The 144,179-nt window shown below is 43.9% G+C and overlaps 1 long non-coding RNA gene across 1 annotated transcript; it reads right to left on the minus strand.

Annotated features, from left to right (window-relative positions):
• Positions 1 to 9,253: 9,253 nt before the first annotated feature.
• Positions 9,254 to 57,319, minus strand: LOC138491428 (uncharacterized). The gene is made up of 2 exons (XR_011276005.1): positions 57,228 to 57,319; positions 9,254 to 12,283 (listed from the first exon to the last, which is right to left on the minus strand). It is a non-coding gene; the product is annotated as an uncharacterized lncRNA (long non-coding RNA).
• Between the last annotated feature and the right edge of the window lie 86,860 nt (positions 57,320 to 144,179).

Genomic DNA, 144,179 nt, shown 5'->3' on the forward strand with positions numbered 1-144,179 from the left:
CTTCCTGGTCCTCTTCTCTCGGGCGAGGTGTGCACTCCTCCACCCTGTGATCCTCATCGCTAGTGGCCGTGCTGCACCCTCTAGACTCTCCTCACGCCGACCGAGGAGGGGCCGTTCCTAAACCCTCTCGATCCTCTTGAACAGCAGGGGCTGCGCAGCACCTTCTGCCCAAACTCCTCCTAACCGGGGGGCCATTCTGCACCCCTCCCTAACCCCACTAATTGATGGGGAACTCTCTCTCCTTCTCCCACCTACACTCTTCCGCAAGTATTTACCCCTTTGCCCCTCTGTCCTGTCGCCACCCTCTGTGCCCCATCACCCCCCTCCGTGGCTCCCTTGACCCACCACTTTTTGAACACTCCTCACCTCCCCTTATTCCCCCTCGTCATTATTAGCTCCAGCCCTATCTAGCTCCCGACCCGAAATCATTTCTCCCCTGGAAACTCTCCTGTCAATCTCCCTCCTCATCTTCCGGCCCCTGGATTCCCAAACCTCCCCTCTCCACGCCGCGGGGGTGCAAGCCACCACTGCTGCGAGAGTCCCATCTGCAGCAGATCTGCGCTGCGGCCTACCACCACCTAACTCCCCCTCACCCGTGACCTCCACCACCGCCCCTTCCAGCTGGGCCTTAGATGCCCTGCTGATCATTTCCAGGGCCTCCCTCAGAGCCCTAGCGTCCACCATACTCTTCTCACTGGCTCCCTGGCCTACCATTGTGCACCAATTATCTGGTGTTGCACAAAAATGAGCCCCTTTAATCTAAAATAGCTAACTATGCCCCCGAGCCAGCGTCAAAGGAGTGGCGGGGGCATCTACCCGAGCCGTGGACCAAAACCCCTAAAGTAGGAAACACTGAAAAACAAATTGGGCTATAAACTTAATATCACTGTAAAGAGTTAATCAAACTCTATAATTCCCAAATAGAGAATATAGAACCACTTATTATCCTAAAAAAAAAATATATTTTTATTTATTATTTATTTATCTATTTATTTATTTATTCTTGTTTTTTATACCCCCCACCTAAATAACACCCCTGCCCTAAAAAGCCCCCTCCCCTAGCTCCTCACCTGCCCCTGGAGCAAGAACACAAAAAACTAGAAACCCACGCTTAATTTGGGGCCGAAAAATTAGTGTAGAACACTGCCCCCTGGCGGTTCACAGGCCACACCGCACTAGCACAGTTTCCTCACAGAGCCACAGAAAATAAAACGGTCACATTAAGGGAGCCGCACTGCCCCCTGTGCCCAGCTGCTGCTACCGCGCACAGAAATGCACAATCCGGAGAAGGGGAAACCACACGGGACTCAGCAGCACACAGAGAGGGATCCCCCAGGCAGCTGTCCCAACCGAATCACCCACGACAAAAACCCCAGCGACCCCAACAACCTCTGCTCCTCCCCCTGTGATTGGAAGGCAAACCGCTCTGCCCCCGACCAAGAAACCACAGAAGCCATCCCACGCAAAGCCTCCGGGCCACACAGAAGCCCCAGAAAGCGCACAGCCAACGGCGCCCGGACCACTAAAGTGGAGGTACCTTATTTACGATACCTCTGCTAAGTTATAACAAAGTTGTTAAAAAAAAAATATATATATATTTTTTTATATGCTAAAACTGCCTATCCAAATCTACCCAGCTCCTCACCTCCACTCACCAAAACACCCTCACAGGCCCACATCAGGGAAGGCTCGGGACCAGGACTGATCAATCTCACGTACAACCGTCGCCTGCTTCCCGAACCTTCGCTGACCCCTTAAATAGCCCCGGAGGCGCTCTCCCCACAGGGCATCTCGCTGGCCATGTGCAGCACCAAAATACACCCCGGGGGGAAACGCTTCGGGTTACCCCGCACCCCCCTTCTGCACCAAACCGGTCTTATCATGTGCATCAATGAACATTAATGCATTTACTGTTGGAGACATTTGGTGGAAAATTCGAGAGTGAAAAGCATTCACAACATCTGGAGCACCCCCTCGGCATGGGGAATGTTGTCAGAGCTCTTGACTCATTGGCACACACAGGTTTTGGTGCAAACAATGAGAAGAACTAGAGACAGCTCATCATTTGTGCCAAAAGAACGTCAGTTCCTATTCTGAAAGGGCATGTAAATGTGCAAATCATACATTTTCACATTCAAATGCCCTCGTTTACTTACTTTGGGCATGTGTGCATTACAGGGGGCGTTTCTGCACATTTTAAAGAGTATCTCAATTTCAATAATGAAATGCACCTTGAAAATAAACAGACAACATAGATCATGCTCTGCTTCTACTTCAAGCTGATGCAGACGGCTGAGCATTGCATGACCGGGTCGTAAGTGAACGTGGCATGCATTTTTTTTATATAAAAGAGTTCTGGAACGCAACCCTCTTTGTTGCCACTTTTTTAGCATTTGAAAGTGACATGCCCAAACTGTGAAATGTCCTCGCGCCCACGCAGAGGCGTGGCTAGCGGGGGCCTTACGGGGTTATAGCCCCGGGTCTTTTGGTTGTAGCCACGGATAGAAGTTCAGGTGCTACAACCAAAAGACTAGCTAGCCCCGGGTCCCGACAGCCCTGACATTAGCTTAGCCCCAGATTTCTTTCAGACCTAGCAACACCCGGGCCCACATGTGTGCTGGCAGGCAGTCTTATATCAGTGTTCGTGCATGCTTCATCTCTATTGTATGCAAAGTGGCTGGAGCTTTTAAGATGATGCATAAGTCTCTCCACCTCCACCGCGGAAATGTGCATGTCATCTTTAAGAATAAGGTGACCTGTGAATTCCTAAAATGAAAACCAATAAAAAGAGCAACCACTGTTTTTTTTTCATTTGTAATTTTTATTTGCAATCGGTTTTGAGACTCTGAATCACTGTCTAGTTTAATAATTGACTATATTGCGATCAGCTGTAATGTTAAAAGTTAGCCTGCCCTTCCCAAAAATGCTATGATATGTCAAATAAAGACCGTCCACCAAAAGGTGATACTTTCGACTGTGTAGATCAGTCAACCTCAACTCTGGATTGTAACCCCAATGAGGATGATTTAGCTGCCTCAATGATCAAACCATCACACGTGTTGTTGTATAGTTGAAATGTCACTCCTCCCAAACACTGGTGCACGCCTTGCCTGGTGTCTCACTGACACATCTACATGTCTAATTTAACCATGTGTTAGACATGATTTAAATCCCTGTGAAACAGTTAAAATACTTCCTCAGTTTGACTTGTGTCAGATTTATGGCAGACTTTAATATTCACCACATTCCAACGCTTGCTAAGTAACAGAGGACAACAATCCACAAATACCTCTGGTGGTTTGACCCTAAAATCATCTCAACTCTATTCGTCACTATGTATCTCCAACCTTTCTTGTGATGACTCTTGCATTCAAGATTGGTTCAAAGAAGACAATAATACGTCATTCTTACCACCACTGAATGCAACTGTAAACATATTAGGTGCGGCAGCTTGGAAGCAATTCTTTGACATTATTATGACAGCAACGTTGGTGACATGTATTAAGAGTGGTGTAATTGCACCGGTGTGCATTTCCATTACTGCAATTGCACTTGCAATGATGCTGTCTTGTATCAGAGCATATTAAACGGTTGCAAGCCAGGATGCATATGTAAATGTAAACTAGCCAATCGAGTGCAGTGGGAAATAATTAAATTAGAGGTACGGTTGTAAAATAATGCATGCTGGATTGTAATTTCAAAAAAATGCCCAGGGTAGCGGAAGTGACATCACACACCTGGCAACATCACACGAGGAGGTATCAGATGACCTTTTGACCCCATTGACAATATGGGACGTGACATTACTGATGAAAATACAGTCTAGAATGTGTGTAAAATAGATACAATAATACATGATTCCCTGAGCAAACAAATGGCTATTTTAGTTACCATCTTTATTAACTAGAGTCCTGCTGTGATGTGACGGGATGCAGTTATTATTATAAAGAGGCACACACAACTTAGTCATCATAGGCCAAAGACACTGCTTTCATATGCCATTCATTCGAGCCCCATCTTGCTACTCCTGCCAGTGTATTCCAGCTGTTTGTCTCAGACCAGATGGCCATCATAGTCAAGGTATTTGTTCATATGCTAAAGTACTGTAAGCATATTATAAGTGCAGCTTCAAATGCCATTGTAGGCCAGCTAAAATTATTTTATTTAATGTACTGCCTCACCTGCCAAGGTACTGTGACCATAATCTAAGTGCAGCCACTTATGGCAAAGTAGGGTTTACCTGTTATAGACTAACATGCCTGGTACAGCGTTATATGTCTCCAATATATGCAAATTGCATACTCAATGACCTGATAGTCTTTCTGAGGACATGTCTTCAAGCTAATAAAACTCCACTCATCAACCTCAGAAAGACAGGCATGCCTACATCTTGTAGGTTTTCCTGCAAGGTGCGCACATTCTCCATGTTAGAAAGAAAGTGCTTATCCCAATAGCTATGCCAGATAAAGCCTCCTTATCTATATATGGGACCTCATTATGATTGAGCCGGTCTGGTAAAAAAGATGTGAAAAATTGTGGTACTACTGGCTGCGGCATTTTTTATGGACTGGCACACTCTGAGTCTGCCGGTAGGGGCAATGAACTAATGGCATGCTTGACGGGCCATGAGATCAGGTCCCTACCAGCAGAGAAATCACTGAATCAATGGCACCGTTAACAACGGTGCCGATGATTCAGTAGTTCCCATCTCATGGAGACCTATGGGACTCCATGGGATGGGAATTTAGCGCTGTTGCGGGCACCCCTAACATCCCCGTAACAACGGGATATCAGGTGCCGGTAACAGTAAGGTGAGTCTGCCGGTAACCCACCTGTAGTACATGCGGATTACCGCAGACTCATAATGAGGGCCATACAGTCATTAAATGTTAGTCATTATATGCAGCGTAAAGGTTGCCATGACCAGGTGCTACCATCATACGGCAAGTGCAGGTTAAAATCCCCAAGTAATACCTTATATGGGCTAACGCATCACAAGTCTTGCATTATTATATGCATGGCAGTTTTATATGCTCAAGTGCAGCCATTGTACACCATTTACAGTCTCATGTCCATGTAGACCCCATTCCACCACAACAACCACATGCTTGACTGTGCTACTGTGAAAGGCATGGTCTCCCCACCACAGCTGTGGCCCCCTGTTTAAGTATAATTTGAATTGATCATCCGAGCACAAACATATATAAATATGTGCATGAACAAACACAACTGATTACCAACTAGCATAATTAATTGAACAGTAATGCTTGGTAAAGTCTTCTTCTTCTTGTCATTTAAATAAAACACGACCTATTCTAAGCTGTTTGTTGTTCATCACAACATATCTTTATATATTTGTTCGGACTGATGAAGAAGAGAATATGGCAAAGGCTATAGATAAAAACCTGTTGTCATTCACAAGTTGGTATAGGATGACTTACAATCATCAGAACCCTATTCTAGGGATGAGTTTTGAGAAGACTGAAATGCTAGACATGCTTCAGAAATACTTTCTCTCTTAAGATTCCTTTTTTGTTTTGCTGATATTCGGGAGGAAGAAATCATTCAAAAACCCAAGTAAGACTCTATCTGCCTCTCTCTCCTAATGAGGGGGTACCTGTTGTTTGTTACGGATTTACATCACATGGCCTTTCCCTCTAAGCCCAGGTTTATCATGTTACCACTGATGGTCGTGATGACCATTTGGAGCTACTTCTCTCTGCCTTTGTGGGGAAAGGGAGACATTGGCGGATTTGGTTATTTGCTTTTGCCTCTATGCAGCAAAACTTTGCTTCCCGGGTTTTGAGAGACAGTGAACTAAGGCGTGTCTACAGCTTAGGGTGGCGTTTGCCATTGGCAGCTTCCTGAGGAAAGCATGGGCTAAGAGAGCTTGATAATTGTTACCAGAGCAACATAATCCTGTGTAAAGGGAAAGGTGAATTACTATTCCAGTACCCATGAAATATCTCAATATAATCATTAATTTATATCAATACTCTACATGAACTAGTGCTTGCTTTTATCCCTATGATGTCATCATAACAATGAATGTACAAATAATTTTTGGATTTCACTAACGGACACATTTTTGTGTTTGTTTTCGGATTGTATGACATGTGTTTCTATGGACGTTATATGGACGTATGATGCGAATAAAACGAGTTTGTCTAATTTATATTGTATTCTTATGTGCATGTCCATATTTTGGAAATTGGTACATATAATGTGTGCAGACAGCCATGAAGTTAATTCACACATGAACGTACAAGGCTTCTGCGTGTGCTATGCCTGCATCACTGAGCCCTAAAGAAATACCCTGCTGAAGGTTATATTGCACTACGCCTGATGGTGCCAGCATTGCCTCTAAATCCTGGGGTAGAAGAGGAAGGGGCAGGGGTTGCAAGGAGAATGCCAGGGAAGCAGTTGCTTTCCCTGGCTACCCCAAATGATGTACGTGAATGCATGGCAGTCTCGCTAGATGAGACATTTACAATAGCGACAACTCTCTAGAAGGGGACAACTGTCCATCATAAGGCCAGTATGCAGAGGCTCTCTTGCACCTGAAACACAGGCTTCGAGGCCTTCATGCACTCCCAAGGTATACTCAAGTGATGCCTACAGATGCAGGAGAAGCCACACTTGCCACAAACAGCTAGACTCTATTGATAGGAAAATGGTAGGAAACACAGGCACTTTTAAAAGAGGATGGCTATTGACCTGTTGCACCACTGGGAGCAAGAAACTGAACCGGGCTGTCTGGCAGTTCTTGAGGCTTACTAGGAGCTTTATCTGGACAGTAATGGTAGAGCTTTTTAGGTTTGTTTCCTCTAAGACCTAATTGCAGCCTTGACTCCCCTTCTCAACCTGGGCTGCAGTTATGCCATCCGGTTAATAGAGAGCAACAGGATGATGTTCGGTTCCGAAGGATTGTGAAGTCTTTTTTGAAAGTCTACTTTCAGCAATGTGGCCTTTTACCTGAGCTCAGTGCCACTAATGTATATTATTTAATTATTTTGACAGGGCGTGGAGTGTTAGATGTCACATCCCCATGACATACCAAATACTACATAACAAAACGTGACATAATAAGGAATGACATACCACAATGTATCATGTGCTTATATAAGAGAACAGTCATTATGCCGAAAGAAGTCAAGGAGGCATTTGAATGTACATGTAGATAAAATAAAAATTAGTAAAAGCTGAAAAACAGTGCAAGTAGACACATCTGGTGAATGCATGATCAAATTGGGTACTTCTTATAAGAGTGTAGAAGGGAAAGTATAAACATCTGAGGATGCAAATTTGGGACCTTGTGCAAGGGAGCCATTGCGTACAGCAAACAGACTGCAGACTTACCTGTCAGCATGTGGAGGATAAAGACGAGGAAGGAAGAGCACAGTAGAGTTAAGCAGTTGAGGCTGGTGACACACTACTATGAATTGCAAACTGGAATGGTTGGGAACATGAATGTCTGCTGCTAATGCATACTCATTTCTCAAGTATGTTCATGTCAGATATTCACCCGGACAGCGAATCATGACAGATCTTTTAATGGAACCGCACTTACCACCCTAACTCTCATGGTCTACATAACCAGCACCCTGCTTAATTGAGCATACTTCTTACAATTTCCACCTTAACACCACCAGTCAAAGATTACTCTTTGGCACATTCTCACTGAGACTAAAATTCCCAACTATCCTCCTGCCAATATAGAACCATCTCTACAATTCAAGTTTCATGACAGCATTCTTCCTCACAACACGCTCTCTAGCACTTAAGTATGTACTTTCTGTGCTTTTAAGAGCAAACATAACTCTAACATCCCTTCCCACGTTGTATACAACATCTCCATCTCAGTTTTTAGAAGGACACCTGTTCCAAACTTACGTTACACTTTTTTGCAACCATTACAAACAGTGCTTAATTTATAAATAAACTAGCAGGACGACCCGTGCTTCACATGGTAATTCCTACTTCAGTCCTAGTTTTAATGAACTAAAAAACACTTTTTTGTAGACAATATTGGTAGTCTTTCCTGTAGGAGCTAGTGTGAACACATTGGGTCTCATTACAAGTTCGGCAGTAGCCTTGCCGGTAAAACCGACAGGCTGCTGCCGAACGTGCACATTTTACCGGCGCCCAGGAATGGGCAATTACCGGGTCATTATGGCCCCGCCGGACCCTGTATTTGCCCATTCCCGGGCGCTGGTAAAAAATGCTCCCCATTCCCATTTGAGACCCATAGGGCTAAATGGGAATGTGGAGGGTGAATGCACCGGCACCATTCAGAATGGTGCCGGTGCATCCGACATGCTCTGCTCGTGGGTGCCGGTCCGCCCGCCAGGTCGGACCTAGCGGACGAAAAGGCACTCACGAGCAGAACTCGTAGTTTGTCGGTCCGGTAACTACAGTACCGGCAAGCTTACCTGTACTATAGTTACCGGACCGGCAAGCTTGTAATGAGGTCCATTGTCTTTGTTTCCAACTCTGGAGCAAACCACATAAAGGTGACCATGAGAAAAGCATGGATCCCATAAATCGGTTCCAGCCACTTTGAGTTGGAGTGTTAGCAACAATATTAGTGTCCTGAACTACAGCCGAGGCAGCAGCCACCTCAACATAAGTGCCGTACGTGTATGGCTGAAGCGTGTACGCTTGAAGTGACGTACCCGTACATGTACGGTTGAAGCGTGTAAGCTTCATACTGTTGAGATGGCATACATTCTTCAACTCCCATAGAAAAAGACGTTTCTGTAATTATCATGCAAGATTTTCCATGATGTGACGGACATCATTGCGAACACTATTGAAGAGACATGCACCATTTCCTGTCACCTGCATTACTACAATGCTGATAGTGTGGAAAGTTTAGGAACAATGAACTGACAAAGTTTTCATGAACTGCTGAACTCTAGGAACAATGAATGTAGAACTGCTGCCGAACTACGCCGCGCAGAGCCATATGGCAGGGGTAAGCATTGAAAACCACTTTAAAAAAATCTATTTTAAACTTGTTACATTGTCTACATCATGGAGCCTACCCACATGCCACATTTCAGGGTTGTAGCATGTTGGGAAGTATGCTGAACATTTTGAACAGACACTCACACATATCCAAGCATTGCAGACCGCAAAAATTAGAAACATTTATTTGTTATACTTTTTACATTGTCTACACCCTGGAACCTATCCACAGGCCAAATTTAAAGTTGCATTGCAGACCGCTTAAAAAAAAGTTAAAAAAAAATTGAAACATATATATTTTTTATTTTTTACATTGTCTACACCATGAAATCTACCAAGATGCCATACTTCAGATTTGTTGAATGCTGGGTATTTGTATTTGTATTTATGTGTTTATATAGCACTTTAAGCCAAAGCTCTTTACAATTTAACATCAAGAATACATAGAAAATGATAACAGATAAGGGTAGTATGCTGAGCATTTCGAACAGACACCCAAACACATATCCACACATTTCCCTTTTATGTATAGAGAGATAAGTGCCCCTAAGTGCCAGGGGACATCTACTTTCTAGAACACCTGTGCCATGCCAAGGCAGCAGCATACAACTCACTTCTTTCCCACCCACTGCTGCCCTTCACCAATGTCAACATATGTGGGCAACAGCTGCAACTTCCACGTTTGATTGGGTTTAATGTGCGCAACATTCATGGCAGATGTGCAATGCACTCATAAAATAGATACATATGTTGGTTGAATTTGTATTTAGCAATTCTTTCAACTTTGGAAGGGAAGAGGTGTTTGGCTGAAAATGTTTCAAGTGTTTGCCTTTATATCTTGCTTGATAAACTGGATTTCCAAGTAGAGCCATTTTTACAGCAATCGATCAAATGTCTGTGATGGCCATTGATTTTGTTCAATCAGTCCCTCCGCAGACGAGGACAGCAGCAAAGGGGATTGATTACTGCACACTTTAAAACAAACAGAGGCAGTAATTGAATACAGATGTTACGGAAGCACTATCAAGTTTAGTTGCATTGTCTGTTATAAATAAATATACATATTTACAGAATTGTATATGTTTGCATAGTACCTGATTGCCCCCCCCAAAAAAAACATTGTGGATTGGATATTTCAGCATGATGCAAATTGATTTATATAATATAAAAACACATTTAACAGAATATCTTTAATTGAAAATATATGCAAAGAAATGTTGGATTGAATATTCAAAATATGAGTGTCAAAGAAGCAGGGGAAATGCATCCTTGGTATGACAAAATAAACACAGACAATAAACTGTAGATGTATGAAGCTTATGCCATTGAATTAGGCGGGAGGCAGTAATTAAAAAACAGGACTATCAAATATTACAGTTATAAAAAGTAAAACATTAAAGTAAAACAGAAAATCCCTCTATCTTTTATTAATAAAGAAGTAATAATATCTTGAATTCAACGGCGAGTGGCAGTCCCGTGATTAGACTTGAACAATAGCGATTACAAGAAGCCAGAGCATGTGTTTGATGGAAATATCAAACTTTATTGTTCCAAAAAGAGTAAAATTGCTGCTACTCCACACATACGTATTTCACCTCCCCATAGAAAGTCCATGCCAGCAGGGAATGGCAGGCTGACGTGTTTCTCCTGGCTTGTTCACAGTGACTGACCCATTACCAAACCTGGTATAAAATCTCTCTACACACGTGATAAAAACAAGTGATAAAAACAAAGAAGGTGACGTCTGCTTTTGTTTGTTGCTATGGCTAAACCAGTGCAGCCATCTTAGTTTGGGGTAAGTGATTCCAATGTATGACATATGTTTTCGCACAATTCTGCTATATTAGGGAGATTGCTTGGAATGACCCTCTGGAGAACATTTAACACATATAATGCATGGTACTAAAATGTATACATTGAGCCTACTCATACCCCCAAGAAAAATTCGAATATTTAAAGTGCATAGTCCCGATGTACTAAAAGGTACCTCGTAGTGTATTCCATCCACGTCATTGGTCACTGCTATGCCATACCATGATGATCATTTATGTATTGGAACTGATCACAAATAAAGTGCATAAGTGCCCCATTCTGCTCTATTAGAGTTGTGGCTTGGGATCACTGGCGAACATTTATAAAGTGCCTAGTACATTGTGCAAAAACTTTGTTGACTACGCTCGCTCATATCCCCAAAACAAGTTGCAGAGATTTAACATGCAAAGTACTTGTGTGCTATGGTATACCTCGTAACACATTTCATTGGAGTCACTTATTCATACAATGCCATAACGTAATGAACTTTCATGTATCAAGGTTGATGACAACTGAAATGCATGCTACATACTGCACGTACAGGTAAATATTGCATTCTACAAACTACCACTTGTCAAAAGTCATGCCTCTTAAACATCTTAATGTTAACACCTTTCAAGTGCATAGTTGGAAATCATTATTGGTACCTGTGTCAAATGAGCCTGACAATGTCCCATTCCACTGAATTTGCATTCTGACCCATTGTCACAGAAATAAAATGCATCCTCCGTAATATTCAGGCATACTGGAGTGACATTATTGGACCTACTCTTTGAGAGCCGGATCAAAATTTGGCCCGTTTCTCTGACATGTACCGTAGGTATTGAGGAACAGTGCCCCCATTCGAATGAATTTGATACCCACAGTTTAAGGCACAAAGAACAAAATCAGGGTGCTAGCAATTATGATGGCACGAGATACCGGTAGCTTCAATTCTGGCAAAGTGCTATGCAACTAGGAATAGCGAAATGAGTACCAACATGTATCCATTTTTCTGTCAACCTGAATATTTGTATGCCTGAAAGAGCCATCTACATACTGGAATTCCAAACCTCCTATATAAACGCTGCACTCAGTCAATACTATATGGTTTAGCATTAGCAGAAGTAAACTGTAAAGTGCAATTACCCATCCAATATCCAAAGTGGGCAGGAAAACAATAAAATACCAAAAGAACAACAGAGCAATAGAGCAAAAAAGCAGAAAACCATGGTAAAGAGAGGGAAAAAAACAGGAATAAACAGCATGGGAGACAATCAATAATCAGTATATGGAGCACCTAAATTGACAGTGCCCCTGTATCAGAATGTTATTTAGATCACCAAGAATGTATAAAGTTCTTTGTCCACGTTATGACCACCAGGCTCTTTACTTTCATAGCCTATGATGAACCTGGTTTCTTCTTGTCGCAGTAGACAGTCCATATCTTCCTCTCTTTGTCCTTCATCTACGTTGTATATACCAAAGAAGATGAGATCTGTGGGGTCTCCAGCATGAACTTCTGCAAAATGTTTGGACATTGGGTATGAGCTGTTTTGATTTTTATAGCTCTAACATGTTGTAAAATACGTATTTTAAGTTTGCACTTAGTGCTCCCAATGTACCATTTTAGGCACAGGCATTCCAGCATATACACAGAATACTCAGACTCGCAAGTAATTTTTCCTTTGATGTTAATGGGGTTGCCAACAATGGGGTGAGGATATATATTGCATTTACGCGCATGTCCCTTATTTTGCAACGCTTATACTTTAAAAAACGTTCTCCATATTTGGTCAGCCAATGGCTGTTAAGTCCCATGGTGTCAGGTGTCATGAAACCTTTGTCCAATTTGTCCTTACTGGATATACGTTTGTGGAAAGTTATATCTGCATGTGACTTGAGAATACACCCCAGATCTTTATCTGTTTTTAGCAATTCCCAATATTTGTTTACAATCTGTTTTATTATGGGTGCATGGCTTCCAAATGTCAGGATTAGTCTGATGGAATTCTCATCTGTATCAGCAGTTGCTGCTATCATAGGTTTATTTAACAGCTTTTGTCTATCCAGAGCCCGTGCTTTTACATATGATCTCACAATGATTTGTTTTGGATATTGTTATCGAAGAAATGCCAATGCTGTAATTTTGCTATCTGAGTCATAATCAGTTATATTGGTACATTTCCTATGTATCCTAATGAATTCCCCATAAGCGATATTCCAAATGAGGTTTTCAGGATGTCCACTGGTGGCCTGTAATGGGACATTCACACCCGTAGCTTTTCTATGTAGCTCACATACCACGTTCTGCACTATTATCTTTACTTTGACATCTAGGAAGACAATGGACATAGCACTGTGTTGTTCTGTAAATTTAAGATTACAATTATTGTTGTTAATATGTTTCACAAACGCCAGTCAATTATTTGTACTGGTATTCCAGATGATAGACAAGTCATCGATGTACCGTAAAACAATCTTTTCAGTATAGATCTCATTTTCCTCTGTGCATTTTTCCAATAGCCCATGGTTAAGTTGGCGTAGGAGGGTGCAAATGTGCTGCCCACGATATTTAAGTGTATTAAAATAAAAAAAGGTAGGAAATGAAAACGAGCAAGAATATAATTGTGAAATCAACCAAAATGACCATGCATTCAATGTGCCAAGGCGTATTATCAATTAGAAAGTAAGAAAAGACGCTTAGATTTCATCTTGGATGAGCTGTAGTTCCTAATTTAAGGCCTCATTGTCTTAAAGTTTAACTTGTTGGGGATTTTAACTTCCAGTCAATCCTCTCTTCACTAGGAAAGACATTTTCAGTTATATCTGAGAAAGAAGAATTTTACTGAGCCGTTTAGGCATCCAAAAAGAACACTGAAAGGTCAGATTTACTCAAATTCGCCACAACAGAGAAATACTGAGAATATGAGAACCCAATACCAAGAGGTGAGTGAACAGCCAGGGTGATTTTAAAGAAATAAATACTGCAGCGAGAGTAAAACTGAGCACTAGGAAGTTGCTTAGAAAATGAAAATGCTTATGAATGTAAGTAGAGACAGATATCCATATACAGAGGATAGCTCAGGAACGCCACATTTGACCTAGAAGCAAAACAACATGGAGCACCACAGGTTTGAATCCCAGTCTCGCACTTCTCGACAAAGCATGAATTAAGTGTTTCAGTAGTAAAGCGTGCCATCACAACCAGAAAGGAAGATAATGTGATGAAAAGCCACAGTTATTACGGCATTGATCAAATGGACACTAATATTGCTAACAGTTGAAGCACTTGCTGCCAGCACAATTTCCAGAACCTGCTTCAAACCTTAATAATGTAACTTCATAATTAGAGGTTTGTTTTTGTATTTTAGATAAAATTAAAGGCAATGGAAGGCTGTCATACAAATATCTTTTACCGTAAGATGTGTATCTTCTGAAAATCTCAGTGATCACTGTGTGGGAGTTGTGACCTTTCTGTAGGTTTTCATCAAAATATCCACTTTAGTGTCCTCCATTATGCACAAAGAGCCATTTAAGGTGTTTCCTAATATGCAAATGTCTCCGAAGTTGTTGACACGTTTTAGGTTCAGCTTTAAAAGTGCCAAGGACGAGACTGCTCATCCTAGAAGCATGAGGAATACCATTAGGGCCATGTTTCCTGCCAGTTAAGGGGTTAATCTCGACAGGTAGCCCAGTTTGCAGTAATTAGTGTAGAAGTGAGAGCAGCAACTGTTAAGTAGAGTCATGTTTAGAAAAGGAGAAAAACTGAACAACCTTCGGCAACACCAATTAACCTGGCCTAGTAAAGGTAAAACCCACACAGGACCAAAAAGCCTTCCCCTATGCCGTTGCAAAGCCTAATATTTTGGCTTTACCGATACGTATTGCTGTAGATTTGCAATTTAAGACAAATCCAAATGCTTCCACTTCTTAATGTCTACCAGATTGCCAAGCTCCCATTTTTTCTGAAGCCTTATTTCTGTTTTAAATTGTATGAACATCACCTACGATTTCTGCTCCAGAACTCAGCTTGGTTGCCTTTGCATACCCATGAAGCTTCATTTTGGTATTAACCCTTGCTACTTTTCCCCCCAATAAAACATGTTAATAGTTTCACACATGATTGATAAGGTGTGACTGGAGAGGGTTGGGTGGATTGACAGCAGTGGGAGAATACATGTAGTCTATCTAACCTTGCAATATATCAGAAATATGTCTATACATATTTATAAAATGTTAATATTCTTGATCGTTTATTTTGGATCGTTACAAATACATGAAGCATTGTCATAGCAGAAGGAAATGTTATCTATATATTACTATTTATTTTGCTTCAAGAACAAGCTGCTTAAACATAAGTGATGCCATTAACAGTCCCCAATTTTGCTCGCCCAAGCGGCTATGTCAAACATCAAGAAATCAATGACACTGTTCTGCAAAAAAAACTGATCTGTAAGTGAAAATGTTCTCCTAGAATATAATGCAGAGATTCATGCATTGTAAATTAGTTTACATTCTGAAATTCAAATGTGTCCACGCAAGGAAAACATGTGTAACATTACTGTTCCCTGATAAAAAAAATGAATTGATGTATTCACAAAATTTAATTACTTTTTTAAAAATTATTATTATTGTGCTTTAGCCGAATTATTACAACTTTTCACAAAAACAGCAAAGAAAAAGTAGACCATACATATCTATAACAATACATACAAATTCGTTATGATGACCAATTTGCTATTACAATCCAAACTCCTCTTTGAAATATGTACATATCTAGAGTGTGCCTAATATACAGCAGTTTCATCACAAATCTAATTAAAAGTAATCAGACCCAAGTTACTCATTTCTTTTAAAACGGCAATAGTCAGACGTCTTTCATGGCTAGATATCAATCTTGCCCAGAAATTCAGTGTTGACTGCCAATACAGATTATGCACAAAATTGCTGAAGTACTCTTCTCGAATCAGCTTAGTCCATCTACATGATATTAACAAGTGACATAGGGGGTAATTCATGGACTATTTGCGCCGAATAAAATGGGATTTGTGCGCCTTTCTGCCCGCAAATCCCTGTTTGTTAAACAGGGATTTGTGGGCAGAAAGGCGCACAAATCCCATTTTATTCGGCGCAAATAGTCCATGAATTACCCCATAGTGTCTGTAAAACGTTTTCCTCGCATGAATCACAGACATTTAACCTTGAATTCCATTTTCCTAAAATGCCCAAATCTCCCCTGCTTTAACCAGATTAAGTCGTACTCTAAGGGATTCTGATCTTCCCCTCTGAGTAGGGAAGCAGTAAAGATAGTTATCCAAGTAAACCCTCGGCTTATCACCCAGCAATAAGGATCCATGTATCTTTAATCCCCACATTAGAGTGTTCATTGTAATCCAATCTTTTCTTAGCAATGTCTCCTTCACACCAACTTGGTTTTCCACCAACTCAAGCATTGAATGGGCACAATCCTCAAAAACCGAGACAGCGTAACCATGCAAAGCCTTCAGAGACACATTTGCACCTCTATTTAGCTCATCCAATACATCTTCACAGAGGGATCCTTTAAGAGGATTCATTATGGAAACACAGAGTGTCAAAATCTTCCAGTCCATGGCTGACTTCAAGGACTGCAGCCCCAACTCGTATCACAGGCTTACCATCAAGCAGCTCATTGGGAAATTCAAGACCCTTTTCCAAGTGTTTCCCTCATACCGATCCCATTTTGATATCTGCTCAAATGGGGAGATTTCCAAGCAATACAACAGTGATGGAATAACCTTTGCTTTATAGTACTCAATTACTGAAAGTATTGTAAATCTGCAAAAGCTACTCTAAATCTTCTTCATGTGTGCAATAAGAGGTATGATTTTGTAGTTTGACTCAAATTCTAAAGAGCATTGGGTTTGAATGGTTTTCTAATCAACTCTGCCAAGTGATCTTGGTCAAAATTCAGTTGCCACTTCTGGCCTATCAGATTTATCCTCTCCTCTGGTACCGTTTGCTGGTACATATCCCATTACGTGGTGTTTCAGCTTAAAATCGGGTTGAGTTATTAAATGAATTCCAGAAATTATATACATTTTTGGAGCAAAGCACACCTAACATTTTCTCCCCATCTTGTTGCCAGCGGAGGTACTTGTGTGCACATGATCAGTTTCTATAGTTATTTTGCAAAATGTTCAACTCGATCCTGTATTTTTGTTGTGTACATTCTGTATAGTTTCTAATAGTGTCTTAGTGCTCTCTTCCTAATCCAAGTTTCCTCATCAAATGTATGTCTAAATTCCTTATTCATACCTACATTGAGGGGATTTAGTTGCTTTACCCCCACAAAAAATGTATACAATTTGAAGGGCTGCAAAGTTTGGCCACATCTTCATCTGATGTCTCTCCTATAGATGTTATCAACCTGTTATTTAAAATGTTACCACTGCCTTGTACTTCCCAATCCGGTTCTTGGAGTTATTTACCAACAAATTAGAGTGTATGGCCGTCCCTCCATAGGTATATTCAAAATTCATCATTGCAGCTAATCAATTATGGTCACTGCTACCTTTATCTAGAACCTGGATAGATAAGCTCAAAGGAAACAAATCTTCCAATAGCACTAGATAACCCAAGATTGAAGCAGAAGACGGTCTACACCATGTGTCTGAGGGAGGTACATCTCCTATTGCAATCCCTTTAATCAACCTTAAATTCCAGCTTTAAAAGGATGTTAACCATTTTTCCCGACCCTTAATGACTTTTCCTTTAAAACCATCCCTTCTTCCTTCTTCATTAAAAGTCACTGCACATTAAGATCCCCTACTAAAAGTACCACAGCCGAGGCATATAGTATCTTTATACTTGTTTGCACCTCTGATAAGGCTTGCAAAAAGTCTACTAAGTTTGCACAAGCGGGGTTCCAGTAGATATCAATCACTATTAAGTGAACTGGACGCGGGAGGCTCTTTAATGTTAAGAGGGCTGCCAACAAGCCCAGGGTATTAGAGGGCAAAGATTGTATGGCTGCCAGAGCCAAAATTACCAGACCCCCTGCTGGGCAGCCAGAGAGACCTCTTGTGGCTAGTTGCTCTATTATTATACATCTGTCCTATTGTATTCAGCTCTGTAACCAGGTCTCTTGGAACAGTACCAAATCATAATCGCTAAAAATATCTGACTTCATTCCCTTAACTTGAAACGAACTTGAACCCTGCCGTGTTCCAACTCAGTATTCTCATATTTCTGTTTGCTAAAGCAAATCCTCACTTTCCATCAATTTCCACATAGTGTTTTGGGTCTACCGACCTGCGTCCTTTTCCAGAGCCTCATTTGCCACTCGAACTCCATCTGGTGAGTGATCTGCCATCTGTTAGCTTTCTCAGCTGTTTGTGTGCCCAGACTGCTTTACCCCTGAATCCATCCCTCCTTCCTCGGCCCGCGTCTCTAGTTCCATCCCCGCTTTCTGATTCCCTGCAGCCCACCTCCCAACCCGCCCACCATTCTCTGATTGGCCATCCGGCCTAGTGTGTTGGGTCTACGGACCCACAGCCTTTTCCAGAGGCTCATTTGCCACTCAAATCCCATCTGGTGAGTGATCCACCATCTGTTAGCTTTCTCAGCTATTTGTGTGCCCAGACTGCTTTACCCCTGAATCCATCCCTCCTTCCTCAGCCCGCTTCCCTAGTTCCACCCCCACTTCCTAATTCCCTTCAGGCCACCTCCCGACCCGCCCACCTTTCTTTGATTGGCCATCCGGCCTAGTGTTTTGGCTCTACCGACCGGCAGCCTTTTCCAGAGCCTCATTTGCCACTCGAACCCCATCTGGTGAGTGATCTGCATCTGTTAGCTTTCTCAGCTATTTGTGTGCCCAGACTGCTTTAGCCCTAAATCCATCCCTCCTTCGTCGACCCACGTCCCTAGTTCCATTCCCGCTTCCTGATTCCCTGCAGCCTGCCCCCTGACCCACCCTCCATTCTCCGATTGGCCATCCGGCCTAGTGTGTTGGGTCAACCGACCCGCGGCATTTTTCAGAGCCTCATTTGCCACTCGAACTCCATCTGGTGATTGATCCGCCATCTGTTATCTTTCTCAGCTATTTGTGTGCCCAGACTGCTTTATCCCTGAATCCATCCCTCATTCCTCAGCCTGTGTCCCTCCCACAGCCCTAGTTCCATCCCCACTTCCTGATTACCTGCAGCCCGCCTCCCGACGTGCCCACCATTCTCTGATTGGCCATGCGGCCTTCTTTCTCAGGCCATTGCTGCACTTCCCAGGGCAGCCCTCTGCCCATGCAGCCCTGTGGCTAAGGGCCTGAGGCAAAGGGTGGCTCCTACAGAGGTGGCTCCATATCGTATCTGCAGGTATCCGCAGGAGAAGCAAGAAGCCAACAAAAAGTAAGTGTGGCAAGAGCGGGAACAGAAGCAATTACTTCACTCCATACTGCCCTACCACTCAACCCCGGAAGCTAAACTGTTGTAAATTTAGAAAGTGTGCCAAATAGCATATCTGTGGTCTAGTTTGCATTTAGAAAGTATGCACAATAGCAGATCTGGGGTCTAGTTGCATTCGGAAAGTCTAGACCAGTCTGAATTTAGAAGTGTGCTTATTAGCGTGCCTTGCTTGAATTTAGAAGTGTGCCTAATATTATCTCTATGGAAAGTTGAATTTAGAAGTGTGCCTTATGGGGTGCCCTGGTTGACGTTAGAAGTGTGCCTATTAGCGTGCCTTGGTTGAATTTAAAAATATGCCTAATAGCGTGCCTTGGTTGAATTTAGAAGTGTGCCTAATATCATCTCTGTGCAAAGTTGAATTTAGAATTGTGCCTAATATCATCTCTGTGCAAAGTTGAATTTAGAAGTGTGCCTAATATCCTCTCTGTGCAAAGTTGAATTTAGAAGTGTGCCTAATAGCGTGCCCTGGTTGAATTTAGAAGTGTGCCTAAAAACGTGCTTTGCTTGAATTGAGAATTGTGCCTATTAGCATGCCTCAATTGAATTTAGAATCGTCCCTAAGATCCTTGCTGTGCAAAATTGATTTTAATTGCCTAATATCATCCCTGTGCAAAGATGAATTTGGTTGCCTAATATCCTTTCTGGGCAAAGTTGACTTTAGAATTGTGACTAATATCCTCTCTGTGCAAAGTTGAATTTAGAAGTGTGCCTAATAGCGTGCCCTGGTTGACTTTAGAAGTTTGTCCTAATATCCTCTCTATACAAAGTTGAATTTAAAAGTGTGCCTAATAGCGTGCCCTGGTTGACTTTAGAAGTTTGTCCTAATATCCTCTCTATACAAAGTTGAATTTAAAAGTGTGCCTAATAGCGTGCCCTGGTTGACTTTAGAAGTGTGCCTATTAGCGCTCCTTGGTTGATTTAGAAGTGTGCCTAATAGCATGCCCTGGTTGAATTTAGAAGTATGCCTAATATCATCTCTGTGCAAAGTTGAATTTGGAAGTGTGCCTTATATCATCTCTGTGCAAAGTTGAATTTAGAAGTGTGCCTAATATCCTCTCTGTGCAGAGTTGATTTAGAAGTGTGCCTAATATCCTCTGTGTGCAAATTTGACTTTATAAGTGTGCCTAATAGCGTGTCTTGCTTGAATTTAGAAGTGTGCCTAATAGCGTGCCTTGCTTGAATTTAGTGAAGTATGAGTGAAGTATGTGGATGGAACAGATGAACGAGTGTAGAATGGGTGAAGTGGGTGAAATGGGTGAAATGGTAGAACAGATGAAGTAGGTGGATGAACAGGTGATGTGTTTGGAACCGGTGAAGTGGGTGAACCGGTAAAGTGGGTGGAATGGGTGAAGTAGATTGAACATGTGAAATGGGTGGAACCAGTGAAGTGGATGGAACATGTAAATATGATGTATGTGGATGGATGATGCATGGAGAAAGGATAAAGTGGGTAGAACAAATGAAAGGAACAGTGAATAAAATGGTTGGAGTGCATAAAATGGTTGGAGTGATAAAATGACTTGGAATACATGGAACAGATCGGAGTGCATGGAACGGATTGGAGTGCATGGAACTGATTGGAGTGCATGGAACGGATTGGAGTGCATGGAACGGATTGGAGTGCATGGAACGGATTGGAGTGTGTGGAACGATTGGAGTGCATGGAACAAATTGGATTGCATTGAATGGCGTGACTATCATGGAATGGTTTGGAGTGCATGAATGTTTGAAAGAGCATTGAAACAAACGATTTTGAGTGCTTGAAACGGTCATAAGGCATAGAACAGTTTGAGTACATGGAACGGATGGAGTACATGGAACTATTGGAGTGGGCTTGATCGCAAGCACCTAAGGTAAACCACCATATCACATCCCCACGCTTACCCTCTTCTTTACACCACCACTCAACTAGAACACAGCAATACTATGACACCATTCGGTATAGCTGTTCTCATACCATCATTTTGCCTCATACTCCCTATCACCCTAGCTAATCACTGCTGGTTACACACCCTCCAGCGTAGCCGTTCTCCTCAGGCCTAACACAGCCAGAATCGGTCTGGATAACAATCTACCAGAACAAACACATACTCTTGATCTCTCAACCACCACACCTACCGCTAAGAAGCAGCTATCAAACGAATGCCACACCAGCTTCACACGCACCTTTTTGACTCCCTCTATTTCTCTCTACTGACTTGAACTTCGGTTCCCGAGGGTGTTCAACCTACCAGCACCTTGAGACCATACCAATAGTACATAAGGCGCTATATAAATGCAAAGTAACATAACATAACATAACTTGCGTTATTATTGCAGGTAGAATTTCCCACATACTCGCTTTAGAATCTCTGGGTCCTGTGTTTCTAACAGAACCCCTAGTCATTGATTTAGATCTCAACATAAACCGGGTCAGTGGGGGGCAATATATTTCACCCCATCTTCACCCTGAGCTGGGCACTGCCCCCTATATCCACTTACTTGTGCAGCTATTTCCAATCCCAAGTTAAGCAACTCCTTCTAAGCCTCGATTAATGCTTCTGCCACTACTCTTATTTTCAATACCAAATTCTACAAAGTATGTACAGCTTGGGTGAGGGAAATGAATTAACTCAAAATATCATCAGATGAGAACAGATATACATTTGGAATCCTCCTCAGTACAAGAAGAATTGTGCTCTATTTAGGGCCCTGAATTGCCGTCCCCTCTCAAACTGGTACTGCCACATCCTTTGTATTGCAAAAGGGGGCAGACTAGCAAACAGGCTCTTTTTTATGACCCAAGATTTTGATTCAATGCTAGTAGCTGTTATGACTGGGATCCTGAGCAAATTATGATTTGTTGTCTCTGAATTTGGGCATACTTCAGTTACAAGTGGCTGATCCTCAAGGCCTACCCCATCATTTTGACCAGTCCCCCTTTGCTCCTGAACTGCAATTTGTTCCCCAACATTCAATGGAGTCTTGACTCCTTGTTTGGTGGCGGAATACACTTTTGCAGTTCATTCCCATTTCACTATCACCTTTTTCAATCCTTTTCTCCCTGAGCCGTTATTGTCCATTTCTGGACAGTCTTTATTACCAGCCACATTCATTGAGGAATCAGGGAGAAGTATAGCTGATTGTTATTCTTACATTTGAGGAATATTGGTGCCAACTCTTTAACATCCTTTATTTCAGCTGTTTGTACACCAGTGGAAGTCCTACCAGCCATTTAAATCCTCGTCGGGACATAAATCGAAGCCCACAAACCTCCCCCCTCTATATCCGAGTGTGAGGAAGTTTTCAAAGCCTTTTCTTTCTCTATGTTCTTATGCTGGTGTACCTTTTTGTAGGTTTAACTGATTCTGTCTCTGGGTAATTAAGGACCCTCACGAAACGTATTTCGACAGAGTTCTTTAATTTTTTTCCTTTTTTGTTTTTAGATTTTGTTTCAATAATTTCCACCATTTTCATAACAGGCTCTTTTATTATATTTCTTTTCCTTTTGTGCCTTGCTCTTGCAACAATTCTCTGTTAATACAGGGGTCATGTATATGGTCCTATTCAATTGACCCTTTGGGATGTAGGAATAGCTGGGGGCTGTGCGTTACAGGGGGTTCATGCACATGCTGTGTTAGTGGGGGCTTTGCACAGAAACATAGAAATACAAACATCATAAGTGGCAAATGCAGTCAGCGGGCTCACCAGATGGGAAATGCACACATCCAGGAACAGAGAGCATATGTTCAAAGGTGTTTTGTAATATTTCATGTGACTGGTTTTCACTACATCCAAATACTAACATAAACTAACAGAATAATCCCTTCCCAATAACCTGTCACATGTCCTTAACAAATTGCGCAAATTGGTTCAGATGAAATAAATTAAAAACAATTTTGGAAATGCTCTTCTGCAATGAGATTTCAGTTAGGAGCTGTGTGGTTTCATTCAATGAGATGTATTAAACCTGCAGCATGGCAGGAGCTGCGAAGATTGAATGTGCCCTTTTGTGAAACACCATTGTTAACTAAGGAAGGCAAGGAAAGACAAATGTATCTTTTTGCTGTCCAACAGTAATACCACGTGGGGTCAGTGGGATGATCAGGGCTAGGGGAATAATTTTGGTTGACTGACAGGGGAAGATTATAAGTAGAACTGTGGGTGGGTGTGAGTTCAGATGTTCAGAAACTTCCTGGGAGACAGTGCTGGGCAGACATCCACTGGCAGCCAGGGAGTGACATTCTTGAGAAATCATCGAGCTGGGCTGAGACAGTGCATGAGTGCATGCAGGCAGCCTGGGACACTTTGATGAAACAGTGTTGGCAGGCTTGCCGAGGTTGTAACATTCCTTATCAGTCGGCGAACCAAGTGAGAAGGTTTTCCACATTCAGCTGTGCCAGGAATCTCACAAAGTTCTAGGTAAATATGAGTCATAAGTGAGGATTTACTGCATGAACGGATTAGCAGCTGCCAGATAGAAAGGCAGGTTTCTGTGTAAAATGCTATATTTTATGCTTAGGCGCTTTCAAATGTTCATGAAGGAAGTCGCATGCCTGTGTGATTTTATTTTTCTCTCTCTCAAACTGCATCTCCTGCCAATTCCATCGTTTACAAGGTTATTTGGTAAGATAATGCTTTGTGGAGTCTTTAAATGTGCGTGAATTGTTCATGTAAAATATCATCTCACTTTTTTTGTACACATGACTTATGTCACATGCTATATTTTATCGAAACAACTGTGCATATCATTAGTAGTTAAAACTAGAGGCTTATCACATAATGAGTTGGGTTTTCATTGCATGATTGCATTTACTAGCACCTAGAATAGGATTTCACAGGGACTAGACATATTTTACCATAGGTGGTAAAGTCTAAAGTAGGTTTCTGGTTTTCCTAGTAAGTGCATTTAGGAGTGTATGGTGTGTGTGTGTGTATGCATTTACCTGTTTATAATATGATATGTTTTGCACTTTGGCTGCTACAGCATACATCAGCATCATAGATAAGTTGCTGAGTGGAAGTGATACTGTCACATATTAAGTGTAATAAGTCCAGTAGCTGGAACTGTAAAAAACCCTGGGATAAATGACAGGTGTTAGACTATATTCTGAGGAGAGTTTTACCATTATAAAGAGAATCCACCAAAGCATCGCTACAATAATAATATACCACAATAAGATACCACTTTTTACCACAATAATAAAACACCCCAAGATTTGATGTAACTCCTGCAGAAAATATATCTAACAGGGATGAAAGTTTGATTGTTCCAAATATCATTACATGCTGCAGATCCAATTTTTCACGCACAATATACCCATTCTGAATGGAAACATAATCACATTGTTGAATGTGTTTTACCATTCCACAATGGTGCCTCTGGAAACTCTGTTTTAGTTGAGGTGCAATGGCAGAATTAAAGGCATGTTCACATCGTTAGGAATTGAGAACACCATTATTATTTTCTTTAACCATGTTGTAATGCAGCACAAAAGTGGAAAAAACATTAATGTGCCAAGGAGTATGTAAACAAATGAAGCACTTAAAAGCCACATTCAATAATTCTCCCTGCAACTGACACAGTCATGCTTGCTTCTATAAAATGCCATACCCTATACTTGCCTTCACTGCAATGTACATTTTCTGTATCACAGAGCAAATAGTTTCAAATAAATGCATTTCTATTTTGGTTGTAAATGTGAACAGCATACATTTCCAATGCAGTTAGTGTTGTGGTTACTTTGCTTAAAAGCATTCTACGTATATTAGCTGGTAAGTGAACTGACAAACAGTGAAGCTGTTCCTAGCATCACACAACATGGACAGGACTAGAACTAAGGTCTCCTAGACATGCAGTCAGTAACTTAAATAGTTGACCACTGTTAATCATCTATCATTTCAAATCGATAGGCATTGTATTTCGGGTAAACCATGTGTTTGTTGAATATTCCATGATGCGCCCTTCATGAGTAGGAATGTAATATCAGTTTTTGTAGCAGGAGGCAGCATGTAAGCAGAAACTAGGTCTGCCTCCAATAATGACATCCAGCAAGGAAAGACTCCAGATTCCACACTCCAACCACGGCAAACCACACCCAGTTGCCACACTCCGGCAATGTAATATCACAATACGTTTTAGGCAGAATGTTAACAATTCTATTGGTAGTTAGCTCGTGCATTCAGCGCTGCTCTTTGACATTGGGCCAGACAGCACTTTGCAAGTTTGAATCCCGTGGTAGGGCGTACTTAGATTTTTCATCCTTCTGAGCTCAATAAATTGAGTACTAACACTGACTGTTTTTGCCACACCTACACGTAGGAGGAATCCAGCATGATGAGATGTATGAGAACAAAATGCCATTTGTATACAGTTCATTTACAATATAGCATTTATTATCATTAAATCACGGCTATGAAATGCCATATTCACTGCAAATAAATAACACAGCGTTTATAGAGGGATATCTAACAAATGCCTTATTTTTAAAATGTGACAGTGTATTAGTTAATGTAAACTTTTCGCACTAAAAACTAAACAAGAAAAATCAAGGAAAATCCATTACCAATATAACCTCTCTGATATAAATAAAATAAAAACCTCACAATCTGATCACTTCGATCAAATGCATAAACAATGCATCCTCTCATAATACAACTTTGTTAATTCATCCTCGGCCTCGCCAACAATTTATACATGATCGATATCCATAGATTTATCAATGCTAACGTTAACTCTCTTCACTATTCAGTTAAGCATTGATGCTAACATTGTGCTGTTTTTATTGTCTTGATATTATTCACAAATCTGCGCAGATAAACTGAATGTCATACTATAGCGATTATACCAAAGCTGGCGGACTGGATCGTGTTTTGTGACCCAGTGCCCAGGAGACTTAGCAGTGGTGGAGGAGCGTCCCCATTTCACTCAGAACTTGAACTTATTGTGGGATGCAGAAACTTCCTTGTAGATAGTCAGTAGGTCTCGCGCATCCTCTGGCATGTCAGCTAATATGCATAAGTGACACCTCCTTCCTCTTACCACATGGTTCTTACTTACCCTGTAAACCATTAAAGTGACAATTAAGTTTGGTATAATCAACATAAATATTCTACTACTAGCTGTTTCCGGCATAACATATGCCCTTCTAGCATATCTTAAACGTCAAAATCAGTCGGTAATTCGTCTAGACACATTGGAGAACACCACTCTAACCAGATCTACGTCCCTGCCTTCAAAATAACCAAAGCTGGAGGCGCTAGCTTCGAACATCTTGCAACCAAAAACTGGAATGCCCTTCCCATAGCACTCAGAAATGAAACATCCAATAAAGTCTTCCATAAATTACTGAAAACCCAACTCTTCAATTAATCATGTAGACCTGCCACCACCCGTCTGTATTGTTAAACAGCCCTGGCGCTCCTAAGTAATGTTAATAACTTATCTCGAATAACTGCCTGTTACCTGTCCCGGCTCCACTGTAACCCTGGACCCGTCTTGTTATTTTATTCCACTGTAACCAAGGAACATGTATTGTCCTCTTTCCTGTAATCATTATTGTCTGCACTGTCATCTAACTGTTCCCTTCTCAACTAAGTAAGCAAGCATACTGTAACAGCGCCACGATGCCCAAGGGCAATTGTGCGCTTTATAAATGTAAATAAATAATAATAAAAAAAACAATAAGGTCACTTCTGTCCCCCTTCCAAAATATTGGAAGTACCACTGATGGCTTCCAGGAAGGGGGCGTAGGTCCCTATGACTTACTCATGGTCAGTGAAAGGCTATATGTATCAGATGGAATGAGAGGTATGCGCTGTATAACAACAGTATCTAAGTCCAATCAATCACACGCGCCTCTATGATGAGTCTTTGTAGATGCACAATTTCAAACTTGTTCCACTGCATAGTCCCTGTGATGGCATAAGATTGCGTAGTAACATAATTACAGCACCTACTTTCAGTTTTAGATTGTGAGGAAGCATTTGTCCTATAGCGCCTCGCTCTTTAGAGACTGAAACATTGAGCCTCTAATTAACTGTTCATTGACACTGGAATCACTGTGCCCTGTGTTAAGAGAAGTGGGGGTGCAAAGAAGTAACTTCAGAGTGTTTGCGATAGTCGGAAGTGATGGAAGGTGAAGCTGACCATGTAGAACCGTGCTCATTCGGTTTGTTGAAATTGTAGCTGTTGTTGAAGTGGGTGCACTTTGAAATTTGGACAGCAGAGAGCAACCTAACACTGATAAATTGCATTTTTATTGTATCTGTATGTTGAAATAATAGCTGTTGTTAAAGTGGGTGCACTTTGCCATTTGGTCAGCAGAGGGCAACCTAACACTGACAAATTGCATCCGTATTGCATCTGTATGTTGAAATGATAGCTGATGTTGAAGTGGGTGCACTTTGCCATTTGGTCAGCAGCGGGCAACCTAACACTGATAAATGCATACGCTGACTTTGGGAACATACCGAAGTGTTTTAATGTACGGTATTGTATGGTATTGTTACGGTGAGGCGAAGACACATACAAAACCCTCAAAATTCTATTGTTAATAACTTTTGATTCAAGTAACGGATTTGCCCTTAAATTCGAAAGTGGTTAAAAGTCTGAGGGCACCCCCACACGGCAAACTTTCGTAAAGTTTCGTAAATAAATGTAAAAGTTATTAAGCATCAAATAGAATGTTTTTTTCTCCGAAAGTGCAGCCTACTTCCCATTCATTTTCAAGTAGACAAAAAAGGTCAATATTTGCCAAAGTTCACAGCCTAAACCACTGGACGGATTTGAACCAGGTCTGAATCAACTTGGGCATGAAGTGTTGACCGGCGGTCCATGCGTGGTTTGGGGTTATTTCGTGCCATAGTTATTTTAAAATTTGTCAGAGAAGGGGGTGCCCCCTTCCCCAAAAATTATAGTTATAACTCCCATGGTGCATTGCACGATCATGGTTTTCAAAAATGAAATGACCGCCATCTTGTTTCTCTCTCGATGCTATAGATATTCACAGCTATAGCCGAGATTATGGGAAAATGGTATGCAGTAAAAAGCTATTTGCAGGTCAGAAAACATACACATGCCATCAGGATAGAGGTGGGGGGGATTGCTAGAAAGCACTGAATGCAATTTGGGAATTGGAGGGGGTCCAGAGACAGAGTTTGGCCAACATCGGAAAGCAAACTGCATAACAGAAGTGTGCCTGGGGTGAAAGGGAAAGGGCAGGGGAGCAGACCACCTGAGGAGTGTGGGGAGCTGGCACAGATGAGAGGGGCACTTGGTGAGGACCTGGGAAGCATTCTTTCCCCATGTTTTTCCGATATTAACTGCTATTTCCAAGGTTACAAAGGACTAATTTGCCAACCAGCTCCCCCATTCATGCAGTAACCAGGGAAAGACTCTGCTTAGCTCCAAAGTGCGGAAGGGGCCAGCCTTGCCAGGCCATGTTGCCTGATAAATGAGCCAAACTTACAAGACCACTTAGAGGAATGGCCAGGCCCTGTGCTTTGAAGCTAAGCAGGGTCTGCCCCGCTTTGAAGCAAAGTAGGGTCAGTCCCAGTTACTGCATGGATGGGCGACTGAATGAGCATTTGAATTATTTACTTTTTTCAAACCGTGCTGCTATCAGTCCTTGAAATTTTTGCACTCAGAGACAATTTTATTGCCTTTTGCTGAATTTGATTCTGGTATTTGTAGTCTCCCAGTCAATAATAACAACTAAAAGAAAAGCAGTTATTTTTACAGCAACAGTGGGTTTCCCATCCCTGCCACAACTGGGACGAACGCTGCTTAACTTCAAAGTGAGGAAGGGGTCAGCCCACTAAGGCCATGCTTCCTAATATATGGCCTAATGGGGCTGGATACTTCCTCGCTTTGAAACTAAGCAGTGTTAATCCCGGTTACTGCATGGATGGCAAACAGTCCACGGTCCTGAATGTCGTTGTTTTCTTTTAGTTTTAAATATCTCATAACACAAGGCAAACCACATTTTTATAAAACAGAAAAAATTAAATGAAAAGAAAATCACATTTATGCTGAACCCTGCTTTCAGAGAACTCTGGCCTTAAGGAGTTTGAGATACAGCACTTAACCATTATGCTACAATGATGCCATTGTTTAGATGTTCACAAGTTTCATACCTAACCTTTTATCATTGTGGCCTAGTAGTTAAATGCTGGGCCTTGAACTCAGGCAGACCAGGGTTTAAGGCTGCAAGTTTTTAATGTTTATTTAACTAATTTAATTTAATTAAAAGAAAAGCAATGGAAGTGGGAGGTGGAGAGGATTGTTGCAGTGCAGTCCTGTGATCTTATTTAGTATGAGGGAATTTAACATGGCTGCATTGTCATATCTCATAACACACATTATCCGCATTATTATTTTTTTAAACTGTGCTACTATCATTCCTTGAAAGGTTTGCACTCAGATGGGTGAATAATGCCACGATTGTACACTTTTGCCTAATATTGTTCTATAAGGATTTATATATTTGAGTGACACTATGGTATGTGTACTTTTGAAGCTAGTTTATACAGCAGAGTATTATTGAAAGACCGACATGGGTGTGAGGAGGGGCAATGATGAGAGTATTTGCCCATGATGTGGAATCAAAATGTTAGCGATAGAGAGATGAAGGATAGATAGGGCATATTGAAAGCAAAACGTGGCGAGCCAAGCAAATTAACTATGCTTGTGCTAAGTTGTGCTGAGTTTTGTTACCAACTATGCAGGGTATTCCTTGAAGGGAATTGTAATGCTATATAGGCAGTGGTTGGTCCCAGTGGTTGGGTATGGGCTGGAGGCGTTATCTCTCTTGGCTCAAAACAATGTAAGGGGTTTTTGGCGAAATGTCCTAAGATTACCTCCTTCCTGTCCCATTCAATATACTAGGGTTGAATTTGGGCTACTGTCATGAAAGTCTTTTGTGTTACAACAAAGAGGTTTGTTGTCATTCAAAACCATGTGTCATTCTGTAAGTGATCTGCTTTGAATTATTGGTGGTAATGTATTTAAACTAAAGAAGAGTGGCCCCTTAAACATCTACGACATTGTCTGTAGAAAGTTATATAATGACTTAGACTGGTCAATTGGTCGTACTTGTTGTGGCAAATATCAATTTGCCTTTGTAAAAAAACGGATGCGTAAAGAGTAGGAGATTAACTTTGAACTACATAATTACAAATATATTGAAAGTATGGTGCATAAGTTCTTCCGGCCACAAATGTATTTGATACGCTGCCCTGATCCATTGGTATGTAAGTTTCGGTTATACATACGAACAAACTAATTGCCAGTAAGGGCTACCTATGGGTCGCAATGGAAGTTACCTCTAACCCAAGGATACCTTTGCATATGTAAAATACTTGACAATACTGAAACACCTAGGCATGTGTTAACTAGATGCCCGAAAATCTCAGATCAATACATGCTTCATTATAGGCGTTATGTACACAACTATGTTTTTCGATTCAAGATTACCACTTTTGGTACTATTTCCTGAACACTACTTCCGAAAATATGCATATTACACCTTATAGAGTCTGGACTAATGTGGTAATAGCGTCTGAATGATTGTGAAGCAGAGAACCCTTCCTTTAGCTGGTATGTTGACAATTGTGTATCATGAATGTAAGTGAAATTGATATTCAATGGTGTTTTAAGAATCCCATTGGATAACCTTGATTTTGACTGTTGGTAGCATTCTATGAAGTCCATATGGATCAATTAAGATGAATTAAGATGTATTAACTGTATGAGATTATATTGGATTGTATATGTATGTAAATATGTGTATTGATGTCTGAAATGGTATTATGATGTGATTTCATTTGTTTTTTATGGAAAATGTAACACAAATGGTAACAATTGTATAAGTTATTTGAACTAAACACAACTTAACAATAAAACAAATTAATAAATAAATAGGGCTATGTCAGGTTGTAAGTTAGCAAAAGGTGCAGAAGGGCTATAGAAAGTAGCGGCAAAAGTCTCAGCTGACACACGCTTCTTGGGTCGGATGACCGAGAAGGTAGGTGGCAGTGATGGAGTCGGCTTGGCCAAATGGGTAGAGAGAGAGAGATGTGGGAGGAAAGGAGAAAGTGATCACACCAGGAGAGAGGAGTGGTGAGAGGGTGACAGAGGGGGAGGTCTAAGGAGATCAGAACATCCAGGGTGTGGCTTGCAGAGTGAGTCAGGCCAGAGGTTGTGAAAGAGTCCCGGAGAAAGTCAAGTAGCATCCAGGTCGACAGGCCTTGACTGGCCCACGGGACACCGGGAGTTTCCCCGGTGGGCCTGGGCACACTGGGCCTCTTTTCTTGGGGGAAGGATACAAACAATGTATGGGTTTGCTGCGCAGCTGCCCGTGACTTCTTTACGTGTTAATGGGAAAGTAGGAATCTGGGGTGACAGCCATGTCACAGCCCTGCCCTGGCAGAGAGAGGGAAGTTAATAACGGAATAAATCGTGCTCTTTGGAGAGTGGGCGCGCAATGTTTTGTCCCCACTTCAGACCCACTCTCTGCAGACACTTCTGCGTGTTAGAGCTCTCCTGTCAACAGGCGGTCACCTTGAGAATCACACTGCGAGGGGCAGCTCTGGATGCCTGCAGCAGGTGGGTCCGTGTCTCTGTTTCTCTTTACCTCAGTTAATCCTGTAATGTGTTTCATCCACTGCCTGCTTGCTCGTTAATTGCAATCATGTAATTCTCTCTCTCCTGCTTCTGGGTCTTTTGTCTGACACTCTTCTTTTCGCTTATACGTGTATCACTCTCTGTCTGTTTGCTCCTTCCTCGCCCTTAGTTTCTCTGTTATAGACCTCCATCTATCTGTCTTAATGTCTGTATGCATCTTATTCGTCTATTTCTTTCACTAGTTCAGTATCTGCACCCGTGTCTTTATCCACTTAATTGCACACATGTTAGGTCACTGTTACAGTCAGTGTTTTAGCAAAAGACCGTTTCTCACTATTTTCAGGGTGTGACTACTCGCTGCATTGTCCAGTTCAGTACGAACATTTAACAAACGTTGGAATAGACGGTGTTGCATGCATTTGAAAGTTACCGAAATGATCGTTTATTTGTAAGGCATGTACTCTTCCTATATTCAACATGCAGTTAAAAAAAATACATTTGGTGATCAGTAACAGCATTTTTTAAATCAGGTTTGTCCTCTCTAAATATCATATTCCATGTCTTCTAGGCCTATTCTTGTAATGGGAATAACGAAACTACAGGTTCCAGAAAGCACAGCGTTTTACTGTGGGTGAAAGATCAACAGTTGCTCAAGATGGCATGTTGCGATGTAAGCTACATTTTACCAATCTTCTATTTGGGTACAATGCATACGCTTTTAGAGTCCTAATGGCTTCCTCAAACATTCAAGCATAAGCATCTGAATACTGGCACTACCATTCTGAAATAAGTATTGAAAAGACTGTAGTTCCACAAGACTCCAAAACAGGGTCAGATGTGCTCTCAATTAATGCTAAATATGGCATACCGAAATAGCTCATTCCGACCTTCAGCATGCAGAGGCAGATGAAACTTAGTAATAATAGCAGCTAAGCTATATATGTAAACAAATACGTAAAAATATTTATGAATGCGTAGGTATTTACACATTTTGTAGGTATTTTAAATATTTGTTGGTATTTTAATAATTTTCTAAAATGGCACTGTGTTTTGTAGCTTTGCGAGGATGCTGATATACTTTGAAATGAGTTTAATTGTTTTTTTAATTTGAAATGAAGGTATAACTGGATTTAAACTTTAAACGTGCATGGTCAAATCCCAAGGACCTTTCATCATGTCATCATGCACGATCATGTACCAATAACATGTCATCACAGCGCTTTCATTATCCAGCAATCCAGTAGGTGTTTTCCAAAAGGAAAAAGTGAGGAAGTAGCAGTGCAAAGCCAGTGTGTGGTGAATGCTTGAAGGAACAGGCCGATCTGGATGAACACAGAACACTCGAGGTCCATGTAGGATCTGGCAACTCATTCCGCTTTTAGACCACACAGGTTGGCCTATTGTCATTCAGAGGGTGTAAAAACAATTAATATTCAGAAAATGCTTGATCGCAAAACACTCATTTTAATTTTTCCCTGAAATGTATGATGCAAATGGCTCTCACGATGTGTCAAGATTAATTGGCATGTCTTCTGACTTGGATATATTGTTCTGCAGTCAATAACCAGTAAGCAGTAAGAGCTCAGGATATGCCCTACCTTGTAGAGGTTTCAGCGTTTTTACGTTGGGAATCAGTGCCCACTACCAGTGGTGGACTGGCCTACAAGGAGATTTTCTGGTGGGCCTCTTTTGAATGGGATGTATACAGAATGACTTACAAATCGTTCAGTTCATGTTAATATGGGGCCACTTTGAAAAACATTTCCAGGGCCACTTTTGGTTCCCAGTCCAGCCCTGCAGGTGGATTTTCAAGTGTCGGAGGAGGAGAAGTTGAGAGGTAGAGGCGAGAAGGGAGGAGGAGAGGTCAGTCCACTCAGTCCACTCAGTTCACTCAGAGTGGAAGAGGGTGACCTGATCAGGTGGCCTGTAGCTAGCGGCCACAGTGAGAGTAAGGCCGGGAGAGATAGAGAGCCTGCAGACCAGCCATTTAAAGCAGGCAGGAGAAGTCCTGCATAAGAATGATGGAAGCATGTACCCACTCCAGGAAGATCAAGACTACACCCCCACCAGGATGGAGAGGATATTGTAGATGTCAGGAAGAAGAGTGTCAAAGCTTGTGACAGAGTTGGCCGTGAACCAAGTCTCAGTGAGATCAAGTACATCCAAATCGTGTTCTTCAAGGAGACGGCAGATGTCAGAGGAGTGTTTGACTACTGTGCGAGAGTTCAGAGTAGCAATGTGGAACAGGTTGCCCCCTATGAAGTAATTCCATGGAGTTGTACAGGTCATATGTATGTCCTGTGGAAGTGATGGAGGTGCCTGAGGATGGGCAGAGGAGAAAGGAGGAGATGGCAAGGGAGCTGGGGAGGGGGAAGAGGGTGCCAGGGCAGTGGCTGAGGAAAGCGGCAACAGGGTGACCAGAGAGGCAGCAGAGGGAGCCATAGAGGTGGCAAAGGATGGAAGCGGCAGAGGAGACAGAGAGGGGAAAGAAGGGTCGGCAGGAGAGAAAAGGAAGTTGATAAGGCACTGGAGTAGTCTATCAAAAAGAAGGAGGTTGACCTGAGGGCCTTAGACCAACCCGGTGTTGTTTAGGTAGACATTAATGATGGTCTTGGAGGAGTGGAATGGGGCCAGGAGGGCCTCCCACCGTGTGCCACCATTAATGTTGGAAGAGGAAAAAGGAGAGAGAGCAGAGACCATATGGGGGGTCCATAGGCCTGGAGAGGGAATGACAAAGAGGATGTCGGTAAGGGTCTATCTGTAGGAAGCAATGGTGTAGGTATCATTGATAGGGAGGCCTGGGTTGGAGGCCAGGATGTTCCTTTTGAGCTTCTTCTTTCTTCTTGCCAAACTTGAGAGGGATTGGATAGTCAATAGACAAACTGTTGGAGAAGATAGGTGAGACAGAGAGCACCATAGAGGGTGCAGAGAGGGGGGAGAGGTGGCGCGGAAAGTGGGGGGGAGCTGGGGAGTAGGCAGGTGGGGGAACACTAGTGTGGGGACACAGAAGGAGGAGGGGCACACAGTGGACAGGACGAAGGATAGAAAATAAGATTCAATGCATCGACAACAGCAACGTATAGCGCACAATAAGGAACTTGGAGAAGAAGGATGCAAATGTAAAGAACTAACAACAAGGCACAGGGCACAGTTAAGGGCCTGGAAGGGAAGAGGGAATATGGACCAACAACAAACCACAGGGCACATCAGGGGACCTAGAAGGGAAGAAGGACAGCACCAACAACCGAAGGGAAACAAAATCGACAAGAACAGTGAAATCAACAAAGGAACCTAGATATAAAGAATGAACACAGCAGGAATGCAGGCAATGCAAAGTAAGCCAACAACCATGGAGAAACAAAATGTCAAAACTGTACACAATAGATCAGGGGTGAGAGCTAAGAAAGAGAGGGGAGTGAAGGGACTGCAGGGAATGTGGGGACTTAAGATGCAAGGGAGCTCGTTGCCTAATAGAAAGGAGGAGGGTGCGCGGCCAAGTAGCGAGTGCGAGCACGCGGTCTAAGTTGCAAGAGTACATATGCAGCCTAAGGTTGCGAGGGACTGCTGGTGGTCTAAAAGGCAAGGGAGTGCATGTGGCCTAAAGTAAGAGGGTGCACACGCATCCTAGCATTGCGAGGGAGCACAAGAAGCCTAACTTGAAAGGGAACGCATGCAGCCTAAGGTGAGAGGGAGCTCACCCAGCCTAAGATGGAAGGGAGAACACCCGGCATAGGATGCGAGGAAGCACAGGCAGCCTATCTTGTGAGGGGGTGCATGCAGCCTAAGATGCAAGGGAGCACACGCAGCCTAAGTTGCGAGGGAATGCACGTGGCCTAAGATACGAGGGAGCGCACCCTGGCAGGGGGTGTGAGGACTGGTCATGGGGAAACAACGCGTGTGCAAAAGTGAGAAGGGGCACCGGGTAGGGGGGTTGCAAGGAGAATAGCAAGCCAGCTCTCCCAGCACCTTCTTAACTTGCGGCCACATACAGGAGGGTGAGGTCATCGGCACTCACTGTCTACACCACTTTGCCGGCAAACACCTGGTTGCTTAATTCTGCGGTCTTGTCCTACGAGGGCTTTGCCGGAGAGGGGCCATACCTCAGTTCTTATAGGCACTGATGCGTTGATGCAGCGAAGCATTCTACGTGTAATCAGGCAGTGTCTCCTGCGCACCTGCAACGCTTAACACTGCGGCCTTGTCCTGCGCGGGTTTTTCTAGTCACTTTTACTTTGCTCCATGTCCCCGCTTTGTCCTTAAAAAACATTAAAATAAAATGCCCAGGAGCGTGAATAGACATTAAACACTTCTCCACCAGGTTTTTTTTTGTATCTTTACTTACGCTCTGGGTGCTTAGAAAAGGATACCCTTTGCCTATAACAAAACGTACGCATACTTTTAGAACTGAATACATGTGGCAAGAAAAGGTCAAATATTGTTTACGTTATGATATTAATGTGTTTATGTCAAACATTATGCAGTAAATGAAAAATATTTGATAAAGCTCAGATAAACAAGCTATGTCATTTTAAAAGTAAGGCATACCAATCTAAGAGTAGGGTCACAGTTTCAAGCAAGCAGTAATAAATATGTTATTGTTCCTTTCAACTATAAACACAGTAAAGACTCCAATACATTGTATTTATCTCTTTTTTTAGCTATTTGTAACGTGTGATACCACACATGTCAACCGTTTTAGACAACTTGTGAGGGAATTCTTATCAGGTCCTCTACAAAGGTACAGTACGAAAGTAGACACTGCCACAATAGTCTTTGCTGGGGAATGAATTAAAAGGGCATGATGAAGAAGTTTTCAATAGACAATAAAGCATTTAGGAGCAGGCGTGGGATGCCATGGATAGCTGGACTTGAACTTTTGACCAGCAAGGGAACACTGAGTGCATGAGATCTGGTGAGCTGGCCACCAGGCAAATGTCTAAGCCAATCAGTTGAGGTCAGCACCATATAACGGGCAGTAGAGATGAGTCTGAAAGCCTTGCAGGAACTTGTGGACGTCAGACTTTACTTGAAGGCTTCTCCAGAGCAAGTTCCAGACTTTGACATGAAGAGAGCTTGGATCTGGATGGACAGATGTGGACGCGGTTTGGGCTAGTTGATATAAGGAACACTTGGCCTTATCGGGTTGATACAGCCAAACAGGTATCCCCGGGAACAAACATGAAGGGCCTTGTCAGTCAGGCATAAGGGCTTACATTGAGATCTTTCCTTGATCGGCAGGCATGGCCACATATGCTACCTTGCATTAATTTGTAAAGAGATTAGACTATTTGAATATTTACATGTTTTAGAGTGATTTTATGTTGCTGTAAGGTCACTTCACTCTAGCGTCATAGAGTCACCACTGGAACAAGAGAACCAACGAGGAGCTGAAGGAAGACGACTGCTGCAACTACTGGACATCCCAGTGAAGCCCTGATTCAGATCTGAATCGCCCGAAACTCTAATGACAGAGAAGATCTGCAAGGAATCTTCTTCCCTCGAGCTTGGTGGGACGAACCAGCTCACCAAACACCAAAAGCCGGCCTCCCTCTCCAGGTTGGATTTGCTGTGCATCACTGCAGTGAACCGGATAGCCAGGAGGAACGGAACCTGTTTGGGTTTTAAGGCGTGGACCTTTTATTTGGCGCTTTGCTCTGTTGCTGGCTTCTACCCTGGGCAGCGCATGACCCTCCAGTCTCCCTCCTTCTTGTCACCATGACAGTCACTTCGCGAACTGTGAGCCTCAGGAACTGCCAGGAACTACAGCCTCAGCTACAGCATTTTTCTTCATTTAAGGTACTGTGCAAATCCAGTCGTTTGTTCCGTCCGACGGTGGTGAAAGTGTCTGAAATCTTTCGCCTCTCCGAAGGCGTGTCCTTCTCTACTCCTTTGAATAATTTTTCTTCCGACCAACTTCATTTTGAACTCTTGGCAAAGACTTAACCGCAAACTACTCTGAACTGTGTGATCCTCTGCAAAGACTCTGAACCATTAACATTGTCCAAGGCCTATTGACTTGAAAACTATTTGTAGTAAGCCTTTTCTAGATTGCCCTGCCTATCACTTGTTGGTGTTGTTGATTTTGGATAACCTTGTCTTTTCCTCCCTTTTAAATAGCTGGAGTACCATTTTGCTCACACTTCCTTTTGAGCCTAACTTGTCCAGAATTGATTGGGGGTTATTGTAGGGTATTAAGATTGTGATTTACTGCTGCTTTGTAATGGTGAACTGTTTTATAACTGATGGTGTAAATAAATGTATATTCTTTTACTCAGACACCTTGAATCAGTGTTTGTTTGAATCATAGTAATTGCTGTCCTTGTGTAACTTCTGATACTGCTCACTTTACTCTTGAGATAAGTCTGGCTACTCAGCCATCGCTAGCACTTTACTGTGTAGTACAGGCTTATACCAAAGGTGATTTTGTACTTACACTTGTAGTTTTAATTGTGTGTGGTGTTCCCAAAGAGTACTCGATATGATTCTGCCTAACACGAGGCAAGGGAGGGGAACAGGGGAGAACAAAACAATGATCTTACTAGGCCCAGTGCCACTGAGAACGCGCAAGTGGATGGGAAAGGGAAAGGGGAAAAGTGCATGGAAGGGTGAGAGTGGAAACTGCTGAGCAGAGGAGAACAGATAAATAATTGTAAATAAAGGAATATATACAAATAAATAAATAGAGGCATGAACAATGGTAGTGCAGCAAGCAAGTGGCAAGTGCAGTGTATAAGGCAGTAGACTGGGTATGTCTGTTCAGAGCAGAAAGAAAAATAAGGGTGTGGGGGACAGTATGGGTACCGATACAGTCCCCAGTGCAAAGTGCAAGGGGTTGCCCGGAGGCAGTGCAGGAGGGTGGCAGGGTGAGCAGGTACCTGGGCCCAGGGGACAGAGGATGTCCATGTGTATGGTGCCAGGAGAGAAACAGATCAGCGGGGGTGATGGAAGAAGCAAAGAGGAAGGTCTTGAGGTGCTTCCTTAACCGCAGATGGTTTTCCTCAGTTTTCACAGTGGCATGGAGGCTGTTCCAAAGGGAGGCCCCAGCTGAAGAAAGAGATCTACACCCAGCTCGCTTTTTAGAAAACCGATTGACCCTGAGGGATTTAGAAGTAGAGGAGCGAAGGGCTTGAGGGGGAGGTACTTGCGGAGAGATAGTTGAAGGCATCACGGCTGAGAGGAGTGAAGGGGGTCAGTTTCCCATTGTCAACCAAATCCTTGATGTATCTAATCCCTCCCAAGAACCATGATGTCAGAAGAGTACCTTCCCCTGGATGGTTAGTGCTGGATTTAGCCAGATTGATGCATCTTGGAACAAGTATAGACACATTCTATTTGACCCGACATGTAGCGCCAGCACTCATGCAGGAAGGCTGTCAGTGGGTTCTGTAGGCGGGAAGGTCTCATAACCGTCCTCAACAAGGCCTTAGGTGCCAAGTTGGAGACACTATTACACTCCACTATGATGTCATCCAGTAGATTATGATCAGAGCGAACAGTCCGACATAGATGTCTAGCAGTGAACGCCAGATGATAGACGAAGATGTTCAGCAAATTCATACCACCTTGTTTCAGTGGAAGCTGCATCTTCCATAAGGGCAATCCCACAGGAACTTCTGTATAACAGTGTCTAGTTCTTTGAAAACACTTCTGGGCATCTTAATGGGGAGCATCGAGAGGATATTGTTTATTTTTGGCACCATGTTCATTTTGATGCAGTTAATTTTACCCCCAGTGATAAATTCAGAAGTGCCCATCTGTCCTTGTCAGATTTTAGTTTGGGTATTATTGAGTCAAAATTAATCTTTGGCAGTCTCCCCAACTCTGAGCCAATCCAGATTACCAGGTATTTCATTTTCTCTGGACACCACTTAAAGTCAGATTGGTTACATGTGTGTTTCATACATGTGTTTTTGATGAGAATAATCTCATATTTGGTCCAATTCACCTCAGAGAAGCGCCAGATATCATCCATCAGATGTGAGAGGCCAGAGCCAGGGTCACGTAGGAACACCAACAAGTCATCTGAATAGATTCCAATTTTGTTTGCACATACACCTTCCCCAATGGCATGTATATCGGGATCTGACTCCAGTATAACTGCTAATGGCTCCATTGACAGAATAAACAGTAGTGGGGAAAGTGGACATCCTTGCCTAGTACCTCTATTTAGCCTGAAGGGATTTGAAATCAGGCCATTTGCGAGCACACTGGTGTTAGGGTTCGTATATAGAAGCCTCAACCACTGCCTGAAGTTCTGTCCAAAGCCCATTGTCTCCAAGCACTCGAACAGGTAGGGCCACTCAACCCTATCAAAGGCCTTCTCTGCATCAAGAGAGACTAATACAGCTGGACACATCTATTTACTGCCTTCATCAATAGCCTGGAGCAGCTGTTTCATATTATCTGCCTTTGATCTTCTGGTCACAAACCCACTTGGTTATCATGCACTAGTAACGGCACGACTGGCTCCAACCTCTTGGCTAATATCTTCGCCAGTAGCTTACAATCTGTGTTGATCAGACTAATAGGTCTGTAGCTCGCACAACTAGTTGGAGACTTGTCTTTCTTCAGCAAAATAGACACCATGGCATGCCGCATAGTATCCGGCAATGACCCAGTTTCAAATGAAGAGGTGAATACATCACAGAGCAGTTGGAGGGCGCAATCAGGTAAGTTCTGATAAAACTCAGCCTTTCGGTCATCAGTATCATGCGTTTTGCTTTCCTGGAGCATTGAAACTGCTAGGCGAACATCCTCCAATGTTATTGTGTTCTCTAAGGATGCAGCTTGGTCTTTCACCAGGCGAGGAACTTCACACAGTCTAGAAAGGACTTTATTGTGTTCGGCCCATAATTTAATTCGGATTTATAGAGTTCTTCATAATACTCCCTAAATATTTAATTTATGTTCTTCTGATGTGTCACCAGGTTACCAGATGTATCCCTTTCCGCTGTAATATTTTGGTCAGATTCTGCAACCTTCAGCCTCTGTGCAAACAGTTTTCCGGCCTTCACCCCTTTTTCAAAATAATGAATTGTACTCCTGAACAATGCATAGTCTATCTGGTCAGAGTTATATATTTTTTAGTTCATATTTCTTTTTTATGAGTTTAGATCTCAAATCCTGATCGTGGCTCATAGTAAACTGTTTCTTCAGCCTTTTGGCTTCCTCAGTCTCTTCCACTCTCTTTCTTTTGCTTTCCTGTAACTTCCTGTTTTGGACATCAAAACACCTCGCATATAGCACTCAATTGCCACTCAGACAGTAGAAACAGTGACATCAGTTCTATTAATTGCAACAAAATCTTCGACTTCACTCACAATCTCCTCTTTGATGCGTTCTTTCTGTAGCACAGCCATGTTCATTCTCCACCCGAAGGACTTAGTTAATGTGTATTACAAGGAGAGGCACAATGATATTAGGGAATGATCAGAAACCCCAATTACTCTGATTTCAGAGACATAGCAGCAAAGCGTAACACGCCCTGAGGTTAGAAAGAGATCACTACGTGAGTAGACATCATGACATGCAGAGTGAAAACTGTAATCTCTTTCAGATGGATGTTCAAGATGCCAAACATCTGCCATGTGTCACTCATCTATCAAGCTTGAGGGCGATCTCCGTCTTCTCTTGGGTATTCGTGATATATCTCCATTGGAGCGATCAAGTAACGGGTATAAAACCATGTTAAAGTCTCCAACCAAAATAACAGAATCAATATTACAGTTTTGTATACATTGTCAAGTTCATGGAAAAATAGGGGATCGTCCGTGTTGGGCGCCTTTATATTATATTACATAACAATATCATAGAGCCCTGTATTTTAACAGTGACAGAAACAATTGTCCCTTCCTTATCAGCCTTGCCAGACAGTACCTTCAAATGTAGATTCTTTTTTTATTAGAATCAAAGTACCCCTTTTGTTAGATGTGAATGTCGAAAAGTAAGTCTGACCCACCCAGCTCTGTCTAAGTTTACTTTCTTCATCATCAGTGAGGTGGGTCTCTTGTAGCAGTGCAACATCACAGGGCATAGATTTTAAGCAAGACAACACTTTGGCTCCCTTCACAGCATTGTTCATTCCATTCACATTCCATGAAACCAGTTTCAAATGATCCACAGACCCTGGGCCTCATTACGACCCTGGAGGTACGGTGTGAATGATAACAGTGAGGCACTGGCACCGTTCACACCGTACCGCCAAATTATGAGTTCTGCTCGTGGGTGCCTGACAGCCTGTCAGGTCTGACCTGGCAGGCTGTGCAGCACCCACAAGCAGAACTCGTGAATGCACCGGTATCAATGGTGCCCGTGCAACCATGCTCCCCACCCCCATTCTGCCTTATGGGGTTAAAATGTGGATGGGGAGCCCGGCAATACCGCCACCCGCGAATGGGCAATTACCAGCCCATTCAACTAGTAATGGGCCGGTTATTGCCCATTTGCGGGTGGCGGTGACGGTAGCGAGTCTCGCGGTAGCCGTGCCTGTAAAACAGTCACGGCTACCGCAAATCTCGTAATGAGGCCCCTTGTGTTCATATTGGATATATCAACATTGAATGTGTTATTAGCATAAAAAGAAAATAATCTAAAAAGAAAAATGAGGAAAAAAAGAAAAATCCAATGCCCAAATATGGCATGGACACACAGGAAAAAATATCCTGTTAGTGGTTACAAAAAGATGAACCACCAGTGGGAAACAGAGCAGTATTGAGAGCACAATACCACAGAGGATGAAAACAAACATACCAAAGGCCTACCCACCACCCACCCGTTGCATCATACAGCTGTCATTGAATTCTCCCAAAAAGTTACATTTGGTTCCTTGACTCAGTGCCGGTTGCTGGATCACATCATATTTTCAGTGTGAAAGAAAATATTGATGAGCCAGTATACAGTCTCAGCATTGTTGAGTGCAAAGAACAAACCCCAAATTCCTTCAGAAGTAAAAAACAAATCACAAGAGGCATTTGATCCTGACAACACCATAGGCAGCCATAACCAGTCAGTCAAACAAGTTTATTTGGATGTATAGAAACAACCATTCAACGACAAAATACACATTATAGCACAAATCCAGGTTACAATTTCAAGAATCCATCAAACACAAGAAAAACAAAATCAGAACACGTAAAAGGAAATGCAATCTTTGCACCATAACCCGATATCATAGATCAGAAGATATTGGGAGTGGTAAAAGGACTCAACCCCAAGGACCCCATTACGTTACACATGGTCCCTTAACTAGACCAAATGGTCACAAGACTAATTGTCCGCCCTTAACACTCGGACACAGCCCCCCACAGGCCTTTTAACCAGAGGTGTACAGTTCGCTCCCGACAGGACATTACAATGTGTGACAGTTCCAGGTGGAGCAATGGCTCCCAAATAGGGGTACAAGCTAATTGTGATCCCACTATACGGGGCCCGCACATAACCCTCAGATCTTCTCAGGACTTCCTTGACCATTTGACCATTCCTGAAGACCATTTTAACAGAGTCAGAGGGGTTTATACCCTCGCCTGCCAATCTGACGCACCCCACCATCGCTTCCCTGGTCACAAAGGGACAGTTCCCAACAGAACGTAGCCAGTGGAGACATTTGTTAGAGAGGGCATCCCTTGGTTCTCGCCTGCCCAAAGGCAATTTAGGTACCCCATGCAGGAAAACTGTAGCAGTTCTTTTCCCCCATGTACAGGACTCTTGGAGCTGCGCCCCCTTGAACAGAAGCTACGTACTCCGCTCCCTCCCTCCCTACGAGGATTGGTTGTCAGGGCACTTGGGGGACTCTCCCCCAGCACAGTTGGTTCGGTGCTCCCAGTGGGGTGGCCCCTCTCAGCGTTAGGGTGCATCAGCTGGTCATCCCGAGTAGGGCTCATTGATCCATTGGAGGTCCTTTCGCAGGGTGAAATATTTGAAGGTTGCTGTGGGGGGTTGGGTCCTTTACCAACTGGGGGCATGCTGGAAGACTCCCCCGGCGGGTCCGCTCCACCCTTCCCCTCCCCTCTCATTCCCCGGGCATCAATCAGTACCATAAGCAGTTTCTTGATGATTGCAATTTCAGAGAGCACTTGTGCACAGGAGCAACAACCGACAGTATGCACCTCCTTCTGTGGTGGAGCGGAGGAGGAATGGCTGCCGTGGGTGAACGGCTTGAGAGCCCTGAAGGGGGTTAGATGAGAAAAGGAGCAGGACCCTGAGATCGATGCTAGTAAGGTCTCGCTCCATGAGCTACAGATGGAATTAGGCGGGAGGTTATCTTCGGTTGCTCCAATAGTTTCGGTGTCCAATAGATCCAAGGTGGTGGCAACAGTTGCTGGGGGTGAACAGACAAAAATAGGACCCGAGGTAGATGGGAGAACAGGGGGCAGGTGTGGGCTTACAATGAGGGAACTGGGTTGGGGGGTGACAGAAACAACAGGTGCCAGGGATGCGAGAGGGAGGACTGACACATCATAAACCCCCACTATGCCTGTGCCAGAGGCATTGGCCAGAGGCATGGCTTCAGAATTCCCAGTATCGGTGGGCAAAGATTCTTGACAGACAGTGTCTTTGAGTTTCTGACTTGGGAGGGTTCCTTTGCAGCTCTGCATTGGGAGGTTAGCCAGATAACTGGAAGGCACCCCCCGCATTCGGTTCCTGGGGTGGGTGCTTTCATACCCTCCATGGCAGATATAGGCCCTCGGTATGCAGGGTCAGTATCAGAGCATAAGGAGGCAGCGGTATGGGGCTTTGCTTTGGGCTTAGATTTGTCAGTTGCACCCTGATGGCTTCTTCTCTTGATGACCAGGAGCTTTCTTGCTAGCGTATACTCAGGGGCTTTGAACATGGACTCAGAGGACTAAGAGCAAAACTTGGGCGGGGTAGATGGCGTGGTAGATGACAGAGAGCCATTCGGTTTCGTGGCCAGTTTCCTTGGCGCAGCATGGCCCCTAAAGGACCTCAGGGACTTTATTAGGGACATAACGGAGCCCCTCAGAACTAACCAGTAGAGAATTGAGCTGAAGTCCCGAGTCTGACCCCCAGCAGGTTTTCACGGGCTCTACGCTGTTAGGGAAGTAGACACCAGCAGTCCCAGGTGCAAAACACCCGTCTGCACTTACTTTTCCTTGTCGCCCCCATCCGATAGCCACCACAAGGAGTGCCTCCCTCCACGGACGCCGAACACCAGAGGCGCCAAACACGTGCCCTTTCCCCGCCGCGGGCTTCACCGCTGCGGGGCTTGAGTCGGTGCAATATGTCCTGGGGGCGTGGCCTCTGCCAGGAAGTGGAACGTCCTTCCAGGGACCCGACACCAGCCACGCCAAACACTGTGCCCTTGCCCCGCCGCGGGTTTCACCGCTGCAGGGCTTGAGTTGGCGCAATATGTCCAGGGGGCGTGGCCTCCACCAGGAAGTGGAACGTCCCGCCAGGGACCCGACACCAGCAGCGGCAAACACCGTGCCCTTGCCCCGCCGCTGGCTTCACCGCTGTGGGGCTTGAGTCGGCGCAATATGTCCAGGGGGCGTTGCCTTCGCCAGGAAGTGGAACATCCCTCCAGGGACCCGACACCAGCGGCGCCAAACAACACGCCCTTGCCCCGCCGTGGGCTTCAACGCTGCGGGGCTTGATTCGGCGCAATATGTCCAGGGGGCGTGGCCTCTGCCAGGAAGTGGAACGTCCCTCCAGGGACCTGACACCAGCGGTGCCAAACACTGCGCCCTTGCCCCGCCGCGGGAGTCACCTCAATCAAACCTATGGACCTTAAAGCAGTGTCTAAAAATATATAATTATATGGCTATAGGAGAGAAACAACCTTGCAGAGTGTTTTGAGAGTTTTGAAAAACCCACCCCAATTTATATAAACAAACCAAGATGTGAGCATGACTGAAGAGAAAAGCCAACAAAATCAATGGGCAAAATAATGAATTCCCAACCTGAACACATATTAACAAGAATTCAAAACGTTGGGAAATACACCATGATAAATATGAGATAACATCCACGCAACGGGCCTGGCTCATAAACACTCATGTGTCCACAATCCTCAAGAACAGAGATCCGAAGCTCAAATTAAAGAGGCGTGAAGCATATATCAGATGGAGCATTTTAAAAGGGGGGAGCGCTTAAGGTTACATCATGGCCCTGGCACTTCTGAATGAAACAAGCCCGTTGCTGCATCATAAGGTCCTGTCAATCAGAATGCAGCAACCTAAGCCCAAAAAGAACTCTAAAACTATGGGGGGCATTATATCTTTAAAATCATTTTATCTACCCCTTGTTTGCAAATCAGTGGCATCAGCAATCACTTGGATCCAAAATGCAAATAGCGATCCGCATATACGTCCCACTGTGACGTCTGACCCCACTGCTGGGTGTATTCCTCTAATCAGGAACTAAATGCGCTTGTCAATGACTGAAAAAAAACAAGAGAGAGTGTACAGCACTGAAATGTATGGAGCATACATATCTCACGTCACAAAGTGGAGCCAGAGCCCGGCGAACATAAGGACAGATTTGTAATGGGAACCTATGAAAGCACAGCAGGAGAGCATAGTCTAGAGGAAAAGAATTTAAACGGTTGTGACCCACCCTTTTAAGCAAAAACCCAGCAGACCCAGCACCAAGTACAGTAATACAAATAAGGCATATATGCAACACAAACTCAGGGCATAAAAAGAGGGTAAAAAACACCAGGAGTCATCTAGTCCATCGGAGCAGCAGGACATCCCCTAGGCCAGTCATATGCTTGAGCAGGGACTTCAGAGACCTTCATGCCGTACCGCAAATAAAGTTTAAAAGTTTCTGGTTTCAAGAGAGACACCCTGATTCCACATTCTTTTGCCAGGCGCTTAGCTTCCCTGAAAGCCCTCCTTTTGCTCACCCTGATCTTTGGAAAGTCAGGGTAGAGGTGTATTGTGTCTCAACATCAGGATAGGGCCCCCAAGCATCTGGCCTTGTGCAAAATGTTCTCCTTCACTGTAGTTTTAAGGAAAGACACAGTTATCTGTTTTGGCTTTGGGCTATTACCTAACTTGGCAGTATTTTACTATCGTGTTATATTGGTGGTAAATTGGCACTATCTTATTTTGGTGGCAAATTAGTGGTGAGCATATTCATAACACTGCCCTATATAATAAGACAAACCTTCCCTGTTTTATAACTATGCCCTATACTAGAGTTGACTGTAGGCATCCACCCAGGCTTAGAACATTTAGAGGGAACCCAGTAAGGTCATAAGTGATGTATAAACTGTGCATAGATTATATATACATTGTGCTAATGACTTATCTACGACATTAGCCTACACCCTCGAAGGGCCCCATTCAGCCCCAGCATGCATTGCTAAATTCACTCATACAACACACCAGCTTTCTAGCTTATATATATATTTTTCTCCCTTTTGTTTCTTATTTTATCTCCGGTGGTAAACACTTTTACCACCGTGATGTAATCTCCAAGGTGTGTCCTAGTTACTTTCCCCCACTGAAATAGTGATCATCGGACACATGAAAAGGAGGAAAAAAACAATATTGACACCAACTTTGCTTCTGATATTGCAATTATTATTTTTGTAATCCAGCTATTTATAAAACAAGGAACAAAACATTACATTTCATGATAATACAGTTATGAGCTCTTACCAACAGATCAACACCGGTGCAGTTTTCTAAGAGGCAAAATATATACGTGCATTGCAAACATTTTTATTTTCAGTTCCCAGTGTGCGAAATAAAACCACAATGACCCAGCTGAAAATAATGACCTATTATTGTCTAAACAGACACAGAGATAATTGGCAGTCATCCAACACTTTCTTCAATTTCACAAATACTTACATAATGACTTGAAGTAGCTGTGTCTTATCTGCGCAACCCTTTTTTTTTACTCCTTCCTGTCTGCAATGAAGCCTTCCCAAGCCCTGCACGATCACTGGCCCTCCAGAGAGGTGGCTTTGGACTCTCAAGCAGTCTAGGACTTCAGCATTTTAATCCTCTCAGCAGCCGGCAGCAAAGCAGACTTCTAAACTAGAGGGTAAATCCCTACTCTGTATGGGACTGGGATTGCAAACAGATAATCAAACAAGAAAACATGTGCCGACTAGAAAAAATCTGTTTTACAAGCTCTAACAGTGAAATAAGTCACTGTGTACTGTCTCCTTATGTACTAGTGGGAGACCAAATCACTCCTAACTGTATGCATCTACTTATTACCTAGTACGTTGACCTAATGGTGGCTCTCTACCCAACAGGGGGCCATGATTATATGTTTATTAAGTAACATATATTCTTGTGTCCTCAAAGAAGCTCTTAAATATGAAGGAGCCAAGACACTCTATGAAAAGCATTCAACCTAAACATCAGGAAAAATATAACATATTTTATTTCTTTAGTTAACACAATTAAACTAATACTCAAATAACAATTTCTAAGTGCAAACAATTATTAGATAAACGAGATAGTAGTTCAAAAAACCTAAAGACAGAATCAGTAGTAGAGAGAAATGGAAGTAAATGAAATTGGAAAAGTTCTAATACAATTACAATTAATATGAATTTACACTAACCCCACTGAAAGTGCTGTCCTGTGATCCCACTTACCCATTTAACTGACTATTATTATTGAAATCACTGTCATCTGCACTCATTTTGCTGGCTGCGTTTAAAATTGCTGCCATAGATCCCTACATATGGGGTTCCCTCTAAATGTGCTAAGGCTGGTTGGATGCCTACAGTCAACTCTAGTATAGGGCTTAGTTATAAAATGGGGGAGGTTTGTCTTATTATATAGGGCAGTATTATGAATATGCTCACCACTCATTTGCCACCAAAATAAGATAGTGCCAATTTACTGCCAGTATACCACAATACTAAAATACCAACAAGTTAGGTCATAGCCCAAAGACAAAACCTCTAACACCTCCCAGTCTCCAGTTTGCAAGCTCTGAACACCACATCCAGGTTTTCTTTCAGCAATCCACAGTCAGGAAAACAGTCTTGCAGTCCACAGAGCACAAGGTAATTCAAATTAGAGTCTGGTTTTTCAGGAACTCCAATACGGCACAAATTGTTACCCCTTATCTGAATTTCTAGACTCATGTTCTATAGATGAAGCCTGTTCATGTCTTCCCTCAGCTCTTGTTCTGTAACTGCCAGAAGCCTCCTTTTCCAAACCAGAGGCTCTCTAATCCACCTCTGTCACACATCTTTCCAAAGTTTTCACATTCCCAGTTAGGTTTGAAAGGGCAGCCTATCCACCACATCATGGGCCACTTGCTTCAGGAGTGTAAAGATACCTGAGCTGTTAGTTTCCTCATCAGTAATTTGTTTAGGCTTCTTTGAGGTGGGGTTCTCAGGAGTCTCAATCTTCTTTTTGCCAGACATAGCAGCTGTAATACATAGTATAATCCAATGGTGAGCTGGGTGGTGGGCAGGTGCTGCTCTCTCAAGCTGCTGCCTCTACGGTGGCCATTCTAGAATCACATTTACTAATTTAAAATGTAGACTCTCTAGGGTCCTGGGCAGCTTCGTGGATGTATTTGACTACTCTGCTACTGCAGCTTCTATTATTGATTCTCTAACCATAGCTGTGGCTCCGTCTGGAGCCGGGGAGGGAGAACTGATTGGGTCTTCTGAACTTTGGGGGAATTTGGTTGATGAGTAAGAAACAATGTTGGTGGTAACAGGGGCAACAATGCAGGAGCTGAATTGGTAATCTCTTTTTCTCTGCTCTGTCTGTGGCCTTTCTTGAAGAAACTCCAACAGTAGTATTTGGTGATGGGGCTGGGGCTGGAGATGCAGTGGAAGATGTGGAAATATTTCTTAGTGTGTTTGATGACCCCAGACAACTGTTACACCAAGAAGATGTTTGGCAGTGGGGATGTAGGTTGTGTACAAAGGACAACTACTTCTGATAATTAGTTGCCCTTGGGGATCACAAGGCCAACTTTTCATTCTGCTAAAACTAGTCTGTAAGTCAAGACTCAGAGAGCAACTTAACGCCCCAACCAAGATAGTGTGTTGTCCGAGGAGTTTGTCCTGAAACTTGGCTGTGGTTGTAGGGCATTAAAACGGCATGTTGCAGAGTCCCAGTAGTGCTCCTTGTAATTATCCTACTCAGTCAATTAGAGTCCATTTCAGATTCTAAACAAAAGCAGAATTTCTCGTAAGTAAATATGTGAAGTGGTCTTATATAGCCCATTCTGCCATTTTGGTAGCCTCACTCACTGCATATGTAAGAGAAGAGATAGACAGACGATAAATGGATAGAAATAATTTATTAGGTGCACAGTAACCAAAATTAGACAAGTACATGTAGGGGGCATAAAAGCATTAGTAAATAATGTATAAAGTGGGGCAACGGTTAGTATAGGGTGAAGCATCGATGATGTCTAGGAACAAAACAGAGCAGTTCAACAATAAATCAAGCAAACACGTAATAAAGTGGAGCAACAATTATTCTAGTGCATACATTTAACCTGTGATTCCAAGCAACACAATACAGTGGAGCAGCCATTAGTCTAGGGGAAGAAAAATACAGTGGGCCAATAAATAATTTAGGGCAAGGAATTAAAACAGTGGGCCATCAATTGAGGACAGAACAATAATATAAGACGCAAAAGAGCAAAATACAGTGTGGAAACAAGGAACGTATGGCAGAACAATTGATTCAGGACAGAAACGGTCAAAGACAGTGGGACAACCATTAAATCTAGGACAGCAAAATTAAACTAAGATGCAAAGGAGCAAAATATGGTGAGGATACCATCAGATCAAAAGCATACAATTATTCTAGAGCACTAAGAAACAGTGATGTGGTACAAGCCAAGGTGCAAAATTCGACTCACCAATAGAGATAATTGACTGTTGGTGTTTAATAAATGGAATGTAGTCTGGTCATGTCTGCGCTCCACTTGTCTCTCATTGTCCTCTCTGGGCCCCGTGTCACAACCACAATGCCTCTACCAACCCGTCCAGGGGCCGTTCCCCACCAAATGTCCCAGCATATCTGGCCTGCTGGGGGGGGAGTGAGGGTGGAGCTCTGCCGGCCTGCATGAAGCCTTTGGTGCTCTACCGAGGGGCCTAATTTTCTTCAGCCAACCTCCTGGGTGCTGTACCTGCCCCTAGCTTTGGGCAACTTACCTCACAGGTGGCTCACCCCACTCCATCCCAGTGGAGGATCTGGGGTGCCCCGGCAGGGTCACCATTGGTCCCAGGAGGGAAAAGCTCAAATGCATGCAAGCCAGGGCTCCAGGACAGATGGGATTGCTCCCCCTGCTCTTGGGTTCCTGCCTCCCATATGGGTTAACTGACCCCCTGCCAAGTGGCAGACCCAGGGCACCGGGGAGGGGTCCCAGTCCCTCCCAGGAGGGAAAAGATCTTACAAGCCCAGCAAGAGCTCTTTGATGGCTAGGGGTGCTGCCCTCTCGCTTGGGTACCTTTCTTGCACACCCACCTGGCCATCGAAGGTTCTGGGGTTCCCCCGACGGGGTTCCTAACCATCCCTGGAGGTAAAGGCTCTATTACTCCCTGGCCAGAGCTCCAGGACAGCCAAGGGTGTTGCCCACTTCCTTGTGCACCTGCCTCGCAATTGAGTGACCTCTCCCCCTGCCCAGGGGAGGTCCTGCAGTGCGCCAGAACAGTGCCCAACACTCACTGGAAGGAAAAGCTCTATTGATCCCTGGGCAATGCTCCAGAACAGCCGGGGTTGCTGCCCCCTCCCTAGAGTGCCTGCCTCGCATGTTGGTCAACCGTGGCCCTGCCCAGCGGTGCTCCTGGGGCACCCTGGCAGGGAACACTTTCCCTCTCTGAAGGGAAAAGCTCTATCGCTCCCCTGTCAGAGGCCCAGGATGGCCAGGGGTTGTGCACCATCCCTTTGGTACCTGCCTTGCACGTGGACCAACATTCTTTAAATGGCTCGCTGACAAGGGGGGGCGTGTGAGTGCCCGATGGCGACTTTTGGCAAGCATAACTGGTGCTGCAAGATGAACCAAACACAGGGTTAAGGTGCTTGATGCCGATGCTCATTGGACCCCAGAGAAGGTATTGGTTTATAAGTCAGAATCCGCAAAGGAGTGTGTAACAACTCACCTGCCGAATACACTAGCCCTGAAAATGGAAGGTGCTGGGGTGTCAGGCCCATACCCGGCGGGTGCTGAGAGGCACTGGGGGACTAAGCCACGATGAGTAGGAGGGATGCTGTCGTGTGCACGGAAGCCCCGGGAAAGTGCTTGGGTGGAGCCACGACAGGTGCAGGTCTTGGTGGTAGTAGCGTGGTAGTAGCAAAGATTCTGACGAGAACTTTGAAGGTCGAAGTGGAGATGGGTTCCATGTGAACAGTAGTTGTACATAGGTCAGTCAGGCCTAAGAGAAGGGTAAACACCTTTTGGAAGGGAGATGCAATTGCCTCCTTTGCCCTTAGCCGGCTGGAAGGGAGTCTGGTTCAGATCACCAAAACCATAGTGGCGAAGATGAGCATCAGCGCGGCATGCAGTGCACTAACCCAAATTATCCCTAAGAAGCCGGCAGGAGCCTCGGGTAGAGTTCTCTTTTCTTTCTGAGTGACAGGGAACCCAGGAATGGGTTTGCCAAGTTAGAGGGGCCTGACCCTTGGAAAGTGTAGCAGTTCAGGCAGCGTCTGGTGAGGTTTTGCTGGTTCTCCAAAATCCGGGGGTGATGGAGTAGATTTTGTGCTGGGCCATACCCATATTCACACGAAGTCTTAAAGGTTAACAGCCTCTGGGATGTTGGAACAATGTAGGTAAGGGAAGTCAGCAGGTCAGATCCATAACTTTGGGATAAGGATTGGCTCTAAGGCTGGGTCATGAAGCTGGGCTAGGTGCGTGCCGAGTCCTACCTGTGCATCCCCTCAGATGCCGTAGTCGCCTCTTCCCGTTCCTCTTCTGGGGTTCAGGGCCAGAGTTCTGCCTCGGTCGATGCCTAGCAGCTGACTTAGAATTGGTGTGGACCAGGAGAATCCAACTGTTTAATTAAAACAAAGCATTGCGAAGGCCCGTGATGAGTGTTGCCATTATGTGATTTCTGCCCAGTGCTCTGAATGTCAAAGTGAAGAAATTCAATGATGCGTGGGTAAACGGTGGGAGTAACTATGACTCTCTAACCTTTCTCAGTCATAGTGACCCTTACCTCTATGTGGTCCAGCTGGTAACTATTCCTGTTGGACGAGTCCATATAGTAGGAGTCTGTTTGGGGATAGGCAAAAAGGATACAACGTCTCCACCTCTGCTGACCATGGTATGGTAGCTAGGTGTACCAAGAGAACTGGTGAATCAAAACCAACCAGTTCCATATGAGGTATTTCCTAGATCAGCAAAACCTTGTTAGGAAGTTGGGGTTGCTTCCTCTCACAAATCCAAACACCACACACTGGTTTTGATTGATAAAATTGCATCGAGAGACAAGGTAGACACAGATGGGCATTGCAGATAACTTGCAAGACACGCCCAATCACCCAGTCTAATTGGTAATCTGCAAGGCATCAAGATCTCAGCATTAAAGTACGAAGGAATTGAGTTCCTTATGATAGAAGAACACCAAGAGATGGACTAGGAATTGACTGAAGACTGCCAACATTCATGAATCAGATATGGCACTCCAGGGTACCTGCGGGACGTGGTCCTGTGACAAGCTGCAGAGTCTGGATGGTTAATGAAGGTCAGAGCCATGGAGGGATAACCGTACCCTTAAACCGGCACAACATCCTTTCAGCGGCAAATTTTTCAAAACCTTCCACTTCAACGTGCACTAATGTACATTGAATTTTTTAGGGGGTGGGTAGGGTAGATAAGTGTTTTGGGGGTTAGGGAATAAGTAAAATAGGTGGGGGAGGGCGGGTTTGGGGGTGGGGTAGCCCAAGGAAATGTTTGAAATAAAATTTAATGAACATTTCCACATTGAAATACCAGGCTTTCAAAATTCCAGCAATGAAATGACATGGAACCCCGTACACCATGCTCTTTCAAGATCGACTCCTAATTTGATTCTGTTGAGGGATCCGGAGTCAGACTCTGAACTTTCATCCTGATGGCTCTGTTGGACTGTGACTCCAATGCGGCACCTGCCCTCGAATATTACAGACTTTTGTAAATGTTGTACATGCATAGAATTCCTGGCACACTCTCTGCCTTGCCTGCAGTGTGTGTAGCATGTATATATGCCCACGCACACATGCTAGAACACAGCACAATACCTGGTGGAGGCACCGGGATTGTGTGGGCTGTACTTTGCCCCCAGCAATGACTGTGGTGTGCTGAAATGATCCAGTTGCCAGGAAGTGGAAGGCTGATAGTAATTTCAGCAGGCATGTCAGTGCATGCAAACAGATGGTGGGTGATGCCAGGGAAGTTGCCCACTCGGGAGGGTCTACAACCACATTTTAGCTCACTGTACCTTTCACAGAGGAGAAATATCCATGTTCATATCAGTCGGGTCCCAGCCATTTGGCAGTCCAGCACCGAAATGCTAGGCAATTCTCGTCTGAACAAGAGTACCGACAGCAACCCCATGCACATGTTATGTCCGGTTTATAGACATTCCATCTACAGACAAAGCATCTAATGCCATACCATCTAAAAAAAGAATTAGAAATAGCATTTAATGCATTTCTTTTCTTTTTTTTTTAATGGGGGCCCCATCCAAAATCCCCTTTTTTAACCTTTAAAACCCATTTTTATTAAACTAAACGCTTTACCATCTAAAAAAAATGCATTAGATTTTTTTAGATGGTTTGGCTGTCGATGATTTGGTTGTCAATGCAATGACCGGATACTGTTTTGGCCTAGTCAGGCCACATCAGTGAGGTGAAGCTGTGCCTCTCTAAGCACAGTGAGCAAGGTGTCCACATCTAGATTAACCTGGGTGACCTAGAGTGATATCCCAAGTTAATACAAATTTCAAAAAACATTCTGGGAGCCCCTCTACCGAGAACAAACATTGAAAAAATAACCGGTTCTCTAGGAAGGTGCCCACAAGGGAGGGTCTTCAGCCACATTTTAGCTCATTGTATCTTTCACAGAGCAGAAATATCCATTTGCAAATCAGTCTGGTCCCACCTGCTTGGACATTCTAGCATCGAAATGCTATGGCATTTCTCCTCTGAACAAGAGTACCAACAGAAAACCCAGACACGTGTTTGGCCTAGTTGGGCCTCACCAGTGAGGTGAAGTTGTACCTCTCTAAGCAAGTTCAATAGGGTCCCGCTGAGCTTTTATACTTGAGCTTTCATCGCGCTTTGTACTTTGTGACATATATGAGCGAGCGGTATGATCGCAACATGTGTGTTCTCCTTTTGACTGCAGGCACTTGAGCTATGGCTTCTGTGAATAGGGTTTTCTTAACGCTTGAAAGGGCATGTTTGTTGTGTGTTGGTCCATCCCTCCCCACGCCCATGTTCCCCCTCATTTTCCACCTTGAATGGGGATTTTGCATGTTCCGCCCCTTATTTAGTACTTTGTGCGTTGCGCCGTGTTGTGCAAAGTGCTCCGGCACAGCAGAACTTTGGACGGACCACCGCAAAGTCAGATCCATGAATCGGAAATGACTTTTTAGAGTGGCACAAAGTGTACTTTTACATGCAAAGTGACACATATATTGTAAATTAGGTCACATGTTTATGGTACAGCCCAATAAAATTGAATATGGTTAATATTCATGGTCAAGAAGTCAGTGTCTGGCACATATCATACTAGTGATTTGAAGATCCACATAGCTGAATTTCAGATGAGTGCTGATGTCTCTGCTGGGTACTGTATGTGATAGCAAGACACAAGGGAAAGATTTTACTTAAGCAGGACATTGGAAAGCTTATTACAAAAAAGTGGTGACATTGTTTTAACTTTGATATGTATTTGCCCTTCTTGCCAGAATCACAGCATCAGCATTGCCAAATTCCAGGCAGCACAGCCAAACCTACCCCTCGTTTATTCACAGCTGGCCCGGGTGCACACTATTGGCTGGCAGTAAATGAAAAAATATAATTTTAAAAAGTGAGTTAAGCTAATTCTAGCCATCTCAATTGCCCTCATATATTTGATCTATCAAGATTCAAACCCTTAGCCCCAAGATCATATGCATCTTTGTAGCACATGCATGAATCTGCAGATCCCCCATAGCAGTAGCACATTTTGTTTTGTGCAGCTCTCATTAAAAAAAACCTTCAACCGACGTGCTTACGCAATCTTTCAGTTGTCTCAAAAAAGACTATACTGACTTTTATAATTCATCTTTATTCATTTACTCAGGATTTACGGGATTTCTCAATCCAATCAGTCACATTAAAGTCTTGCCTCAGGGTCCCAGCCTTATTAACAAAGCTGCAGTGACGTAACACACTTGCAGCAAGCTGAGTTTACAGCAGCACACGTAGCTGTGACAGTAACCTCCCAGTACCATATCATACCAGAGATGTTGGAATGCCTTGGTCGAGTTATGTCTAGTTATTTTTTTAGAGTTATCAAGTACATCAGCAGTTATTTAGTTTGTTATGAGCACGTACAAATGATCAGGAATATTTTTACAGTTTGTTCTTACCGCCTGACAAATGCCACAGAGCACGTGACTGGCGTTGGACACTGAAGAATTAAATTCCCAAATGACAGCAGTCTGTGGTAGCAAGGTCCTAATTAATTACCCTGAGCCTGAAAATAAAAATGTGAAATAGACCGTTTTGTATTGAAACAGAGTAGGAATTTGCAGAGTTTATAGACAATATTAGGAAGGAAATTAGCCATGAGGGTTTTGAATAAACAGGAAAAGCACAATGGGCTTCAACAACATTGTTTAATGCCTGGTATATGTAATGCTTAATGTTGTCCTCTGTGGTTCCGTGTGGTTTATTGGAAATGCTCAAGGTGATGAAATGTATAACTAAAATGGTTGATATCTGTATCTCATGAGTGTTTGAGTTTTTTGCGTTGTGAGCTTTCAGGGACTATTTGTAACCAAGGGACTTTGCAATCACGAGGCATAAAACGTACTCGGGCACCAATGAAAATGTGGTGAGCCTTTGCAAATAGCTTTTCATTACTTTAGCAACACTGTTTGAAGAGTAACAAAGGGGGAGTTTTTATATTAAGTGTGATGCAAATTGTGCATTTTAAAGAATATTCATTCAGTAACACTGGACCGAACTTCTAGCCACAGAGTGAATTAACACATCAGACTGACCCTAAGCAGCCAAAAAAAGTGACTCACTTTGACCAAAAAAACGGGTCCACACCAGCATTTTGTGTTTTTGGTTCGGCCCTTTCAATACATCAATCAAGATGCAGAAGTGGATCAGCCAAGAATCAGAATTTATCATAAAAAGGGGGTGCGGTTTAGCACAGATGGAGACGGAAGCCTAATCTGCGGCTCCCGTCTCCGTGATTTTCCATAACATAATTTACTGCCTTTTTTGCCTTAAAATAGGTCTAATACTACCCACCTTATATTGTAGAGTGTGTAGACCCATTAGCTGTGCTTCCGCAGCCCGAGCGTACCGTGTGGAATCAGCGTTTCCTGGAACTACGTACCTCCGGGGGCACGCTCTTATGACAGGGAGATTGCGTTGCAAGGCAATCTGACACGCTCTGTCAGGTGATCGGTTGCTGTGCCCCACAGACTCAGGTGATCGTGAGGAGATGCGTTTTCCACACAACACAGGCAACTTTGAATTTAAAGGCACATGAAGCCTTTCTAAGGTACAATTCATATTAACAAAAGGAGTGCGTTTTACTCAGCAGAATAATCTACATTCAAATACAAATGACTTATTTATTCAGCAGAATATTATATATTCAAATACAAATAACGTGTGTTTCAAGCTGTATGCAAATCTCTCAATCTCTTCAACACCACTTTTAAGAAAGGAAAAGTTGTTTTTTAGGCTCATTTTTCCTGCACATATACGGACAATTGTGGCATATGAAGAGACATTGTACTGTGTTGCCTTCCACTAATATTCTGAGTAAAAATATTAATCAATGTTAAAACTTTTTGAATTTTATAATTGAATTAACATAGAAGAGCACTTAACCATAATAGTTTTATGAGTAATTCTACACAGAACAAGGTTGCATATTAGCTATCAAGCTGCTCACTAACCTTATGGCTTAACAGTGTAAAGAATCATCTCCCACAGCAAGAGGGATATATGTGCCACATATTGTAGGAAGTGTGTTTTACTGCTTTCATCCAGCACAAGCAAGGAGCTCTGCTTATACTTAGCACCATTTCTACGGACCTAAACATGACTCCAAGAAAAGCTCTTTCAAAAAATTTCCCATCAGCATCTGCTACCAATGGCAAAAAAATTATTCCCCTACGCCTAAAGATGATTTGACGGATCCTGGTCTGCATGCCATTATGGATGAAATTAAATCACTAAAGCTATTTATGGAAGCAACTACGGCAAAACTCCAAATGTTGCATAACAAGTGGTCCTCTTTTGAAACAAGGATAAATGAAGTCGAGAGAAGAGTAACAATAGCGAAGATGTGGCAGGGAAAGTGATGCGACTTGAGAATGCGGTTACGTCTCTACAGTAACAAGCTGAGAACATAGACAACAGAAACAGGAGGAATAATATTTGGGTTGTGGGCCTTCCAGAAAATATTGAAAAAGATAATCCTACCAAGTTCCTATACCACTTGGTTCCTCTGCGTTTGGATCTTCCAACATATATGCAACTTAATATTCAGAGGCCCCATCGTGTTGGACCGAAAATCCCTCCAGAAATTCTCAGGAATTCTCATACCTAATCGAATATAAAGGTATTAAAATCAAACTGGTGGCCTCGGCAGATGATATTTTACTTTTTTGAATATATCAGACAGAGGTTTAGACCACTTGACTAGCATTATTAGACAATTTTCTCTGGCTTCAGGCTATAAACTCAATACAGACAAATCAGAGGTATTACCACTCAACATTTGTGCACCAAACACCACGTTGCAAGGCTCGAAATGAAATGGTGTTCTGCCGGTATCAAATATGTAGCAATCCACATCAAGCCTTCAGAGAAGAATATATATATATATTTTTTAAAATTTTTTAAAAAATGTTTTTATTGATTTGTTAACACAACCAAATAATACAAACCAAACAGGCAGTGCATATTTCAACAGTTTCGTTATCCTTCCTCAATTTCTAATCACTGCTTCCCTCATCCCACCCCCCTTTACGAGTCTATTACTTTGAACATTCTGTTTCTGCATCCTGTGGTACGATCTCCCCTTCTACAGGTTCTGCCAGGTCTTCTATTGACCCAAACAGCTCGGCTATCAGTGATTTCTAGGCCACCAGGGACGCAGTCTCCTCCTCCCCCCCTGTGTTGCTCACTTCTTGCCATACCATGGTTTATGCTTCCGCCCATTTTTGCAAATCTCTCCACCACACCTCCACATTTGGCATGTGGCATGTCTTCTATCCCTTGGCAATTCTCCTTTTTGCAAGCACATAAGCCAGATCCTTCAGTTTACTCACATGCTTGAGCTTCTGTGATCTTGGAAACCCCCCCAACAGACAGGCCCACACTGTGTCCACTACAATCTTGACCCTCTTTTTTTCCAGTTTCTCTTTCACTACACTCCAGAAGCGTTCTGTGACCGGGCATGACCAGAACATATGCACCATGCTGCATTCTCCTCATCGCACTTGGGGCATGCTTGCCGTCCTGCATTCTCAAACCTCGATATCCTCCAAGGTGTCATGTATGCCCTATGCATAATATATAATTGTATCTGTTTCAGTCTCACATTTCTAGATACCTTCCTCTGATACCCCTGCACCCGTTCCCACATCCCATCCTCCATCGGGGCTCCAACTTCCGTTTCCTAATCTAGTCTCAACTGCGTGACCTCCTTCTCCACTTTAAACATCAACATTTCGTATATCCTAGAGATCTCATGGCCCCCTTCTGCTATATTGTATATCATGTCTGTGCTGCCATCTGGTTCCTCCTCTAGCACAGTTTCAGGCCATGTTTTCTTGATTCGCTGCACCATTCTATAATATGTAATGTACTGGCCCTCATGCAACCCAGTTTCTTCCCGCAGTCCCTCGAAAGTAATACTAGAGCCCTCGTGCCAAATGTCACCTATCGTTGCCACCCCAACCGGTTCCCAGTGGTTCCTGATTACCATTCTTAGCTGCACATCTGCTCCTGTTAATGCGACCAATGGCACCTGCGGAGAGCATGGGGACGGGTTCTCCATCATCTGGCATGCTCTACGCCACATCTTCCACCCCAGTAGCAGCATTTTAGGGCGCCCCATCATTTCCGCTCTGGGTACCCACATCATCTCTTTCAGATAAAATGGTGGGCAACCACGCCCAAACAGCCTGGATTCCGAAGTCTCCTCATCAGAGAGCCATTTAGCAACATATTGCAACTGGCTTGCCACATAATACACCTCATAATTGGGCAATTTTATCCCTCCTTTGCCATGGAAATTCTGTAACTTCCATAACGCCACTCTATTCCGCGTGCCATGCCACAAGAAGTCTCTACACATGCTATTCAGTTTGGTGAAGAACTTCTTAGGAATCAGGTAGTGTATATTCCCAAAGCAGTGTAAAAGCCTTGGCAGAACCACCATCTTTAGCATTGCTCCCCGACCCATCATTGCTAAGGGTAACTTTGCCCAGAATTGCATGCACTTCTTGATTTTTTTAATGGCTACTTCTGTGTTGCACCTATGCTCCTCTCCCACAGTGTGATATATATTTATCCCTAAGTACCGAAATGTGCTGACCGCCCATGGTACTTGCAATACAGGCAATCGCTCCAATGGGGCCCCTATGTATCCCCCTAATGGGAACATACTGGACTTCTGGGGGTTCACCGCAATACCGGACAACTCAGCATATCTCTCCATCACTTCTAAAATGTACTGGACATTTTCTTCTGGGTATCGCAAGTATAGAGAGATCAGATGTCGCTCCTCATTCACTTCGATGCCTATGGTGTCATATTGCTGTCTCAAATATATTGCTAGAGGTTCCAGAGCCAGTATGTAGAGCATTGGGGACCACAGACATCCCTGCCTTGGCCTGGTGCCCCTACTGAGCTGCCACCTTCCCGATATCACAGAGCCTGTCTTTACCCTGGCCAGTGGTTCGCTGTACAATATTTCCGCCCACCTTACATATCCAGGTCCTAGCCCATAGCACTCCAGGGCCGCAAGCATCCATGGCCATTTAACTGAATCGAGGCCTTTATTGTGTCCAAGGACACAATCGCCATTTCATAATCATTTTTCGCTGCCGCTCTCAATAATTCTATGGAGTCAACTATGGTTATTAGTAATATTTCTATTTGGGACATAGCCCGTTTGATCTGGGTGTATTAATTTGCCAATAACCTTCTTCAGTCTATTTGCTAAGACAGCAGTCAATATCTTGCTGTCTTGATTCAGCATCGACAAGGGTGTATAGGAGCTGCAGCTGTGCCCAGGATTATTAGGCTTGCGGAGCGGTATTATGATTGCCTCTCTCAGTGACTCTGGTAAGCTTTCAGTCTCGAACGCTTCGTTTAACATTTCTAACAATGGGGGAAAGACCTCTTCCATATACACTTTATAAAACTCACTTGGGAGTCCATCTGTCCCCAGGGTTTTGCTAGTAGGCAACTCCCCTAGTTCTTCTAAGGTAATTGGTGCATCTAGTTCCTCTCTCTCTTCCTCACTTATCTTGGGCAATCCTATGTCCTCCAACGTTTCTCTCGTTATAGCATGACTACTCTCGCCATCATCTCCATATAATACCTTATAATAGTCCACAAATACTTGATTAACTCCCTCTTGGGTGTCTGCTACGCTGCCGTCTTCTCTCTCTATGGTCCTGATTGTGACTCTGGGGGTCTCGCTCTTATATAGCACGCCAAGAGTCTTCCCGGCTTATCACCTCCCGCATTTTGTCTCTCTACATATTTGTTATAATTGAGGTTACACAATCTGTCCCAATATTCTGCACATTTTTGCTGAAGCTTGATTGTCAATTCTAACTTTTCTGCTGTATCATCTTCGCCCATTAAAGCCTCTTCCAGTTTCTCCTCCGTCTCCTGTAAGTCAGCTAGAATCCCACCTTGTAGACCCTTAGATTTTGCTATGGCTACTCCTCTCATCACAACCCTAAAGGCCTCCCATAGTGTTCCAGCCGAGTTCACACTCCCAGTATTTGTTTCAAAATAATTTACAATCTCCTCCCTCAAGTCCTCCCTAAAGAAGGGGTCTCTCAATGCTTCCGCTCGTAGATGCTATGTCACGATCCTCGCTCTCGGGGGCAGTATTGCCATTCTAGAATCAAGGGCGAGTGGTCTGAAAGGACCCTAGCTTTGTACTCTATTTGTGTAATCTCCGCTATCATTTCAGGTGATGTGAAGACATAGGGCCTCATTACGAGTCCGGTGGTAACCGCGGCGGTAAAACCACCTGGTTACCGCCAGACTCGTATTACCATTCCGCCTCTGTGATTCTCGGATTTACCGGGGCATTACAACCTCGGTTTTCCAGGAATCACGGAGGCGGAATGGTGTTAATCCCCATTCCCATCGAGTCCTATGGGACTCGATGGGAATGGGGATCATGGAAACACCGGCAGCATCTCGTAATGCTGCCGGTGTTTCCTCGTCCGCCTGCCGGTGGGCGGTGTTAAACCCGCCAGGTCAGACCTGGCAGGAACATCACCTCCCACCTGCAGGAGTCGGGATCAGGCGGTCCGGAAACAACGGTGGCGGCGGGTTTACCGCCACCGTTATTTCTGGACCGCCTGATTTATAATGAGGCCCATAGTCTAACCTCGTGGATAACTGCTGCAGAATAATGTGAGTATTGCCTCTCCTGGGGGTGTCTCACTCTCCATGCATCCTCCAAGCCAAAGTCACTCAGCAATATATTTAACGCTTTGGCAGCAGGGGCTGGTTTATCCATCTTCCCATCTGATTTGTCTACTCTCGGGTTCAGTACGCAGTTGAAGTCCCCTCCCCATATCATCGCGCTTCCCACACATACACTCAGATTAGTGCACAATGTTCTAATGTACGCCGCTGTGTTCTGGTTCGGGGCATACGTATTGACTATGCTTATCTCCCTATTTTCCACCAGTCCCCTCAGAATAACCATCCTCCTATCTGTCTCAGCTACTACTTGCAATCGCTGAAAAGGGACATGTGGCGCCACCCAAATAAGCACTCCCCTCGCATAAGCAGAGTATGATGAGCCCACCAACACTCCCTTCCACTTCCCGGCAATCGTATCCATTCTCTCCCGTGTAAGGTGGGTTTCTTGCAGCAGTGCAATATCTATTTTTTGCCTGCGCAGGTACAACTTAACTGAATTCCTCTTTAAATAACTGTTGAGCCAGCGCACGTTCCATGTAACTATTTTAAGGTCTCCCATGGCCTATTCGAATTCCTCTCCTCCTCCCACAGGCGCAGTCTAACTCTAAGTTCCAGCCCAGTCTGTATAGGCTCGTTCCCCAATTTAAACTCCCCTTTACCAAAAATGCCCAAACTCCCCAAAACTCCCTTTACCTACAAACACCCCAAACACCCCTTTACCTACCACCTCCCTTCCCTTCCCCAATATTGTCCCTCCCAACTGTTGCCCAGATCCATCCCTGGATCTCAGGCACCCCCGCATCTAGCCCTTTCTGGCGATAGCCTGTACTCGAAGCTCAGCAGGGTGAGGTCGCCCTAGTGGCTATCCTGCAACTACTACTACTATTCGGGGGGTAGGGTGCCTGTATCCTGCTGCTTCTGTCTATTTCAGTTCAACTACGCATTGCTATTCGCTTGCTCATGCATTCAATACTCTATATTCCAGTCCGTCCCGGTTCAGCAAAGTCAGATATATCATAGCCTGGTTTAAGCATCACCCATCCATGCCCATCTATCAGTGTTTTCATCAAGTCTCTGCCATGATACCCCGCTATGTGACAACCCAGTATACATGCAGCAGCCCAATCACTTATCGTGCTCTTCTTGGGCCTGTTCCGCATCTTGTTCCGGGCAGCCCTGTAGATCCAGCCGTGTTGCTGCTTCCTCTGGGGTGTCGAAAAAGAACATTCTACTTTTGTGCAGTACTTTCAATCTTGCAGGGTACAAAAGCATATATTTGATGCCAGCTGCGCGTAGCCTCCTCTTAACCGCCATGTAACTGTACCGTTGCCTCTTGACCAGTATTGTGTAATCGGGATACGCTGTGATGGTAGCCAAAGCTCTCTCAATCGTTCCCCCTTTCCGAAAGTACTCCAGGATCTTCTTGCGATCCCTATAGTTCAGTATCTTGGCTATTATTGCGTGGGGAGGGGCTCCGGGCTTTGGTTTTCTCATGAGGGCTCTATGAGCTCGTTCCACTGTGAATCCTTGCGAGAGTTTGTCAGCCCCTATTTCTTGCAGGTCATGTTCTCAACATAATCTGTAGGGTCATGGCCTTCCTCTCCCTCTGGCAGCCCCACCACACGATGTTGTTCCGCCTCTGCCTTCCTTCGACTTCCTCCGCACGGTTCTCCAGGTTAGCCACTTGCTGCTTTAGTATGTGGACCTCCTTCGCGTTATCAGTGCTGGTGGCCATGTTAGTTTTAACCGCGCTCTCCAGACTGCTCGTTCTGTCCGCCAGCGCCCTGACATCCTGTCTCAGCAGATTGACATCTATCCCCACTGCGTCTATTTTAGCTTCCAAGTAGGTTCGCAGGTCTGCCATTGATATCCCCCATGAGTCTCTTAGCTCTGTTATGGCTGCCAATATCTGGTGGTTTTCAATCCCCTGGGAGCCTCCCGCAGTTACATTTGCACCACTGTGCGTAAACGCCGCTGGAGACTGCTGTGTTTTAGCAAACGATTCCATCATGGATTGTTTGCTTTTGCCCTTCATTACTCTCCCAGTCATCTTGCAACCTTGGTCAACCATACAAGGTTGCTTTGTCCGTGGCGCAGCAGCTCTATTTCCCTCTCATCACACCGTGCCACCAGTGTGTCACTCCTATCCTAGGCCATTATCTTGGGGCGCCCCGTATGGGTTTGCATGCACTGAGCTGTGTCTTCGGGTGGGGTGTGTCCTCCCATGTCTCCAATTGACCTTACTGCTTTTTGTAGGTTGCTACTGGACTCAGTTGGGCCCGCTATCTCCTCAGCTCCCCATACTCTGCATTCTGCCCCCCTCTGCGTGTTGGCGTGGGCCCACCTGTAGGGCGTGGCTCCCAGCTGCTTCAGGAGTGGTGATGGCAGATTAGGTCAGGGCCCTAGGTGCTTGTACCCTGCAGAGAGGCAGAGCCAGTCTCCTTACTTCTTGAGCACCAGCATGGTCCCTTTCATGTAGGGCCTTCGGGTTATCCAATATATTGTCCAACCAGTGCCTTCCGTGCCTCACTGCAATTAAAGCACCCACCTTGTCAGCCCCACTGTCTCATTCCCGCACAACGTGGCTCAGGCCCATCTCATTTAATAGTTCAGGCCAGCTCGTCCCTCCCGCTGTCAGCGGCTGCACACTCAGGGCAGCAATCCTCCCAATTACGATGACAGGGAAGCAGGGTGTGCACGTCTTCAAATTCAGGTGAGCAAGTGCACCAAACTTGTGTCCTTACCGTCCATGTATTTGCCGTCCGCCTTGCGTGCAGGCAGCGCCTCTATAGTATCAGTGGAGTGCCACAATGTAACAGCTTCTTGTCGCCGCAGCGCCATTTTGCTAATTAACTGTTAATATGTGGCAAGACCCGCGCCGTCTCTTTATGTATTGCGGATCCCCCACAAACCTTGTGCAGCGGCTTGAGGTGCACCACGAAGCTTCCTGCCGGAGTCAAGCGAATGCCACGATAGTTGCCGTCTCCCCTGCTCTCCTCAGCCTGGCTCGCCACCCCGTCCACCTTTCCAATGCAGGGTGCTACTGCTTCAAGCAGTGCCGCAAGCCCTACAAGGCAGACGCAGCTCTCATTAGCCTCAGCGGGCCTCCCACAGTCCCCGCACTCCGGTCCTTCACTCTAGCTGCCGCCGCACCCGTTTATGCCGTGGCTTCCATCAAATGTGCTCCATTCCTTATATAATCCTCCATTTTGCACCGCTGCATTTCGGCACGACCGATGCCCCAGAAAGGTATTATCAAAGGATCTCCAACGTCCATTTATTTATCCCTGCTATACGGAAGCTGACTTCACTACAATGTTGGGCCGGCCGTCTTTTATGATTGTACAAATTGCGAGCTCCAATTCGTTTGCTCTTGCATCTGCCTCCGCTTGCACAATCCCAGCGGGGATGGATTCAGCTCGCTGCTTCCTCTGATCCTGCTGGGGGGCACACGGCTACATCCACGCCGTGCAGCAAATCTTCCATGGAAGCGCACAAGAGGCAACCACTCCGCCTCCTAATCCTCTATTCCCGGGCTTTCGGTCTCGCTCCGCTGCCTGGCAATTCGCTCGATGACGAAGCGCCGCCTCGAGCAGTACACCAGCTCCAGTGGGCACCCAGCGAGGGGCTGCTCAGTGTCCATGGTCCAGTTCAACTGTCACAATGGCCAGGGCTTTGTTGTCCGCCATTTTGGGTCTCTTAGCGTCTCCAGAGCCAAAGTTTCATACCAGCTGCACACTGCACCCGATGGGCTTGTTTCCTCCAGCAGTTGTGGGGCTCATATTCCGACGCATTCACAAGCATTTATGGAACATACAGGTCACTTTGCATGCAGTTCCTCGGATCGACGTCGGATCAACAGGAGCAGCTGCACTCGGACACGTCCTACTACATGGCTACTTAGCCACGCCCCCCCAGAGAAGAATATAATTAAACATAACACAGCCAATATTTTAGCCAAAGTGAAAGAATTATACATCTCTTGGTCCCCCCTTTTCTTATATCAGTGGGGTAGGCTTGAAGCTGTTAAAATTATGATCTCCCTGATTATACTTTATTATTTATATATGCTCCCTACCCATATTCCTGCTTCCTTTTTAAAATCTTTAGACACCTGTATTCTCAAATTTCTCTGGGGCAAAAGAAACAAAGGATATCATTATGCAAGCTTAAGATGCATAGAACAGAAGGTGGAGTATGTTTTGCTGGTTATGAACATTACCACTCAGCCTTTGTCTTAAAACATGTCCAGTCGTGGTTTATCCCTACATCTCCAGATTTGTCTAATTGGTATGCTATAGAGAAAACAATGGTCTCCCCACATACCTTTTTGGGTTGTCTCTGCACATAAAATAATAATAAATGCTTATATAGCACGAGTATTAATATCTCGATTATGCACCTTTGATCATATTTATTACCATTAACGTCAAAAAGATTTCCCATTTTATTTGGACAAACCCCTTAGTTAAAGTCAATAAAAGAACCCTGTGTTGGAGGCTATGGCTAGATCTCAGCATTAAATACTGGGGATAATTGTTTAATCAAGGTGTTCCTCTCACCTTTGATGAATTCACAGCAACATTTGATGCACCAATAGCCCTTTTATAGAAATATGCTAGTCTAGTGGAAGCTATTATGGAAAATTATAACATCCAAATCTATAGTTTACAAAGCCAGCTTGTCAGCACCATCGGAAGGAATTTTACTTAAGTGTCTAGAAGCACGGAATCAAGATTGCTCCCTCGATGACTCCCAAAAGAACTGGCCCTGTATATGGTCTAATATTTCAAAGTCAATCGTGTCAGCTAGCCTGCTTCAAACAATGTCCTTTGTTCATCATAGGGCATATATCACTCCATTAATACTTTCTAAAGAAGGTTTATCCCAAGATGATAAACTTTGGAGTTGTCTTATTACTCAGGGAACGTTTAAACATATTGGGCCTCATTACGACCCAGGCAGTAAGTTACCGCCTGGGCCGTGACTTTACCACCATGGTGTAAACTACGTTTACGCCATGGTGGTTGGCGGACTTACCGCCCCATTCCGACCTTGGCGGGGCGGTAAGTCCCCAATCCCCATTTACCCTTCCCCATTCCCATTTTTGCCCCATAGGGCATAATGGGAGTGGGGAAGGCGTTAATTACGCCACCGTAAATTACGGTGGCGTAATTAACTCCATGGTCCCTTAGCGCCATGGATTTTAACACCTGCTAAAAGCAGGTGTTAACAGCGCCATGGCGCTAAGGGACCTCGTAATTGGCGGTAAGGGGTCGGCGCAGCTAACGCTGGCGTAAACCCCTTACCGCCAGGGTCGTAATGAGGCCCATTGGGCCTCATTACAACCTTGGTGCTAAGTGCACCAACTTTACCACCATAGTGTAAACTCCGTTTACACCATGGTGGATGGCGGATTTACCGCCCCATTCCAAGGTGAGTGGGGCGGTAAATCCCCATTTCCCATTTTCCCTTCCCCATTCCCATTTTTGCCCCATAGGGCATAATGGGAGTGGGGAAGGCGCTAATTACGGCACCGTAAATTACGGTGCCGTAATTAGCACCAAGGTGCCTTAGCACCATGGAACTTAACACCTGCAAAAAGCAGGCGTTAAGGTGGGAATCAGGCGTTAAGGGTTAACAGTGGCGTTAACCCTTAACGCCTGAGTTGTAATGAGGCCCATTGTGTTTGAATGTATATACGTCAAAGGTTTCTGGAAACAGGTGTGGTTAACTTTAAAACATATTTTCTGGATTCAGTCAGAGTTTTATTTTACAGTTCTGTTTCATTGAATCAAAAGCATTCAACCTGTTATAACTAAGAATAATTGTTACTTGTTTGATCTACATTTGGGTATTGCTTTTCAGACTACTACCTTCCATTGGAAGGATCTCAGGGATGTTCATTTTAAAGCATGGTGGAATTCAGTTTGCAATATTCATATAATGGAAAAATGCAATGCTTCATCCCCACAACTACTCCATAAACATGAATTAAAATGGCAATCATTTATAGAATTTCCTGGTAATGTATAATTTTAGGCATTGAATAAACATTAAAACACTGAAATGTTTCCCCTCCCCTTCCCTCCTCACGTTCATGTCAGTCTTGTATGTTTAGTGTTTGTCTTCAAGTTCTCAATTATAAGTACCTTATATACCTCCTAGTTTATCATAATATGCAGCCCACTGCATTTGGGCGTATTTTCTCATTTTTATTATGCAGGGTTTGTGTGTAAATTTTGTTGTTTTTGTTTCTTTTTAATATTACTATTCTTGGGCATCTTGCTGGGTACTTCTTCGGTAAATACCCATGCGCACTATACCATGATGTTCTAAGTACTGTTCAACCATGTATGCTTAATGTTCCCAATAAAAATTGTTTAAACACAACAAAAGAATTTATTATAAATGCTAGAATATTATGTGTTGCAGTAAGGCACCAAGCTTCCAGTTGCCAAAAGGATTTAATATGTATCTGTTTATAGTCTTTTCCTGAAGCCCAACTGTGGCAGCGTTTGGAATCAGACCCTATCAAGAGGAGATGGGGAGCACTCTCAGTCTGGTGCGGGAGGACTACCAGGAATTCTTTTAGAGTCAGTCCTCCCCCAGAGGTGAGGTGTGGGAGTTGGAAAGGCCCAAGTCTCTGTCCTTCATATCTGTGCTTGGCTGAATGAACCGAGTAGCACATTTTTTTCTTGCCCCATATCTGTTATGTACAATGCTAGACAGTTTCTTTCTGTCTGTCCTGTAGGACTACATCACCCAAAAGGACTGGTGGTAGAGGAGAGAATGAGCAACCCAACTTGGAGAGAGCCAGGGAGGACCTGCAGGACCGAGGAGATATACACACAGCAAACAGACAATCCAGATACTCGATGCAGCTTGAACGGGGACACTGATTATACCTTCAGTATGTCCATGGAGTGGCCAGCAGATAACACTTGCAAACTTTCCGCTCCGCTTAGTCCTGATACAAACTCTGGATTCAACGATCCCTATAAAGAACTGCCATTATCAAATGTCAGGGGGCATAAAATCTATGAAATGGACTATCCTTTCAGCAGGTGGCCATTACCGAATGCCAGTGAGCCGGCAAACAAAAAGAGGACAAAGCTTCAATTCAGTTGTATTTGTTTTATTAGGATGAGTTTATGAGACAAATAAAACGTTAAAGAAATGCTGTAACGAAATGAAGGAAGAGGTATGCATCTAAAGCCGGAATCAGAACACGTAGCTAAGCTTCTGAATTTTAAAGAGAGCCCACTTCTTCCAATCTTCTCCAGCTGAGGCAATAGCCAGTAAGAATACCACCTTTAAGGTAAATTACTGAATTGGATTACTGCAAAACACTATTAATTGCCTCCAGCAAGAATATCCTGGCTAAATTGCAAATTTCCCAGAACGATGCTGTACGAATTGTTAAAAGAAAATCCAGGAAATGCCACATCTCTAGTGCCGTAAATCCCTTCATTGGCTGCCAATTTTCACACATACACAATTTAAAGCGGCCATACTTGTCCTTAGATGCCTCTACAGATGCCCCAGTATAGCCTAAAAAACATGGTGGCTCCTCACCTTCCTGTAATAGCTCTTCCCTCTTCTAACCAGGCCTTAGTGACTCAACCAACTTTCAAGCGAGTAAATGGTTTTGGGAAATCTTTCCCGGTTACTTCAGCCTGAATTTGGAATTCACTACCTTTGAGCTGAGACTCGAAACTAACTTGCCCAACTTCCGTCGGCAACTGAAAACGTATCTATTTGAGTAACTTGCATCTCCCTTTGGTATTTCTTGCTGACCTGTCCTGTCTTTTTGTTCGTCGTATTGTGTTAATGTTTCCACCATCCAGTGCCCGATGCCTGAAGGCTTTCAGCCCTATAAAAATAAATAAATAAAATTGGATGTCAATAAGTGGTTCCGATGGAGACTTTTTTCGGTGAAGTCAGTGGTAATCGGTGTAATGTTCCATCATGAAAATCCTACTGCAGGGTTTCTTGAGGCCAAATTGCAGCAAGTTGAGCTGGAAGAGACGAAACTGCATGCCCAGTGTGAAACCATCCTTCGGGATATCTAGAAGGTCGAAAATTGTTGCTGCCCTCGACCGACCCAACGAGGGATCGGTATCACAGGGCTGCAACGCAGTCTATTGCCAAGCCGCCAACAGTGGATCAGCCGATTGTCCTGGCCGGTCTATTTATCCTGCCTCCATGGTCTGCCATCAGGCAGAGCTGGCCATGAGCAAAGGCCTGCGGACTAGGCTTTTGATCCCTTTCTGTCCTTGGACTTACCCCCAAGGAGTTCCTAACATCACCAGAGCTTCCTTGATGGCACGAGCAGAAGAAGCTGCCTATCTGATGTCCCAGGGTGCTTCAATGATGGCTGCTGCCATCGATCGACTTAATGAAGGATAGGTATCACAGGACTGTGCTGCAGTCTACTGCCAAGCCTCCATTAACAGATCAGCTGATTGGCCTGGCCCCACAGTTCACTGGCACAGAATTGCAGTTGTTGGTGGACAACATGATGCCAGTAGAGGCATGACTCCTTTTCGCAGAGATGCACATCTCAGTGGTTGTGAGAAGCGGGACATGTGGATGTCACTAGTCAGTGTAGCAAATGCTGTGTCCACTGTGCCACAGAAGAAGGAGGACCTACTTAAGAAGTGGAATGATCACAAGCATGCCACTATCAAAGGCACAAAAAAGCCAAGGACAACCCGGATGACGAGGGAACAGAGACTCTTTCATGGTCTGCCTGGGAGTAGAAGGTGCTCCCACTGATTGAAGTGGAAAGCGTGACTGGCCTAGAAGAAGGACATGACACAGGTGAGTGGACAACAACACATCCTGCCATATAAAAATAATCCATGCACACAGATACATGCATAATCATACAGGTACAACATGTATGCATGTCAAACAACATTACCCCCATGCCAAGTGCAATACAACTCCCCTTCTGCCAACACCCATGTGATATGCATTTACAGCACAACACACACACAGATACAAACATGACGCCTGACCACAAGCTGATGTATGAATGTATGCTTTTCCCCATGCAGAAAACACATCAAAGCAGTCCAGTGGCCTTGAAGCTGCACATGTCAAATGGCAGAAAAGGAGTGGCAAGAAGCAGTATGCTGCAATATCAGAGAACAATGCGAGAACCTCTGGTGACACTGCACATACCAGTGACAGCAGTGCAGACCCAGCCATAGGCACAGAGGATCATGGCAGCAGAACTGCTACCATCTGGCCAACCCCTGCAGACCCAACTCACATTGTAACGCCCATGTCACAGGTGGGAACTGTTGAGGAGGAGGAAGAGGTGGCAGCTGCTGACCCCGTGGCCCAGGCCCATGAAGGAGGGAGAGGATGAAGATGTGTATGGTGGCATGCATGCATACTCAGACACCCAGCCAGGAGAATGGCCCAATGATCTGCCTCAGCAGTCTACCTAGTGGCACACACACACGATATATGCGATGATGTGGAGATCCATGACCAGATGACCCTGTTGGTTGAAGACCAACACAATCAAGTCCACGAGGGCAGATGGCAGTCTGATGCAGCCAAAAAAGAGCTGGACATCCAGTAGAAGATCCTGCAACAACTGATGCAGCACAACCAGCTCCTCACATACTAGAATGAGATTCAGGCATCACCCAAGGAGGCCCTGGACAACCACACATCAGCCATCATGGACATACATGAAAAGGCAAAGGTAGAGCAGGTACAGTCCATCAAAATCAGGAGGACACTGGAGCGATGCAATGCCGGACTAGCAGCATCAAACAGAGAATTCACATGTGCTGTGTCAGTTGTGGGTATCCTGTAGTGTGGCATGCATCTGGACATGGTCTGCTGTTTGGAGGCCACCAACAGGGTGCAGGAATGTTTGACAACTTTGCTTGACAGACAGGACCAATCACTCCAACAGGCCCTTTTACAGCTCCAGCAGGCACAGTCATCCACATTGCATGTGTCCAGCACAACATCTCACGAAGCAAGCCCACCTCACACACGATACTGCTCCACTCCCAAACCACCATCAGAAGGTATTCCAGGGAGCCATGAAGCACCCGCAGAGAAGAGACTGAGGAAGTGAAGGGACCACTGCATCTACAGTTATACTGCACTGCATGATTCACTGAGACATTTGTATTGTAGACATATGTGAGGCTACATGTTTTCTGCTTGGACCCATAGCCCCAGTTGGGCCATGTACATGGCAAGGAAGTGACATGGAGTCAACATGTCTCCTGCTCAGGTCATTTTCACGGCAAGGAAGTGGCATGTGAGACAATGTGCCTCCTGCTTGGACACATAGTCGCAGTTGGTCCATTTACATGGCAAGGAAGTTGCATGTGAGTCAAAGTGTATCCTACTTTGACTCCTGGCCCCAGTTGGGGTAGTTACATGGCAAGGAAGTGGCACGTGAAGCAACGTGTGTGGGGTGCATTTTTCATCTCATCGCTATGCCGTGTGAGTTGTAAATAGATGACACTCCAGGAGGGGAACATACAAGTACAAGGGGTAAGTTCTCATTACTTGATCACATGTCCAGTGTCATTCATCTTGTCCTTCTATGAGACAATCAGTGTGCACAAAAGTAATAGTGCAGATATCACTACCTACTGGGTTGGGGCCTTGGGATGGAATGGCAAAGTTGCATGGAATAATTGATCAGTGGTAATGTTACTCTGTATGTTTGGGTGCTACCCTACATTGCCCCATGCTGTCATAGATTAATGTGGTAATTTGTGGTATGGAAAAGTCCCAGGTGTGTGCTGCTTTCTCTGCCACTATACACACCTCTGGAAGTAATCACGTATTAGTGCCTGTCGCATGGCATTTTATTTGTGCAAGTGTGTTGGTGAACCCTCCTCTACTGGCTCTCCACTGTGATCTGCTTCATCCTCCCTGTCTGCATCCGCTGGCAAGGACACACCCCTTCACATTGCAATGGTGTGTAAGATGAAGCATACCAGAATGATGCTGCATACCAGAATGATGCTGCATGATGGACCATACAGGAGATCGCCTCCAGCACTGTGCCGACAGCGTCATCGATTCTCCAGCCCTGCAAATGCATGTTCTATGACATTGTGTGTACTCGATTTTTGCTTAGCTCTGTGGCACCTTGTGTATTGCGCACAGGTATCAGTAGCCATGGTCTCCATAGATAGGCAGTATCACCTGTGGGTTAATTGGGAGACACATTTGCATGATTATGTCGGATTTGTGGCATGCAAATTGACAGTACAGTACACTTATGCCCTGCTTGTTTCAACAGTTACCTATCAGCCATGTCCTCTTATTGGCCGTGCTAAACAGCATTCATGGCACACTACTATTCCACATTCCCATGGTGTCATGTGTGGATCCTGGTAATTGTGCACATATATGAATGAATATCATGTTTGCATAACACACAGCATTGACATTCATGCCATGGAAACGTTTTCTATTCATATACAATTGCTCATGTGCCCTGGGGGTGTAACGGCTGCATGCATCCCAGCTAGTATTCCTAGCACTTTGGATAGGCCAGCAACACTGTAGAATTCTGTCTGCATGTTGTTGATGGTACAGGCATCTGGTGAGAATGTAATGTGCTCTCCCACACGTGAAATTATATTTTTTTTGTTTAAGTTAATTGTAAACAGATTATCCATAAACCATAAACAGAGTAAAAATAGAAAGCAGTACAAAATCCATTTCAACATTTTTTTTTAAAAATCCACGGTATGAACTTATATACATTAGATAAGAAGGAAAGTTAAAATGTACATGTGTGTAAATCAAAATGAAATCCACAGAAGACATCCAGACAGTTCGATAAGATTTCATAGTTTGATCATATTTTGGGCAGTGAATTTCGTTCTCCGATACCAAGCCCTTCTCCAATAGTCCACCATGCCCCAGGCCACTGGCAGCATAGCAGCTGAAAGCAGATAGCACAAAGCAGGCCTAGCCTGAGACATGCCAGCAGACCTAAGTAGTGGCAAGAGTGTTTTCCGTCTTAGGTCCATGTATTTGAAATGATACTGTCCAGCACCTGGGTGAGGATGCCACTAAATGCTGGCTATGGGATGCCAGCTACCCATATCCCACAGAGGTTTGAAAGATCCACTGGCCCAAAAATGTGATAGCTCATCACCTACAATATCAGAGGAATGGGTGTGATAATGTTGATCTGCTTCTCCAGGACAGCAGCTATGCTATTTCTCTGGTCCATGATGGTCTTTTGGTAGAGTCAGTACATGGTGGCCCTCATTACAACTGAGGTGCTAAGTGCACCAACTTTACCACCATGGTGTAAACTACGTTTACACCATGGTGGATGGCGGATTTACCGCCCCATTACAAGGTGAGTGGGGCGGTAAATCCCCATTTCCCATTTTCCCTTCCCCATTCCCATTTTTGCCCCATAGGGCATAATGGGAGTGGGGAAGGCGCTAATTACGGCACCGTAAATTACGGTGCCGTAATTAGCACCAAGGTGCCTTAGCACCATGGAACTTAACGCCTGCAAAAAGCAGGCGTTAAGGTGGGAATCAGGCGTTAAGGGTTAACGGTGGCGTTAACCCTTAACGCCTGAGTTGTAATGAGGGCCGGTGAGTGTGTGCTCTGCTGACATCACCTAGAGACATGCCCTTGGAAGATGCATATTTGGGCTTGGGCACCATCTCTGATATGCCATGTAGGGTGCACAATGTTGGGTGTCAATTTCAATTGACCAGTACGCATGTTCATGTGCATTACATGGTTTTCATGCACACCCCATTTCTGCTATTTCCCTGGGTTGAATGCAATTCTGGGCCTACAGTCCTTGGTGCTGCACGTAGATGGATGTTTGTTTGTTTATTCATTTGTAATGCGCACCAGACCCAGAAGTATCAGGGCGCAGCAAACAGCAGGAAGATACATGTATACTTTAAGCTTGGTGTTACGCTGGTTACAAAAGTAAATGAACAGTAGTTCCCTAGCGGGATGCAACTAGGGAGCTAGCAGCAAGTATATACAAACAATATATCAAGAGGTCTAAGAATACTATATTTACAGTATTAATATATAACATATTTAAGCGATCACACGTATTTTATACAGTTAGAACTAACAGTTTATGTACATACAAAGGATCGAAGGAGTCTATGGATGCGCACTTTACAGTGTTACTCTAAGGGAAAAGAAAATCAAATATAGCAGATTCATGACACTCTTGGAGCTAATAGCTACAACTCTGCGGGTTACTAGAGAGGGGCAGAGTGAAAGGTTAGTGGTCATTTTCTCTAAGCCATTTGATGGTATTGGATCTGAAGTTGAGAAAGGTTTGATCAGCCCTCAAAGAGGGGGGAGAGAGTTCAAAAAATATGCTGCTTTGACTGGGAAACTGATCCCCCCAGCTTTGGTCAATTTAAATCTAAATACTACCAAGCAATCAGAGTTAGCAGTCCTGGTGGGTCGGTTAGTAATTCTTCTGTTGATTCTTTCCATGAAATAACGTGGAGCAGCATTGTTAAGGCATTTGTGAGTCAATGATACCGTTTTGAGCAGGGTTTTGTCACTGATGGGCAGCCATATGATCTGCCTTCTTGCTTCGGAGATATGTTCTCCTCTTGCTATGCCTTATGCCTTTCTTAAGGCATTGGGCCTCATTAGGACCCTGGCGGAGAGGGTATTACGCCAGCGTAGTGCATGGCGTACCTCTCCGCCATACTACGAGTTCCCGTAGCGCCATGGAGGTTTTCTCCGCCTGGTTTTACCAGCCGGAGAAAACCATGGCGCTACGGGACCTCGTTGTTAATTACGCCACCGTATTTTACGGTGGCGTAATTAACTCCTTCCCCACTCCCATTATACCCTATGGGGCGAAAATGGGAATGGGGAAGGGCAGAATGGGGATTGGGGATTTACCGCTCCGCCGAGGTCGGAATGGGGCGGTAAATCCGCCAACCCCCATGGCGCTATCGGCGGCTTTCCGCCATGCTTCGCGGTGCATTTAGCACCGCGAAGTCCGCCTGGGTCGTAATGAGGCCCATTGTCCTGTAGTATTTGGATCGTATTGATGGTGTATTTGCTAGCGCCCAAGCACAGTGAGTTACAGTAGTCCAACTTCGACAGTATTAGGACTCTAGCAAGAATGGTAGAGCTGTCTTTAGATATAAATGGTTTACCTGCTCTAATCAGCTTACAAGTGTATGCTGAGGCCGAAGCCAAGGCGTTAGTCTTTTTGGCAAAGGTTTAGAAGCTTTAATGAGGTTGCCATCAATGCTAAATGAGGCATATTTTGGGCCAAGTTTACTGAGGTTGAAAGCAGTCCCTAGAATGAGGAGCTCCGTTTTGTCACCATTTAAGCATAGACTGTGGGCAGCCAACCATGCCTGGATGATGAGGTATATTTTGTTTATGAGGCCCACATCTTTATCATCATCCCCTGTAAGTGGTATGAGGATCTGGGTATCATCTGCATAGTTAGTGTAGGTGAGACCCAGACCGTCCAGATCATCAAGCAAGGGCTTAGTAAAGATGTTGTACATTCTGGGTGAGATGCAGGAGCCCTGAAGCACTCCACATGTAATGGGAATAGGGTCTGTCGCCGCAGCAGGCGAAAAAACACTATCATAGTCCTATTATTCAAGAATGATTGACTCCGAACTATAGAATCCTGGGCGAAATGTGCCACTGAGTCAAGGTGATTCCATAGTACTTTGTGGTCCACCAGATTTATGGCGGCTGAAAGGTCAAGGAGGAGCATCACGCCTGTTTTCCCCTTGTCCTTAAGGTTGTTGAGATTGTTAGATACCCAGGAGCTGATTAGACTCTAAGTAGTCCTGAATTTGTAGGTAGGCCACCTTATCTAATATTTTAAGTAAGAAAGGCACTGTCGTGATAGCTAGTGGTTGGTAGGTATGGAGGGGTCTAGTGATTGCTTTTTGAGAAGTGGAAGGACTCAAGATTCTTTTAAGTTACTTGGTGTCGTAGCTGATGAAAAAGAGGCATTAATTCGTTTGGCTATGAATGGGGAGAGATCTCTTGCCGCATCTTTGATGATTTGGGCTAGACAGATGTCTCCCTGACAGTTTGATGGTTTCAGTGAGAGGATAATTTTTTCCACCTTAAGGAATGAGACTCTCGAGAAGCTAAAGCATTGAGATGGTTTAGTAGTATACGTAGAGTGAATGCTGGAGTGTCAGAGTTAGGGATATTAGCTTTTTTACCAGCGATCTTGCTCTGAAGAAGGGTAATTCTATTGGTTAGGGCATTCTGTATGTAGGAGCACCAGAGCCTGTCCTTCAAAGAGTTGTCAGTAGGGGGAATAGGTGCTTCTAACTCTTTTAAAATTACAAAATTACTTTGGATGTTCTCATTGCACTGCTAATGCTGCATGCAGTATGCCTGTCCATTTCCTTCCTAGCACATTGTCCACAACATATGTATGCATTTCCCTCGCAGCACTCACCGTCCATGTTATGCTGCATGGTCATCTGGTTCTGCTCCATCTTCAGATGCCTCCTCTCTATCCTCTGCTGCCCTTCAAGGTCTTGCTTGCTATCATCTCCGTGTCTGCAGATGGATGGCCACTAAAGATAGTGGTGCCCCTGCAATCGCCATCTTGCTCTAGTGGATGGCCAGGACTTCATGCATTGCTTTCATGTCATTTTCTCCACATCCATTGTGGCATACATTTCTGGCGTAAATGAAAATTAATTTTTGTTGGCATAATTACCGCTCCTTATTGGCTAATGCATGTATGCCAGAGGAGTGAATTTCTGGTAGCAGACCACCATTGTTCTGTCAGTCTTGTGGCAGCACCTGTGGTGGATTGGCATTAGTTACCTCGGTGTACTTTCCGTCAGTTTCGCTGTATTTGTGATCGGTGGAAATATGGCGATTGCACTTCCACCACTATTCTGCTGGTTTTTCGGTCGATGTGTGGCACAAGTGCACTTTCCATCACACTCTAAATGAGCTCCTGGGTGTTTAAATTGAAGTTATTAAATCAGTTTGTGGAGATCCCATCCCTGCACAGAGCTGGTCAAACAGAGAGGGTACCAGAATATCCTTCTCAGGGAGCCTCCCTAAGCATTCACCTTCCCTGGAATATAAGAAGCCGTCAATGCTTCGAGATGACATTCAGGCCATCGACCAATGGCTTGCGAGAGGTCTGATAAATATTGGCACAGCTTACTCCCTCGTCAGTTGATATAACCCTTTGCCACTGTGCTGCTTGTGCATCCATGAATATTTCTCCCTTTAGGGAGAATAACTGAAGAGATAGCAGACAGATTTCACAAGTTTGAGAACTGTTTGGACACTCCAATCAGCCACCATCCTTGCAATGAATGTCCCAGCACAGTTGCATTTGAAAACATCAAGGTTCCATATGTGGTTACAATCAAATGATCTAGGAGTTCTCCTTCTACACCCACCATAGCCATGACAGTGCCATAACTGGATATACTTGTACCAGAAGTTTTTATCACGAGTTCAAATTCCAACTCCTGAGCAAGTGGTGGATTAGAGTGTGAGATGTAGTCTTACCAAGGTTGCATGCTGCCAATTCTACTTGTGGCCCCTGAAGCATCATTGATATAACCATGCTAAGAAGTTCTCTGGCACAGTGTTGTATCTTCAGAGAACAAAAAAGGGAAGGTAGTATGTATGTATTGGGTGTGTTGTTAAATGATGCCCCTTTAAATTATAGGATCTCACAGGGGATTGAGTGTATTTTATTGTAATTTATTAGAATCATCCTTGTGACTCCAGAAGCTGACAGACTGTCTTGACTTCTCTCATTTTCTGAAGGAATATTAATGCATATATCAGACAATCCTCTACGTACAGATGCAACATGGTGTTTTGTTCCTGTGGTAGATCAACAGGGAAACCAGCAGCAGGGTGAACCCTCTTTTATTTGTGTTTATGGGAAACTGCAGCACAAAGAACTGGTAATGTTCTACAGCGAACTTGTGTGTATGCACCTTTCAAATCAATGGGAATAGATGTGAACCACAAACTTAACTTTTAGTGAACATATAGAATGGACTGTTTACATTTGGCAAGTGGAGTACAGAGCACTGTGTCAGATATTGTTCTGAATGCACCTGCTACAAATCCAAGAAAAGGATAGCCTAGTATTCCAAGTCCTGTTCGTTGGTTGGGAACATGGTGATTTCTCTCTTTTCGAAATGGTCTTCTCCTCCTTGGGGTAAGTGGCAAGTTATTGGGTATTATTGTTGTGTTGACTTGGGGAAATGGTTTTCTGAGTAAATTCCTTTCTTTAGCCTTGAAACATTGTATTGAAGAGCAATTGGTCTGAAATGGAGCTAACCCACTGATGGTGGAAATCCAATTAGTTTCCATCCACAATCAATTAAGGGTGTAGGAGAATTAACCATGCAGTCAGGACCGTGGTTAATTTGGTGTTATAGTTTTCTTGAGGCTTGAATAATCTCTGAAACCTTTAATTTCCTCTCCCTAATGGGGTTCTAGTTTGCTGGACGAACGGCTTTAGAGGCTGACTTGACAGGTATTTTTTATGTGGAGGATTGTTTGGACGGCACTGGTATTGCTAACCTGCTGCCTTCTTGTACCTGTTTCATTAAATCCAATAATTTTTGTCCAAATCATTTCTGACACAGGAACAGAATGCATAGCCTAGATGCCTTTTCATCAGTGCCAAGCGAAAACTGGCTTCTGACTGAAATGGTAGATGCTACTTCCACTTACATGAGGTTGTTGCATGCTCTATAAGACATACCGTTTTACAGATATACAGTTGAACCTAGTTTCTCATAGCAAAGAGGCCTTCACAACAATCTGTGCCTTCTTTCGTACTTATACAAATTGCTGAAAAATCATTCAGCCAGCTTTGCGCAATGTAGGTAGCACATGTTGCTGCACAAACCGTGAAGCTGGTTGAGGAATAGGTAGGTTTCACAGAGGCCTTGACTTTACTGTCAGTCTGATTCACAGAAGAAGTATCATTGGGAAGTTGGGAAGCAAAGAGCTTAGTCAGAAAGTGTTGCACACCAATCCTGCACCTTCTTCTCTGATAATAGGGCATGCTTCATTTCTGGGAGAATGTAAGTCCTAATGAAGCAGGGGTCTTACATTGTTCTATCCTCACATCTTCAGATGTGGAGGAGGTATTCAGATCCTATCCTGCATGTCCAATTTATGGCATACATGTGTCATGCATGTGACATGCTGTCAGCCATAGCTCATCTTTTGATATATTCTTCCACATTTTATCGAGGGCATCATCCTACAGAGGGTCATCAAGATTGGTGAATATTGAAGTCATTTTAACCATTTTCTGCTGTTTTTCCAAGGGTTCAGTGGGAAGAATCAGTGCATCCCTTTTTAGATAAGACTTAACATCAGCTGAGTCTATATTCTTTTGGATATGGTCCCAAGGTATGTCAGGAAGTGCCAGAGGAGGAGGGGCAACACATTATACATCTCTTTTTTGTGACTGTATATCCTTTGCCTGTCTGGAGGAACACATACACAATTCCCTATTCTGATTCATCCAACTGATAGAGTTAGCAGTGCAGAGCAATGTGTACTTGAACCAGAATATTTGAAGAATAAAAACAAATTCTCTTTGAGGGTGTTGTCCAGCCCACGTTATCTTGACATGCACATTACTACATTACATGTTTCATGCGTACAAGATCAAAGCCTGCTGATGTTGCATTTTGTTCGCTCTGTATCACTGCATGTCTCAGATGAGCTATGGCAGAAGAGCATCAATGTTGGAGAATCCTTACTGTCACTGGATGCCAAACTGCATAGCATCTTACAATGGCACCACTACACTGGCCACCAGTCTACTTTATAGGTGAAGGTGACATTGTGTGGTAGTAGACACTCCACAGGATGTCTTCTGCTGTAAGAGCATCATCTGTCCTGGTGGCTGTTTTATCCTTCCTCTCTTCCCCTCATAAAATTGCTCAGCACATCCCACATAAGGAGAGAAGGAATATATTTAAAGATCAGTGTCTGTTCTTCATCCAGACTAAAACATACAGGAAGAGAGCAGGAAAGACCATTTTTTTATAACCAGATATACACTTGGTTAATGGGAGCTATCTATTAAAATTCGTGTATGTGACTATTGCATTTTATATGACATATTGTATATGGTCTGCCCCATGCATTACACACTCAGTGAACGAGAACAGGATGGGCCAGCCAGTGACAGAGGAGGAGGAGTATTAAGTGGGAATGGGGTTTGGGTTGGCGAGAGAGCATGCAGATGAGAAAGTGGAGGAGGAACATGGAACCAGAAGGGGAAGGGCTGGAGGGGACTGAGGTGGGGTCTCCAGAGGTTTCTGTGGGGATCCTCTGGAATATGAGAGCAGTAAGACAGGAGAAGGGAACTGTGTCCCAGGGCTGTACCCCAGACCCATAGAGTCAGTGGGGGAAGAGGAGCTCTTTTTCACAACTCACATTGAAGGTTTAAGCACAATGAGCTGGGAAAAAGATAATTTTACAAAAAACATATAGAATGATTTCATATATTACATACTTCATTTAGATGTATAACTAAATATGAGATAATATTAGATATGAGAGATCATACCCATGGTATCCTACTGGTAACATCGTACAGGGATTTTGCCATGCCAAACAACCTAGTTGTCTCAATCCTACAGTGGTCCAGGACACCAGTGTTTAATTAGACAGGGGCCATCATGCATCAAACCCACACAATGGAGAGCTACAATTGTGATCATAAAGGGATGTTTCATGGGCACTGGACTTGGCAGACCAATCAATGGCCACCTAGACTGCAAAAAAAACTACAATTCCCAGGAATCTACTTAGAAATGTTGGTGTTAAGCCTTGTTTTACTACTCTAGGGTATGTAGAAACTAGTTACTCTGCTGCCATGTTGGGTGCATGAGGGCTGCATGACAGCTCACAAACAAATTTGTGTTAAAGGTTATTGCCCCATATCACATGTGAATAATCTTGTAAATTAAGTACTCCTTCTTTGAGTGTTACTGATTGTTTTATGGTCGAGAATGGCAATCTGCTATATGCACTCTTCTCAAAGAATTGTATATTCTGTAGATTTATCAGAGATGGTTTGTTTTAATGCCAATTATCAAACATCCTGTAGATTGTCACTTGCTTAAGATGCCCTTATGCCTGAGCTGTTTGTAGTTTGTCCTGTGCTTGCCCTTTTTGCATCTCTTTATTTAATCTAAAAAAACTCCTCTTTTGCAGGGTGGTCGCCATTCTCTGATTTTCATTAGAGATATTATTCACTGCACTACCACGCTCCCCTTCTGGCTCAGATTCAATATCAGAACTCCCAGGTGATGAGCCTGGGGTAGACTCTCTAGGGTGCGCCTTGTTGATATCATTGGGCTTCATTACAAGGTTGCCAGTCCGATAATAACGATACCAGTAATCGTTTACTGGACTGGTGCATTATGACCCACGATGCCGGTGCTACCGGCATCTGCAGGGACCTGTTTTGACTGGGTAGCACCTTCCTGGAATAGGTGCAGGAACGCAGCAGCCGTGCCAGTAACACCGGCTTGCCGTAAGAAAGTGCTCATTACGAGGTTCACGGACATGCACCTACCGGCATCCAGATGCCGGTAAGAACGGGTACCATGATGCTGTTAACACCGGCATTGCAGGGCAGCCGTTAATAGCAATATGCTGTGTTCGAACCTGCCACAGGTGCACCCAGTCAGCACAGGTGGTTGCAATGGAGTCTGGCACAGCACAGAAGGAGCACACCCACACACCACAACCCTTCCAAACCCAAAATGCTGCCATTAGCAGTTGCAGTACTGGGACTAGAGGACATGCATGCACTGCCACTACTCCAGCAGGCATTGAACCAGGGAATGCAGCGGAGGCGCAGGAGGAGAAGGAGAGTGATACAGGGCCAGCACAGACCACCAGGACAGGAAGTTGTACCATGCAGGCAGCCACCAATCCCTCGCCTAAAGGCCAGTCCATTTGACCTAACCCTTGCACAGATCCACACCCTGTACCGCCAGGACAGGGGCACCATATGCACAATAGGTAACATCATCCATGACGACTTGGTAAGCCTCATCAACATCCGGACAGGCATCTCCCCAAGATGAAGGTAGTGTCTGTGCTGCACTTCCGTGCCACAGGCACCTACCAGTACATAGTGGGGCAGCTGCATGGCATCTCACAACCATGTTTCTCCCGTGTGCTCAACCAGCTGCTAGATGCCCTCCTGAAACATGGAAGGGAGCACATATATTTACCACGGACTGTGGAGGCGGTGAATGCATCAAAAATTGCATTCTATGCACTGGCAGGCATGCCAAATGTAATCAGTGCCATCTAGTGCACCCATGTGGAGATGGTAGTCTGGAATGGCGAGGAGGTAGTGTGCCACAACAGGAAGCTCTACCATTCCCTGAATGTCCAGATGGTGTGCAATGCAAGCCAATTGATTACGAATTGCTGTGCAAGATTCTCAGGATCCACACATCATGCCGTGGTGCTGCACAGCTCCACGCTTCTCCACTACATGGCACAATGTGCTGCACAACATACCTCGCTGCTGGGTAAATCCAAAAACAGGGCAATGAGGGGTGATGCCTTGGGGGGAACAAAAGCATAGGCAACCTGTCTGCTGGCTGGGGAATGAGGGATGTTGCCTTGGGGGGAACACAAGCATAGGCAACCTGTCTGATGGCTGAGGTATGAGGGGTGTTGCCTGGGTGGGGGGGACACAGAAAACTGGGTGGCAAAACTGTGACCCCAATCACCTCGACAGAATGTTCAACACAGCCAATGGATGCAGATGCGGCATGCCTACACAGTTGTGCATTAATGTAAGCAACAAACACAGCACCAACCCCAGCACATGCACCTTGAACACCATCAGACATGAACCACAGGTACCACGATGCAACACCCTGCAGGCACGATGCCTGAAATACATGAGAGGAGCAAAGTACATCACTGTACATGCAGCCATACCTGGGGCAAATCCAACTGCCACAGATGGAAATCGCTGTCACGGCACCCACCCCACAGGTGCACGACAGACCACTATACTGGCCCAGGCTCCTCAAGGGACACTTACAATTGCAATGGTGCAAGCAAGGAAACTAATGTAATCACCATTCAGTCACCACCACTAACATATGAGCGAGTGGCGCAGGACCCATCCACTGTACCTCTGCTCCACCATGCCAGTAAACACCCAGCCTGTCACAGAAATGTTTGCCGTCACTGGCAGACTATACCACCATTGCCATTGGGCCTTGATCACATGGGGGAATGCAATGATGGACAACTACATGGTGACATCAAGTAGTTGGAAACACAATTAGCAAACCACTGTGTTTCATGAAGTACATCAGTCATATATGTCATGATGCACTCCACATGTATAGTACACATTTCAAATGCAACACACCCATCAGATGTCAGCAGATCATGGTCATTATCAACTCATTTGTGTGAGTGCTGTCCCTGATGGAAAGGTCTTTAAGACATGAACAGCACACATACCCACCAAGCACAGAACATCCCTAAGTACACTTACCTGGGTCTTACTATAAGGAAATGTCAAGTGCAGTTGTGATGAATCTGTGGCATGTGACCATTAACAGTGCATAGGCATTACACACAAGGAATGACAACAATGTTCACAAATACAGTTTCTATTGCTCCTGTGCTGGTGATGCCGGGTATCCCCTGAAGCCATGGCTCATGACCCCCATCAGGCAACCAGTCAACAGGCAGGACGAAGACTACAACAGTGTACATGTACGCACTCGTAACACAATTGAGAAGACTTTTGGCCTGTTGAAGGCCCGTTTTCGCTGCCTCAGCAGGTCGGGTGGGGCACTCATATACAGGCCTGAGAAGATGGGCAAGATAGTGTCAACATGTGCATCCGGCGCACCATACCCCGGCTCCAAGACACAGACCAGATCACACCGAAAGATGAGGAGGATGATGGTGGAGAAGATACATATCAACCACGGCACAATGTGAATGAAGGACGTGTAGTACTCCGGACTTTGATTGCACATTACGGTGGATGGACTAGGTTACACAAGGCACTTGGAATGGGGGACAGTGAGCACTGGGCACTGTTAAGAAATAAATTGACACACACTCAAAAAACAATGACCAGTCATGTGTTTTTTCTTATGCACACTAGGTGTATTAAATTTATCATAACTATGTACAGTGAACAGGAACCAACGTGAACCTCTACTGCTCAATATACAACAATCTACTCCCGACCCCCAACATCCCCACACACCCATGCGCCCCACACCCCAGCCCCCAACATCCCCACACACCCACACCCCACACCATGTAACCCCCACCCCCCAACACCCCCACACACCCACACCCCCCTCCCCCACTTCCCAACACCCCCACACACCCACATCCCTGCACCCACTTCAAGTTCAACTCAACCCTCAATGTGTGTCATGCTATTGACACCCCCTTTTAGGTGGAGGGGGTTGTTCATCTGGCCAGCGCAGACTGCACAGTGACCTGCGCACCGGGCTCGTATGGGTAGAACTCACTGGTGTTGAGCTGGTTGATGGGGGGGGGTTGTGGGTCAGCCTCTACAGCATGATGTTGGGCCATGGTGGCCACCAACTGGGTGACAACCTGTGTCATTACTGCCATGCCCTCACGCACGCACCGGGCCACATGTTAGACAGCACGGCTTATTGTTCTGGTGTTCTCTTGCATGGCCAGGCGTGTGGCTTCCCCTTCCGCTATGTATTGCTTGACCATATCATGCATGACCTGCTGGTACTCCTCCATGTGGGTCAACCGGCCCTCCATGTCCCAGATGGATTGCGCAGCTGGTGGTTGCATGGGAGGAGGTGGTGGGTGCATGGTTACGGGGCTGCGTGGTAGTATGGGCATGTCATCTGCGGAGGTGTGTACACCAGATCCAGGCCCAGATGAGAACTGTGGGTTGTCCAGCATGGTTGGGGTGTCCGGCATGTCCTCTGGGAAGCTTTAGACTGCAGTGTCTTCTTCCTCCACCTCCTCTGCGCTATGTTGCGCAGATCGCACTGCCTCTCCAAGATCACTGGTGGCTGTCGACTGTGGCCCCTCCATGTCACTGGTCGCAGGTGATCCCTCCTCTTCCACCTGAGGTGTTTCCTGTGGGGCTGCTGTTTTTTTGGTGGGGAGATTGGTGGCAGGTGTGCCTTTTGGCATGGGTGCCTTCATGGCAGCAGTGTATCCTTGCTGCTGCACCTTCCGGGGTATTGGCTGCTCGCAAGGTTCTCCAGCCTGTGCGCCCTGTTGGCTGGGGGGCTGTGGCTTGCGAGCAGTGGTTTCCTTGTGGCCAGGCCATGATGTGGAGGGCCTGGAGGCGTTATCGTGGCCTTGGCTCAGGTGCGCACAAGTCTTTTTTGGTGTTGCGGTTTCGTCCGCCTCGCTGTCTGATCCCGTGCCTGTGGAGGGGGAGAGGCAGGGCATCAGTCATGGGTCAATTTACATCCTACATACATCAATGCTACTTCATTTTGAATCCTGTGCATTCTCGTGTACATGTTGGAGGGGCAGCCATGGTGCTCACAGGATTTGGGGGGGTGCAGTGTTTGGGCATCTTTCGGGTGCAGCAATGATGGGCATGGTTTCTGTTGGGTGGCCGACAGGTGTATTGTGGCTTGCGTGTGCCTCAGGGCCTGTGTGCCATTTGGTGTCTAGATATGGGTCCAACGTGGTTGCACAATGTGCGTTGTTGCATTGGTCTTTATACTTTGTGCATGGTCATGGTGCTTCCTGTGCAAGTGAGTGAGTGAATGACCAAGCCTTTTCTGCTTCAAACCTTTTTCTAAAATGCATGTGTCATTCAAAGAATCTTCCCTTGACAAATCAGCCCATTAAAATAGCATGTGACTTCCTTTGTGCCTTTGACCTAGATTTACTGCAACGCTGAAGAGATAATGTTACTTTAATCAGGCACTGTTTCTTGCTCTGAAACAATGCAATGTCTTCTGCAGAACAGATCTCACATTCCACACTTTAAGACACAGCGCAGCTTTAAGCCTGCACATTTAGTTTATTTCCTTTCCACACCATCATGTATTTCCATCAATCTGCACTACGTTTATATCATGGACTGGTTTGCACTAAATATTAGTATGGGAATCTATTATACGTTAAATGGGTATTGTAAATTAGTATGTAGTTTCATGTTAGTTTTATTTTCAGTGCTACTCAGCCCACAACTGTGATATTCTGGAGTAAAGTGATTATTTTCTCACATGTGTTCTGTGAATTCTCAACCTTGGCATCTATTTAGATTCAGCCTGAGTCTCATACCCTTGAGTCACACATATGAGTCTCACACCCTTGGCCCTAGTTACAATTCAAACCTATGCCAAAATGTGGATGATGAAAGGCAGAGCTACCTTGTTGAAATTTAGAATAGGGAAAATAATTTGCCCATTCCGAATTTCTCACACACCCTCCTTTTTTTTCTGCTGGGAAATAACTAAAATCTTGCAGGAAAAAACAGTATGCAATAATCCCGGTTTCAACACATAACCAACGTGTGATCATGGGCACGATATTACCTTGTTGTAATATTTAAGAAACAAACATCATGCAATTGTTCATATTCATAGACAAAAACAATATGTATGTTCTCTATTCTTTAAAAAAAAATATTCCCCTTTTTTGTTGATATTTTAGAATGTTTTTTTCTAACTTATATTTTCATCTTTTGAAAACCTTTATCTTGTATCCTCTTTTAATTGGTGGTCTCCTGTTTGTTTTTTGTTTTTTTATTTTTTTTAGAATGTTTTGTATTTTTTTTAAGTATAACATATTGAAGGAAAATATTGTCCCTTGCAAAAGCAACTGTAAATCCATAACACTCTGCCCGTCCCCTCAGTCTGATGTAAGAATCAGTAAAAAACAGTGTAAAACATAATTTAAAAAACAATAAATAATCTTTAACAGTCAATTCAGAAATTGTTCAGGAAACCGTTCTTGGTGAGGTGAACTTCCATGCTTTGTATGTGGGTCTTCTTCGGGTTCATCATCTTCATTCCCTTTTTTGGTCCGGGGGCTTTCCAGGGGACTCCATTCCAGTGGCATTCTCCAGAGATCGGCGCACTCCAAGGATCCGGTGCACTGACAGGGAAAACAATTATTTTTCTAGATTAAAAAGAAAAAGACTGTTTAAGAATCAAGTACATAAATCCATTTAAGTTTCCCTTCACACTTGGGTATCTGAAATCAAATTATAAGAGGCATACAATTGCAATTGCAGATTATACACTAAATACCACATAATGCAGCAAGGACATTTTTTCAGGACCATCTGAAAATAACATACATTAAACACATTAACTCACACAGCAAGTTTTCAGGCACCAGTCTCAAACACAATCAATCTTAACAACATCTAATAACATAATGCAAATACCTGATCTTTTACCTATTTACAATACCCCTTTCCATTAGTTACTTATATCCCTGCTCACTAATTTGATATACATTTTTCCTTTCATCTCTTCAAACCCCATTTTGATATCTTCACACTATTGATACCTATTGACCTGCTATGGTAATTTTATTTAATAGTAAAGCGCATTATTTTCATACTGTCACGCTCACCTGATTCCCACGGAGGCGCAGGTCTGGCTTCGAGTGCTGATGCTTCTTCTATGGTGAAGCGCAGGACTCTGAAGATGGACTCACTGGCTCGCAGGAATATTCCCCTGTGCGTGAAAAGGGAGTATTACCTACTGACGGAATAATGCTCAAGCCTCCCACCCCCTTCCAACCCTCCACGATACCCTTCCTCGATTCCCCGTGAAGTCTCACCTTAGGGTCTGGAAGGATGAGTTCTCCATCCTGCTTCTGATGCAGGGGCGCGTTGAAACTCAGTTACTTCACTGGATTGAGGTTTGATAGGAGTTCAAATAAGCTTGACTATTCAGGTAAGGCGCTGTAAGAGTTCTGTAGCAAGTTCAAAAGTTCAAGCTTAACAATAATGTTCATTGTCTTATTGCAGCAAGCGCTAACGCTTATGTCTTTTTCCCCTTAGGGGCCGGGGTTCGGAATGCCGGAGATATGGCGCCGACCCGAAGTGAAACGTGCAGTTCCAGTAAATGACAGGTAAGTTCTGGATGAGCGTTCGGGTAATGTCTTTGCATTCGCTCATTCAATGTCTTTGTCTTTTTTCCCCATAGGGGCCGGGGTCCGGAATGCCAGGAAGCGGCAGGACCCGAAATGAAATGGGAATGACCCAACAGGTAAGTCTTAGAAGGAAACTGAGCTTTTCCTATTCCCTTCCTTCTCTCTCCTTGTGTTCTTGTCTTTTCCTTTCTAGGCTCTGGGAAGTGGCTGCGAAATGCTTTTAAAATTATGTCTTCCCTTTCAGGATCGTCGGTGTGAAGTCTCTGTGATGCAGCTTTAGCAGATAAGGTCTTCTTTCTCTCCAATTCTCTCTTAGCAGGTGACCCAGGATGCTGACAGGCGTTGCTGAAGTCCAGATGCAGGAGCTGACACGGTGAGCATCCAGCTGCGAGGAGCAGATCAACGCGAAGCGTGAGTTGCTGATCGGGCGTGGTTTAAATAGCTTTGGAAGAAGTTCCAGGTATGTATCCTTCCACCGATCAGGTATGTATCCTTCCCCGACCACACCCAGGGGAAAGTAGGTCCACAGGTAAAGTTCCATTCAGGCCTCAAGAGGGCCTGGATGTAGCAGCATGGTCTGCATCAGGTAAGTGCACCTTAAAACACTTGAACACATGTCTAGCTTTATGAGCCTGGCGCCTAAGGCGCCAGGACAGGGGTCCAACATGAGCCTGGCGCCTAAGGCGCCAGGACTGTGTCCAAAGGGCCCCAGCTTGGGCCCGCTGGCACTTCCCTGGGGGAAATGATGCCTGCCTCTGGGGTTGCTGGGTCGGACAGTCAACAAGTCGGACAGTCGGACAGTCAACAAGATAGAAGAGTTTGGACTTTAACACCTTGGAGTCTAAAATGTCTTTAACTTCGAATTCTAATTCCCCTTCGATTTGAATTGGGTCTGGAGGCTTGGACAGTCGGGTCCCTGGTTGTACTGGCTTCAAAAGTGGTGCATGAAAAACTGGATGAATATGCATGTTAGACGGTAAATCCAGTTTAAAGGCCACAGGATTGATTATAGCCTTGATGGGATAAGGTCCTATGAATCTGGGATTGAAGGTTTGCGGGCCCTTGAGGGGTAAATGTTTCGTTGCTAGCCATACCTGATCTCCTACTTGGTAAGGAGGAGTTTTACTTCGGTGCAAATCAGCGTTTTCTTTATACTTTTTCTTGGCTTGCTGTAAATGAGTTGCAGCTTCTTTGAAGGCTTGGGTTATTGTGGAATGCAGATGATTTACTGCGGGCATTTCCAGGGTCAGAGGTGGATCTAGATCAGAGGTACGAGGATGGTGACCATACAAAGTATAAAAAGGAGTTTGTCCAGTTCCAGAATGCACTGAATTGTTGTATGCATATTCTGCGATCCAAAGGATGTCTTTCCAATTTAACTCGGATTGGTGTAACATGCACCGAAGATATTGCTCGAGAGTCTGATTGGTTCTCTCGGTTTGTCCGTCGGTCTGGGGGTGGTGGCTGGTGGATAGCCGCACATCTATTTGTGCTAGTTGGCAACACTTCTTCCAAAAATGGGAGATAAATTGACTTCCACGATCCGAGACTAATATGGAAGGGAAACCATGTATGCGAACTATATTCTCCAGAAATTCCTTGGCCAAGGTGGAAGCTGAAGGCAAACCTTTTAAAGGGATAAAGTGGGCCATTTTGGAGAATAGATCCACAATTACAAGGATAGTGCTGTAACCAGCACAAGGAGGCAGGTCAGTTATAAAGTCCATTGACAAGGTGTGCCATGGTGCCGGTGGAATATCCAAGGGTTGAAGTAGGCCGGCTGGCCTTTTCCTTTGACCCTTGCTTTGGGCGCAAATTCCGCAAGACAATACAAAAGACTTTATGTCTTTTCTCCAAGAAGGCCACCAGAAGTGGCGTTTGATTTTTTCCTCTGTTTTAGCGATACCAGGGTGTCCTTCCATTAATGATTCATGATGATGGGCAATAACAAGTTCTTGCAATTCTTTACTAGGCAGAAACAACCGCTCCTGGAAGTAGGGTAAGTCATCCTTAACGGTGTAATGAGGTCCCTTTTGACCCTTTTGACTCCATTCCAGAACGGAGGTGCAGGTCTGGCTTCGAGTGTTGATGCTTCTTCTATGGTGAAGCGCAGGACGCTGAAGATGGACTCACTGGCTCGCAGGAATATTCCCCTGTGCGTGAAAAGGGATTATTACCTACTGACGGAATAATGCTCAAGCCTCCCACTCCCTTCCAGCCCTCCACGATACCCTTCCTCGATTCCCCATGAAGTCTCACCTTAGGGTCTGAAAGGATGGGTTCTCCATCCTGCTTCTGATGCAGGGGCGCGTTGAAACCCAGTTACTTCACTGGATTGAGGTTTGATGGGAGTTCAGATAAGCTTGACTATTCAGGTAAGGCGCTGTAAGAGTTCTGTAGCAAGTTCAAAAGTTCAAGCCTTATAATAATGTTCATTGTCTTATTGCAGCAAGCGCTAATCGCTTATGTCTTTTTTCCCCTTAGGGGCCGGGGTTCGGAATGCCGGAGATATGGCGCTGACCCAAAGTGAAACGTGCAGTTCCAGTAAATGACAGGTAAATTCTGGATGAGCGTTCGGGTAATGTCTTTGCATTCGCTCATTCAATGTCTTTGTCTTTTTTCCCCATAGGGGCCGGGGTCCGGAATACCAGGAAGCGGCAGGACCCGAAATGAAATGGGAATGACCCAACAGGTAAGCCTTAGAAGGAAACTGAGCTTTTCCTATTCCCTTCCTTCTCTCACCTTGTGTTCTTGTCTTTTTCTCTCTAGGCTCTGGTAAGTGGCTGCGGATCCGGATGATCGCTGCTGATCATGGAGGTGCCCAGGAAAGGTGAGTGAAATGCAGCGCTGCAGCGATCGAAGCGAAATGCTTTTAAAATGATGTCTTCCCTTTCAGGATCGTCGGTGTGAAGTCTCTGTGATGCAGCTTTAGCAGGTAAGGTCTTTTTTCTCTCCAATTCTCTCTTAGCAGGTGACCCAGGATGCTGACAGGCGTGGCTGAAGTCCAGATGCAGGAGCTGACACGGTGACCGTCCAGCTGTGAGGAGCAGAACAACGCGAAGCGTGAGTTGCTGATCGGGTGTGGTTTAAATAGCTTTGGAAGAAGTTCCAGGTATGTATCCTTCCACCGATCAGGTATGTATCCTTCCCCGACCACACCCAGGGGAAAGTAGGTCCACAGGTAAAGTAGTTCCATTCAGGCCTCAAGAGGGCTTGGATGTAGCAGCATGGTCTGCATCAGGTAAGTGCACCTTAAAACACTTAAACACATGTCTAGCTTTATGAGCCTGGCGCCTAAGGTGCCAGGACAGGGGTCCAACATGAGCCTGGCGCCTAAGGCGCCAGGACTGTGTCCAAAGTGCCCCAGCTTGGGCCTGCTGGCACTTCCCTGGGGGAAATTATGCCTGCCCCTGGGGTTGCTGGGTCGGACCTGGCTCCTTGGAGGTAGGCATCATGACAGATACATCATATTTTTCTCTCTCTGCTAGTCGCAATTCGCTCTAGCCTTTTCACTTCATGATTTGGGTGGAAGGGCTTGATTTGATTAATATGGACACACTGCTCCACTGTTATTTCTCCATCCTTTTTAGCAATTCTGTAGACCACAGGGCAAACCTTATCTGCAATTCTATTTGGCCCTTGCCATGCTGCAAGAAACAGAGTGTTTATGCCTATCCTTCCAAAAAACTAAATGTATACACCTAGTCTCCTATCTCATAATTTCTCACAGATGTCTTCCTATCGTAATATGACTTTGCACTGTCAGCTGCCTTTTCCAAATTTCACTGCACAAATGCAGAAAAAATATATTGCAAGTGCTTTCTCAGTTCTTACACATATTCATGGATTGTGGACGGACAAATGTACAAGAACCTGTTCTTTTGTTCTGAAAAGTAAGTGTTGTGGCAAAACCATTTTTCGACCTGTCAAGATTTCATGGGAGCTCTGAGATTTTTTGATTAGGAGAGAGTTGACCTGAGAGCCATTAATACCAATGGAAGTCACAAATCCCAACTAGATCCTGCTTCAGCTACAAACTTTTTCAACATATGTACTATCGATCTGTTCACTGTTTCACTCCCCCTGAACAGGAGGCCTGGTAAGAAATGTGTAGCTCTGCTTCACACCCAAGATTTGCTACATATTTGTCATTAATGCACCAGTGAAATGACTTCCACGGTCTGATGCTGTTCTTTAAGGTAAACCAAACCTTGAAAAAATATGATTTACAAGTAAAGTGGCTGCCGTCGGCGCACTGCAGTCCAGAGCTGGAATGCACTCCACCCATTTAGACATTAGACAAACAAACGTTAGGATGATATGATATGATATGGCATTCATAACGCACCTATACACAAGGCGCAATGAGGCAAGGTTGGGGAAAATGAGAGAAGACAGAGATAGCGATCCTACTAGGCCAGGTGACATTGGGCTCGCACAATTGCAGGGGAGGGGAGAGTGCAGTACTTAGGATAACAGTAAAATGAATAAATAAATAAATAAATAATAGAAGTGCAGCCAGCTGGTGGCAAGTGCAAGGGTAAGTGCAACATCAGGGGTCAAGTGCTAGTAGGGGTTTAAGGGATGAAGAAACAGTCCTAGAGTGCAAGGGTTGCCAGGGGGTGGTGCAAGTGTGCAACTGGCAGGGAGGGTACCTTGGCCCAAGATCAGAGGGTAGCCAGGTAATCAGTGAAGTTTCAGATTCAGCCAAGAGATCAGCAGGGGAGAGGAGGAGAGAAAGCAGAAGCAAAGAGGAAGGTCTTGAGCTGCTTCCAGAACCAGAGATGGTTCTCCTCAAGTTTCAGAGAGGCAGGGATGCTGTTCCACAGGGAGGCCCCAGCAGAAGAAAGTGATCTACCACCAACTAGCTCCTTGGAAAAGTGACTAACCCTGAGGGAGTTGGAGGTGGATGAGCAAAGAGCTCGAGAAGTAAGATATTTATGAAGAGAGAGTTGAAGGTATTGAGGCCTCAGGCCCCAGAAGGCCTTGTGGACAATGCAGAGGGTTTTGAACTTAATCCTCGCTGTCACTGGGAACCATGAGAGTAATGTATGTACATATGTCCCATGTAATTAGATTAAAGCGCTATATAAGAATTGTCACTTGATATGATTAGTATTGCCCACATCACAGGCTATGCGGAGGAACAAACACAGATCTAAATAATCAGAACCTCAAAAGTCAAGACATTACCAGCCACAGTAATCCCTTAACTTCAGTAACATGAACGCTACAAATGCAAACGTGGCAAAACGTAGGACCTAGAGTAGGGGACTGCAAACTCTAGCTTTGCAGATGTTTTGGACTATAACTTCCATCAGCCGTAGTAATCATAGATGTCATAGTTCAAAACATTCAACAGCAACATGAAGGAAAGGGGTCAATTATTGACAACAGAAAGTGGGCTAGGCTTAGAATATGTAAGGGTAGCACAATTTACAGGGGCCTCCCTAATTATAAGGTTACCCCTAATCACGCTCACACCAGAATAAATGCACCCCTCTATAGAAGTAAGGCCAAGAGTCTATCTGTCAAGTGTAACAAATGTATTCTTTAAAGAAATGAGGATAGGGGCAAAGATCTAAGCTGCCTGAACGGTCTCTTCTGTCCTTCAACCATTCCTCTCTCCTGCCAAACTGGTGTCAGGCAGACACTTTTATACTCTTGGTTTGGTCATGTACCTGCTTTCCCTTGCTGATATCCTCATGGGGTCTACATAATCTACCTGCAAATCGGACCATGGGAGTGTCGAAACTCTTTTCATTAATGGTGCTCTATGAGCTAGTGATGCAGGCTGAAACTGTGCACACACTAAACACCCTCTAGTGTAGAGCTCAACATCTTGAGACATGTGTGTTCAATAGGCATAACCTTTTAAAATTTCCAATGTTTTCTGTGAACCTCTGTGGCCTGAAGTTATGGTATTGTGGGCATAATGTCTGGGAGTCTCTCTGCCAGACATTAGTCCTGATTACGAGAGCCTTACCCAGAGTCTTCAGTTCACTATCTTTCACAGAGAAGAAATATCCCAAAAATATCAGTCTTTGTCCTGCCAGTCCAGCACCGAAATGCTAGGAAATTCTCAACTGAACAAGAGTACCAACAGTAACCCCAGTCACGTGTTTCAGTCTGGTTGGAGCTCACCATTGGGTGGAGCTGTGCCTCTCTAAGAATAGTGAGGAAGGGTTCCATGTCTGGATTCCCCTAGTAACTTAGGGTGAGACTGAAAGTTACTTAAAACATGCAAATAACAGCAGGGGTCATGGGAGTCTCTCTGCCAGACATTAGTCCTGGCTATGAGAGCCTTACCCAGAGTCTTTAGTTCACTATCTTTCACAGAGAAGAAACATCCTAAACATATCAGTCTTTGTCCTGCCCTGGTGCAGTCCAGCACCGAAATGCTAGGAAATTCTCATCCAAACAAGAGTACCAACAGCAACCCCAGACACATGTTTCGGTCTGGTTGGACCTGATCAGTAGGGTGGAGCTGTGCCTCTCTAAGAATCGTGAGCAAGGGGTACACGTCTGGATTCCCCTAGTAGATTAGGGTGAGACCGAAAGTTACTTAAAACATGCAAATAACAGGGGGGGTCCTGGGAGTCTCTCTGCCAGACATTAGTCCTGGTTACGAGAGCCTTACCCAGAGTCTTTAGTTGGACCAGGAGAAAGACTGATATGTAGTGGAAATGTCTCTTCTATGAAAGGATGTTTGAGCTAAAGACTCTGGCTGAGACTCTAAGCCGGGATATAGGCCGGTAGTAGATAAACTCCCAGAACCCCCTTGTTTTTGCATGTTAAGTAGCTTTGGGTTTTCACCCTAAGTTACTAGGGTAATCCAGGCTCACTGTTCTTAGAGAGGCACAGCTCCACCTCACAGATGAGGCCCAACCGGGCCGAAACACGTGTCTGGCGATGATGTTGGTACTCTTGTTCAGAAGTGAATTGCCAGGCATTTCGGTCCTGGACTGCCCTTTGGCAGGACAAAGACTGATATGTAGTGGAAATCTCTTTTCTGTGAAAGGATGATGAGCTAAAGACTCTGGCTGAGACTCTACCCCGGGATATAGGCTGATAGTAGAGAAACTCCCAGAACACCCTTGTTTTTGCATATTGAGTAGCTTTGGGTTTTAACCCTAAGTTACTAGGGTAATCCAGATGTGGAACCCTTGCTCACTGTTCTTAGAGAGGCACAGCTCTACTTCACTGATGAGGCCCCACCAGGCCGAAACACGTGTCTGGGCTTGCTGTTGGTACTCTTGTTCAGAAGTGAATTTCCAGGCATTTTGGTTCTGGACTGCCCTTGGGCAGGACAAATACTGATATGTAGTGGAAATTTCTCTTCTGTGAAAGGATTGTGAGCTAAAGACTCTGGCTGAGCCTCTAACCCGGGATATAGGCAGTAGTAGAAAAACTCCCAGAACCCCCTTGTGGCCATGATGTAACCCCAATCCCCGAAATGAAAAAGGCACTACCCATTGGATTTGGCCTTTCATGGCTTCTCCAATCATCAGTCCATCTTGTAACCTCATTTCTTTTTGTGTTTAAGTAACACCCTGAATTCCTCTTTCCCTTTGCAGTCCTCTTCAGTTAGTGGATTTTGATCTGCATCGAGAAAATGGTTGTAAAATGGGGCTAGAATAAGATCCTCCTTTTGTGCCTTAATCATGTCTTGGTCTGGAGTATCAAAACTCCATTGTGCCACAGGCTGTTCAACTGTTTTCAGGGTTTTTGAGCATGGTATTGCATCTATCTGTATTTCACCAAGCAGGTGTTCAATAGATAATAATTCCCCCATTACAGCTTCAATTTTGGCTAATTGATCTGCCTTATCATTTCCTTCCTTATCTTCACCTGGTGTTTTGAAATGAGCACATATTTTCCTCCAATGTATTATCAGTGCATTTTTGACACGTTTGTCTATAGCTTGAATCATCTTGCAATGTTTAAGTGGCTTCTTGTTACACGTGAGCATCCCTTTCACCTTCCAGCCAGGTAAATACACCACAAATCTATTTTTCGCATAGCAAGAATCAGTGACTAAACTATTTTTCTGAGTCTATTTTCCACTGCTGTAGGTATTGCTGTGTAAATAGTGGCCAGTTCTGCTACTTAACTGCTTTTGGGGCCTATCCTGATGCTTACCCTTGGAACGCTGTCCCATTTAAACCACAAATTTCCTATTCCTGCCACAAATTCTTTTTCAGTATTATTTTCTACTTGGTATACACATCCGTCTACTAATATAGTTGATAAATCCTTACATGTTTCTTCATTGAAGGCCCTGTGTGGGGATTGTTCAAATTAATTTAAATGAGTCTCTAGCCCTGTATCATCAGGTGCACAGACAGCTGCACAAGCATACAACTCTGCTAGCCCTTGAGCAACTAGGCTGTTTTTATTTTATCCATATATCACTTCTACTGGAAATCCTTGAAGGGCTAATGGCATTAGATTATTCTTGACTGGCCCCAAATCCCTGATCTGATCCTCTTACTTTGCAAACATTGCAGAGGCTGGTGATTTCTTTCAACAATCACCTGCTCCCCTTGAATTACAGGATAGAAATGTAACAATTCCCAAACCTTGGTCAGAAGAGCTTTGTCACATTCACTAAATTTGGTCTCTGCCTGTGAAAATCCCTTTGTAGCATATGCAATGGTTTTGTTATTTGCATCGTTTTAACACTGCTGACATGCATTGATCTGTGAGTCCTATTTATACAAAAGAATCCTGTTTTTTTATTGGATATGCCAAACATGGTGCTTTCATCAGACACTCTTTTAGCATGGACACTGCCTCACTTTGTTCCTTTTCCCATTTCCAGGGTACACCCTGCTTCAGTAATCTCGTCAAAGGTTGTCTAATCTCTGCATAATTTTCAATAAAAGTTCGGTTGTAACTTGCAATTCCTAACAAACTCTTTAAACTTTTCAAGTTAGTGGGATCATTTAGTTTCTGAATCTCTTCAATTTTCTTCTTTTCTGGTTTTAATCCATGCCCTGTCACTTCATGGTCTAGGAAGTTTACTCTTTTGCTGCACCACAGTGCTTTCTGTAAAGATACGTTATGCATGCCTGATCTCATTGAAATGGCTTTTAAAATCTTCATTTTTGATTAGCGCATCATCCACATCAACTATTGTTCCTCTTTCAGGTGCATCGAGGAGTGCCTTGATCAGGAATATCCCAAACTCACTCCTACTTTTGACATACCCAAAAGCGGTCCGGGACCATGCATATTGTGATTTGTCAAATGAAAATGCAAATAGTTTTTGAATGTCTTCAGCTAAATATAGGAGTATTTGATGTACTATGAATAGGCCTAATGATTCCTCTAGATTCTAAATGTTTGATTATTTCAGCTATTGATTCACAAACACACCTATATTGCCCCACAAATACCAGTTCCCTACCATGTCCTTCTGGTAGTATGGCCATATGCAAATCGGTCAGCCCACAATCATAGGCATCTTTGGCAAAATTCTGTTTTAACTCCATAAATATGTTCCTCGATTGGTCTTTTTCTTCTTCATGTGTGTAAGCATCTGCATCTTGAGTCTTCTCCTCTACCATTTTAGAAAACTTTGGGAAATCCTCCAAAGGATGGACCTCTGTACTTTCCTCTAACTGTGTGGCAGTGTCTCTTTGGAGAGTCGCTACCCTCAAATATTTCAGAATATTAACCCCCACTTCCATATGCTGCTTTTCTCTCTTAGATTCACCTAATTAGAATAGGATACAATCATCCTGATGACAGCATACCATTTCACTTGGCTCATAAGGGTACACAGACTGAACCTTACAGATTCCTTTTGGTTTAGACTCCAATGATTCTGGTAATTCACCCTGTTCAGTCACATAGCTTTCAAGGATATCCTGATCACTGGGTTACTAAAATCAGCAGTTTAGTAAGATTTCTGTACTGCCATTCCAAATGCTGAATTCTCTTACAAATGAATGTCTTGACACCCTTTATTGTCTACCAGGATATAATGGGTGCATCCCCAATCTCTATCAGCGGTGTATATTTGTATTCTAACACTTGTTGCTTTATGAATTCATTTAGGCATACTTAGGCATCAGAATCTTGTATATGTTGTTCCTTCCTGCATTTTAATGCTACTGTATATTGTTTGGTAAATGCAGGAATGGTAACATCCTTTTTCACTTGAAGTTCAATTGCATATGGTGTCATTTGGGCACAATGGTAAGCTTGTCTTTCGTCTTCAAATTCAGGTGCGGCTCCTCCCAACCTGGACCAGACTTTTTGATTTAGAAAGTCTAATACATACACATTCTGTGCATGATGTCATTTCCCAAATAAAATGTGGTCTGTGTCCCGCTCACGATCCACATACTGTGATAAATGCTCTTAGAGCCAATTGTAATCTTTAACATACATCTTCATATAATATGTTGTCCCAACTCGGCCAAAGATGTGTTGGTTCTTTATTTTAAACTTTGGGATCTTCTCTCTGTCAAGTATTTGCCAGAGTACCTTTTCATTAATGAAACTCCTTTCATGCTCAAGTGCCAAAGTGCCCACAATCATTTCAGAATGCCCTTTTGCATGTGTAGGTATCTATGCCTACCCTTCTTCCATGTGTAATTCGGAGATTGTTGAAATGCGTTTTTCCTGATTTAACTCTAAAGTAGTATTTGGTTTGCAATGTGTTATTATCTATTTCTGTTGGCCAGTTTTTCTTAGGGTCCAAATAAATCTCCAAAGACGGATTCTCTTTGCCTACTCACATTTCATCCTGACACATGAGAATGACAGTGAAACTAGGCACACAGTCATTCTGAAGATGTACTTCCACTGCACTTTCGGATTTAGCAATGGTGTGGCATTCTTTTACACTGTTGCTTTGGGTCATGACTTTCTTAGGTCTCAATGGCTTTTTAGCTAAGGACCTTAATACCCCATGTACCCCATCAATGAGGGGCGATAAACTCCGCAGGGAATTTGTCCCTATGAGTAATGGTTTTTCATTAATGAGTGTGACCAACACTTCTTGTCTCATCTGATACTTTTGTAGCTTTATGTCAACTTCAGTGACACCTTCGATGTGTATTTCTTCCGCAGTGAAATTGTGCATGAGGCCTTCATTTTGGTTTACCTTTACACGATTTTGAGGGGATCTCCCTTCATTGATAATTTTCACTAGTTCTTTTGATATTATCGTCGTCTGGGCACTCATGTCAATCATTGCAAATGCATTTCATTTTTCTTCAATAGTGATAGGAGCAAAGTACCTTACCGAAACCTCTTCTAGTGTGCATACAACATACTAATTTCAGCACTTGCTTTTTTAGGCTCTTTTTTACTTTTTGCTAGGCAACTGGATATGAAATGGCATTTTAGCATCCTTTTTGCCCACTTCATTTTGAATTTCTTTGTCTATTCTCCTGGGCTCTGAACCCATTTGGAGTGCAGCCACAGACTGCCCCTCTGACTTGGGACCAATAGTGTTCACACCGCAATTTCTCATTGTGCCTTTCTGGGTACTTTCACAAGTATCACATGACAGCATGTCAGCTTTTGGTGTATAACACTTATTTGCACTGTGTACAGAGCCTGCCATTTCTGTCCTTTGGAATGTTTGTGGCTCAAAATACTCCTCAGATTACCGACACCCGCCTTTTGGGCAATTATTTCCACTGCATAGGTATCAACAGTATTTTGATTATCAAGTAAGGATAATCTATCTGTTGATCCTAATTCTTTGCTTTGTGTTTCATTTTCACATTGGATATTCTTTTTAAATCTGATTCTCTGTTCTTTGGGTTTTTCTTTTTAATTTTCCCCTTTTTGTTCTTCATCTTCACACACCTGAATGGTCTAGTTCAACTCCAGCTTGAACCACACTCCCTTTTTGTGTGTGTTGAAATTCCTGTCTCACTTTCATTCATTTGTTTTCTCATTTTTAAATCAGCAAGCAATTCTGTATTTCTATTCAAGGGTGATTCATGGGCTTCTCTGTTCTCATCAGAGCAGAGGTGAATAACTAGTCACTTGTTGTTGCTACTCACAAGATCACTCCTATGACCTTCGGCAACTTCACTTGGGTGTTGCTTTTGGCCTGCACATAATTTTCCTATCTGTTCAGACAACATTTTGACTTGGGCCTCTAAGCATTGAAACCTGTCCATGTCTCTGAGTTCCTCTCTTTGTGGTCTAGGTCGGGAATTATTAAACTCAACCTGATTATGTCTGTTTTGATATCTTTCAGGAGATTGATTTCTATTTTTGTTACCTCTGAATTCATGTGACAGGAGGTGGAGAAAGTGGAGTGACCATCCTTTGACCATGGATGACCAGTGGTTGGGATTGATTATACTGGCGAGGCACATAATTCATATTTTGTCTTAACTTTGGTGGGAACTGTTCCCTATGCTTTTTTCCATTGTCAATGAATCTATCCACATATCTTGGTCTTTCCTGGTGGCCATACACCATTGTGTTAAGATCCAATCTACTCTGGGCCCATAGTGTCTGATATAGGCCTTTGTACATTTGATTTTGATTGTTATTTAGGCCTGGCATATCATGATGAAATCCCACTGTGGGAGAACTACCAAGATATCTAGGACTAATGTAAGATCTTTCGCTGGGATCAATAGATTGGAACATAGGAGTTTGGGGTGATGTCCTCTGTGGAGGAACGCCCCTTTGATTAAGTGTTATGCCATTCTTTGCCAGAGTTTGGGCTGATTCTAGGGGAATCTTTACAGACTATTTTCTTAGTCCCGTCCTCTTTCTGACCAAATATCACTTCATACAGTTTGGTCCCCTGTTCTATTATCCATTCCAGTAGTTTTTCCCTCTCAAAGTCAAGAATTAACTGGGAGAGAATTTCTATTTGGAACCCATAGAAGTATGCAGTTTTAAATTCTACAGAGTTAGGGTTAACGTCACATCAAATTGTGAAAATGCTCTTTTTAAGCTTTTAAATAATTGCCAAGGGGTTATCATGTTGCTGTGCCATCATAGTATAAATGGCTTTCTTGGCTTGCTGTATAGACTGGTAAGGTAAGAATTGATGCCTAATCTCCTTCTCAAAGTCTGCCCATGACACATTCTCCCGTTCATTGAGACCACAAATGATACTAGCAGATGCTGCATCTAGAGTGAGGTGAAAGTACTGTCTATATTGTTCCATAGGAATCTGAAGGTCTTTAAATATATTGTGAACTGCATCTAAATGGTCTTCCATGCAGCAAAACCCTCCCCTTTGCATGGTTTTATCAAAGTCTTGATAGATTTCCTAATTTTTAAATGACTACATGGTGCATTCTGGTATGTGTCATTTTCTCACTGATTCCTGATCTCTTGTGTGCAAGAATGTGTGTGAATATTTATAAGGGATTCAGCACTCTAACTTTGGGTTATAACCATGTCTGGCCATGTAGACAACTGCTGGTACATTTCCGTGGCTAGGGCTGTGATTGAGTTCAGCTCCAATGGATGTGGTACCCTGTCACATTTCCTGAGACTTGAGATTAAATATTTGCTGTTCCAGGTTCTTGCATTGTCCATGAAGCTGTTCTGCTTCATGACAGAGAGCATAATTCTCATCCCTGACCTTATTGATCATTGCTTGTAATTCTGTGATCTATATCAGAAAATGATCAAGTGGCTTTATTTTTCATTTTCATCCAGTAATGTAAATGTCTCCTGTTCCATAGCATGGAATTCCTTATCTTTCTCCCTATCTTTCTCCCTAACTTCTCTAAGGATTTGCATTTCGGAAATTGCAACATCTTTCTCTTGACTTATATCATCCAATATTGTTTTTAAATGGGTTAGTTCTTGCTTACTGTCATTACGTTGTTTCTCTCTCTGAGCCAATTGAATAGCAAGGCCACTACACATGGCTTGCAATTCTGTGTCTACCTCCCTCTGTTTTAATTCTGCTTTTAATTGCTGCACCTGATCACATTCATTGTCCACACTGCACTGTAATTTGCTGTAATTTGCTAATGACTTCACTGTCTTTCCTTTGCATCTTTATGGATCTGTGTAGCAGAAACCAAAGTTTTGCGCACGGTCTGATAATGCAATTCTTCTCTTCTGTGAGTTCTAACGCTTGGAACAGCCTAACGATACACACCTGCACATTGCTTCCTTAATAAAAAATACCTTCAAATATCTCTTTTTCTACTTCTGTGCTAATCCTGCTTTTCCATGTTGTCACATTTTCTGAGGACCAATTTGTATGAGCATACAGCTTTGCCTCGAGGTAATCTGACAATTCAGAAAATTCAGCCTCAATTTGGGACATTGCGGTACTATTGACAATGATAATATAACAAGAGTCAAGTGAGCACACCGTACTGCACTACCTCATAGCTCTAATTCAGAGAATTAGTGCACAATATGGCTATGCTTTATGATGTAAGGCCACAGTCAGTAATTATTTTTACCGCTTCCCGGCCAATGTACCAAAATGTTAAAGATCTTTTTAGTATCTCATGCTATCTTGTGGTATTTGGTATAATGGTATTTTTTATTAGCTCTTGGTACTACATTGTGGTACATTTATTGGGGTATCTTTTTAGTGGTGAGACTAACTTCAGAACACTACCCAATAATTATTTTACCAGGGTCACTAACAGTAAACAAGTACTGGACTTAGTAGAGTCTGAATAATTAACTCATGCCATCCTGTGGTATCTTATGTACAATACCACATTATGCCCTTTTAGGCTGTGTTTCTAAAAATACATTGATCACTTCACAACCAAATAGTTGTTTTCACATGCACGCCTAGCACTTCTGAAAACTCATACAATTTATCTTATGTTTTGTCCCATCCATCCACTGCAGATGTGCTCTCTCCCCTTGTCCCCACCTTGAGCTTCAGTCCCCCCAAGGTGTTATCCATCTCTGGAATACTTGGTCCCGGAACAGAGATGCCGTAGTCCAATGAGGGAGACACTGCAGGAATCAGAGTACTAGTCAGCAGCTATCCCTCAGTAAACTCCACTCCTGCAAACAACATCGTGGCCTCCACCCCGTCACCAGGCTCTAACATTCGTGCCAGCCCGGGAAAGACTCTTTCTAGCACCGCTCTGGCTAGCCCAATTGTGGGGGGCAGCTCATATATTGACGACGACCTTGTGTGCAATCTCTCCCTGGGCAACAGAAGTTCCGGGAGTGTACCTATGCCCACAGTGTGCCCAATGGCCAGCCCCTCTCTCCACCTATCTCCACTTAGGGTGTCTAAGCAACCAAAATGTGAAACCTCCCCGGCTGTAGGGTCGGTTATTAACCCACCAGTCGAGGTGGATCTGTCACTCGGGGGGTGTAAGTGCAACCAAGTTTTGGCTGAGTTGGCTGCTATTAGAAATTTGCTTACAACACTAATAGCCATTAAGGAGAGGGAGCAAAGGGAGGGGGAGCCCTTTCCCATTCCAATTGTTTGTAAGGGTCTCTCTGACTTTTTTCTGGTACACCCTAAGAACCAAGCCCCTCTGTGTCCCGAGACTATAGCTCCAACATCTTCTTGCCCTAGCCTGTTGTCTGGGATTGTACATTCGGACATTGGAAAAGATCCCAGGGCTGGGGGCACCAAGCACAGTGAGCTCAGTGGGGTGGCGGAATATGCCCCAAATCCAGTAGTTCTAAAAAGCCCTAATCATGGGGGGAAGATTGCCTATGGTCCACGGCACAGAGACGGTCCATCTCAGCCTCCTGTTCAAGACCAGACTGGTCGAGCTACAGTGTATCTTCACGGGGTACCAAAAATGGAAAGGAACATGTTGGAGTCCAGGGAGTCTCTTGTAAACAAATGTGTACACTGGCTACGATCCGTTAGAGGATGTTCCTTTGTGTCCAGGGAAACCTTGGTGGGCTGTCGGAGAATGACCAGTTTGGGCAAGAGCTCGGAGGACATAGTGGAATTGGCCTTATGGGACTGGAGACTGGCGAGCAGGGACCTGGGTCAATGGGGGGGACGGGTGGGTCGCCGGGGAGCGGAATTCTAATCAGCCCACACTCATATTTAGGCTCCAAATCGCCCATAAGGTCAGTCCGGAGGACCTACCCCCTGTCTGGGGCAAACCTCACTCCCCTGGGCCGTGACCGGACAGGCTTTTTGGGGTCAGGCCCAGGCAAGGGGAGTTATCCAGAGGGTGATGGGGTCCTTTGTTTCACCCTTTTCTTTCCCTAAGAGACTCTTTGCTGTACTATTCAATTATATGGTCTATTGATTGTAATTGCTTTTTGTGTGTTGTTTTTGTTTTGCGTTTGATGGATTTTATTTTCAGTCTGAATAAACTGGTTGACTTGACTTATGTTTTACCACATCTGGTAATGTGAATTACGCCCTGCAGTAAAATAAGCTTACCAGCTGTTGTACCTCAGTCTATGTGCTAACAATAATTCAGGCACATAATAAGGGTATGAATCCAAATAATGTTTCTCTTTTGTGGCTTTATAAAATGTTACAATTCAGAAAATGACCTAACTGTTGCATTATGCCGTACTACTTTACAGTGGCTATTCCTGAACATGGATTACATGCATTTCATTAGAGAGCTCACAAAACATTAAATAGCTTTTCTAATAATAAGCTTCACTTACACATTTGTTGCTGGCTGGCCAGCACAAAGTCCGATGAGGAAACCTTGAATGTTTCTCTCACAATTCTTGGCAGTTAGGAGCCTCTTATCCTAACAAAAGCTCACTTCATAAGTGGAGATCCATATTAAATATAGATTGTGAATTACTTTAAAAAACATATTTCTGTCACACAACCTGTAAACTTTTATCACGTATACTACACGATCCTCAATTACTGCATAATGACCTAGATTCAGTTGACGATATTCCCCTACTCAGTCTGGATTTAACCTACAAAGTCCTTCCCCAGCTATTCTGCTTACTGCACCACTCAGGGTCAATCACAGACAAGGGTGCTCAAAACTGCAACTCTTCTAAGGACTGCCTATCCAGGAGAGAGACAGACAGCCCTGGAACGAGCTCTCTCTCTTAGTGCTTCTGCTCCCTGTGCCAGTGAGTGAGTGAATGAACTAGCCATGCCTGCCTTAAGTCTTTTTCAAAAACTCATGTGTCATTCAAAGAACCTCCCCTTGACAAATCAGCCCATTAATTTAGAAGGTGATTTCCTTTGTTCCTTTGACCGAGATTCACAGCAGGGAAAATGCTACATTCATCTGGCACTGTTTCCTGCTCTGAAACAATGCAATGTCTTTAGCAGAACAGATCTCATATTCCACACTTTAATACACAGCACAGCTTTAAGCCTGCATATTTAGTTTATTTCATTTCCAGACCATCATGCATTATCATCAATCTGCACCAAGTTTATATCATGCACTAGTTTGCACTAAATGTTAGTCTGGGAATCTGTTAAACGTTAAATGGGTAAGGTAAATTAGTATGTTAGTTTCATGTTAGATTTATTTCAGTGCATCTCAGCCCACAACGGTGGTATCGTGGAGCAAAGTGATTATTTACTAGCATTTGTTCTTTGCATTCTCAACCTTGGCATCTATTTAAATTCATATAGTACATACGAGTCGCACAACCTTGGCCCTAGTTAAAAATACAAACCTTTGCTAAAATGTGGATGATGAAATGCAGAGCTACCTTGTTGAAATTCAGAATAGGGAAAAGTATTTCCCCATTCCGAATTTCCTGAAATGGTTTGCATATTTCTCACATATTGCATCTTGCATGGTGAATACCTGGTGACTGACCACTCTCTCACTTCAAGGCCATGGAGAACAAATGACAGCCAGTCATCCCACTGTGTCAACTTGAAAACATCCAAATGAATACAACCATTCATATATCCCCTGCTTCCCCTTTATAGATCATCCACCATTCTTCCTCCAGGTTGCCAAGTGTCTGCACTTCTTTCGACCTCTGTCACTGACTTTCTCCTTTGGCAATTAGTCCCTTCAACGTGATAATGTCTATTACCACTCCCATTCTGTAAAGTTGCCATTATCCATCTTTATCATGGGGGGTTTAAATCCAGGGGGGAAGTCAGTTCATTTAGTATTCGACCCCAATCGAGCTACGCTCCCTCTTCCTCCTCCAGGTTGTTGTACTTCCTTAAATTCTCCACTTCGGCCAAACCCCATTGTTGTATATCCTGAATCCATTGCCATATTGATGGATCATTTAGGCATTTCCAGGAAATTGCTACTTGTTATTTAGCTAAGATTATCATAACATGTGATATCCTCTTTAGTGTTTTAGCTTTCTCCCTCTCCGTGATCAATCCCCATTGACAAATTGACACTTGGAAAAAATTCCAGTTCCCATTCCACTCACCAATCTGGAAGGGCCTCTTTATGCTGATTATGTAACCATGCTAGAGGAAATAGAATCAATATTTCCCAGTTAATCTAAAAATCTGAAAGTTTCCTGAAATTACCCTAGACCTCCAGTATGATCGTATATTCTCTAGTGGGTTACTCACATATAGAATAAGTTCATTGTTGTGTTAAATCCTCCTACAAGCCAACATTGGCCCGGGTCGATCAGATCCAGGGCTATTTTGGACAATCTCATAGCTACCATTTCCCCCAGAATTTTAGCATCCACATTTAGCAATAAAATGGCCCGGAATTAGTCACAATTACCCGGAACCTTAATTTTCTTCAGAGGGACCGTAATCACTGCTTCCTGCATCGTTTCTGCAAGAATCCCTATCTCAAATGCATGTTCGTACACGCTCTTCAGTTGAGGTACTAGCAGCTCAGTGAATCTATGGTATAATTCAACCGCAAAAACCATCATTCCTTACTGCCTTGCTTTTTTGCATGGATTTGCAGATTTCCGCTTCCTCTATCGATACCTCTATCTCCTCTTTAAGTTCATTTGATAATTTAGGCAGCTTTACCAAATTGAACAGGTCAGTCGCATCTATTTCTGAGTATGTGCCCTCGCTCGTATATACATTTTTATAATATTTTTGGAACACCTAATTTATCACCTGCTGGGATGTCACCATGTCCCTTTCCTCATTAAAGATTTGAGTAATCACTGACATGGTTTGTTCCTGCCTTATCAGCCATGCTCATAGGTGGCCAACTTCATCTCCTTCTCCATGAACCGTAACATTACATTGCCTGCGCTCAAACTCCAGTAGAGAGTCTTGCCCCTCCTGGTGAGACCTCACCACCTGCGCAAGATCTCCCCCCTACTCATGATGCCTTCACCAATTATGTCTCCAAATGCTGAACTGATTTTTCAGTTGCACTCAGGAAGTCATTCTTTGCCTTTCTAACTCCTGTCATCTTTTTCATAAATATCCCTCTCATGGTTATTTTAAAGGCTTCCCATTGCACCCCTGCATCATCTACTGATCCCTCATTCAGTTCAAAGAATGTGGACACTTCCTCGTGCTATGCATTGTCTTTTAGGGCCTATGCTTTAATTTTCCATAATGAGACGGCCGATCTTTTCAGTGGTCCCTGAAAGATCGTCACAAGAGTAGAGTTATCCAATATTATTCTCCCTAGATATTCTGTGGGCCTCATTACGAGGTTGGAGGTAAGTAACTGTCCTTACCGGCATTGAGCAAATACGTGTCCGTGTAGTAAAGAGCCTGCTAATAGAGGGCTATTACGAGTTCGCGTGCACAAGCTTTGCGCCATGCCGGTAACAACATTACCGCTATGCCGTTAAAGTCCTAAAAATGGCTATTAGCGGCATCATGTAAAGTGCAGACAGCACTACCGGCATCAATTAAAACGGCATTAGCGGTCATCGCTAATAGTGGACACCGCTATTAGCGGTGACCGCTAATAATGGTCACCGTAAATAAGCAGAACAGGAAATAGCGTCATCGCACAGGAATGGGAAAGAGCATGGTGGCCATCTTTAAAAACACAATCCATTGCCATCCTCAGCACCCAGGACCTGGAGTATATTGGTGTGTACCTACATGAACCCAGAACAACTATATAACTATATAATGCCCAAGGCAGTGAAAAAAGGCGCCTCCCGCCAGCGCAAGAATCACTTTGATGAAAACAAGCTCACCATGCTGGCTGAGACCCTGGCTGAGAATGCTGATGTTGTATTCGCTCACAGCTTCAAGAGGGAGGCAGTCATCAAGAAGAAGGAAATCTGGGTACTAGTTGCACAAAGAGTCAGCGTGGTAGGCAACACCTCCCGCACAACTAAGGATGTCTGGAAGAGGTGGGATGACCTGCACATGCGAGTCAGGAACATCCTGTCCGCAAACAGGAGCCAGGCCGTGGCAACTGGTGGAGGATCAAGCTCACTGATAAAGCTGAGCTGGTGGGAGGAGATATGTGCCAGCACGATCGGCATATAGGCCATCGAAATGTGGGTCACATGGAGTGTGGCACCACCAAATCAGCGGAAGGAGGTGAGTGTCCTAAGAAAACACTAATGCAAAGTCTGATGATAGTCCACCAATTTGTCTGTCTAAAGAGGCAAGCCATGCCCCAATACACACACAATCCTGGCCTAGTTGTCGTCTGCAGCACAGACATATGCAGATGCCTGCAGCATGGCAATGCCATACCTGACAAACACCAAACTAAGATGTCAATGGCATAAGTCACACTGCACGCAGGCCACAACAGATATGCATGTCACATAGCATACGTCCGCCCCAACATGGGTGACCCCGACAGATGCCTGCATTACCCACCTATATAGCAAGCAATGTGATCATCCAAACTCCACTGCCTATTCCCCTCTATTGTGTAGATGAGCAATTATACAAATGTATGCATGATGCTTGTCAAACCATCACTCATGCCGTCCCTCTCTTCAACCCCCACAGGCTCAGATCCTGACAGCGAGGCCTGGGACTCACCCCCACAGCTGACTACACCCTGGAAGAGGGCCAGGGATGAAGGCAACAGGCCTTCCACCTCCAAAGCCCCACACAAGCCACGACAGGCACCGAAGAACGAACCACCCAAGGATGCCATGGCACTGCTACCACCAAGGCCCATCACCACTGTACCCACAACTCCTGTGACACCTGCTCAGGAGACAGTTGAAGGGGCACTCTCTGCAGAGAACAGCTCTGTCGGGGAGGCAGCAGCTACAGCACCCTTGACTGATGACGACGTGCTGTGACAGGTGTGGGCGCCCGTCGAGGATGACTCCTCCGACCTACTGGCTACACCAAGTCCGGCACCATCCCACAGCTTACATCTGTCGACTCCAACCATGGCACCACCCCAGAGCAGTCTGGTTGGGAGTACATCCAAGGGACCATGAGTCCCATGGAGTGCCCAAATGCATTTGAGCATGACACACAAGCACCCTCCACCTCCACTGGTGTACTGGCAGGGGTGCAGCAGGCAGGGCATGCTTCGCAGCAACAGGAGGAGCTAACTGCCCTGATGAGAGAGTTTGTCACAGACAGTGCCCAAGCAAGGCAGGAGTGGTGCAAAAACACGCCTCCCTGAAGCAGATCATTGTGGATAGCACCAGTAGATTGTGCGAGGAGGTGTCTTCCCTGCGGCAGGTCCTCAGCCGCATTGCTGATTCAATAGAGTCTGAGCATCCGGCCCCCGAATGGAGCAGGCGGCCACCCCATCTTCCTAAAGCTCCACCTAAACCAGCACCTACGCAGGTCGGCGCCCACCTTGCGCCACTCGGACATGCCGCCACCAGGTGCAGGGAGTGGCAGAATGTAGACTGGCCAGCCTGATGAAGGAAATAGACAATTGCTTGGACACCATGTGTGGGGGAGTTGTGGGGGAGGGAGGGTGAGGGTGTGTGAGGGAGTTGTGGGGGGAGGTGGATGGGGTGAGGGTTGGTGAGGGAGTTCTGGGGGGAAGGGGAGGGGGTGAGGGTGTGTGTGGTGGAGGGTTTGAGCACTTCAATCTTTATTTGACATTTAAATACACCCGTTTTGTGAAACAAAATATCTTGAGTGGACATTCCTCATTGCAAATGTGTCATTTATTCATATACAGTGCATAGTGTACATGTACTCCCACACCCAGTGCCCTCTGTCCAACTTTCATGTCAGCCTCTGCACCCATGTGTCAGAAATATTGTGCTATCACTGACTGACACACAGCACGTCCCTCCTGTGCATCGGCACCGCGATGATGTGCAGCCACATCTTCCTCATCCCCTTCATCATCACCAGGTGGTTGCAGTTCAATGCCAGGGGGCAGGGGAACGTTCCTTTGGATACACATGTTGTGCAGCATGACACATACCATGATGATCTTGGCCACTTTCTCGTGCCTGTAGAGGAGTCCCCCACCCGACCGGCTAAGGCAGTGAAACCATGCCTTCAACAGGCCAAAGGTCTGCTCGATGACCACACAGGTGCGGGTATGGGAACGATTGTAGTCCTCCTCATGCCTGTTCTGTGGGTTTCGGACAGGGGTGAGGAGCCACGGCTTCAAGGGATAGCCACTATCACCTGTATGAGAGGCAATAAAAGGTATATGTAAGTCGGTTCATGATGGACAGCTGTAGTAGTCACACATGCACATGTCCCTGGTTGTATGCACACAATTTTCATGCCAATTTTATGCCATCGATGTGTTCTTTGCCATGGATTTGTGGTGTGGGTTGCATCTCCAAGTTGATACACGGTGTACACTGCCCTGATGTTGCTCATGCATTGTGGATGCATACATCATTGTTTGTGTCAAATTTGTAATGTGTAGCATTCTGTCTGATTTTCTAACAGGCAGCGTTGGCAAGAGGCTCTGCAATTTTAGGCATTCTGCGCTGATTATTAGGATGGTGACCTGCTGCACTTCATTGGTGGTGGCGGCCCTGTGACAAGCAGTGGATTCCCTTGGTGATGTTCTTCAGTGCACTCACATGGATGCTTGTCCTGTGTAGTGATTTTCTGCAGTTATTTACATAGTGAATGTTCACATCATGTTCCAGGATTGTGTTACAGAGGATGAGGTATGATGATGGGTGGTGGATGTGTTGTAGGATGTTGGGTGTTTTTAAGTTTGGCATGTTGTGATAGGTGTCCAGCTTTCTTCATTGCTATGAGATTTTGTCGTCATGTACAGTTTTGGATGCTTTGGGGCACAGTGTTTTCTGATGTGCACATCATGCTGTCACATCAACAATGCCCCATGGTGGAGTGTGCATCTATCTCCCAATTTCACTGCCATGTGCCTGTCATGCAAATTACCAAGCAGCCAAGCACGTCGTCTTGCATGTCGCTCCATGTAGCCTGGTAGCGTAGAATTCTGCAGGACCATTAAGTCATGGGTTGATCCAGGATATCGGGCACAACAATGTGTGATGATCTTGCTGGTGTCACATATCATCTGCAAATTAATGGAGTGGTATTGCTTGCGGTTGCATTACCCCACCTCCATGCCATGCGGGACCACCAACTCCACAACGGTGCAGTCGAGGGCACCTATACAATTTGGCATGCCTGCAAGTGCATGGAAGCCAACTTTTGTGTCAAATATCTCCTGGGGAGTCTGTGGTAGGCATATGTGGGCCCTTGTGTGCTTCAGGAGGGCATCCAGCATTTGGTTCAGCATGCGAGAAAATAAGGGTTGTGATATACCATGCATGTGCCCCACTGTGTGCTGGTAGGTGCCTGTGGCAAGGAAGTGGAGCACCAACACTACTTTCAGTAGAGGGGGGATGGCGGTGCGTATTTTAATCAGGCTGACAATGTCATTGTGTATCATGTCCACGATGGTGGTGATGGTGTCCCGGTCCAGACGGTACCGGGTGTGGATCTGCTCAGGGGTTAGGTTGAATGGACTGGCTCTGATGCGAGTGATTGAGGGCTGCCTGCGTGGTACCATTGGCTGCACTGGTGGGGCATGCTGTGCCTGTCTCACCCTCCTTCTCCTCCTGCATCTTATCTGTGGTGCCTGCTGTTGCTGTTGTTGTTGTTGCTGGTGTAACAATGCAAGCATGTCCTCCATCCCCAGTATTGCTACTACTAGTGGAATCATTTTGGTGTGGGAAGGGGTGTGGTGTGTGGGTGTGCTCCTTTTGTGCTGGCTCAGACTCCATTGCCTCCACCTGAGCTGATTGTGTGCATCTGTGGCAGTTGGGAACACTGCACATAGCATTTTATGGTAGATTCACGATGCCGGTATTACCGGCATTCTGGTAGCCCCTATTAGCGCCTTCATGATGCCGGTATTTGCATGTCCGCCTGACTTGTGATGTCCTCCCATTAGCGGCATGCCGGTAATGCCGGCATGATGGGCCGCATGCTCGTGCCCTTGCCGCTATTAGAGGCACCGTTATCAACAGCGCCTCTAATACCGGGGTCTTAGGTCAGTATAGCCCAGAGCGGTATGCGATGCCGGTAATCCTTTAGCAGCATCATTTTTCCATTACCTCCAACCTCGTAATGACCCCCTGTATCTCTAAACCAATAAAAATGTTCCCTTCCTACAAATATGTAATCTAAGTGGGAGTATGAATCAGGTATGTTTGAGTAATATGAATAACCCTTCTCCTAACCATGGGACTCCTACCATAATTCCACCAAATCCAAATATGTTGTAACCTTGAACAGTGATAGAGATGCTTGTTGTTTAGGGGGACCTGGCTTCCCAGTGTGGTCCAGTCCTTGATTTAAAAAGCAGTCAAAATCTCTAACGCATACAAATATATCGGATCTGTGACCCCCTGCCAGTTTAACCACTGAAGTGAAGTAGTCTTTTTCATCCTTGTTTGGAGCATACGAGTTTACCACGCAAATGCCTCTCCCTTCCAATTTGCCCACCAGTATTACCTTCAGAATCCCTGTTGTGTTATCTATTCTGATGGGCACACGTGGAGCTATTTATATCAGAATATCTCTCACAAAGGAGTAGTATGAGGAACCAAACCCCCCACGCCACATCTAGCTTCCAAGCCTTTCAGGTCCCTCCCCTGCAGATGTGTTCTTGAAGTAACGCTATTTGTACCCAGTTTCATTTCAAGAATGTCCATACCTTCAGCCTTTTCCCACTCTGACCAAGCCCTTATACATTCCATGTTCTTACTTTGAAATAACTGCCCCACATTTATCGGATCTTGAGTTCAATGAACATTGTCATATCTAGTTGCCCACTCTTTATATCATGGTAAAAACAACACTCTTTGTAAATGCCCCCACCATATCAATATACTTATATCCCCTTCCCATCCCTCTAATTCCCCCCTGCCCTTCCCAATCTCCCTCTCCCTTCTCCTTCACCTCACGTACCTTGCCCTCCCCAAACTCTTTGCCGTTCCCTGAGCTCCAAACCCCTAACTGCACTGCCCCCAAACATCGACCATTCAGTCTCTCCATCTGTCCTAATTAACCCTATACTGGATGGTCCGCCCACCTCCAGCGTCTTCCTCATTTCCTCAGCGTTCAATTCTCCAAACAAGTTTGGCCACCCATAGCAACCTCAGTACAGCTGCTGCTGGTACCAAGTCTCATGTTACCTGGGTCTGTGCCATGTCTCCTTTCCCTCAAGCTTCACACCAAGCTGTGCTCAATGCCCTGATGTCCAAACAGCTCCAAACCTCTCACGGTAATAGAAAGAAATGTTATTTCCTGTCCACCAAGTCCTTGGGTTTTGTGGAGAAAAACATCATGTAATGCAGATTTTCATCTCGTAGTTGCTGACGTATCACATCAACAGAATGGGCCTCATTATGAGGTAGGAGGTAAGGGGAAAATGATGCCGGTAAAGGATTACCGGCATCGCTAACCGCTCTGGTCTATTACGACCAGCCTACTCGCTATTAGCGGCACCGCAAAGAACGGTGCCTCTAATTGCGACATGGGTGCGGGCACGCGACCCCTCATGCTGGAAATAGCAGCATGGGGGAAATAGGAGTACATCACAACTCAGGCGGACATGCAAATAGCGGCATGAATCAGGCCCAAAAAGCAGATATCGGCATGGCGGAAATACCCCATCGCGAACCACCCATAAAGGGCCATGTGCAGTGTTCCCAACTGCCACAGGTGCACACAATCAGCACAGGTGGAGGCAATGAAAACTGTGCCAGCACAAAAGGAGCACACCACACCCCTTCCCACACCCATTCACACACCAAAATGATTCCAATACTAGTAGCAATCCTGGGGCTGGAGGACATGATTGCATTGCAACATCAACAACAGGCAGCCCAGAGGAGATGCAGGAGGAGAAGGAGGGCGAGACAGGCACAGCATGCCCCACCAGTGCAGGCAGTTGTATCACAGAGGCAGCCACCAATCCCCAGAATCAGAGCCAGTCCATTCAACCTAACCCCTGAGCAGATCCACACACTGTACCATCTGGACCGGGATACCATCACCACCATTGTGGACATGATACACAACGACATTGTCAACCTCATAGACATCCGTACCGCCATCCCCCCTCTACTGAAGGTGGTCTCTGTGCTCCACTTCCTGGCCACAGGCACCTACCAGCACATGGTAGGGCAGACTCATGGCATATCACAACCAGTATTCTCACGCACGCTGAACCAGGTGCTTGATGCCCTCCTGAAGCACACAAGTGAACACATATCCCTGTCACGTACTGCCCAGGAGATCTCTAACACCAAAGTTGGCTTCCATTCACTGGCAGGCATCCCAAGTTGCATCGGGGCCCTCGACTGCACCCATGTGGATTTGGTGGTCCCACATGCCATGGAGGCAGTGTACCGAAAGCAATACACTCCATCAACGTGCAAATGGTATGTGACTCTAACAAGATCATCACACATTGTTGTGCCTGATAACCCGGATCAACCCATGATTCAATGGTCATGTGGAACTCAACGATACCACGCTACATGGAGCGACATGCAGGACAACGTTCCTGGCTACTCGCTGAGTGGCATGGCAAGCACATAGCAGTGCGATGTGGGGAGTAGATTTGGGGGGGGATGCATACTCCAACTCGGTGTGATTGGGGGGGAGAGATGCATACTCCAACTAGGTGTGATTGGGGGGAGAGATGCATACTCCAACTGGGTGTGATTGGTGGGGGAGAGATGCATACTCCAACTGGGTGTGATTGGGGGGTGCATACTCCAAATGGGTGTGATTGGGGGTGGAGAGATGCATACTCCAAATGGGTGTGATTGGGGGAGGAGATGCATACTCCAACTGGGTGTGATTGGGGGGGAGAGATGCATACTCCAACTGGGTGAGATCAGTTGACAGACTAAACAATGCCCATACTGAAATACACCACTGTCCCCCAAGGCAGGCCAGACTGAACCTGACACATGAAAACAATTTGCAAGACGTAAGCTGCACAACAATGACAATAAGCCATTACTGCAACCATGCCATATCCATCCACATGTACACTGCACATCATCAGGCCGTACCCTCTACAACACAATGCAGCAACATGCTGCCAATATGGCCAATGCAAATGTCCGCTGAACAGCATCACAATGGAAATGCGACCATGAATGCGTACAAAGGGATCACCTGAAGCTAATATACGGAATCTCACCCATACACCACAACAGAAGTGTTGCATGCCAGCATGGGGACATCAAGTTTGGAATGGCAGATCACTAGGAGTCAGGTTCCAACAGTGCCAGGACCAAAGGATACGAATGACTACACATCACCTAGTTCATGGCAACAACTGCTGTAGGCATGCACAGTGCATGAACACTTGCAAGGACTAGATCACCTTCCCACATTGCAGTTACTTTGATTACCTCCATGCATGTAGGGATATGTGGATGTCATCCACAAATCAAAGTTGACTTGTGTGTGATAGGTACTGGTTCCATTTGATGTAATCACTTACACATATCCATAGGTGCACCCATGCAGGTGACGCTGGCCATCCCTTGAAGAGGTGGCTCCTTACCCCTTTCCGGAACCCACAGAACAGGCATGGAGAGGACTACAATTGTGCACATACCTTTACCCGTGTGGTGATTGAGCAGACATTTGGCCTTTTGAAGACACGGTTTCGCTGCCTCAGCAGGTCGGGCGGGGCACTCCTGTACGGGCATGAGAAGGTGGCCAAGATCACCATGGCATGTGTCATGCTGCACAATATGTGCATCAGACGGAATGTGCCTCTACCCCCTGACATTGAACTGCAACCACCTGGTGAGGATGAGGAGGGAGAAGATGGGGCTGCACGTCATGCAGGTGGCGATGCACAGGAGGGACGTGCTGTGCGCCAGCATCTGATAGACCAATATTTCTAATACACATGGATGAAGAGGGTGCAATGGATGTGGGACTCAGGGCACTGGGTGTTGTGGGGAAAAGAACACTGTGCACTGTTTGGCAATAAAGCACACATACACAATGAAGAATGTCCACTCATGTGATTTTTCATGACACAATGGGTGTATTAAATATTATAAGATTAGGAAGTGCATGGACCCTCCACCCCAAACTCCCTTTCTCCCCTCCCCCACAACTCACCCAAACACCCTTTCCCCCTTCTCCCACAACTTCCCCAAACACCCTTTCCCCCTCCCCCACAACTCCCCCAAACACCCTTTCCCCCTTACCCCCACAAATCCCCCAAACACCCTCTCCCCCCTCCACCCACAATCCCCCCAAACATGGCTTGCACTTCAGTGCAGCATTAGTGTACACGAGTCACCAATATCAGGCTGCCCCTACTTCCCACCTCCTCTACCAGCATTGGGCAGTTGCAAGTTTGTGTGCCGCATGGCTCGCATGGACCTGCACAGGGGGCTGGTCTACCTTGAGCTGGCAGAGGAAGAGGTGCTCGGATGGTCCATGTGTGGGACGCTGGCTCTCCATAGCATCTGCGATGCGGGTGAGGACCTGCCTCACAGCTGTTCATTTATCGCAAATGCGGTTGGTGCAGGATTCAAAAGCTTGTTTAATGCCCTTGGTATGTTCCCTGCACTCCTCCCTCGCCAGGGCACCCTCGCTCACATGCTGGCCAACCAGCGCAGTCAACTCCTCCTGGCGCTGACGTATGATGCTGATGACATGGTCTCTGGGCCTGCGTTTGGTGGTTCTTGACGCAGCTTGTGGCATGTGTCCGCCATCAGGTGATGACTCCATGGGACTCCAGCTCCCTGCCACAAACTCACCACCAGACAGTTCATGGCTGCTGGCATTTGATGTGGGGCGTGGGCTGTGTTGGGCTGACTGCTGCGGGCTGGGTGTGTGGTGTTCCACGGGTGTAATGCACATTTCCTCAACATCTGACATGGGTGCCGTGGCAGCTGCCTCTCCAATCGAGCTGTTTGCAGCGGACAGAGATCCTTCTGCAACTGGCTCCTGCGTGGTGGGAATGGCTGGTGTGGGTACTACCACATTGTCGGACGGCCTTTCACGCCTTGGTGACGTGGGTACATGTGTGGCTTTGGCCCTCTGTGGCAGTCCAAATTTCCCAGTGCCCCTCGATGTGCTGGGCCTGGTGCCTACTTCCATGCCCCTGGCCTGCTTCATTGTTGTTGGGGCCTGCGTCGCAGAGTCCTGCTCCTCACTGTCAGATTGTGAGCCTGTGGGGGACCAAGAGAGGGATAGCATCAGTGATGGGCGAACATGCATCATGCATATGTTGTTGTTGCTGCAGTTCTGTGCATTTGGACTTCAAGTTTGGCCATACAGGTTGTTAGCCAGATGGGTGGGTCATACAGGCATGAGTCTGGGTGACACGTGTCTGAGGTGCTGCATGCATGTGGTTGTGTGGGGATGTGCACAGCATATGGGCAGGGTTGTGTACATGTGTGTGTGATGCTGTCATGATGCCTGCCCCCGGGAAACCAAATCAGGCCCAGCAACCCCAGAAGCAGGCATCATGCCATTTTGAGTGCGCCCATAGACCCCAGCTAGGGGCTGTTTTGGTGCAGTCCTGGCGCCTATGGCGCCAGGCTCATAAACAGAGTCAGTCCTGACGCCATGGGCGCCAGGCTCATAGTTGAAAACCCACCTGATGCAGACCATGCTGCATACTTACCTGATGCAGACCATGCTGCAAAAGGCCTCAAGCCAAATGAGGCTTAGGAGGGACTATTTTACCTGAGGGACTACTTTTTACTCGGGCGGAGCTATGGAAGGATACTTACCTGGGACTTCTTCCAAGGCTATTTAAACCACTTCCGAACAGCAGCACACGCTTAGCGTTATTCTGCATCCAGCAGCGTACCGCTCACCGTGCCTGCAGCAGCTTCCAGTCTTCTCCCACGCCCGCTTCAAGCCCGGAGCTCCTAGAAATAAGAAGAAAGAAGGAGAAGAGGTTAGAACAGGAGCATCACAGTAATCCTTACCTGAATCCTTGATCCATCACGCACTCGAGCTGGAAGCAAGAAGTCACACGTGCGTCGCCTCGCATCTCGCAGCGCCGCGCTGAACTCACCGGCCTTCGCTGCATCTCCGCATTCCATCGCGATCTTCAGCACCTCCCGGCCGCTCGCCGACACCTATGGAGATAAGAACAACAAGGTGAGCTAAGGGAAAACAAAAGGACAAGTGAGCAAGCTACCCCCCAAAGACTTACCTGATTACCACAGGGGGTACTTAGCTCATCTCGGGTCGGCGCAGCTTACACAGCATCTTCGCCGTACCCCGGCCCCTAAGGGGAAACAAAAGGACAATAAGGCAAGCTACTCCCCGAAGACTTACCTGATTTACCACAGGGGGTAATTAGCTCATCTCGGGTCCCTAAGGGGAAAACAAAGGACTATAGGGGAAAACCTATCTCCACAATAGACTTACCTAAATCTTACCGGTTGCCACGTGGAACTCTTCGTGACGACAAACCGGCAACCTGCAAGGAATCGGACAGAGTGAAGATCAGACATTTTGAACTCTTTCTACCTACCGTCTCACGGCGCCTTGCCTGGATTCTTAGAGGAATTGGCAAGTTCCTCTGACAATTCTTAGAGTCAGAGGAACTTGCCAATTCCTCCACACCAGTGAAGTAACTGGTCATCTACGCGCCCCTGCGTTCGATGCAGGATGGAGAGCTCATCCTTCCAAACCATCAGGTGCGACTAAAGAGGGGACACCAAGAGTGATCTGTGGGAAGACAACGGGGGTGGGGAAGGTGGGTTAACGCTTAATTCCACGGGTGGTTAATTCCCTTTCTCCTTTGCAGAAGGATATTCCTGTGAGCCAGACAAACTAGGCTGAGTGGCCAGTCCAGTCAGTCATCTCGGCGCTACACGTCACGCTGGTGGAAACAACAGCGGCCCAGTTCCGATCGACGCCCCCGTGGGAGCCAGGTGAGCGTAACAGATGCCCCATCCATTAGCTAATTTCCAGGTCACATTTGGGGGGGTACCTCATGCTTTGCATTGCAGTGTTTTGTGTGGACACTCACCTCCATCTGACGATGACGGCACGCCGCGCTCCATTTGACCCACTCCCTCAATGGATTTGATGCCAATGGTGCTGGCACATGTCTCCTCCCACTCTTGCATCTTGATTGGGGTTCCTCTTCCGCCTCCTGTACCCATGGCCAGGCTCCTGTTGGCTGCTAGTATGCTCCATACATGGAGGCGCAGATCGTCCCACCACTTGCGTACGTTCTTTACAGTGCGGAGGGTGGAGCCCACCGCACTGACTTTCCGTGTCGCCTCTGCCCAGATCTCCTTTTTTTTATCAGTGCTGGACGCTGCATGTCGTGCGCAAAAACAACCTCTGCGTTAGCAGCTAGTGTGTCTGCTAACATTGTCAGTTCCTCATTGGAGAAGAGTTCCTTGCACTGGCATGCTGCACCTTGCTTTAGGGCCTTGGGCATTCTCAGGTGTTGTAGGATTAAGTTTGGCCAGCTGTATTGTTACTGCAGGTCCTGGGGGCAGAGGATGGCAATGGATTGCGTTTTTAAAGATGGCCACCATGCTCTTTCCCATTGCTGTGTGATGACACTACTTCCGGTTCCGCTTATTTATGGTCACCGCTATTAGCGGTCACCGCTTTTAGTGGTGACCGCTAATGCTGGATTCATGGATGGCGCACGTGCTATCAGCAATTTCCTTGAAGCCGCTAAGGGACTTTTTGGGGCCTTTAACAGCATGGTGGTAGTGTCCTTACCGGCATGGCGCAAAGCTTGTGGCCGCGTACTCGTAATGGCACGCAAGTAGCGGGCTGGTTACTACACGGACACGTTATTTGCTCCATGCCTGTAAGAACTGTTACTTACCGCCTACCGCGTGATGAGGCCCAATGTCTTTGTTTCTAAACTTCTTTTGTGAAGTCTGAAAATATAAGGATGTTAGCGTTCCAAACTTCAAATCAGCCATGTCTGGGTGATTCTTGGAGGATTGCATCTTTATCACTGAAGTTTAGTAACTTGGCCATGATCTCTCGGCCGGTCCTCCTGATTCTGGGGACTTGCATGGTACTCTGTGTGTTCTCTCTACACTGTGAATAATGTTGACAATCCTTTCAGCTACAATGTCCCCAGAATTAGTTTCTCCACATACAGTCCTGCACTGGGATTTTCCTCTCCCTCGAGCACTCCGATCAACCTTATATTACATTTTCAGGGACACACTTTCCGCACCCTCCGCATTCATTTCCAAGGCTCTTGCTGCGCCCACCAAACCCTTGACTTTATTTTTCAGTAGGGTCAGTTCATCTGCCACAGTTCTTATCTGCTGTTGCACCTCTGTTACTCTTTCACTGACCTTCCATAGATCGGCACGCACTAGGGTAATGTCCACTCCACCTCTTGGATCTTCCCCTCTAGTGACGCCCTGGATTCCTGGATTGGCACCATCAAACTTTCCACAGTGACTCTGCCCGCATTTTCAGGGTCTGCGTCGCCTATTTTTGCTTCCATCATTATGTGTTTTCCCAGCATTGTCTTTGTTCTGCCCATGTAGTGGTCCATTTTTTGCTAACCTTTGACCATTGTGACCTCTGTGATTTGTGAGTCCTTAGCCTGTTCTACGTTCCACCCCACCTCTAGGTGGATACCAGCACAATATGTAGGTCAAACTCTGGTGTAGCTGGTTGTTCATGCAGAGAGATCCTGTACCCTGTTGGCTTTACTCTGAGTGACTAGATCTAATGGCATAGTACAATTAGGTGGCTGTTATTTTCCTATCTATCTCATCTCCTCTTGACTCTCGATTACAGGAATCTTCGTACTTTTTATTAGGAATAGCTTCTCCATTAAAGCTGTCTTCCCGTGCCCGGAAATCTGTAGTGCCACTTTCTCCACTATTCTCCCCCCACTGCCTCCAACAGTCCAGATGGGCAAAATCCACCAAATATGCTCACCTCCTTGTTTGTCCCTCCTGGGCCACCAGCATTCAATGCCGGTTACGAGGTCCTGATGTCAGTGCGCATCCAGCTCGTCACCGCCATCCCCAGCAGGTTGTGGAGGATCTGACTTCCAATTGGGCTACCACTCTGGATCCCTTAATGCCACCTGGCCACTTCTCCCATCACCAGATCTTCACCGCTTACAGCCTTCAGTATTTCTGTATTTCTGTGGGACAGCACAGTACAGAACTCACAAAACGCATGCCTGCCTCCACTGTAAGGCCTGTCCACGAGCCATCAATGTTATCAGTGTTCTGCACAGCATGGTAAAAGTGTTGCTCACCCCAGTCTGTGAGCAATGCCTTGGATCCATCCGTGCATGGGATTGCAAGTCTGGGCAGTGCCCCTCTGTAGTGATGCTCCCCCATAGGTGTATCAGTGGATGTGGTGCCAGTGCTTCTACTATGAGGGGGGTGGTCCTTCTCTACATCTCTCTTTACCCCCCAGAACCTTATTGCTGCTGTCAACCCAGCAGCCCTGCAGCCTCCTCCACGGCAGGTGGGCAGATCTCCTCTGTGGTGCCACCTCCGATCTACTCCATGTTGCTGCATGGGCCACAGGATGCTGGCCTCCTTCCCCTTACAGCAAACTGAGTCTTCACTAATACTCTGCTGCTGAGGGTCCTGTTATTCTGTTCCAAGTACCCTTTACAGCGTGGAATCCGGATCCCATGCCTGACTCTTTGAGCAGGGGTCCGTTTGTAGTCCTGTGATCTGTGTGCCCAGCCGCACGTCCCGGAGCACCCCGTCAAGATCACTGACTGCACAAATCTCCACCAGGCCCCCACCGTTCTCCAGTTATCTTGTGGCATATATTGCCACCCCCACGGTCTGTCGAGGGGAGGATCGGCAACGTATATGTTTCCCTGTGCTTTAGGTGGGAAAATGGGATATTTAGTGCAGGATTTATTACAGGCAGCCTTGGAGCTCAAGCTCAGTACGTCCGCATAGAATGCTTGGTGGCCACACCCCCTATTACTGTCATCTTTATTAGATTTTACACCAGATATTATCTAACATCCATTTGCTAAGTGTTATGGCCCTACCGTTTAGCTCCCCACCCCCAGATTTTCACCCTTGTGCCTGTTGGCTTCTGTTTGTTTTGTTCTTGTTTGTTAGCAACCTTAAGCCCTAGGGTCAGTGGTTCTGTGCTATGCAAATCTTAAATAAATAAATTCGTGCAAACAAGCACGCATACAACAATAGACTACCAAACACAAAATACTATTAATAGATACACATATTAACAATAACAATGCTTTCATCAGGAAGAAAATATTTCCTCCAAAACAGCTCAGGAAAGCAACCATTTAGCAGACAACTTTAAGATCTTGAAAGAACTACAAGCACATATTGAAAGCTGCTCAACCCACCCCAGTACTGCTAAAACTCGCCGATGAGCTTGCCACTTTCATTCAAGGCAAGGTTGCAGACATCCCCAACCTCAACATATTTTATTCTACATTTGACCAACTGACAAGGACTGGGAAAGTGTAGAAAATGTCCTTGCATCACTTTGAGTTCAATTGCTTCAGAAGAACTCATTAAGACAATGACCCAAAATGAAGGCCTCTGAACAGATACGCCCATGTGCCGAGACAATGATAAAGAAAAACATTCTCACTTTTGCTTCAGAACAGCCTGCAGTGGTCTGAAGTGCCTTGCTTATGGAGAGGTGCCTACTGAGACCACTGTGCTAAAAAAAATCCTTCTGCTGATCTTTGAACGCTGTCCACCATATTAGCAATTACCCTCTCATAGGAAAGCTGGTTAGAAAGTGGCAGCCCAAAAACTCCCAGAGCATAGTGGAACGGATTTACTTTTGCATAAAAACCAGTCTGTCTTCTGCCATACCCACAGCAGTGAAACCACTCTGCTTCACACAACTAATTGTTTCTGTCCACTAGGAATACTAATGTTCATACTGTTCTGTTATAGTTTGTTTGACCTCTCAGTGGCTTTTGACACTTTACAACATCAAAACTTGCTGTCGAGGTTTCAATATTATTTGGCATCAAACGCACAGCTCTGAAATGGGGAACCTCCCTCCTTCAAGACAGAAGTGTAAATGTTAAATCCAGAGTCCCTTCAGCTCCCAACTGTTCTGCTTCAGGCTCGGTGTCCAACAAAGCTAAGTCTTATCCTCATGCTACGTGAAACATAGTCGGATGTTCTAGAATCCTTCTCCAACCACGTTCGGCTTTATCCAGATTATACTCAAAGCACCTTCATGTTGCCTAACTGAAGAAAATGCCAGGACTGGATAATTGACAGCCACCTACGCTTAAACACCCTGAAGACAGGGTTATTTTTATTGGGGTCAAGAGCCATACCTACCTCTTCTTCAACTAGTCCATAACCATAGGTCCTTCTTCCACTCCTGTGATGAAAGGTAAGAAACTGGGCTTTTTATTTGACCACAAGTCATTTTTCATCTATCAGATCAGAGAGGTATTCACATCCTCTCACATGTACATCTGGTGCCCAAACACATCCTGCATTACCTAAATATACAACACAAGGTGGAAGACACCACAGTGTTAGTGTTGCCCAGGTCAGACTTCACGAACAGTGTGTATCTTGTCCTCCTTAAGTACGTTAGAGAATGAATGGCTAATGAGCCATGCCCATGCAAGTGAAAAGAATAATAGATTCCAGAAAGGTAAGATAATAAACAGGCTCTGATGGTTTAAACTATACCCTCACGCCATGTTTTTCAAAATCAGCAGACTGAAATGACACGTGCATTCCCTTTAGTGCCAGGCTGTGTGCCATTAGATTCATCTGTTTGGTCTTAACTCTTAGAGTTATTTGAGCCATGGAACCTGATGACACAGATTAAGATCTCCTTTCTTGATTTATTTATGTTAATATTTCGAATGTGCCACACACCCAAAGGTCTCAGAGTGCAACATGAAACACATCAACGAACAACAAACATAAGTAGGAATGAAACAGTACATCAAGCATAAAAAGCAACATGAATAGGTTAAGTAAATCCGATATAAACATACAACAAATAATCACATCTTCACGAACTGAGCATTTACATACTGTGCTGTAGAACCTATTCAAAATCAACTGCTAAGACAGGCCATGAAGAACGTTTTTGCAAATACTCAAAAAGAATGAGAGATACTGTACCCACACCTCACCAAAACAAAGTCCCTATTGTTGTAGGAACATAAATTGTCTAATTTGATCCTCTAGAAAACCCTCAGATCAGAAGATCTTATAGTCCTAGGCCCAGTCCTCTGACGTAACCAGGGCAGAACTTGGTTTCTGAGGGCCTCCCTTGATTCAAGCCTGCAGGTTTTTCCACATCTGTGATGACAACGTTTCTGTGGTCCATCATAAATCATCTTAAATCTTTGTCCGCAATCAAAGGCATTTTGTCAGCACATGCTTTCTTTATGACTCCGTATTTAATTTTAAAGTTAACAAGACAAACAGAAAACGAAGGCTCTTGGACTAACTCTCCAAATTCAGGAGACAGTGTTTGTTATAAATCTTTGTGCTAGTTCTCCAGCTGTTACAGGCAGAGTAGGGTCGCAGCATGGGAATCAAATGTTGTCTCCTTTAATTCCACAATGTTATCCTTCGGTGGTTGAGACACATATGCCTCATTTTGGTCCGTCTCGCAAGCTATATCCTTGCCATGAATTTGAATGTTATGGGAACAATTATCTACCCTATCCAGATCGAATTGTAATGCACATTTGTCTATAGATTCCACCCATAAACAGAAGGCAGCAAAATAATTGCACTGAATGAGTTCACGTATGAAGTTCATCTTGACTAGGTGACATCGATCTGGACTAGTGAATTATGATCCATTTGTTAGTCCAGCTACCCTGAGGGTCACTGAGGTGGTTGAGACAAGGACTCTGGGCTAACTATCTCCACTCTCTCCAAAAAGTATATTGTGGGCATAGGCCCGGTTACAAATTGACCATTGGTACTTCCCCATAGACCTCCACTGGCTATCTCACCAGAAGAACATCCATGATCTAGGCAAGGCCATCCATATTCGTGCCCACAATCACCAAGGAGGAGCCTAAGGCTAGTCCAAGGACATTCTGAACATTATCACCATGAGGGCAACATGGTCTCTTATTATACAATGCAAGCACCTGCACCTCCGACAGCCAATTCCAACAGGGAATTGGAGATGCAGGTGTAAGGACTTCCAATGGCAGCCCTTTTACTGCCACTGGGTCTGGGATATTGTGTTGACAGTAGTGTGGCTCAGCTACATGCATAGATGTCATTTTGGAGGCAAGTGCTCTAGTGACAGGTATGCTGAAGATAATGTCAAACTTTGTTTCAAGCAATGTACTCCCACAATGAAATATAAGATGTGTATTTATAGAATCCAAACAAACACTTGCAAGGTGGAAGCTACCAAGATTAAAAAGATGGTTGGTGAATGCCCAACAGTGAGGCCACCTCAACACCCGCCACTACTTAACTGACCTCACTGGTAGAACCTCTGTCACTAAGCCATAGAGGCAGAGTTGCACCTGAGACAGAGGCACACATCGGGATAGTAGCAAGGAGAGGGAGAGTTGGGTGGGCGGGTTATCAAAGCAGAAGACGCAATAAGCACAGACAGAAGTCACCTAAATAGCCAAAACAAACATATAAAAATGCACAACTGGTCATTTGGCAAGAGGCCTTCTTGACCAGTAACGGGGGAACAGTAAAACAGGTCAAAAGGACTGCAAGTGGTAGAGAGTGACAGATGTACAACACTGCCGGGAACCAGTGGGACTCACGCCAGACAAGGTTAAGCCTGTGTCAGTATCACCCAGGGCACACAAGCCATGGACCGTCCCAAAGATTCCCCACCAAATTCTCAGCCATACAGAACCAGGTGACTGCCGGTAGGGTCTCGGTCCCAGTCCCATTACTAGAAGACCTCAGCCCCTCACAGCAGAATGAGCCTCCATCGGTGCTCGAGCAGGCAAGCACAAATATGAGAGGAATGGACCCCTGGATGTGCTGAGATCCGTCAAGCCACACTGACCAAAGCCAGCGGCTGCCAACGACACTCATCATGACATTCATCAGGCATTCGCCAGGGAGGCATGCATGTTTGATATATGCTTATTTTCGGTCTGGATGGAATTGCCAATTACATTGCATTGCTTTCCTCCTGCTGGCTGCCTTCTGTTTTTGCTTATAGCGGTATTGCTCCCTTAGTAATTGGGTGCATGATATGCATGATATGGGATGCCGGTTCTTACAGTAAACGGTTGCCACACAACTTAATTTATAACGTTTCCAAATATGTAGGAAGCCCAATGCAAAAAAGTGCACAGGACTTTGAATGAAAATCCATATTAATTGTCAGAGCCCCCTTAACATGCGACACTTTGATTAGCAAGCAGCTCTATAAAGGTGCAGGTTCTAGACATATATACGCATTTAAATAAAATAAACCCATATGTTTATACTTAGCTGCATTTATCAGTTGTTGCCACATAATCAAATTCCACTGTACAATCGCTCAAAATCTGGAATCTGAAATGTGCCTGCTACCTACAGACATGTTCTTACTGTTAGCTAGCATAGACACTTTGTACAAATATAAGTCAATCCACACACACATTTGCAGTTTTGCTGCATTTCGTTTTGTTGTTTAATCTGGGGTTCATTTCTAAATGTGAAAATGCCACAATGAGCTAAGCCCTTACACCTGTGCTCCCTTAATCACAATTTCAACCCATAACATTTTATAACAAAACATTTGTGATTCTTACGGTTTGCAGTGTGTGACCCCCTTCTCGGTATACTGTGCAACCAAGTTAATAAGCTGAATTATCTAATGAAATTTTGAATTGTACTCATTAAAAGTGTTTTCCATCTATGTTTTTTCTTTATGCGGTCATTCGCTGTGAAGTCTTTTCTTCCATCACATCTCCATCACTTGTTCTTTCACTATGATTCACGTTGTTGTTGTCAATGGTCTATTCAACACTAAGCGGTCTGTCAAAGTGCAAAATGGGTATCTTAAATTTTCTACTAAAAGGGTCCCTTTCTAACCCAATTAACAACTAACACTATTAACCAGCAACCACCAAAATCAAGAAAATGTATGTTTTTAAATTTCTTCCAAGCATCGGTATGCAATATTCTCCTTTCATGTTTTCTCTAAGGGCCTCATCACGAGTTGGGCGGTAGCCCTTAAATGCGGTGGTCACTGGGTTACTGCAACATTTAAGGGTCTGCCCAATCACAAGTGTTTACCCCAGCTCTAAGCTGGGGTAAACACGGCAGGAAAATACAGATATTCGGTGCAATTACCACACAGACCCTATGGGAAATGTGGAATAACGTTTAGTGCCCAACCCGTGATCTGGCTGTAATACCGCAGGATGGGTGGGTGGTAACACAAATAATGTTGGGCATTATCCCAGTCGGGACACTGCCCAACTCATGATGAGGCCTATTAGTACCCAATTTGCACCCTGTAACATATTCTTAATAAGGCTATCTGTCTGATAGTGGGCTGTAGGAGGTTTTGTCCCTGGGCTATTACCTAACTTGGCAGTATTTTAGTATTGTAGTAAATTGGTGGCAAATTGGCATTACCTCATTTTAGTGGTAATTTAGTGGTGAGCATACCTTTCATAACACTGCCCTATATGATAAGACAAACCTTCACCAATTTATAACTATGTCCTGTACTTGGGTTGACTGTAGGCATTAACCAAGGCTTAGCACATTTAGAGGGAACCCGGTAAGGTCATAAATAATGTCATAGATTGTGTATAAATTGTGCTAATGACTTATCTATGTCATTAGCCTACAACCTTGGAGGGCTCTGTTCCACCTCAGCATTCATGGTGGAACAAACTCACACCAACACACAAACTTTCTAGCTTGTCTTTGTATTGCCCCTTTTGTTTCCTACTTTTACCTCTTGTGGTAAACACTTTTACCGCTGTGATGTAATCCCCAAGGTGTTTTCCAGTTTCTTTTCCCCACTAAAATAGTGATCAGACATATGAAAAGGGTAAGACATGACACCAGCTTTGTTTCTGTTATTGCAATTATTATTTTTGATAATCCAGCTAATTATGAAAAAAACAACATTCCATTTTATGATAATACAGTTATGAGCTCTTACCAAAAGGAGACAGAAGTCCAAATCCCAGGTGGCCATCTTTAAGTGGACCGCGAGACGGGACATGGGTAGGCAAGTGTGATGGATGCCGCTTGTCTCAAAAAGCTTTACTAGTCGTGGAAGTCCAGAGTCACTAATATCTGATAGATATTATGGGCATAAATTTAGGACATGAATGACAAATGACTTTTCATAACTCAGAAACCGTCAGTGGACATAGTACGTTACAAATGCCGATGACAGTGAGGAAAAGCAGTCCAACAAATCATTGTTATGTATTGAGTGCTATAAGCCTTCTACATCATGTGGATGGAACGGGTCAAATGAATTTAGGATGTGAATAACAAATGACATTTCGTAGCTTAGACACACAGTCAGTGGACATAGTACATTGCAAATGCCAATGACATTGAGAGAAAGCAGTCCAACAAAATATTGTAATGTATGAACTGCTATAAGCCTTGTACATCACGTGTACGGAACGAGTCAAATCTCAACAAGGCTCTGATGTATGCTAACAGACAAACCATGTGTGAGTATCCTTATTTCAAACACAGACGTCAGTCATAAAATACATACAGAATAATTGAATATTAATTGTAATAGGCAAGGTATATTCTGCTTAAACAATTTATTCAAGGGTTGAGTGATTCCGGCGTAATTCTCAATAAACTTATATCCTGTCATCCCTGGTAGACTTTTTAGATGTTTCAGATTAGTAGGATTTTTCAGTTTCTGTATTGCTTCCACCTTTTTCTTTTGTGGATTTAACCCATGCTCAGTCACTTCATGGCCTAAGAAGTTTACCTTCTTTTTGCACCATTGTTCCTTTTGCAAGGATATTTTGGCTCCCGTTTTTTTTAATTTACCAAGCACATGTCTAATCTCTTCAGAATGACTTTTCAGACTTTCATTTTTAATCAGAACAGCATCCACATAGACTATGGTTCCCCTTTCCACCGCATCTGGAAGTACTTTTCTGAAAAATATCCCAAATTCGCTCCCACTATTAACATACCCATAAAGTGTTCTGGACCAAGCATATTGCATTTTATCAAATGAAAATGCAAATAAGTTTTGAATGTCTTCAGCCAATGGCACACACCAGTACTCAGATGTAAGATCTAATGTGGTAAACACTGTTGATCCATGAACCTGGGCAAGGCCTTGATCAATAAATGGGTGATCAATAAATGGGAGCGGCTATCTAGACACTTGTACCCTTTTGTTTAATTCCCTCAAGTCTGCACACAGACGCCATTGACCATTTGGTTTTAATACTCCTATTACGGGAGGGTGTGAGGTACTATGAATGGGTCTGATAATGTATCTCTGCTAGTAACTCCATGCATGCCAGTGGCAACTGTTATTGACACACAAAGTCAGTTAGTCTGCAACATATATAAAGACCTCCTTAAATTACATAAATATTTTTCTCAATTCATTCCTGTCCTCTTCACTATCACATGCATCTGCTGACAGAATCTGCTCCTCCACCATTTTTGAAAATTCTGGAAAACCCTCAAATGGAGGAACCTCTGTGCTTTCCTCTAGTCGTGTGGCTGTAGCTCTTTGCAGAGTTGCCACTTTTAAATATTTTGGAAAATCAACCTCCATTTCAATAGGTTGATTTTCTGTTTCATTTTCACTTAAATCAAATAATATGCAATTCTCCTGATAGCAGGACACTGTCTCATTGGAATCATATTGATACACAGACTGAATTTTAAACATCCCTCTAGGTTGACAATCTAGAGACTCTGGCAATTCAACCTGTGCATTCACATATTTCTCTGGGATGTTCCCAACCACCATATTGTTGAAATCTGCAGTGTAATGTGATTTTTGTATTGCCATTCCTAACACGCAATTCTCTTCCAAATAAATAACTTGACACCCTTTATTATCTACAATGATTCTGATGCGCCCATCCCCAATCTCCACCAATGGTGTGTATTCACATTCCAGCCCTGGCTGCTTCATGTATTCATTTAAGCACACAAATGCATCCAAATCCTTCATCTGCTGTCCATATCTATGCTTTAGTGTTATAGTGACTTGTCTGGTGAATGCAGTAATGGTACTTCCTTTTTCACATGTAACTCAATTGCATATGGAACCAATTGCGCACAATGATAAGCCTGTCTTTTGTCTGAAAATTCAGGTGCAGATCCTCCTACCCGGGACTACACTATTTGGTTAAGGAAATCCAACACCATACACATTCTGTGCATAATGTCATTTCCCAAATAAAAACAAATTTTGTGTCCCACTCACTATCCACACATTGTGACAGATAGGTTTCAGGCCAATTGTAATTTTTAGCATGCATCGTCCCACAATTCTATTCCACAGAGTTTGGCTCATCTAAACCAAACACGTGTTGATTTTCTAATTCTGAACTTTGGGATCTCCTCCCTTTTCATAATTCGCTGTAATGGTTTCTCATTAATAAAACTCCTTTCCTGTTCAAGTGCAAACGTGGCCTTTATCATTTCAGAATGACCATTTACACCAATATGGATCCATGGTTGCTCATCTCCCATGTATATTTCAGAAAGGGTTGTAATATGTTTTCCAGTGGTTATTTTAGGGATAACATTCTGCTTGCACTTCTCTTCTTTCAAGTAAAAATGCAACATATTTTCATCTATTTCAGTTTGCCATTTTTTTCCTAGGATCCAAATAAATCTGCATGAATTGTTTCTCTTTTTTACTTTGCATTTCACCCTGACGCATCAGGATAACAGTGACACTAGGCACACAGCCATATTGAAGATACACCTCCACTGCATCATTTGATTTAGCAACAGTATGGCATTCGTTTCCACAGCTGTTTTGTGACTTTACTTCCTTAGGCCTTAATGGTTTTTTGTTAGAGACCACAGAACACCATTTACTCCATCAATGAGGGGCGACAACTTTTTCAGACAATCTGTTCCCATCAAGAATGGAATTTCACTGATAGATGTGATCAATATTTCCTGTCGCATTCTGTGTTTTACTATCTTTATGTCAACCTCATTGACAGCTTCGATAGGTACCTCCTCACCATTGAAATTATGTACCGGGCCTTCATTTTGTCTCACTCTGGTCTGATTTTGTGGGGTCCTCCCTTCACTGATACTTTTTACCAACTCTTTGGACATGATCGTGGCCTGTTCCACTGTGTTAATCATTGCAAATGTATTGCACATCTCTTCCACAGTAATGGGAACATAATACCTGTCCTCAACTTCTTCCAACATGCACAGAAAGTGTGAATATCTGCTGATTTCAGGACTCACTATTCTCAGGCCATTCTCACTTTTTGCCAAACACAGGGGCAAGTGAAATGATATTTTTCCCTCCTTTTTGCCCATCTCATCTTGGGAAACTTTGTCTGTCTCACCACATTCAGAAGTCATCTGGAGTGTAGCCTCTGTTCGGGGACTATCAGCGTTCACACTGCAGTTCTTTAACTGAACATGCTCATAAACATCACATGGTAACTTGCCATCTTCTGACACTCAGCATATATCTGCATCTGGCATGGTATCAGTCTTTTTAGCCTCTTGAAAGACATGTGACTCGAAGTACTCTTCAGGTGACTGGACTGTGCCCTCCTTTTTAGCACACCTTTTTTCAGTCTGCATCTCATCAGCATTTTGACTCTCCAGGGAAGATGTTTTAACAACTAATCCTACCCTCTTATCAGGTGTTTAATCATGGCATACAGTGTCTTTTTTAATCTGTATCTCTGCTCTTTTGGAATTTCTTGTTTATTTTTTCTGTTCTCCTTTTTATTTGCACACTCTTCGATAGTTTTATTTAACGCTAAATTAAACCAAACGTCCTTTTTAGGTGCAGTTGCATCCACTGCCTCATTCTTATTTACAGTCATCGCCATGTTTAAATCAGCAACCAATTCAGGGCTGTTACACAAAATTGGTTCATGAAGTTCTGTATCTTTATTATTGCAGGAGCCATTAGCATTTAGTCACTTATTATCAGACAGGTGGTCGGTCAAAAGGCGGTCAGAATGTGATATCTGTTGCTTTGCCTGAGATTTAAAATTACATATTTGCTGTTCCAAATCTTTGCACTTTTTATGGAGCCAGTCTGCCTCCTGACACAGATAAGTATTTTCATCACCCATCTTATTTATTACATTCTGCATCTCACTTATCTGCATTTGGCATTGACTAAATTCCCTATCCCTTTTGTCCCTTTCCTGGAAAATTTTAGTTATCACTTTTTCAATAGCTTGGAGCTCACTTTCTTTCTCCATATTGTCTCTCTGGAGAGTTTGCATCTCTAAAATAACATCCACTTTGTCTTGTCTAATGTCGCTTATCAACCCTTTCAGGTGTTTTAGTTCTTGCTGGCTGTCTTCAAACTGTTTTCTTCTCTGAGACAATTGTGTCTCAAATTCATTGCATTTTGATTGTACTTCTGGCATGACTCTAATTCTGATTTTTGATTTTAGATTGTTCTTCTGCTCATCAGCTTCATCTAATTTGATTTGTAATCTGCTAATCATCTCAGCATCATTTTCCTGCATCGTAAAGATCGATTCGAAATGACCCAGATCTTGGCACAAAGTCTTATCAAGCAGTCTTTTTCAACATTTTTGTCAGTAGCTCTAAACAATCGCAAAAGACATACTGCCCTCTTCAAAGGTATTATTCAGTGGTTCTTTCTGCACCTCTCCATGAATGCAGTCATGCCACATTATGGCATTTTCTTATGACCATACCCCATGCACATATAACTTTGCCTCTAGGTATTTTACCAGCTCAGGATATGTGGCTTCAATTTAAGATATTATGATACAGCCTGCAGTGCTACACTAATCTCACAAAATTAGTTCCCTTTACATGCACAACTAGCTGTGTGGAAAACACTTGCCACTCCCATTAGCTGCTTTACAGTCTGTTCCCACAGGGCTAATGCACCAAATATGTAGGAGGTTTTGTCCTTGGGCTATTACCTAACTTGGCAGCATTTTGGTATTGTGGTAAATTGGCGGTAAATTGGCATTAACTCATTTCGATGGTAATTTAGTGGTGAGCATACCTTCCCTTTTGTATAACTATGTCCTACACTTGGGTTGACTGTAGGCATCCACCCAGGCTTAGCACATTTACAGGGAACCTGGTAAGGTCATAAACAATGTCACAGATTGGGTATAAATAGTGCTAATGACTTAACTAGATCATTAGCCTCAGCATGCATGGTGGAACACACTCGCACCAACACACAAACTTTCTAGCTTGCCTTTGTATTGCCCCTTTTGTTTCTTACTTTTACCTCTTGCGGTAAATACTTTTACCGCTGCGATGTAATCCCCAAGGTGCTTCCCAGTTACTTTTCTCCACTAAAATAATGATCATCAGACATATGAAAAGGAGAACAAATGACACCAGTGTTCTTTCTGTTATTGCAATTATAATTTTTGATAATCTAGCTAATTATGAAAAAAAACAACATTACATTTCATGATAATACAGTTATGAGCTCTTACCAACAGTCCGACACTGCCGCTGATATCTAAAAGACAAGATATAAATGTGCACTGCAAAACTTTTTTTTCTTTTGTCATTTCCCAGTGTGCAAAATATAACAACAATGACCCTGTTGAAAGTAATGACCTATGCTTGTCGAAACAGACACAGAGATATTTGGCAGTCATTCAACGCTCTCCTCAATTCCACAAACACTTACATAAGGATTAGAAGTAGCTGCATCTTATCAGCACGACCCTCCCTTCACTCCTGCCTGTCTGCGATGAAGCCTTCTCAAGCCCTGCATGATCATTAGCACTCAGAGAAATGGCCTTGGATCCCCAACAGCCAGGAAGGCAGCTTCTGAATTCTCTCCATAGCCGGCAGTCAGCAGCCACCCGAAGAGCAGGGCAGAGGAGTAGAAGAAGAAGCCCTTTATTCAGTTAACCCCGTATTTATTAAAACTGCCTGTCAATCAAGAGCAGAGCTGCCTCCCCTCTGACGTATCTCATCAACTACTAAGCTCTTGATTCCACTGTCCAATCACTCACAAGAGCATGTATATATCAACTTATTTACTGCACAAACAAAGAGGCTTCAGAATGCACAAAAAGACAGGTCATTCATTTTTTGTTTTTTTTTACCGTGCATCCCTTTTCCATGGAGTTAAAAGAGATAGAAAAATAAGACCGAATTTCCATCTGTGTTTCCTGACATTGTGTTGCAACATTAATCAGAAGAGCTAATTCATTACTGGGGTGTAATTTAGTGGGGAAGTTAGTTAATTAATATAGGTTGTTTTCTCAATGCAACTTAACACAGATGGGAATTTTCATAATTTCATATATATATATATATATATATATATATATATATATATATATATATATATATATATATATATATATATATATATATCAGTGAAAAAAAATTTGTTAAAGGGGCGTTATGGTTAAGTTGCGCTACTAAAAACCTATGAAATTCAGTGAAAAAACTTTGTTAAAGGGACGTTATGGTTAAGTTGCGCTACTAAAAACCTATGAAATTCAGTGAAAAAACTTTGTTAAAGGGACGTTATGGTTCCAAGTAAAACCGAAAAACCCTTGAAATTCGCCAGTTATGGTAAGCTAAGCAACCATAACTCGCGCCACCATCGTGCACTGCTAAGACTAACACCCAGGACATCAAAGATGACATCACAAATGTCATTGATGACATCACTGATGACATCACATGTGTATGTACTTCACAATCTATGTTTAAACCTTTATAAAAATGCTTATACAACTTCATATTTTTTGTTTTTATTTATTTATTTACTTAATTACTTTAAATTAGACATGACATTGAGGCGCTATTACCTAGAACAGTTTACTTACAGAAATAGTGGTATTCACTAATATATTATAAATTTCACAAGACATAGTAAAGATATTCATTCAATACAATTTGTTCATTAAGAACATATCATATGTACTGAACTGATGCAATGTATCTTATGTAAATAAATTAGTTTAATGGTTTTACAGAAGGCACTGAGGATTTCAATTAAAAAAATCAATATCTAAATTAAAAACGGTGCTATATACAAACAAAGTTACTAATTTGAAGCTTTTACAATTGCAGTGAAGACCAGTTTCCTGAAAAGAAGCAGCCGAATTCGAAGAAGAAAGAAAAAGTAAGAAGTTACCTGTTAATTTAAAAAAAAAGTAAGTAAAATATCACCATAATATTTGTATTATTAATCAAATAAACTATAACATTAATACGAGCTATTTTGGTTTCTTAAAATAGAGATTTTGTACCATTTTGTCCAAAAATGTCCATGTCTTAAACAGCGATTTACAACCAGAATGGCCCACAAATTTCTATTTTTGGACACACAAATTAGCCAACTGAACCACTACAATTTTCATATTATAGAACAAACAACTGTTTTAATTGTATACATTAGATTTACTATTTGTACTTTTCCACACCACTAGCTTACTTTTTTTTGTCATCTGAACCCCAGTTTAGTAACACATAAATTCAAGAATACCTATCCCTACTAGTTTTAGTTCCCAATGCACAATCACACACCATTACATACATATTTATCATCTTACTCAAACACTCATGCACACAGCACACATACATTCCAGAACACCCCAACCCATATCTTCTTTATTTTTTTCAACAGACCCTAAAGAATGCCTACCAAAAGTCAAGTCCGTAGAAAGCAACGCAAAAGTAGAGCAAATGAAAATAAAGGTGTCCAACATAAGCATCCATCTCTAGCAGAATTTGCAAAAAAAGTTGAAACAAAACAGCTAATACAATCATTTAGTGAAACACAAGAAGTTTCAAGTACAACAACTTCGCTTCCTCTATCAAAATGTAAAACAAACCAAAAAACAATTAACAGAAAATCAGCTATCAGTACAGATAAAACTACTTCTTCAAATTTTAATATAGTGCAAAGTAAGCATACCAAGAAAAGTATTTTAGCCAAAATATACCGTCACAAAGTCCTTCAAAATCTTATAAAAACAGGAGAGAAATCAGGTTCAAAGCTTAAAACCTATCGTAGGAAATTAATCTTAGAAGCATTGATGGACAGTGCCATTCTTCTCAAAAGAAATTTATTTATTTTACTGTTAAACAAAATGAAACCATTAACAAAACTAATAACTAAATTACAAAAAAGACTTCTCAATAAGCGAAATGTCAACAGAAAGAACTTCTTAAGTATCTGCGGAGGTGAATGGAATCACACTACGAGCACAGAACCATATTTTAATGAAGAAGCGTACAAACAAAAGCAAACGAATACAATTGCCATAAATAGCAGTGGTCGAGGTTATGAAAAAGTGAATAATAGCATAATGGAACAAGAAGTACTCCTTACAAAAATATGCCCTAAAAACTTAGAATTACCCCTCCATTCAACTGAATCAGAACGTCTAGTGTACAAATGGCCAGGCACGTCAATGTGTAACATTCCCAAACAATGTTTCAAATCTTTACACCAATTCCTCAATAAATATGTAAAAAGCAAAGACAAAATCAAAATTAAATTACTGCAAAATATAGATACCTGTCCAGTGCGCAAGTACACAGGACTACAAGAACATTCATTGGCCTGCATTACAGGACCTACTTGTAAAACCACTTTCCATGATATCAAAAGGATATCAACACATCATTCAACTATAAGAAATCTAGTCTATAAACTGTACTATGCTAAAAGTCCTGCTTTAGCACTAGCAAAGATAAATAACAACCTTCTACATGGTACAGCAAAAGACCTACTTGAAGAAATTCACTATATCCAGAAAAAATATTTTGGAAGTGAAAGCCATTTACAGAATGAAATAGCTTTAAACCAATTAAGCAACAATTCTACACATGGCAACCTTTTGCTAAACACATACAAAAAATAAATACTAAAATTTAAAAGTACATCAGCTGAAGTACCAAACCATGTATGTGTATGTTGCCGTAGAATTTTTTATAAAAGTAACACAAAAACTGTGGACCTATCATACAAAATAGAAGACAATGAAGATTCTAATTGGTTTGAATTAGCTCTCTACCTTGTAGCAGAAAACAAATATGAAATAACTGAGCCCTTAATACTTTGCAGTTATTGCACTACAAAACTTGACAACAACCAAACTCCTTCACGTTCTATCACAAATAATTTGGAATTATACCCAGTACCAAAACCTCTACAAAAACTTAATTTATATGAGAGCATCATAATTCAAACATTACACCCATTTCAAGCAATAATACGCCTTCAACCAAAAACAGCAAAATTACCTCCCTCTGAATTGGTAAAAGGCATTCATGGAAAAGTAGTTTATTTACCATTAAATCTAAAAGAAAATGTGCATACTCTAGGAGTGCAATGTCCAATGCAGCAATCTTTAATTATATTTTTAAATGGAGTACCTACAAAAGACAAAAAAATATGGCAACAGCTGGTAGATTTATATAAAGTTAGACAAGCCTTCCAATATCTTAAAGAGAATAATGAATATTACAAAGAAATTAATATTGAAGAAAACTTGAAAGATACAACTGAAATAATTCAAGAAACACAAGAAGCTGGTCAATTTGAGCTACTAGATCCTGCTACAATATCAAATACTTTAGACCATTATACAATTCATCCTTTGCACTGTAATGACACCGTACAAGATGTACTGGAAACTTACCAAATGCGTCAAACAAAAGGATCGCCAATCAGTATATGGGAAAAAGTATAGAAGCACATGCTTTTCCTCTACTCTTTCCTACTGGCAAAGGAGGAAGGTATGATGATAGACCTATTCAAATATCAGCTTCAGAATACCGCTCATTACGGATGTATTCTGAAGATCCCAGATTTAGACAAAATGTGGAATACATATTCCACCTACTCTTTGAAAGTGAACTAGCAACTTTATGTTACGGAGTTGCACACATATTAAAATCAGGATCACACTTTCAAAATATGACAGCTACACAATTATTAGAGAAAGTGCAACAAAAGGATGAGGTTTTACAATCAAATATTACAAATCTATTAGCAAATATGCGTGGTACTAAAGAGTACTGGTTTCGACGTCATGGAGATGTACGTTGTATGATCAGAAACCTTGGCCCACCCACTTGGTTTGTTACATTAAGTTGTGCAGAATATGCATGGGAAGATTTACATGATTTCCTACGCATATCAAATAAAAACAAAACAAACATAGATATTCTAACACCTGGAGAACTTTGTTCTTTGGATCCTGTTAATGTTTCAAGATATTTTCACCATCGCTTCATTGCTATGCTACATTTTATTTGTAATAAAACTGTTCCTCCCCTTGGAGAAGTGCAACACTTCTTTTGGAGAAAAGAATACCAAGCCAGAGGAGCACCACATATCCACATGCTTTTATGGATTAAAGATGCTCCTAAATTTGGTGAAGACAGTGATGCCACTGTTTTACAGTTTATTGAAAAATACGTCACTTGTGAAATTCCATCAGAAGCCACAAATAGTGATCTTCGTGCACAAATTTTACAATTTCAAAGACACAAATGTGGAAAATATTGTCGTCGCAAATACAAAAACAAAGGCAAATACTACACCAAATGCCGATTTGGTTTCCCTAGACCAGTCACAAATACAGGTCAAATAAACAACCTCATGTCTTCAGTTAGACATAGTGTTAAAGGTAAGTCACCTAAAAATACATATTACATAAAAAGAAAAGAAGAAGAAAAATATATCAATGATTATAATGCAATCATTGCCCACTTATGGAATGCAAACATAGATGTGCAGTACATTGCAGACAATTCTACTGCAGTTGCACGATATGTCACAGCATACTTACATACTTAACTAAAGCAGAAAAGACAGAGCTCCAAGACCTCTGGAATGACCTGTCATCAGATAAAACAGTATCTCAGAAATTATACAGCTTGGGCATAAAAATGCTCACCCATAGAGAATGTGGATCTTATGAAGCAGCTGATCGTTTAACTGGTACTTCATTGTATGGTAAATCTGAAAATATAGTATGGCTAAGTCTTGGTCCAGCTAAATCTAGAAAAAGAGTTCTAAAATCATATGAAGATATAGAAACAATAGCCAAACATGATCCCAACAGCCAAGACATTTTAAAAAACAATTTATTGGACACATACTACCCAAAAAGAAGTAATACTTTGGAAAACATGTGTCTATACCAAATAGCCCAAAACTACACATACAAAAATAATATGAAACCTGATGAAAAAAAGGTAAATATAGAGTGACAGACTGTGAAGGCAGCTTAGTTAAACTCACTAAACCAAATTTAATTAATCATATCAAATTGTCATTGAAGACTCCTCAACATAAAGAAGTATATTACATGTCCCTGCTACAACTCTTCAAACCATGGAGAAAAGAAGAACAATTACTAGATAACTATGACTCATATGAGGATGCTTTCAAAGCAAATGAAAGCACTATAAATGATGTAAACTTTACACAGTACAAAACAATGTTGCACAATGAACAGCAACATGAAGAAGAACTCCAAACCCAACTAGATAAGGATACTCCTGACAGTAGTCAACCTTCTGTAACAGGAAGCCAAGAACCACTGGGAGAACCACTAATAACAAATGAGGCATAATTAGCTATGATAGAAGTAGAAAACACCATGTGTCAGTATGAAGATAAGGAAGACTTAACTATACTACAATCAAAACTAAACAATGAGCAAAGTAGCATTTTTCAAGAAGTAACAAAACAAATTGCACATGGTGTAAAACATGAAAATAAAGAATGTTCCTGCCATAATTATAAACCTATACTACTGTACGTCAGTGGTGAAGCTGGTTCTGGCAAAACATTCCTAATCAAAATCATTAGTAAGTTCCTTCAACAATTGACAAACAACAAACTGTCAGCTGTTGTCGCTGCCCCCACAGGTTTAGCTGCCTACAACATAGGTGGTGTTACATTACACTGATTACTACTATTACCAGTAGAACACCAGAACAAATTAGACTATTACAAACTTTCTGCAGAAGCTGCAATGGAATTACGCAGAGTATTGAAACAAATGAAAATGCTACTAATAGATGAAGTGAGCGTGGTCTCCAACCTGATGTTAGCTTTGATTCACCTCAGATTACAAGAAGTACTCAAAACAGACTATGAAGAGCTCTTTGCAGGAAAACACATTATTTTTTTTGGAGATCTGCTTCAATTAACACCAGTAAAAGGTGAACCTATTTTTAAAACATTAGGGCACACACTCTGCCGTAAAACTGTTGGCAGCATTGGAAATGTCAACCTTTGGCAACATTTCCAATACAGAGAATTAACAGAAAACATGCGCCAATCTGCAGATCTCACTTATGCCAACATTTTAAAATGGTATACTTTCTAAAGAAGCAGAAGCAACATTGAAAACCCGGCACATTAATGCACTTTATGGCGATAATGCATGTGCTACAGATGTTATGGAACAATTAGCCCACAAAAATGTCAATTGTATGGCCTTAATGCCAACTCTTGCAAGCTGTCTCAAATTCAATGAAATAATGTTAAGTAAAGAAATGCAACCAATAATGGAAATTAGCGCCACAGACAAACTAGATGTACATGGTATGACACTACCCATGTGTGACCAAGCCACAACAAGACTAAATAATTTAGAAAAATCAATCTCAAACACAGCAGGCTTAGAAAAGATGTTAAAATTATCCTTAAATTGCAGAGTAATGTTTAAACGTAACCTTGACGTGGACCAAGGACTAGTTAATGGAGCACTGGGTACAGTTGTTGGCTTTCAAATATACCCACGTAACAACAAAATTCAGTTTGTCAATATACTCTTTGACAAACTTTCAGAAGTAAAACGGATAGGACGCTCAACAGCTAGATTCCTTCTCTTCAAAGATATGTATGTAGGCAGAGAAAAATTTTCTCTAACTCTTGCATACGCAGTCACGATTCATAAATCACAAGGTCTTACCCTAGACAAAGCAATGATAGATATTGGTAACACAGTCTTTAAAGAAGGCATGAGCTACATAGCACTATCACGCTTACGTACACTTGACGGTCTATTTCTAATCAACTTTGATGCAAGTAAAGTAAACGCTGATATTCCTTGCATTTTAGAATATAATAGACTTCGCTCACTATACACTCCCCATCTAAACACATATTCTGTTCCACAAAAACTAAAACGTTGTAAAAGAAAACTAAATCAAACAGAAATGCAACAGGACGTCACTGCAAATCCTCCAAAGAGAGTAAAAGAAACTAATACTTCATCAAGTACCACAAACAAAAAAGAATCAATTAGAGAAAGTAAACCAGGTACCTCTTTAAAGAAGGAAGACAAACTCCAAAAAAGCAGTTAGATACAGAACTACCTGGACCATTTAAATTCTCAAATATAGTTGGTGTAAGTAGCTATGCAAATGTAGCAATGAATATTCTATTTCAATTACCACCAATTGTTGACAACATTTAATTACACAGTACAGACCCATTGTGTTTGCAAATGTTAGTACTTCACAGAAATGCAGCAAACAATCCTGACAACACATAGTGTTTTTGGAATAAGACGACAATTGGACTACTGTGCTGGAATGGTGAAATTCACTATAAACTCACAGGAAGATCCACAAGAATTTCTAATGTACTTACTACAAGTACTGGAAAACAAAAACATACCTATAAATGAAATCTTTCAGATTTCATACATGTGGAAACATACATGCACTCTCTGCAACAATGTGACACAAGAAGAAATCCCCAATGAACGCTTCATATATATATCAATACCAAATTGTGAATCCATTCCATTTCAGCAACTTGTACAAAATGCAAACCATGGTAGATTATGCTCTACCTGCAATTCAGATATTCGCTCCACGTTAGTAATACAAACACATAGTAAATACATAATACTAATGCTTCTACGTTACAATGCAGATGGTACCAAAAACAACTGCAAGCTGACTGGATTCACACATGGTCAAATATCGCTTGGTAAGAAAACCTTCACAACAATAGGT

This window comes from Ambystoma mexicanum, chromosome 10, assembly GCF_040938575.1.
Source record: "Ambystoma mexicanum isolate Mex_15411 chromosome 10, UKY_AmexF1_1, whole genome shotgun sequence".
Taxonomy (NCBI): Eukaryota; Metazoa; Chordata; class Amphibia; order Caudata; family Ambystomatidae; genus Ambystoma; species Ambystoma mexicanum.